At 37.8% G+C, this 144,179-nt stretch overlaps 4 protein-coding genes across 6 annotated transcripts; 3 read left to right on the top strand and 1 right to left on the bottom strand.

The window, feature by feature from the left end:
- The first annotated feature begins 13,830 nt into the window (after window positions 1-13,830).
- LOC132268240 (cell division cycle 20.1, cofactor of APC complex-like) lies at window positions 13,831-17,969 on the top strand. 2 transcript variants are annotated; one of them, XM_059769060.1, is made up of 6 exons: window positions 13,831-14,196; window positions 15,040-15,309; window positions 15,502-15,768; window positions 16,361-16,942; window positions 17,091-17,330; window positions 17,707-17,969. In XM_059769060.1, the coding sequence occupies exons 1-5, from the start codon at window positions 14,119-14,121 to the stop codon at window positions 17,229-17,231; spliced, it is 1,338 nt and encodes a 445-aa protein (XP_059625043.1). In that variant the 5' UTR covers window positions 13,831-14,118; the 3' UTR covers window positions 17,232-17,330; window positions 17,707-17,969. The 2 variants fall into 2 exon arrangements, with proteins under 2 accessions (XP_059625043.1, XP_059625042.1); XM_059769059.1 differs by having other exon boundaries at window positions 13,832-14,196; window positions 15,034-15,309.
- A 3,348-nt stretch (window positions 17,970-21,317) lies between these two features.
- LOC132270545 (uncharacterized) lies at window positions 21,318-22,364 on the top strand. The gene has a single exon (XM_059771724.1). The coding sequence runs from the start codon at window positions 21,318-21,320 to the stop codon at window positions 22,362-22,364; it is 1,047 nt and encodes a 348-aa protein (XP_059627707.1).
- A 215-nt stretch (window positions 22,365-22,579) lies between these two features.
- Window positions 22,580-23,554, top strand: LOC132270544 (uncharacterized). The gene is made up of 2 exons (XM_059771723.1): window positions 22,580-23,137; window positions 23,234-23,554. Exons 1-2 carry the CDS (start codon window positions 22,580-22,582, stop codon window positions 23,552-23,554), a joined length of 879 nt encoding a protein of 292 aa, XP_059627706.1.
- A 7,846-nt stretch (window positions 23,555-31,400) lies between these two features.
- Window positions 31,401-119,689, bottom strand: LOC132268239 (NAD(H) kinase 1). Of its 2 annotated transcripts, XM_059769057.1 has the most exons (12): window positions 119,543-119,689; window positions 117,675-117,822; window positions 117,426-117,545; window positions 99,797-99,949; window positions 83,600-83,799; window positions 82,930-83,043; window positions 82,623-82,717; window positions 80,655-80,761; window positions 71,852-71,925; window positions 51,027-51,105; window positions 50,443-50,750; window positions 31,401-32,103 (listed from the first exon to the last, which is right to left on the bottom strand). In XM_059769057.1, exons 1-12 carry the CDS (start codon window positions 119,576-119,578, stop codon window positions 31,795-31,797), a joined length of 1,743 nt encoding a protein of 580 aa, XP_059625040.1. In that variant the 5' UTR covers window positions 119,579-119,689; the 3' UTR covers window positions 31,401-31,794. The 2 variants fall into 2 exon arrangements, with proteins under 2 accessions (XP_059625040.1, XP_059625041.1); XM_059769058.1 differs by lacking the exon at window positions 99,797-99,949 and having other exon boundaries at window positions 119,543-119,685.
- Window positions 119,690-144,179: the final 24,490 nt, after the last annotated feature.

The raw sequence follows: 144,179 nt of genomic DNA, 5'->3' as shown, positions 1-144,179 counted from the left end.
TCTCTGCTAGTTATTCTTGTGAGGCTTGGGATAATTACGAGCTAAATATCCTTGCTCACGATAATTGTAGTAATGCCCGATGAACTGATGTGGCTGTGCATTATGAGGCGTGGCTGGTACAAAAGCTGTGGATTGATCACCTTCACCAACTCTCTAACATTTCCCTGCTCGCCAATCTTGTCTGCCTCTCTGCCAAGACTGACCCTGCCAGTTTCTCTGAGTTTACTGCTACTGACCACTTTGATTTTGTTGATAGCTGCTCTGATTCTGTTGGGAGCTGCTAGCCCTCTTATTTTTCTGTGCCTTATACTCATTCTGTTTCTGAAAGACAATGTTATTATTCTCTTCTATCGCAATAACACATTCCACCACTTTAGCATAAGTGTTATAATGATGATCCACCACAAACTTCTTCACATGAGAGATCAACCCTTACTTAAACTTCCTAACCTTGTGTAACTCATTCGCAACAATGTGAGGAGCGAATCGAGATAGCTTTGTAAACTTCCTCTCGTACTTACTAGCTGACATATCACTATTTTGTTCCAGCTGCATGAACTAAGTTGCCTTCTTCTCCTTAACCACTAGTGGAAAGTATTTGTCGTTGAACCGAGTTTTAAAATTATCCCATGTCATAGCTGTAATGTCCACAACCATCCTAGTCTCTGACTGCCACCACTGGCGCGCCTGACCAAATAAGAGAAAAGTACCAATCTTCCTCTTCTATACCTCAGTGCAACAATCATCTCAAAATATTTTTCTACATTCTCAATCCACTTCTCGGCATCAAGTGGATCGGTAGGTCTGACAAATTCAACAGCCCCCAATTTGCGTATATCTCTGATAAATCCAATCATAGGATTCAGCGCATAAGGTGCATCCTCCAACTGAACATTGTCATGGTCAACACGACCACGAACCGGCACCTCCCTGACCTCTACCTCTAGCAGGTCATCCTCAATCTCATCTAGCTTCTGACATTCTATTTTCAGTAAAGAATATCAATAATAAGTCTCACAAGTAATGGTACTTTAAGTTGGAGCAGTAAGAGAGTAGATAACTCATATAACAATATACTCCTATTCTTACTATCACTTCTCTTAGCCAAGTAATTCTTAAACTAGGCTCTGATACCAAACTGTCACACCCCAAATTTTAACACAAGAACTACTTATCATGCATATAAAATCTAAAGTATAACTTCCACCAATTCTCAACATACATCCACCATAAATATAACTATGATGAATCTCATCATTCAATTTATTAAACATGAGAGTCTGACTAATTTATATAAATAATGAATAAAGGTGAATTTTCCTCTAACATAATAAAAACATCAATAACCATTAAATCAACTAAACAAGGTCTCACAAAACACCAACTTTATTACAATGATCATAATAACGAAAAATTGAGTAAAAAATAAATAAATGTGCAACGAGCTAAAATCCATCTCCGTCATGTGTCTCCATCACGTTCCTACTATACAAGCACTAGAAATGTGATAATGGGGTGAGCTCACAAGCTCAGCAAAAAATGCTAAACACAATCATCGTTTAACAAGCAAACCTTACCTTGTATTCCTATATATATAAGCAACTCAAAAAGTGTATTAATTAAATATGCATATCCCAGTTAATTATAAACTCAATAAATAACCATCATTTACTTTCAACAAATCCACATATCTCATATGAGCCCCGGGCTCCCATCTAAAAAAGTGTTGTGAATTGTATAGTCTTGGACTATCGAAAACATACGTGTGGCTGGATTGTACGTCTACTCCTAAAATGATCCCTGATCACGTTCACACAATAAGGGCACATTAAGCCCATGGCCATAAATGAAGGGTAGTGCACTCCGAATTAGGTACGTCCCTGACCATACCCAAAAGTCATCTTAGGGTCAGTCTCTGACTACCCCTCTGACTAATCCAAACTCATCCATTAATTATTAATTATGGTGAATTATGAAAAATATTGTTAATTAATAATTCAAATTAATAATTAATATACCCAAATACACTTTTAATTTAAAAACAGAACTCTAAAGACCCAACTAGTGAGAGTACAAAATTTATGGACATAGCCTAACCTTAGATATATAACCCGACAAAATTTCAGAATCTAACTCTTAATAGTTATTCCGTACTCTCCCTTTTAGTACTAAAAAATAATACTTTTTTTGGTTTAAATTTCGTAAAACTATCAAACAGTCATTTAACAATCTCTATTTCAGCACACTAAGTTCAGTGTACTTAAAATTAATATTCTGGAGTTTAACACAAGTTTTAAAAATATTTAAAATATTTTTCCTTAATTTTCTAATGTAAAACTATAAAATAATAATAATAATAATAGTTAAATATATTATTTCAGTTCAATACAACAACACACTATTCCTCACTCTCTGCTACCAAGAGTGGTTGAATCATAAAACCCAAAAATGAGTCTTCTACCCATCTTGCAATTTCCCTCCACCAATTTAGCACTAAACTTTTGATTTGCTACCAAATTAACCAGTAACCTATAACTACCCAAATTGATATCATGCTTATTCAATTGTAATTCTCACACATAATTGATATGCCGAGCATGTGTAATCATACATAGACATAAATATATATAATTACATTAAATGATATTAATTATATTATTCTTACTTGAACCTAAGGAATCAACGTATATTAATTATACATATATAAATAGACACACACACACACACAACCACATACATATTCCAAAACACCTATACATACATATAGTCACCCAATTCATTGCTACAAGCCTACAACAATACTGCCAACTAAATTCATATTTGCAAGATACCGAACCACTATTGGAATTTAAGGCATGCTCATTTAAAATTATTAATTTTTAAACATACAGTATACCATTCTATTCATAATTGTTATTGAAATAAAATACCACAGTTCACAAACATGCTACAACAATTTTCATAAATCAAGAATTTAACCTCGGCAAGTCTCAACTGATTTCATTAATATAAAATCCTATTATATCAAATCTTAAATAATTATTTGCCTACCAAGTCACAAATATAATATAAGAGTACAAAGCAAGATTAACTTGCCTAGGGTATAGCTAATTCTTCCTTCCTACGCAAATGCCCGATAATCGTTCCTTCCCTCGGCTATTGCAGAAAGGCACAACGTCAGATCACTCTCTCTGGATCTCCCTCCTATCACGTTATATCGCGCTAATTTTTTTATATAAAATATAACACAGTGTAGAGTTATAAAGGTATAGGGAGTGATGTGAGATAATTTAGCGATTGAAATTTTAAATTTGAATTAATTAACTAAAATTATCTCAATATCCCGTTTAAATTCAAATAGTGATAACAATTTAATTATATATATATATATATATATTTGTACACGAGTCTTACACAGCGACGGTGACGAAGCTCGGAACGGCTGCTGCAGTTACGACACCAACTCAGCCGATCTCATCCTTGAGGTTGCGGCCATTGGGGCCGATGAGGCAGATGTGAGGGAGGACTTTGATGCGATGTGTCTGTACGAATTCGAGAGCGGCGATGAGATCAGGTGGCTGACGAATTGCCAGCATATATTCCATCGGAATAATGTTCAGAAATGCCAGAGAGCACCACAGTTTCATGAACTTCGGAAATACCAATGAGGCAGTGACGGTGTTGAATATATATAGGGCATTTTTGTCATTGAAGATTATATATATTTTGTATTAAAAATTTGAGGGTAAAATGATCAACTCACATATAAGAAAAAAAAATAAATTGGGGATGTAAGTGAAAGTTAAAACTAAAATCTTCATCTAGCTGAAAAATGACTTAACCTCGGTGGGTTTGAGTGTAATTTACCCTATTTCTTTTCATAAATCAGGGGTATTGTAGTAATTGTACATCAACTTGAACTCCCAAACATGAGGGAAGACATCACCACCAACCATTTGAAAGACATGTAAAGGAAACCTGCACAGAAGAGAAGGGAAAACCTGGAAACCTACTCATTTTCAAGAGCACACACGACCACCTTCACTATCATCCCCAACCAAACACCTCTCTCAATTCCCCATCGAAACTACCCCTAAACCAATCTCACTTGTCCCACTCGGCAACACTGAAGATACCCTCCAGAAAGAAAACCAATAAGACTACTAAGAAGCCAAAGAAAGGTTTCGAAGATGACGATGAAGAGGAAGAAGAGGATGAGGTAGAATTAGAGGAAGATGAAGGCGTAATTTCAGAGATAATGACAACAGTAAGATGAGCAGGATGGGTTTCTCAGTGGGTATCCTTCTGTTTATAGGGCTACTGTTCTTTTACTATCTCAAGATTGAGTTGAAGATAAATGTGCCCGCTTGGGTGCCCTTTATTGTGTCATTCTTTTTCTTTGAGTCCGCACTTTTGGGGGTCAATTATGGGATTGTGTCCGCCAGTTGGGACCCAATGAGGGAAGGCTCACGCTTGGGCTGGAATGAGGCAAAGAAGAATTGGCCTATTTTCTGGTAGTCACTTTGGGGTAGATCTGGAAGGGACTAGTTTTCTGGCCCTTTATTATCTCTATATTTGGACTCCAATACTATTTTCTCTTTGGTTTTACTAATTTGAGTATATTTATTTTACATTAAAAATCATTATTCAATTGCTGATTGCTATTGGATGATAAATATGGAAACAGTTTTATTTTAATCTTTCATTCTTTTTAGATCACAATTCAATCTCCCTCACACACATATTCACATAGCACACGCATGCATAGATTGGATTGTTACAAGGGAACTTTTTATTTTTTTAGTAAACTGCAAAATTTACACATCAAAAGTAAAAATGGCTTGCTTAGTTTGTAATTCTGAAAACAGTTCTCAAGAATTCAAAGAACATAAAACAGTTTTCAGAGAACACAATAAAAGACAGTTCTCTGAAAACAGGCCACGACATTTACTGCATCTTTATCCACGACCTTTGCCACCACCACCCGACCGCTGCACCTTCACCCACAACCTTCGCTGCCACCATCGAGATGAAAGGGTTGAAAGAGAGAGACGAGAATCTATGTTTGGCAAAAATAGGATTGAAAAGAGAAAGATAAGGAGAGGGTAGTTTGGTCATTTTATGAGAAAATTAAAATATATCTTAAGGAATATTAGATATTTTATGTCAATTAAGGCTACGTTTGGCTTCTTTTTTATATAATGGGGTGTCATTACATAAGTTTGCAAACCTATGGGTGTCATTATCCAAAAATGGTCCAAGTTGTATCTACTTTTCTTTTAGGAAAACTTGAGGTGGTGTCACTACAATTTACCCTAACTGAAAATAGACTTTCCATTCATCTTTTTGTTCTCATTTCTCTCCCATTCTTTTCTTTTCATAAAATGTGAATTAGTCAATTTCAAACACAAAAAGGGTAAAAATTGGAAGAACCATAGAACAAATGTGTGATTTTGGTTTTGCAGGTGGTTAATTCCATTAGAGAGATCAATCTTGAGTGAGTTTAACATCTCACACATTAAATGGACAACTTAAGCCCCCCTCCCCCTACCCCCCCCCCCCCCCCCAAAAAAAAAAAATAAAAATTTGTTGCATGAGGTTGAATAATCCTTAGTGGTGTTCAATCTTATGTTGTACAATGAAGACCTTCCAAAGCATCTCTGAACCGAAAAAGGTCCAACAATAATATTGGAAAGATACCATTGTTTTGATGCATGAGGAGCTACTAGTTTCTTATAGGTCTCATAAGCTTAAGCCTCATGAGCTTAATTATCCAACACACGATTTGGAGTTAGCAGCTGTGGTCTTTGCCTTACGCATTTGGAGGCATTATCTGTTGGGAGAGTCCTTCAGATTATTTAGGGATCACAAGGCTTGAAATATTTGTTCACTCAACGGGAGCTGAATATGAGACAGCGTAGGTGGGTAGAGTTTGTGAAAGACTATCATTTCTCTATACAGTACCATCTAGGAAAAACGAATGTGGTGGAAGATGCACTTAGTCGTCAACCTTGTGCTAGTCTTTCTGCATTATTCGCCATTGAGTGGGATGCTTTGAAGATAGTTGATGAGTTGTTCGATACTTTTATGGCGTATATGGTAGTTACACTGCCTATCATTCATAAAGTACTTCATGTGCAACTTACAGATCAGCAGTGCATTGATAAAGTTGCAGAGTTAGCTTCTGGAGATGTTCCATTTTATTTTGTTGGGACTGATAGAGGCTTGAGGTACAAGGGGCGTCTAGTAGTACCTTCTGCTGATGATTTAAGGAAGGATGTGATGACTAAGGTTCACAAATCTGAGTTTTCTATCCATCCAGGTGGAAATAAAATGTATCAGGATATAAAGCGGGAGTTTTGGTGGGCAGGTATGAAGAGGGACATTGCAATTTTTGTCTCTAAGTGTAGCACTTGCCAAATGTTCAAGATTGATCATCCGAAACCGCTAGGTTCTTTACAGCCACTACCTATACTAGAGTGGAAATGGGAGACCATTTCTATGATTTTGTGGAGGGATTGCCTAATTGCAATAAGAGTCACAATTCCATGTAGGTCGTTTTTGATAGGTTGACCAAATCGGCTCATTTCTTACCTATTCGCACTGATTTCACTTCAAAGCAATTGGTGAGGTTTTACATTACAAAGATTGTGAAGTTACATGGTATACCGTTGTCCATCATCTCGAATAGGGATTCAAGTTTTATCTCAGGATTTTGGGGAAGCTTTTAGCAGGCTTTGGGTATAGAGTTGCATCTTAGCACTGCTTACCATCCTCAAACCGATAGACAGACTGAGAGAGTTAATCAGATTATGGAGGATATGTTTCGTTCTCATGTCCTTAACTTTAAGGGAAATTGGGAGAATTATTTACCACTTATGGAATTTGCATACAATAATAGCTTTCATAAAACTATTGGTATGGCACCGTTTGAGGCATTATATGGCCGATCGTGTAGATCTCCTGTTTGTTGGTTGGAGGTTGGCGAGAGTAGATTTTTAGGTCCTGAGTTCATTAAGGATATTTCTGAAAGATTGCTCTTATTCGTGATCGCATGCGCACTGCCCAGAGTAGGCAGAAAAGTTACGCAGACCGTCGTACTCGTGCATTGGAATTTCAGGTTAGATATTAGGTTTTACTTAAAGTATCTCTTATGACGGGAGTAATGCGCTTTGGGAAGAAAGGGAAGTTGTCACCGCATTTTGTTGGTCCTTTTATAATTGCGAATCGTATTGGAGCTGTAGCATATCAATTAGCACTTCCGGACCATTTACATCGTGTCCACAACGTATTTCATGTCTCCATGTTGCGAAAATTTCTACAAGATGAGGATCGTTATCAGTATATTGATATTACTGAGATTGAGTTATAGCTGGATGCAACCTATGTGGCGCCACCGTGTCGTATTCTAGACCGTAGGGATCAGGTTCTTCACAACAAGGTTATTCCTCTTATGCGTGTTTAGTGGAACCATCATAATGAGGCTGAGTGTTCTTGGGAACGGGAAGACAAAATCTGTTCAAACTTTTCGGAAATTATTGAATAAGGTAAGGGAGACGGAATTCCTTTTGTTAGGGGGAAAGAATGTAATACTCCTAATTTTTAAAGGATTTAATTGAATTTATTTGTTTGTTTTTATTGCATTTATTTGATTATGTGGCTAATTGTTTATGTGTTGTTTGATTTATATTGTTTAAATGTGTTATGTGTTTTAATTGTGTTTTTAATTAATTTAATTGTGTGAAATTGTTTGTTTATTTATTTGTAATTATTTGTAATTTAATTGATATGATTAAATGTTGTATTTTATTTTATTTTAAAAGGATGGATTTGGATAGTAATAATGAACCAACCAAATGGGTCACATGGACTACTTGGATAGGAAGCCTAAATGGGTATGGATAATGACCCATGGGTATTATATATATATATATATATTAATGTGTATATATATGAATATTATTATTATTATTATTATTAAAGAAAGGATTTGTTATATATATATATATATATATATATATATGATTATATGCCTATATGCCTGTATGGACATATTATTATTACTATAGCTATATAATTATTTTCCTTTTCTTTTCTTTTCTTTTCTTATTCCTTAAGGTAATAGAATTGGGATTAGGGTAGGATTGTTAAGTCTATATAAATGTATATAGTCTGTAGAAGGAGGGTTTACGTGAATAATATAGAGGCAGAGAAAGAGAGAAGGAAAGAGAGTTTTGGCCAAGGAAAGCTAGGCCAAACCCCTTTGTAGTAGTTCTTTAACTGATTTGCCTTTTGTAAAAGATCTTGGACCAAATTACCCTTTTGATGTAGCTTTCTTCAAGAAACTTTATCTCCATACTTAAATCATCTAACGTATTCTATTTCTATCTTACTCACTAATCATATAATCATTAAATTACAAGAGTGAGTTTTATATTATGAAATTTGCCAATTACAATATTAGAATTGCTAAATTCTTAACATATTTCACTTTACCTTTTGTAAGAAATTCAAAATGACAAAAGTCTTGTTTGTTCCCTTCCTCTTCTCTCATTCCCTCCCAATTTTAGTTCACATTTATGTCATCTATCTTACATGGATGTCTTGTTTGCTTTGGTGGGTATTTGATCCACCAATCCGCGAGTCTAATCTGATTCGTGTGGATCGCATTGGATTGTTAGATTCATGGATTAGTGGTGGATTCAATAATATGGAATTCGTGGTTCACGGATCGGATTGCAGATTGGGTTGTTAAAAATCCGATCTGATCTGTAATACAATATGTGATATATATATATATATATATATATATATATATATATATATATATATAATCTAAAAATGTATTGGTTAATGATCTTTTAAAATAAAATTCCTTTAATAACCTTCAAGAATATATTAGTTAATGATCATTTAAATATATGAATTAATGTTGATAAACTGACATTTTATATATTGGGAAATGGTTAAAAAATAACAATATTAGGCTATTTGGGGCATCCCCAATCTGTGGATCCGATCCGATCCGTTATCCCATAAATTGATGGTGGATTCAGATTTTTCCAATCCATTGGGACCGGATTGAATTAGGATTGATGCCTAATCCAATCCGATCGAATCTGTGGTCACCCCTAGTTTTCGTGATCATTGATTGTCAAACTGATATACTTAAAACACCTTTAGATTTGTACGCTAGAAAAAATACAGAAAATGTGATCAAATTTGAAATTAAATTTGCTGAGAAATTAATAAGGAAATAAACTTATGATAAATGCTTAAATGTTGCACATTTCAGCACCTAAGTTAGGGTATTTCAGTCTTTGCATCTATCTTACTTTCATGTTTTAGTCCTAATTTATATTTATGTGTATTTTAGGGCAATAAAGTTCAAACAGGTTTAAATCGGTCCATTACCGCATTTTTGGAGATAAATAGAAAGTTCCAGAACACATCAGGACAAATTCAAAAGGAAGCAGGAAAATGTAGTAAACACTGCATTGTGTCCGGACGCCAAATCCTGCGTCCGGACGCAAGTCCACATTGCATTGCATCCGAATGCCAAAAGTTGTGTCTGGACGCCAGTCTTACTGGCAGCAATTTAAGATACGAGATTGACCTGTTTTTATGGCTGCAGGTTTGACATGTTTGGGCTTATTTTTGTAACATATTGGCTCTAATAGAGTTTGTATTAAAGGGAAAACAAGGACCCATAAGAAAAGGAGTTATTATTATTATTTTAATTAGTTTTTAAATAAGATCGATATATCGTTCTCTCTGAAAAAGAGGCGAAAAGGAGAAAAAGAATAAGAGATTAGGGTTAGAAGAAAGAAAAGAGTGGAGGCACAAGGGTTTCAAGAACATCTACACACTCATCTCTCTTGGGCATCAAAGAAGAAGAAGAAGGAGCAAAGCATGGAGGAGGATCTTGTTGACACCTTGACTACCACAATCATGATGGGCTAGCTCTCCACTTAGGGTTTGGTTAAGCCCTAAGTCTCTTGTAATCTAAACCTTTGCAATTTTTATTTTTGGGGAGATTAATATATTGTTGTAGTTGATGTTATGGCCTTGTGATTCCTATTTACATGCTTGATTTGACAAATCATGGCTTGTGTTGGTTTAATTCTTCCATTAACTCTACATGTTGATTACATGTCTATGTGTAATTAATCTAGGGTTATGCTTTTGATTAGATGTTAAAGATTAATTCTTTCATTAATTCTTTATGTTAATTGCATGTCTATGTGTGATTAGAGGATTATACTCAACACTAGATTCCATTGTTATTTGGGTTTAGTGATGGCCATGGCATGGTTTTTATTGGATGGGATTGTTGATTAATTTGATGTGTTATACTTTATCTTGATGGGTTGTGCTACAAATTAGTTTACTTCTCATTAGGTAGACAATCTATGCTTGAATTGATAATCTACACTTATTATATGCAAATTCCATTATCCTCTTCATTAATGTATGCTCTTTATAAATGCAATTGTGGTTAGTTTGATGGAGTATGCTTAGGCTCGATGGGTTGTTCTACACCCTAGTTTACATGTCATTAGGTAGACAATTCATTCTTGCATTTGATAATTCATGTATACTTGATTGCAAGTTGTTTTAGTGATTGAAGCTACATTTAAATTGCAATAATGTTCTCCCCATTAATGGAAAGCAAGTGGTTAATTGCATGAGCTTAGTGGTGATTCCAACAAACCCTAAGAATTCTCTTCTAGCTCTTAAAACCCTAACTCTAACTTAGTTTATGTTCATTGCATTTTAATTTAATTGTCCACTAGCTTAATCAACCAACCATCTCTTTTATTCTCTCTCTTATGGTAATCACTTGTTAAAACCAATTGTCTTATTTAAATCCAAGCCAAAGGTATCTTGGGTTCGATCCCTACTCACTATATACTTCATTATAGTAGAGTAGTGGTTTTTATAAATGTAAATTTGACTCTTTGATAATTCTTTCAAAAAGGGTTTTCCTAAACCACACCTTCAAATATCTCATTTTTATTAAAGGAAAAACGACCCCACAAAAGGGCTTGATCAACTTAGATGTCAATAATGTGAAATTTGATATGTTGCAGTGGGAAGCATATGTTTATGATCCACCAAATCAGATATGTAAGAACTTTTCAAAGAACAACCTCAGTCAGTATGAAATTAGATTACACAGCAATAACCGTAGAATAAATAAATTTTTATCCATTGTATGATAGTAGATAGATGTTTTCAGCTTTCTCCTGCCATCATCACACATGTATTCAAACTTCTAGTGTGAAAATTTTGTTGCAGGGTTCTTTGTAGGTATTAATTATTTTGGCTGGACTTGCGAGAGGTTAGATTTACCAGGTCAGAGGATTATTAAACAGGTTCCTTTCTTGCTCTGTGGTTTCCCTTACATGCAGCCTCCTCTGAATGAGCTTCATGGATAGACTATAGACCGTGCGATGGTGAAAGAGATATAGACACAGAATAGCAAACAAGGGTGTGTTCGTTCGCCGCCATCATCGCAGACATGAATATACCAATGATGTGTTATTAGTTTCATTTGTATTCTTCATCATCCGGGACATGAATATACAAATGTTGTGTTATTAGTTTCACTTGTATTCTTAATCTTTATTTATTTATTTGTTTATTTATTATTATTATTATTATTATTTTTGTATAAACATAAAAATGAAGTAGAATTTTTGTATACGACTGTTATTGATTGGTTCGGATAAGAGGGTACTCTCATGTCATGTTGTCATTCCATTGTATGTGGAGCGTTTCATATTCTTATAATCAATGAATAATGTGTTTTATGATGTCATAAGAATTGTTTTACATTTGTTTTGGAAGGGAAAATTATATATAAATGGAGTCAAAGTTCCATATTTACTTAGAGGCTGAGTCAAAGTTCCATATTTCTCTAAAATGGATTGCTGAGGTGGCACATGGTTTTTTACTGTTTAAAAATTGTGGTGCCTAAAATACCCTTCCGCGAAGGTACTACTTTTTCTTCGAAGGTACTACTTTTTTGAACTGAAGTACTACTTTTTAGTGTCCAGGTACCATGTTTTTTAAACACCCGCGAAGGTACTACTTTTTCTTCGAAGGTACTACTTTTTTGAACTGAAGGTACTACTTTTTTGAACTGAAGGTACTACTTTTTTGTTAGGGAAGGGCATTTTAGGCACCATAATTTTCTAAACAGTAAAAAACCATGTGCCACCTCAGCAATCCATTTTAGAGAAATATGGAACTTTGACTCAGTCTCTAAGTAAATATGAAACTTTAACTCCATTTATATGTAATTTTCCCTTTGTTGGAATGTATTATAATCCATGAATTGCTACTAAAGTGAAAAAGAAATTAATAATATAAGATGTTTATTTAACTTATATGAACCCCAAATTTTTTTTTTTCCCCCTGATAGATGAAAACCCATTTGAAAATGGTCAGATACTAAAATGACATATAAATGAAAATATGGAATTTACCAACCGGGTATATATTCGTCACTTAAGTGGGGTTGAAAACAGAGTTAATGTATAACAATGAAATAAATTATTAAATTTTTATGGTTTATATTTTATAGCTATTAACTTGCAAAATTTTAACTTTTAATTTTGCTTTGCAAATACGTTGATGAACATATTTTTAAGTATGATTTTTCTATAGTTTTCATACTAAATTTATTTATTTATTTAAGGTGACTCATTCAAAAGTTGCACCCTTATAACAAAAAGTTAATTATTTTATCACCTCAATGAAAATATGAAGAAAAAAAAAATGTTGTAATTTGAGAAACAGTGCCCATGAGAAGAAATGCTGAACATAAACCTAAATCCGGCCTAGGAGGAGAAATGTTGAACATAAACCTAACCTGGTAGTGTTGAACAATCACATCAATGAAATAAAAAAAAAAGGTGCACTCACTTATAAATTAAGCTCAGAATAATAATAAAGTGATAAAATTATTTGTGAGCGACTGTAGTTATCCGAAGTTTACCTTACCGTCATAAATCTAAAAAATTGGTAACGGAAAAGTTTCGATTCAAAATAAAAAAATCCTAAACATCGAGGAATCATGAGGTTCGTAATGAATTGAAAATGAATACATTTAATTGTATGCTAACACTTGTGGGTTTGGGAAAACATTTTCAAAAAGTTCCTTATGATGATTAAATATGTATTAGTAAATTTACAAGGTTTAAAAAAAATTATTTACTTTTGATATATATATAAAGGAAAAAAAAAAAGTTATTTCTACAAAAAGATAAACAGATTTAAAAATAAAAAAAATAAAAAAAATGAAAGTAAAAACCCATCACCGCAATTAAAAAAAGATTTATCTACTTTGGATGAGTATATATAAAGAAGGGTAAAAAAAACGATTTACTTTTATCAAAAGAGAAACATAAAATTTTTAAAAACTAAAAGGAAAAAGAAAAGACCTATTATTGTTCTAAGAAAAAAACCTCCATTACCATAATCATAATTAATAAACCATCTCTTTCTCGGTTCAAAATCCCAATTTAAGGATTTTGATTATAATACGTGCTTAGGGTCCAAACGAAGAATCTCATAAATCAAACTCTAAGATCGAATCCACTCAATGCATCATTAGTGAGATCGAAGTGCCACTAATGAGCAACACTTCGATTTTCTCTCTCTAGGGTAATCAAACACCAAAAAAGAACAAAAAAATATTTTTTATGCCCAAATAAACAGAGGATTCCAAAAATAACCATGAACACCCTACTTTATGCCCCAAACAAGTCCCTAAGAATAGATTCACTTGCAAATTTTTCACTTGTAATTTTGCTTTTTTAAATATGTCAATGAACATATTTTCATACAATTAATTTTTTATAATTTTCATACAATTAATTTAAATGTAATATTACATTATTTTATAATATACCTATGAAACAATTAACGTTCTTTATTTTCGAAAAAGAATTAACGGTCGAAAAAAGAATTAAAGGTTGAAAAAAAAAAAAAAAAAAAAATGCCCTAATTCAATCATCTCTTTCCTGCTGCGAGTATCTCTTTCTGCTCTAACTGGGTTTCAATTCTTTTTCTGCTCTAACTGGGATTCTATATCTGTGTGTAGTGTATATGTGTTATTTCTTAGACGTACACAAGATGTGGCGATTTCATGATCAAATAGGTACAAGGAAGCGTTCGCGCGAAGACGTAAGTGGTGATTTTTTTGTTCTTGTATTTCTTATTCTTTCTAGCAATCCTGAATTGTGATACAGGGCGTTATTGTTTGTACTCTTTTTTATTTTCATATTTATTGTGTTTATGTTCCAATATGATTCTGGGTTTCTGTTTTTCTGGAAAATTTACTGGTTCTTTCATATACTTTGTTCGTATTTCTTTAAATATCATTGTCCTGTTATTTAGGGTTTCTGTCCCCAAATTTCTATTGATTCCTCAAATTATAAATTACACATTAATCCATGTCCCTATAGATTTGTTTAGGTCGAGTTTCCTGTTTGGTAATCTAGAGAAACACATTTAATGTCTATTTTTTGGTTTTTTTATTTGAATTATAAGTAAAACTGTTGAATCTTAGTAGTTCTTTCTGTTTATGGTGAGAAAGTTTTCAGATTATGGATATTTGATGGTACCCATTTGTTTATTTATTTTTTTTTTTTGTTTTTGCTTGTCCTTCCTCCCTTAGTTTGGTTGCTATAGGAAGCAAGGAAAAGAGATGGAAAAATGTATTATGTCATATGGTCTATATTGTCTTGTATCACAAAATCAAATAAGTAGTTGGGTTGAGGTTTTAACTTTTAGGTTCCACATAATGAAATTATTAAATTTCAAAGCAAAATCAATTCCTCCCCCCAACACACACACACACACACACTTTATCTACCTTTTCTCGTTGAGTAGACAAGCTTTCCTTTGCTTCTGAATTTTGATTTATATATCTGGTTTATTAATTCCCAATTGTTTACTTGAATCGTAGCTCGTTTATTAGATTCTCCTTCAACTTCATACTGAATTTTGTTTCTTTTGAAGTGGCAGTTTGATAGGTTCATCCCCAACCGGTCTGCAATGGATTTTGACTTTGCACATTACATGCTGAATGGTGGGAAGGTAAGAAAGGATAACTCTGAACGGTGCTCTCCATTCAAACAAGCTTACAGGAAGCAGCTTGCAGAGATCTTCAACATGAACAGAACAAGGATACTTGCTTTTAAGAATAAACCGCCACCTTCAGTAGGCGGTTTTCAAGATCTGTACTCATCTGTTCACCAACTGAAACCCACCAAGTCTAGGAGACATATTCCCCAAGTGGGTTTTCATTCATTCTTTCTTTTCTTTTTCCCCCCATCAATGAGCTTTTTCCCTGTGACTGAACATCTACAGTTTTTTTTTTTTTTTTTTTCACTCTTTTGTTTCCCTTTTTTGTTTTTCGCATTTTTTGATTACTTCTTCTGGATTGTTTATTTTCTTATGATGTGTCTTGTTTGATGATTATAACAGTCTTCAGAAAATATTCTTTATGCTCCTGAGCTCCTAGATGACTACGCGAATTTACTGGATTGGGGTAGCAGCAACATTGTTGCTATCGGTCTTGGGAATTCAGTATATTTGTGGCATGTCGCTGATGACTCTGTTTCTGAACTTGTTTCCTTTGCTGAGGAGATTGGGCCTGTGACAAGTGTCAAGTGGGCACCAGATGGAAGACGCCTTGCTGTTGGCTTGAATAATTCCTATGTTGAGGTGTGGGACGCTTTGGCTAGTAGGATGGTAGGTGCTTTTATATCAAATTTGCTATTTAGTAATTTTTTTTTTTTTTTGGGGTCAATATATGATGCTTTTCTTTTGTTGGATGGGTTATTATAGATAATAAGAAGACGGATTGTGAAAAGGTGCACCCAAGGGACTCTTTTTTTTTTTTTTTTTTTTTTTTTTCATGACATTTAGGCAATGAACAAAGACTTAGTTTTTGTGAGATTTTCTGAATGCACTTTCTGTGGAAAAAATAAAAGAAAATATATAGCTCTACATGTGAAGCCACTTGCACCTTTTATGCCTTATTTGACGATGTCTGGTATCATCATGTAATTGTCTTAGCGTACTGATGTAATATGAAGTTAAGTGGTAGTAAGTAAACTGCAAGGTTTAATAAGGCATTATATTATTATATTGATGCAAAGCATCAAATAAATTGCATGTTTAATCATTCTAGAAACCAATATCCTACAAGTTCTGTAATTTATTTTAGAGAGCAGTGGAATACATGTATTTTAAGATGGCACTTTTCTCATGCTCCAGGCATTAGTTTTGAAAGTTGTGTGGAGGCAATTCTACAACTAATTTGTTTGGTTTTTCTGAACAGTTGAGGAGACTGCGAGATGGACACACGTTAAGGGTTGGTTCGCTTGATTGGAACAATAACATCCTGACAACTGGGGGACTGGACAGTTTGATCGTAAACAACGATTTAAGAATAAGATCACACATTATTGGAACATATAAGGGTCACAGTCAAGAGGTTTGTGGACTGACATGGTCTGCATCAGGCCAGCAACTAGCAAGTGGAGGGAATGATAACTTGGTCTACATATGGCACAGCTCAATGGCCTCTAGAAATTCTTCCAATCAATGGCTTCACCGCCTGGAAGACCACACAGCTGCTGTCAAAGCTCTCTCTTGGTGTCCTTTCAACAGTTATCTGCTTGCCTCTGGTGGTGGTGCCGGGGATCAGTGCATAAAGTTTTGGAACACCAACACTGGAGTACGGTTGAACTCCATGAATACAGGGTCACAGGTCTGTTGCTTGCTCTGGAGCAAACATGAGCGTGAGCTTTTGAGTTCTCATGGCCTCAATGACAACCAACTCACCCTTTGGAAGTACCCTTCTATGGTCAAGATTACAGAGCTTTATGGTCATACGTCAAGAGTTCTCTACATGGCTCAGGTATCTATCATTCATGGGTTATTTATAAATAAATTTGTTTAATTTGCTTTCTTTGAATTGGAAAGAGATTATATAGTTGTGTCATTGTTTTATTGAATAATTGGATTTTCTATTTTTCCCCTCACCCCTCTTCTTGGATATATTACAGAGTCCAGATGGGTATACGGTTGCATCTGGTGCATCAGATGAGACATTAAGAATATGGAATGTGTTTGGGACTCCTGAATTGGCCAAGTCTGCACTGAAAACAAAGTCAGAGCCTTTTGCTGACTTTGCTCGCATCAGATGAAGAGTTTGGTGGATGAAATGGGTGGTGATTAAAATACGTATTCCTCAGTTTTGCTTCATTGGGCCATGACAAAGAAATTAGCTTTTGACTTTTCTTGAGGTATGACGAATGTCTTTGCATTTAAATTTTAAGGTTGAACTAAGGGTGTTTTCTAAAACCAACCTTCTAAGAGACATTACAGCCACACCAATGACCTTCCCCATACGATTTCCCTGAAAGAAAAGTAGCCTTGATATACATGCCGAGGCATGTGGCATGATTAGAATTTATCCGTTTCAATTGTCAACATGGTTGAGAAGCATGTCTTATTGTAGGAAATTTGTTCTGTGATAATGCTTGGAGTATAAGAATTTGATTTGAGAGTTAAAAATTAACATTTACTTTATTAACAATTCTTCAATGGTTTCCAATTGCATCCGATTTTGTGACATCCTCTTCTCCTTATTTACCCTTTGATATGCTTGTATTTTTGCAGATCATGTTGTGTATATGCACATCAACCTTCCGCCATTTTTAAGTTGCTGCGAAGTGTTTGATGAGCCTGGTGGTGCTTTCTAGCATTGTTGGCATCCACGCCTCATGTCGTTGACTACGTGAATTATACAGAAGATCAATTTTTTAGGGAACACACGCACACAGAGAAACATGTATATTTGACAATTGTAATATATATATATATATCATACATTATCGAATTCAAGCTCAAAATTCGAAAATAAATAAAGTTACAATATTTGTTAGCCACTGACTGATCTTTGCTACATCTCTACTGTGCACTGTTGGTTTATTTACATTTATATGCTTGAGCATGCCTCCTTGCCACCGGATAGATTTACCAATGCAGTTTCAGACCTGTTTTTTGCTGGGGGAGGTTGGTTTGAATGGATGAATGTGTTCAATGTTGAGAAAAGCAGCTAAAGGTTTTGTTTCATTAAGGTGCAATTTTTCATTACAGGTTTAATATATTTCAAATAATATTGATTTAAACCATAGAGCACATTACACAGGATTAATAATATCAAGTAATGTCAAACAAATTGTACACTCAAATGCTAATGTCAATGTACAAGTCTCAAATGTGGCTACTTCATTTGAACACAATTCAATTCACAAGATATTAACGAAATGCTCTAAAGTTTCAATCATTGTAAACAAATAATAATAATAATAATAATAATAATAATAATAATAATAATTAATTAAAATCTTAAGATATTAAAACAGATTTAAATTTTAATATTGTAGAAGATAATTATTTGCGGTTTTAGAAATTTTTTTTTTCTTAATGATGTGCGGTTTAAGATATTAAAACACATTCTCTTTCTCATACCCTCACCCCTTCTCTCTCACTTCTAGTTAGGAGTGGATAACCCGAATCCAATCTGAGCCCAGCTCGAATTTTCACGGGCTTTGGCAATTATTTTTACAATTAGGGTTGGGTTTGAGTTGAAAAATCTCAACCCAAATTTAATTAGAGTTAGACTTGGGTTGAAGAAGCAAACCAAGCCAACCCAAACCCGAATTTTAATATTATATATATATATATATATATATATATATATATATATAATTTAAATTTTAAATACATTATATATAATATTTAAACAATAATTACTTTTTTTCTTTTCAACTTTCTTTGTTAAATCTTAACTTATTATATGTTAACATTTAGGAGAATTAATTTTTAAAAAATTTGTTTGTAATTTATTAAAAATCTACAAAAAGTCTTTAAACTTATTATTGTTTAATAATAATTTAATCTAAAACTAATTCAAGATCATATTAAATTTTTGATATAAATATTAGCCATATGAGTAACCCAAATTAACCCGAAATTTAAGACCGAGTTGCAAGCCTGAATTTAAAAGTAGAAGAATAGGTTGGGCTTAGGCTAAGTAGTTAAGGTTGAGGATGGGGTTAGGCTTGGGCTTGGGTTTAGCATTTCATATAATGGGTTGGGCTCAAATTATACCTTAAATCCGCCGGAATAGCAACCCTATTATATGGACATATTATTATTACTATAGCTATATAATTATTTTCCTTTTCTTTTCTTATTCCTTAGGTAATAGAATTGGGATAATGTGTAGGATTATTAAAGTCCGTAGAAGGAGGGTTTACGTGAATAATATAAAGGCAGAGAAAAAGAGAGAGAGAGAGAGGGGGGGGGGGGGGGGGGGAAAGAGAGAAAACGCAAAGATAAGGAAAGAGAGTTTTGGCCAAGGAATGCTAAGAGTCAAAAGTCTTGTCCGTTCCCTTCCTCTTCTCTCATTCCCTCCTAATTTTAGTTCACATTTATGTCATCTATCTTACATGGACGTCTTGTTTGCTTTGGTGGGCATTTGATCCGCAATTCGCGAGTCTAATCTGATTCGTGTGGATCACATTGGATTGTTAAACTCATGGATTGGTGGTAAATTCAATAATATGGAATTCGTGGTTCAAGGATCGGATAGCAGATTAGGTTATTAAAAATTTAATCTGATCTGTATTCTAATATGTGATATATATATATAAATTCTAAAAATATATTGATTAATGATCTTTTAAAATAAAATTAGTTGATGACCCTTTAATGGCCTCTAAGAATGTATTAGTTAATGATCATTTAAATATATGAATTAATGTTGATAAACTGATATTTTATATATTGGGAAATGGTTATAAAATAACAATATTAGGCTATTTGGGACAACCCCAATATGTGGATCCAATCCGATCCGTTATCCCACAGATCGGTGGGGGATTCAAATTTTTCCAATCCATTTAGATCGGATTGATTAGGATTGATGCCTAATCCAATCGGATCAAATCCGTGGTCACCCCTAGTTTGCTTGGCTTATTGGTCAAGATGGTCTTCCCCTCTTCGTTTTATCATCCAAACGAATTTGCAATATTTATCTTCATTCCCTTCATTCTTTTAGGGCCTGTAATGGTCAAGAAGACGAAAGCTAAAAAAAATGCAGGGACCGAAACAAAGATTTCTAAACACATCCTAAATAATACTGAACTTGTCCAGAAAAAAGAAAAACATTCCCAATATTGCTAAATGTACAAAAGGGGTGATGAGGACACCAGAAGGAGCGTAGACCGGATATAATCCGCGAATATGGCATCGGGTCAAACAATTAAGTTCAGCCCATACAAGAGCAACGCAGAATGGGCCGAGCCCGGAGGATCCATCGAAGAAGGCCAAGCCCATTGGAAAGAAGGCCCAAAACTGATAGTCCAGCAGCACTTGTAATTGCCTATAAAAAGGCAGTGAAGAGAGTGAAAGGAGGAGGATTTTATTTTTTAATGAGAAATGTGATGAGATTCTGTCCAAATATGGAGAGAAAATTCTTTGCATCTTCAATTGGCACCGTCTATGGGAAACGTTGAAGGTTGATTCTTGTTTGATCAACGTCATGTTGATTCAGATTGATTGGTGACGATGAAGCTTGATTTCTAGAAGTTTAATCTAGATCTAAGAGATTGCGGTTTGCTCTTGAGAAATTCTTGATTCTTGATTGATTTTGAGAAATTATCGTTAGGTTTACGCAGTTGTGATTCATTCTATCGCGGCTCGATCCAGTAAGCTCAGGTGCCGAAAAAGCTCTGATCTATCGAAGGGAGAACACAATTCGTAAAATTTGAGTCCAGATCTGACGTGATTCACGTCAGCGAGACTCAGATCTAACTTAGAATTTGTGATTCATGCCTTCACTCCGTTCTGGAATGATGACTGGGGGTGAGAACTCTAATACGGTAGAGAATATCCAGCAGATGAAACTTGATGAGTTGATGAGCATGATCAAAGCTCTCAGGAGAGAGAATGCAGATCTAAGGATTGAAATGCAGCGTCAAGAAGTTCCGGTGATTCCGCGACCTCTCCCGGTAAGAGAAGCAGTTGTACGTACCGATACGGCACATCACAGTGAGGAGGTAGAGAACAATCAGACGGATCTTCACCGCGAGGAAGTCCGGCCAAACGATTTGCCGCCAAATCCTCGTCGTGTTGATGATCGTGAAGGATCAACTCACGTGGATCCACGGCGTGAACAGATCAGGCAAAACGAAGCCATGACTTTCGATTCACATTAAGAAATGCTCAGCCGAGAAGAAGCAATGGAGTTTGATCGCCATAAAGTTATACCGTCGTGGCACAAAGAGTTTATTGAGGAAAGATCATTCGATCCGACTTATTGGCCTTCCATGGCAACGCTCAACTATCGAAGCTCAGAAAGGAGATCTGTAGATCAGAGAGCAACCGCGAGGTTCCAGAGGGAAAATGAAGCCCTCCGTTCAGCAGCTCGAACGGTTGATTCGCCATTCACCGCTGAAATTCTAAAGGCTCCGAATCCGAGGAAATTTTCCATTCCCGTTTTCATTCTGTTCGATGGGACGACCGATCCGATTGATCATGTATATCACATCGAGTTGAAAATGGCTCTGAAGACTGAGAATTATTCCTTGATGTGCAAGTGCTTCCCTACAAGTCTAGCTGGACCAACGCTTAATTGGTTAAAGAACCTGCCGAGGGGCTCAGTGGATAGTTTCCGAAGCTTGTGTGACCGGTTCATAAGCCAATATTATGGAAATAAACGTCCAGAAAAGGACATTTCGAGCCTATTCACAATGAAGCAGCATGAGGACGAGCGTCTCCAAGGTTTCCTTACCAGGTTTAACCTTACTAAGAACATGGTTATTGAATGTCATCCTTCTACGGCGGTTCAAGCGTTTATATTGGCCATGACTCATGGCATTCCATTCCACACAAGCTTGGTAGTGAATACACCGAAGACTATGGATGAACTTAATGAAAGAGCTGATGGATTTGTGCGCTTGGAAGAAGAAAAGGCAGCTAACGCTCGGAAGACATCCATCATATCAACTGAAGAGAAAACCAAAGCAAAAATCAGACAAAAGCAGGTTCAGCCACAGCGTCAGACCTCGTGGATATCTGAGAAGAGGCCCAGGGAGGAAAAGCTGGTTACTCCATTGAAAGTCACCTTAGCAAGGTTGTACCAAGAAAACAAAGATAAGTTCCGATCTCCTTCACCAATCAGACAACCCCTCGAGCAGAGGGATCAGTCTAAGCATTGTGCATTCCATTCTGACTTTGGCCATCAAACTAATGAATGCAGAACTTAAGGAGACAGGTAGAGATGCTGATAGCTAGAGGGGAGTTCGCAGGTTATATCTGAGGCCTGGCGGTGGAACAGAACCGACCGATGGAGTAAGTGAAGAGAAATCAGAAGCTAAACTCCCACAACTCGCAACCAGCCTGAATAATCAATGCAATTCATGGCCGGCCTGAATGTGAAGAGTCAGATGAATTGTTTCAAACACGGCTCCGCCAGGTGCAGATGAAGAGGATGATAGGCAGTGTAAACACTCTGCACCAACAGAGCACATCAACACAGATAAAGTTTGACAGAACAGATCTATTGCATGTTCAGATCCCTCATGAGGACCAGTTGGTCATCAGTTTGACAGTGGCCGAATGTTTGGTACGCAGAGTTCTGATTGATCCTGGAAGTAGTGCGAACGTCATGCCAAGGGATACATTTGATCGGCTCGAGATCAAGCCAGACCGGCTCAAACCCACTGGGAATCCTTTGCTAGGGTTTGATGGAAAACGAGTGGAGCCTATTGGTACGGTAGAAGTAGCAGTGCATGCTGCAGAAAGGGTTCTGATGGAGAACTTTGTAGTCGTCGAAATTCATCCCTCTTACAACCTTCTGATGGGCAGAGGGTGGGTCCACAGAGTTCAAGGTATTCCTTCCACTCTGCACCAAGTAACGAGATGCCTGGGGCCAGACGGAACCAAGGTGATTGACATTCATGGGGACCAGGTTGCAGCTAAGGAATGTTATTCAATAACGCTAAAATATGCTGGAAAAGGGAAAGCACCCATCCGTTCGGCAAGCCTAAGATAGCAATTACAGGAGCTTCCCCCCAAGCAGAATGGGGAGGAAGAGCCAGTAGACTTGACCGAAGAACCCCTAGTTGATGTATAGATCGATCAGTTCCGACCAGAACGAACAACCAGAGTGGGGGTACGATTTGCTGAGGGGGAGAAACATGAGTTAGTTGATTCCTTATCTCAGAACGCCGATGTATTTGCATGGAGCCACCTAGACATGCCTGGAATCAATCCTTCTGTATCCTGTCACTCCTTGAACGTTAATCCCAATGCAAGACCTGTAAAACAGAAGCAACGAAGGTTTGCTCCAGAGCGTAATCGGATCATAGCCGAGGAGGTTGACAGGCTACTTAATGCGGGATTTATAAGAGAAGTGTATTATCCTGACTGGTTGTCAAACATTGTTGTTTTGTAGAAGAAGAATGGGAAATGACGAGTGTGCATTGATTTCACCAATTTAAACAAAGCCTGTCCGAAGGATAGCTTTCCGCTGCCAAAAATTGATCAAATAGTGGATGCTACTACTGGGTATGAGCGTTTAACCTTTTTAGATGCTTATTCAGGTTATAATCAGATCCCCATGGACTCTGCTAATAAAGAGAAAACTTCTTTCATTACCGAGCGCGGGACCTATTGCTACAAAGTTATGCTATTCGGACTGAAGAACGCCGGAGCAACTTACCAAAGGCTTATTAGCAAAATTTTCAAGGGTCAAATAGGGAAGACTGTGGAAGCTTACATTGATGACATGGTAGTAAAAAGTAAGAAGGAAGTTGACCATCTGAAACATCTACAAGACGTATTTGACGTGTTGAGACAATATGGAATGAAGCTCAATCCAACCAAGTGCTCATTCGATGTGAGTTCTGGTCAATTCCTGGGATACGTGGTTAATCATAGAGGTATAGAAGCTAGCCCTGCCTAAGCAGAAGCTCTGACTAAGAATGCCGAGCTGAAGACAATCAAAGAAGTGCAAACACTTACGGGACGGATCGCTGCATTGAGCCGATTCATTTCGAAATTGTCAGATCGCTACAAACCATTTTTTGACACAATACGAAGCCATGGGAGACAGGTCTGGGGGGATGAACAGCGCCGAGCATTAACTGGTTTGAAAGAATATATGCAGAACCTTCTAGTCCTGTTAGCTCCAGAACCAGGAGAGAAGCTATTTTTATACCTCAGAGTATCCAACATCGCGACAAGTGGTGTTCTGATCCGTTGCAAAGAGGGGAAGCAATATCTAGTGTTCTATGTTAGCAAAATGATGACTGAGGCCGAACGACGTTATTCAAAGGCCAAGCGGGTGATCCTCTCGCTAGTACATGCGAAAAGAAAGCTCAGGCATTATTTTGAATCCCATCCTATCATCGTTCTAACCACTTTCCCTATCAGAATAATCCTGAACAAGCCAGACCTCTCAGGGAGGATGACGAAGTGGGCCATAGAGTTAAGCTCATTTGACATAACATATGAACCCAGAACGGCAGTCAAAAGGCAAGCAGTGGCAGATTTTTTACTAGAACGTGATTTAGAAGACATGGAGGAAGACCTTCGTGGTTGCTTGTGGAAACTCTTTGTCGATGGATCCTCAAATCAGATGGGGGCAGGCATTGGAGTCAAATTACAGACACCAGAAGGCACGTCCCTAAGTCAAGCGCTCCGGCTTGAATTCAGAGCTACCAACAATGAAGCGGAGTTTGAGGCACTACTGGCAGGACTTAAGCTCGCCAAAGAGCTGAAGGTCAGGAATTTGATTATTTTTAGTGACTCGCAGTTAATTGTTCGGCAGGTGAATGGTGAATATGAAACCAAGGATGAAATGATGGAAGCATATCATTCTGCTGTTATGCGAGAGGCCAAAAACTTTGAAAAAATTGATTTCATCCAAATACCGAGGGAGCATAACGAAGATGCAGATCGGCTAGCATGTAGCACCTCGGGTTCTGGAGAAACATTGGCAAGGGTGATTCCAGTAGGAATACTGAACCAGCCATCCATTTTTGAAGAACCTTCGGGCCCAGATCCTTGGCAAGTGAATGTTATTCCATATGCGCCAAGTTGGATTGATCCGATCATAACTTACATTCGGGATGGTACTCTGCCTGAGCAAAGAGATGAGGCTAGGAAAATCAAATCGAACGCTGCAAAGTACGCCATAGTGCATAACCAGTTATACAAGAGGTCTTTTTCTGGGCCGTACTTAAAGTGCGTCACCCCCACAGAGGCTCGGCAGATACTGCGAGCTATTCATGAAGGTGTGTGTGGAAATCATTCAGGGGAAAGATCTTTAACGCACAAAGCAATGACGCAAGGGTACTTTTGGCCAAACATGTCACGAGATGCGGAAGAATTCTCCAAAAGGTGCGATAAGTGCCAAAGGTCCGGATCATTGGTCCACCAACCACCTGAGGACTTGCACGTAATGGCCACACCATGGCCTTTCGCACAATGAGGGATGGATGTGGTTGGTCCTCTGCCAACTGCAAGAGCTCAGAACAAGTATGTATTGCTGGCAACAGATTACTTTACCAAATGGGTAGAAGCAGAGCCATATCCGAGCGTAACGCAAACTCATGTAAGACGCTTCATCTGGAGTAATATTATTTTGCCATTTTAGTGTCCCGAGGTCAATCGTTATGGATAATGGGACTAATTTCGACAGCAAGCAAGTCAGATAATTGCTGGAAGAATATAGAATCAACCAAAAATTGGCAACAGTAAGTTATCCCCAGGCCAATGGACAAGCAGAAATTATGAATAGAACAATTTTCGCTTGCATCAAGAAGAAGCTGGAAGACCATAAAGGGAAGTGGCTGGATGAACTCCCGAATGTCCTATGGGCTTACAGAACGACCCCTAGACGGCCGACCGGGGAAAGCCCATTCGCCATGGCATATGGAACTGAGGCAGTCATACTGGTTGAATATTTGGTTCCTACGATCCGAAGCTTAGCATGGAATCAGGAACAGAATGACAAAATGCTGAGATTTAACCTTGATATGTTAGAAGAAAAGAGAGATGCTACGGCAATAAGGCTTGCATCCTATCAGCAGACACTGGCTAGCAGCCACAACAAAAAGGTGAGGCACAGAGATTTCACAATTTGCAATCTGGGTTTGAAGAAGAAGGTAGGAATGGTTAAAAAGATGATGTCACCTTGGGAAGGACCATACAGAATTACGGAGATCATAGGGAAAGGGGCATATACACTAGAGACCATGGCCGGAAGGTTGGTTAACAAGCCATGGAATGCTACATCTTTAAAAAGGTATTATATGTAGAAAGTTTAAAGTTCTAATTCTGGCATTACTCATTTTTAGTTGTACAGAATTCCGAAATTTATAAAAAGCTATATTCTTCTAAAAAGTTGAGTTTATGGAAACAGCAAAGTAAGTGGCAGCTGACACTATAAGCCGAACGCCAAAAACTTGCCAAAAAATAAAAGAGTGAAAGTGGCAAGTGGCATTCTAGCCGAGCGCCAACCACTTAGCAAAGTAAGTGGCACCTGGCACTATGAGCCGAACGCCAAAAACTTGCCAAAAAATAAAAGAGTGAAAGTGGCAAGTGGCATTCTAGCCGAGCGTCAACCACTCAGCAAAGTAAATGGTAGCTGGCACTATGAGCCGAACGCCAAAAACTTGCCAAAAAATAAAAGAGTGAAAATAGCAAGTAGCATTCTAGCCGAGCGCCAACCACTCAGCAAAGTAAGTGGCAGCTGGCACTGTGAGCCGAACACCAAAAACTTGCCAAAAAATAAAAGAGTGAAAGTGGCAAGTGGCATTCTAGCCGAGCGCCAGCCACTCAGCAAAGTAAGTGGTAGCTGGCACTATGAGCCGAACGCCAAAAACTTGCCAAAAAATAAAAGAGTGAAAGTAGCAAGTGGCATTCTAGCCGAGCGCCAACCACTCAGCAAAGTAAGTGGCATCTGGCACTGTGAGCCGAACGCCAAAAACTTGCAAAATAATAATAATAATAATAATAATAATAATAATAATAATAATAAAAGAGTGAAAGTGGTAAGTGGCATTCTAGCCGAGCGCCAACACTCAGCAAAGTAAGTGGCAGCTGGCACTATAAGCCAAACGCCAAAAACTTGCACAAAAAATTTGTTGTGTGGTAAAGTGGCACACTAGCCAAAAGCCAGCCACTGACATACAGAAAAGAACCAGATCAGATAGCATTAAATCATTAAGTCAAGGGATTTATGGCAAGAGTTCAATCAAAAGTCAGCCATCTCATTAATAATGAAGTTTCAGAGTTACAAAAAAATGAGGTATACAGATGGCAAAATACAAAAGAAAGGAGGTCAGTACATCGGAAAGGTTCTAACTAGAAGCATTTACCCCGTCAACTTCTTGATGGTGCTGAACGGCCTCCTCATCATTGTTGGCTTTACCATCCTCACGGGGAGGGGAATCGAGCTGAATGACATAATCATTCTGCTGAGTTCTATCCTCAATAGCATTGGAAGAATCATTCTGCCGAGGGGTCATCCTCAGCAGCAGTGACGGATGGAGTCAAAGTGGATAGAGGAAGAACGTCCAGAGGTTGAGCAGTAGAAGGAGTAAGAGTGATCCTGGAAGAGGCGATCTCTTGGCATTCATCAAATATGCCCTCAGCAGGGGTGGAGTCTAGGTCGACGTAAACACCCGGAAGATCAATCTCCAGCTCTCTGTCAACCTCATCAGGGGTAGAACCAGTCTGACCCTCATCTGGAACATGATCGGTATAACCCTCTCGGAACCCTTGAGCATATCTAAGGGCCCCAACCCTGGAAAATCGAGCATGTAGAGCTAGCATACCACCATTTACTTTACTGATGGTGTTGAGTAAAGCATTACGCTCGTCTAGAGCCCTTTTCTCAAAGGCCATCCGAGCGGATTGCTCATCACTCAGAAGGCGTAGAAGTTCTTCCTTCTCAGCCTTAAAGGATTCTCGCTCGGTATGCCAAACACTCTTCTTAAGCTGCAGAACGTTCCTTTCGTCCTGAAGAGAGTCCGTCTCCTTTTTTAGAGAGTCCCTCTCCTTTTAAACTTTGTTGAGCTGAACCATCAGCCCGGTATTCTGAGCACCTAAAGCATCGTTCTCCTTGTTTGCTGCACCAAGGTTGTCAGAGAGCATGCGAACCTTGGCATTTACCAGTTCAACCTGTTTCTGCATGGCCATCATCCCATATAGGGTCTGTAGAGATATACATGATAACTGATTAAGCCGAGCAGATGGTCAGAAGAAATCAAATGTAAAGACTATGTAAAGATTTATTGATTGAGGGATAGAAGTTACCTCCATGGCAGATAAGGGGAACCGGATGAACACTTCCTTCTGAGACAGACCCTTGGCTACCTCAATATCCTTAGGAGTCCACATACTCCTGTAGTATGCCATAGCGGTCTGACCGTCCTTGAACATGGTCTCGTCCGACTTTACAGACGATCCGTCTGTTCGAATGAAGTGAGGGTTCCATAATGCCGTTCCAGAGGCAGAGGCATGCCCAGAGGGGGTAGGAGGCCTAGTTAGAGGGCGCACGGATACACTCGGCCCAGAAGGCCTAACCCTCTGTGATAGAGGAACGTCGTCAAGGTTGAGAGCACTATCAGGCTGATGCCGTTTTCCTCTCGTCTTTTCCCATGCGATAACAATAGCAGTGCTGGGAAGGTTGCTGACAGAAGGGGTCACGTTCGGATTAACAGTCGTAGTGCTGGAGATCGAGTCGGTAGCCGTCATGTTCGGATCGGTGGAAGGAGTGATATCAGAAATAGTGGCAGAAGAAGATACTGAAACTGGAGAAGAAGTTGCTGCAAGGGCAACAACGGTCCTGGGGGCAGCTTTCTTCCTATCGAATGAAGTGATCTGGAGCTGACTCATTGTCTTGCCAAGGGCTGAGAGAGCAAGAAGGTTGTCTGAGGTAAGGAGATCTGAGCAAGAGGGAATGTTAGTCAGAACGTACTTCTTCAAATAGTTATCCCTATCCCTGCAAACACCGTAACTCAAATCATCACAAGGAATGCCTAAAGAACGGCATAAGAAAGTACAAAAGCGAGGAACGCAAATCTCGCAAGGACAATCACTCTTATGGGTTTTGTATTTTTTATATGAAGAGACAGAGCACTCTCCAAAAGCGCTCGGGATAGGGAAGTCTTCTGCAGCTGGAGAAAACCAGGCTTCCCTAATCCCAATTATATTTTTCCTCCAACCCTTCTCAGATTTGATTTTATCTTTGCAGATGGACCTCTTCTCAATTGGGTCGAAGTGGTAAAACGGTTCATCAGTTCGGATTTTGCTAACCTTGTAACAAAGGAGAAGATCTACGAGGTCCAGATCTAGACCTTTGTCACGGTTCAGAAGTAACATGACAGATAAAACTCTAAGGAAATTTGGGTTTACTTGCAAAGGGGAAAGTTTCAGCTTATTAAAAACATAGTTAAAGAAGGGATGCAGAGGGAACCTAATGAGGTTAAGATGAAGGTGGGAAAATAGAACCTCGCCGGGAAGAAGGCCAGCACCAATTCTAATATCCACCTTTTTAGGGCAATTTCTAATTTGTATATCGTCAGGAAGTTGAAGTCTCATGCGAAGAACATCTAGATCTATAGTCATGGTGAGAATGAATGAAGATTTTAAGGGAGAAAAAGAGGTCTTCTGAAAGAGAAAGACAAACAGAACTAACCTCAGAGAGTGAAAACGTCAAAGAGTACGGCAAGGTCGCTGGAAAAATGAGCTTTTGTAGGAAATCGCCGGAGAAGATTTGATTCGGAAGAGACGGTAAAGAAGATTGACGTAGCATCCCTGAGGCTTATAAAGACAAGGTGGGCCCGAAGACCAACGATTCGAGAAACCGAGGAGTTTTTTTTTTTAATCTCGGAGCATCGGTTCCCGAATCCAACCGTCCATTTTCCGAAGAGATTTTCTCAAGCCGATAAGTCATGATTAGCAGCCTCTAATAATTACCCCTTAATTAATTAGGGAGTAATTATGGGAGCAGTTGAGGACACCAGAAGGAGCGTGGGCCAGATATGATCGGCGGACATGGCATCGGGTCAAACAATTGAGTTCAGCCCATACAAAAGCACCGCAGAATGAGCCGAGCCCGGAGGATCCATCGAAGAAGGCCAAGCCCATTGGAAAGAAGGCCCAAAACTGATAGTCCAACAGAACTTGTAATTGCCTATAAAAAGGCAGTAAAAAGAGTGAAAGGAGGAGGATTTTATTTTTTAATGAGAAATGTGATGAGATTCTGTCCAAATACGGAGAGAAAATTCTTTGCATCTTCAGGTGAGGAGGGAAGAAAATGGCCACTGCTCGTGGTGAAGCCATTCCTTAAGGTTTTTGTAGCTAATCCTGTTACTGAACCAGTAGTAGCAGCAGCTCTGGGAGGGATTCAGCTAAGAAGATGGTAGTCGGTCCGCCTGATAGAAAGTGTAAATTGATGATCACATTCACACATACGAATTTTATTTCACTGTTTGAAATTGATATGCAAAAATGGGTTACTGTTGAATTATTTTTCTTCGATGTAATCCCATTCACAATTTTAATGCGAATTTCTTTGCATTGATGAACATATAGATCAGCAAAACAGAACACCAAAATTTGGTCCTACCAATTGTAATGAGACACTAATTCATTTGACGACTCTACTTACTATGTGATATAACAAGCAATTGTAGGCTTACATTTGTAATGTGGAGTATAAATGTGTCTATGATAAATTTGAATGACTAAATTGCAAAAATAAATGAGAGTTCCAGTGCTTTTGCTTGTATGGACCACATCGGAAGCAATGGATGCTTGGCCGGAAATAATGAACTGCGGCAACAGAATAATGTTTGACCGGATGTGATTTCCGATGGCGATGTTGGTCTTTGCAATGTCAATATTCCTTTCTTTCCTTCTTTTTTTTTGTTTTTTTTGTTTTTTTAACCAATTTTTTTATGAAAAGAAGCTTATTGTAACAGGTCAGATGTTTCACAGCTCAACCCAAAAGTTAAACTATTAGGTGTGACTAATACTAAACTCATTTATACCCATTTCACTTCCAATCCGGATTCAATGTTAGACAAGACTCTCCTTGTAACACTTATCCTCCCAAGAAAGAAGAGAGGTATATATATACTGCTATAGTAGTGGAAATTGGTTGGTTTGAGCTGAGTAGTGGAAATTGGTTTTTTTAACCAAATAACCACTTACCACTACTATAGCAGACCAGATTGATAAAGCCTTCATTAAAATAATTTACAAAAAGGTGTTAGCATAGGCAATTTAAAAAAGAAAAAAAGAGAACTTCAACAGTTGGTTAGGTCCCAATACTATCAAGGATGGTGAAGTACACTCCACAGAAATACAGAGCACCATTAGAGGGGCAACAATATAAACAGTACAGAGGGATATGATTCTTCATTCCGTAGATAATTTTCGGATTGTTATGTATGGATTCTCTAAAACACGAAAGCAACATTAAACTCCTGACACATTTTCTATTGCAGGACTGCTTGATACATTTTGGTAACCTGTCTCTGCTTAAAAGGGAAAGAAATTAATTTTATTTACCTTTCACTGAAGGTGACGCATGGTAGTAGCTCTCAAATGTTCAATAGAGAGACGATTCCAAATAGAATTTCATTTCTTTTACCAAAAAAAGAACAAAGAGAAATATTATGGATCCCGAGGACCATCGAATGACTGGGTTTTCCTCAAATTCCAATGGAGCCCATCATGGATGCTGCGCAAGAAGTCACTGGTGGAATCAATTTGACATGCAGTTGGCACAGGCCAAGGGGCCATGCTGCACACAAGCGCATCCCCGGGTGCCAACTGTTTTCTGCCTTTTCCATCAAATGATACCCATGCATGGCCTCTGCTATTGAAAGGTATTTGCACTCTAAGTGTTACATGCTCAGGTAATATCAGAGGCCGGAAGGATAAGGAATGTGGGCAGATTGGTGTAAATAGGATAGCAGGAACCTGCAATTTGATGAAATTATTAGAATATGAGACTTTTACTGAGAAGAATCAAGAAAAAGTCATAGAGATGAGTTCTAGGTGCATTGATGAAACAAAACAAAATAATATTGTTATGAATCTGCAGTACGTGGTTGCTAATTAAAGAAAATTTGGGTGCCATTGCTTCACTTTTTAAAAATATGACATCCAATTCCCTCCAGAATAAATTCAAGGGTATCTTTTACACAATTTTCATAGACTTGGTTGAAAAAAAAAAAAAACCCTAAATGAAATCTTTTCAATTGAAAAATATACCCTTTAGACAACCCTTTACTAAAAATAAAAATAAAAAAACACAAGAAAAAAATTGAAAAACAAAAACAGAAGATTCATGCTTATACATGGTTAACCTTTCTCATTTCATTCTGTCTACTTCAGTCAATATCCTTTGTCAAAAAAATCCTAGGCCATGGTGACTCTCCTCTCAAGGCTTCACATATATTCAATTCTCATATTCCAATTGTGCTTGAACCTTGAATTTTAATCATTTTGTTGTCCACATGTATTGTCAAAGTTGAACCATATTGATGCAGGGCAGTAGCGATAAGCTGCTGTCCGGCAACTGTAGCAGTGCAAAACCAAGAAGGAAAAGGATTTCCAAGAATAAAAAAGCAGAAAAATAGAGATAAAGCGACATAATCGAAGTTGGAACGTGGATAGGTGAGTTCTAGGGCAAAGAGACCCTGAGAAACTCTAAATCTGATTTTCTGGAATAAAAACTACATACAAAGTCTCTTAATAGACTATTTATACTAGGGATATAGCAGCCCTAGCATCCTAGTCCTTGATTACTTCAATAGCTAATAAATCCTAGCCCTTCAAAATACTTACAAACTCACATGACTATTTTAAAAGACAAGGACTATAACTATCATTTACCAAATAACATAAAACATAAAAATCAAATAAGACAGAAAATAAGCACCTAACTACAACCCTAAGATAAATAAAACCCAAGCTGTAGCTGGCTAGCGGGCCCAATTAGTCTTGGAGAGCCTTGTAGATGATCCTGGATCACATATCAATCCATGCTAGAGGATATTAGTGGTTGTTGCATGACAATATCATATTCCGCCATAGGTCTCTTGTTGCGAACTCTCAACTTCTCAAAATAGTGAAATTTTTTAAATTTGTAGACTTTTATCCACCTCAATACCCACACCTTAACCACAATTCTCATTGACATTTTTCTTACTTGCATTCTATTTATTTATTTTTTCAAATCAAACAATACTCATAAAGCTAAAAAAATAAAAGAATACACTATTTGTGGCGCGAGAGGAAAAGGAGATCTTTTGAGGAAGAGGAATATCCTATTTGGCCTCTTAAATACAATATTCTATCTTCTTTACTTTTTTGGGTCAATGAGCGGGATTGTAATTCTATGGACCATCTTTTGGATTTTGTGGATATCTTGAAGTTATAGTGTCGTTGTGGATGACTTCTGTTTTCTTTGGGAGCGCTCCCCTTTTGGGTGCCTTTAATGAAATCTTACTTATTAAAAAAAAAAAAAAAAAAAAAGAATAACTACTAAAGAAGAGTTTTGAGCATGTCAGGCACATGTCAACACAGACAAATGCTTGCGACCATAGATTTATTGACTTCCTTGGAGGATGAGATAAATTAAATCCCTTGTCCAGGGAATGGGAGGCCTGATTTTGTACCAAAATGGGGAGGCATTCCTATGGAGTGTTTTACTCGAGGGACTTTAGGTTGTCATTTTCGGAGGGTAGTATCTTCTCACTGCATTGGTTCTCTTTCCTTTCCATTCTTCTTCTCTGTTGTTTTTTTTTCTTCCTCTCCTTTTCAATTACATGGGATTTCCCATTCTTATAAACTTTGTATATTCTTGGTTTTTTTTCTGAAAAATTTGAGGTGCTTCAATTGAAAAAAAAGGCGTTAGCAAGCTAAACTGGTAAGGGTTATGTAGTTTTGTTTATTTTTATTATTATTTTTTTTTCACATGCTCGTTCGAGTCCTCGAATGGCCTTTAAACCAGTCTACATCTCCATCTCCACTAGCATGGGCTAAAAAGAAAAAGGGGGGAAAATAGAAGGCGGAAAGAAAAAAGAGAAAACTTAACAACCCAATACTTGCCATCCATCTCTAACTAAATCTATTTTGTTATTGTTAGAATATATTGTATAGGATTACCATATATATAGTTACCATAAACTGTCGTGGCAGGTAACGCACTACCGCTGGCACCACTGTTGATGTGTCCTGAAGGCTGATTGGGCGGCCAAATAAGGCTTTTACTGATTATGGAGGACTTGAGACTGAAGGTTGGGATGTGGAAGCATAAGTTTGAAGGTTGATCACCGCCGAGGATGGGGATGATGGTGCCATCCCCGGCGGTGACTACGATATACTGGTAGATTATTTACCAGAGATCAAAAAGGCTCTGATACCATGTTAAATATAAAGAGAAAATATTGATGTGTGAGATCTCATAAAGGTCCTATATACAAGAAAAGGTTTGGAGGTAGGTGGGTGATGAACAAGTAACCTATATATACTAATATGGTAGGTGTACTCATATATGGTAATTTATAATATGTAAGAAACATAAAAGGTAGGTAAATGGGTAAACTTATAATCTAACAGTCCCCCTCAAACTCAAGGGGAGTATGAACCCAACTTGAGATTAAACGCGTCAATCCACTCGGGTAAGAGCTGCACCTGCACATCTTAATGATTTCCATTACTATCATGCCCTTGCAACTTTACATGAACCTCATGCTTTTCGTAAGGCCTCTTCTAACTCTTTGTAGCAGCAAGCAATGAAAAAGGAGTTCAATGCACTAACCAAAACTCATACATGGGATCTGGTTAATTTGCCTCCTGGAAATTCTGCAGTAGGATGTAAATGGGTATACAAGATCAAGACTCATTCAGATGGGTTTGATGAGCGCTACAAGGCCCGACTTGTGGCCAGAGGATTCACACAGGAGTATGGCATTGATTTTGAGGAGACTTGCTCTAGTTGCACGCCTTCGCTCTGTTCGCACTCTTATTGTTATGGTCGCTTCCCGTCATTGGAGACTTTTTCAGATGGATGTTAAGAATGCATTTCTCAATGGAGATTTACTTGAGGAAGTTTACATGCAGCCTCCTCCAGGTTATCATCACCCTCCTAATAAGGTATGTCGACTCTGAAGGACTCTGTATGGCCTTAAAAAGGCACCTCGAGCTTAGTTTGTTAAATTCAGACAGACTATCTCTCGTAAACTTCCTCGAGTAAAAAGATTAATGGTAATGCCTACCAGCTGAAGTTACCAAGTCATATTCGCACATCAGATATTTTTAATGTCAAGCATTTGGTTCCTTACAAGAGCCATTCTGATGAGGATTCCGACAACTCAAGGGTGAGTTCATTCCAACACGGGGGGACTGATGTAGATGTGGACCCAGCATAAAGTTTCCTAAAACATAGGGAACAACCAAAAAAGGAAAGAAGTGGAGGGAAGACAAGGAGAAAAAGGAAATTATTGAAAGTTTTGGTTTGTTTCTAATTTTTTCAGCAGCTTTAAATTTTCAGCAACTTTCTCAGCTTTCTTTATTTTTCAGCAACTTTCCTATTTTGATTTTGACTTATGTTGGAGAATATTATTATAGAAACCCTTAATTTACTCCTTGACAGAATATTGTTAAGAGAATATCATAGGAGAGATTGTAGCCTATGAAAGAATACGGGATTGATTTTAAGAATCCTCCACCATATTTATCACTTGTATCCTTTCACCTATAAATAGAGGCAAAGATCAAGAGACCATATAATAAAGGTAATGTAGCCCTTTGGGCTTTTTGTGTCTTTCCTTGTGTTCTTCATGTTTAATTTCTCTCTTCAACTTTTATATCTTTCAACATGGTATCACAACAAGTTTATCATACGATTCATACCCTACTCTATCCTTTACTCGTCTCGGATCTACGAATCAACTCGTCTCAGATCTGCTCATCTCATACTCTCCACAATTTCATATTTAGTTTCAAGTTGGACACTTGAGAAAATCTTCGTGCTCCAACTTGAGGGAGGGGGGGTTGGAGAATATTATTATAGAAATCCTTAATTTACTCCTTGACAAATTATTGTTGTGAGAATATCATAGGGGTGATTTTAGCCTATGAAAGAATACGGGATCGATTGGAGTAATATATGGGATTGACTTTAAGAATCCTCCACCATATTTATCACTTGTATCCTTTCACCTATAAATGGAGGCAAAGATCAAGAGAGAATATAATAACGGTGATGTAACCCTTTGGGCTTTGTGTGTCTTTCCTTGTGTTTTTCATGTTTAATTTCTTTCTTCAACTTTTATATCTTTCAACAACTTATATATGGTAATTAGCTAGTCTTAGGTTTATATAAAGCTTTGTAATTTCTAGGGTTGGATCAGTTTTTGGAGTTGTAGAGAATTATTTTACAGCAAATAACTTTTTCTGTTCAATTCTCCTTTCGCTTTAGTTCTTTATTTTGTTTCATTATTGCTGTGAAGACCATTTAATCGTATCCTCTTGGTAAGGCGGCATCATTTAAGGATTGGGAGATTGGGGAGGCCATTCGCTTTTTGGAGTTGTTGTATCGCCAGGAGATTGTGGACGGAGTTCCTGATTCTGCTGTGTGGATTCCTTCTTCCCAGGGTCGCTTTAAGGTTCGGTCCTTTGTTAGGTGTCTTATGGAGGTCCAGCGGATGCGTTCCAGAAGGCTATTTGGCATTCTAAGACTCCTCTCAAGGTGGCCTTCTTTGCTTGGACATTGGTATTGGGGAAGATTGTGACTCAAGATAATCTAAGGAGGAGACAGGTTGTGGTCAATTGTTGTTGCATGTGTTTGAGAAATGAGGAAACAATTGACCATCTTCTTTCGCATTGCCCATGGGACTGTTGGGTTATGATGCTGACTTTGTTCGGGGTCCAGTAGGTTATGCCCAGGTCTTGCAGAGGTTTGGTTGAGGATTGGAGAGATCATATGGTGCAGGCCCAAACTCGTGACTTCTGGAGGGTCACGCCTTTATGCGTTTGGTGGTGCTTATGGCTTCAAAGAAATAGGCGATATTTTGAAGGAAAGGAGACCCCTATTGGCACGTTGAAGTTCACCATTATTAGTACTCTTTTTTGTTGAGTTGTTGGAAGAAATTGTAAATTTATGGATGAGATTGTTGATTTTTTGGACCCTTTTGAAAGTTTATTGCCCTATTGGGTCTTGTGTTGTTTCTGAGGGATGCGTTCCTGTAAAGACCCACTCTACCACATGGTATGATATTGTAATGACAATGAAAATGTGGGTATACTTATCTCAGATAAGGAGGATGACGTTGTTACTAAACCTATTTGTTCTATTTACCTTGTTTCCAGTCCATCAAAGGAGGAGGGACTTAAAGTTGGGGAGCAGTCTGGAACTAATCAAAATATGTCCAAAAAACAGAATAAGAAGAAGAATAAGAAGGTTGAGATTGACACAGAAAATATTAGACTCACTAGAGGATGGTGGCTGGTAATCCACCAGACCTTTTAAACAAATGATAGGTCTTTGGAATGTAAGGGGGCTCAACAGGATCAAATGCAGGTGGAAGTTAAAAATGGTTGAGCAAATTCCCCTTATCTTTGGTTGGTTTGGTTGAAACTAGAGTTCAGGAGTCTAGGTTCCAAGCTATTTCTCAGAAAATCAGACATGATTGGAGATGGATAAACAACTACAGTGCTCATCATGGGGGGAGGCTATGGTGTGGTTGGGATCCTCTAGTGTCTGATGTCCAGACTCATGATATTAGGGCTCAAGTTATACTGCTGGAAGTTACAATTCGAGCTAGAGGAGTGAAGTTTTTTTTTATGGCTATTGTGTATGCTGCTAATACAGTGGTTAAAAGAAGACAGTTGTGGAGAGATCTGTTAAATTTTTATCAGATTGTTAATGGGGCTTGGATTTTAATTGGAGATTGGAATATTGTGAGGTATAATCATGAAAAGAAGGGGGGGAAAGATCATCCTCCTGGGGTTCTCAGAGAATTTAACCATTTGATTGATGTTCTAGGTATTACTGATATAACAGTTTTGAATGGAAGTCACACTTGGTGCAATAATCAGTTTGGTAGGCAAAGGATTTATGGCCAATTGGATAGAGCTCTTATGAATGATGCTTGGCATAACTCCTTTCCTGCATCTCAAGTATTGTTAACCCCTCATTTAATTTCTGATCACTGGGGATTGTGCATGCAATGTCAAGATAAAATTGCTTCAGGCCCTAAACCATTCAGATTTCTTCAAGTGTGGAATACTCAACCTGTGTTACTCAAGTGGTGGAAGAGGCTTGGAAGAGGAAAGTTAAAGGAGATCCAATTCAGATTTTGTGGCAGAAATTGAATATCACAAAGGCTGCTGTTAAAAATTGGAATACAATGAAGTTTGGTTCTGTGTTTGAGGGTGTTTGCAAAGCTAGAAGTAATCTTGAGGCCTGCCAAATGGAAGTACAGCAAAATCGAATAGATGTTGATAGTATCCAAAAGGAATTCAATGCTAGGATGGAATTTGAATCTGCTTTAACCAATGAGGCTGTGATCCTTACTCAGAAGGCTAGAATTAGATGGGTTAAAGACCTTGACAGAAATTCAAAGTTCTTTTACCAAAAGATCAAGCAACATAGAGCATGTAACAATATCAGAGTGTTGGAGGATGGGGATGGAGCAATCACTCATGATTCAAATATTATTCAGGAGAGGTTGATTGACTATTTTAGGGAGCTGTTTACAGAACCTGATTGTGCTGATATCCATGTATCAGAAAATTTTATTAGGAAGAAATTGTCAGTGGAAGATGCTGCTGCCCTTGAGGTTCCTATCACCAGGTTGGAGGTCAAGCAAATTGTGTTTGGCATGGGAGCTGATAGAGCCCCTGGACCTGATGGGTTTACATCTAGGTTTTATCAACAATACTGAAGATTTGTGGGTGATGATGTCACTGATGCTGTACTGCAATTTTTTTCAAAATCCAGCTTTGGGAAAAGGTATTAACAGCACCTTCATTACACTCATACCAAAGAAGAAAGAAGCTACTAAACTTGGGGAGTTCAGACCTATTTCTCTATGCAATGTTTTGTATAAGATTATCACTAAGATTCTTGGAAATTTGGTGGGACAAGAACAAAATGATTTCATTAAGGGAAGGAAAATCCAAGATAACATAATTTTGGCCCATGAATTGCTGAAAGGGTTTGGTCACAAGCATACCAAACCAACCATTGCATGGAAGGTGGACATCAAAAAGGCCTATGACTCAGTTAAATGGGACTTTTTGATCCAGTTGTTGAACAAGTTTGGTTTTGGTATTACATGGATTGGGTGGATTAAAGAATGTATCTCAACTATTTGGTTCTCTTTGCTGATAAATGGAAGTCCGGCAGGGTATTTCAAATCAAGTAGGGGGTTGAGACAAGGTTGCCCCTTATCTCCTCTTCTTTTTACCTTGGTTACACAATACTTATCAGGAATGTTTGCATTTGAAGTTAACAGAGGTAATTTAGTGATTTCTGAGGCCGCCAGAAAGGCTGAGGTTCCTGTTTCACATCAACTCTTTGCAGACGATTAGTTGATTGTAGTTAGAGCTAATTTGGGCAGTGTTGTAACTTTGAAGAGGCTTATGAAACAATTCGAATGTACCTCTGGTCTGGGGGTTAATAAAGATAAGTCTGAAGTTTATTTAACTAGGACAGTAAAGAGAAGCAAAAATGTACTTTCTATTCTGGGTTGCAAGCTGGGAAAACTTCCATTCAAGTACGTGGGACTTCCTATTTCTGACAAGGCTGTTAAGATTAGAGATTGCAAACCTCTTATTGAGAAAGTGATTGCATCTACCACTACTTGGGCAGGGCTTAATCTTTCATTGGCTGGGAAAGTGGAGTTGGTGAGTGCAGTGATCACTCCTCTGGTGCACTATTGGATTTCTGTTTTTTCTCTGCCTGCCACAGTGATCAATACCATAGAAAGAAGGATGAGAAACTTCATTTGGGGGCATGAGGATAATGTGAGAAAGCTACATGGTTTAGGGTGGAAGAGAATTACTGCTCCTAAAGCTGAAGGAGGATTTGGTATTAGAAGATTAATGGACATTGACAAGGCTGCAAAGTGTTCTCTTGCCTGGGATTTCCTGATTTCAAAAGACAGGTTATGGGTGACTTGGTTTAGAAATTGTTATGCTAGAAACATAGCTTATTGGCAGGCTATGGTTCGTGATATTTATTCATCTACCTGGAAGAACATTGTTGTAGTAAGGGAGGTGATGTTGTTCGGATGCAGTTACAGAATTGGAGATGGCTCTTCCATAAAGCTGTTCTTAGATCCTTGGTGTGAAGGCTTTTTGTCCCAGAGATTTAGTTATAGGATGTTGAGTGTCTTGAATCCTGTGAAGGACACAGCCCTAAGTTATTTAATTTCTACTAACGCTTGGGATGTGGATAAATTTACTGCTAATCTGCAGGAGATGCTTCAGTTTTGCAAACAGTATAGTATTTTTGGAGGTTCAGATAAAGTGTTGTGGCAGAGGGCTGAGTTTACTTTCAGAGCTGCATGGGAGGTTTTTAGGGTTCCTAATCCAGAAGTTAATTGGTTTGTTTTGTGTTGGAATGGGGGAAGACCTCGTTGGTCAGTGCATGCAGTGTTAACACTTCAGGAAGGGATTTTAACACAAACAAATCTTCAAAGAAGGGGAGTTCAGTTAGCTTCTAGATGTGCCTTATGTTTGGTTAATGTAGAGAGCACTGAGCATATGTTCTGTCAGTGTGAATTTACAAAGCTGGTTTGGTATGGTTTGGGGGAGATTCTGAATTGGGATATTACAGGTTGGTTATCACTTGAGGGATTCAAGATAGTTTTGGTGCAGCAAGTGAAGATAAATTCTTTCAGGAACAAGTTGCTTCGAATGGTGTTTTCTGCCACTCTTTATTTCATTTCGAATGAAAGGAATTGTAGGTTACATGATGAGGGTTCTAGAAATCATATGGTTTTGGTTAAATGTATTATTTGGGATGTTATGGATGTCTTGGGGGTATGCCTCCAGGATATCATAGGATCTTGACTTCTTTTGGTTTCTAAGGTTTGTTTTGGTGCATCTCTTTGTTTGTGGGATATTGTGAGGGTTCTCCTCGTGTGTAATTGTACTTTTACTTGATAAATTTATATAATTTCTGTCATTTAGGGAAAAAAAAATGATATTGTCTGCTTTGGGCCCAAGCCCACACGGTTTTGCTCTTGAGTTTTACCCTAAAAGGCCTCATACCAATTGGAGATAACACCACAATATATAAGCATTTCACCTTTCCCTTACCCGGGCGATGTGGGATTATGCACCCATAGCTCGCCTAGTATGGCAGTCTGCCAGTGCCTCGCACCCGCTCACAGCACACCCGCCTACAAGGTCGCTACAATCACCCCCCCTTTGGGCCTAACGTCCTCGTTGGTTACACTTCCGGTTAGGTCAGGCTCTGATACCATTTGTAACGACCTACTCCAACACATGGTATGATATCGTCCGCTTTGGACCCGAGCCCGCACTGTTTTGCTCTTGGATTTTACTCCAAAAGGCCTTATACCACCAATTAGAGATAACACCACCACATATAAGCACTTCACCTTTCCCTTACCCAGGCGATGTGAGATTGTGCACCCATAGCTTGCCCAGTGTGGTAGCCTGCCAGTGCCTCACACCCGCCCACGCCACACCCGCCCACAAGGTCACCACAGTTCCCCTTTTAAATGCTTTTTTATACATCTTTACTAATAAATAAATTAAAAAAAAAAAGTAGTGTATGGGGAAAATGTGCTTTGTCATGTATGAACATTGAATTGTTGTTGATTCAAAAAGTAACAATGATTTGCCATCTAATTTTTTCATTAGAAGTGATTTTTAACAAGTAGCCAAAATACTGATCTTTAAGAAACCAATATAACTGAAGCGTTACGCAAAAAGATTTCTCAAGAGTTTAATTTACACGTTATATTATAATAGTGGGGTCGTTCAACCAACACTCCATATCACCAGAGTCAAAACCAGGCCTTTAATAGCTGAAGTTAACATATAAATAATCTTAGATAATTATTTTTGTTTAAGAATCCATCTCTGTTCTTTGGATTTTAAATTAAAAACTTTGTTAACTAATATTAGGCTTTTATTATCATTATATCACTAATTACAATTACTGACATATTGTTAGTTGAGATATGATAGCAGATAGCCTAGCATCATGGAATGTGATTTACCATAAGAGATTTTGTTGTACAGTATTGTATGAGTTGTCACATGTGTACAGTTAGTATTGTATGAGTTGTCACCTACCCCTTATTACCATAAATAAAATTATCATGTATATGGTTTACTTATTCTCCACTCACCTACTCTCGTAGCTCCTCATAAATAAACATCATTGTATTATTGTATTACTTACTCAATAACATATACGCTTTCATATATTCTCTCTCTCTCTCTCTCTCTCTCTCTCTCTCTTTCAACATAGTATCAGAGTGGAAATCGATCCCTCTTTAACTTTTTTTTTTTTAGTCTTATTCAGACTCCGATCTTGATTCCATCTCGGCTTTCTCTTAATCTCTTCTCGGCGATCTCTACTCGGCGATCTCAGTTCTCGTCTCAGTAATCTCTCTCGGATCCCTCCTCGGCTCTCTCCCTGATAATTTCTCTCGGGTTCATCTCGGCTAGATCTTGGTTTTCTTATCTCGGCTCCCTCTCGCTACTATATCTCATTTGTTCAGCAACTCTTGTGATGGATACTAAGGAATCCCATCCTCTTGGGTCAATCACCAGCACCAAACTGGTAAAGCGTGAGCGTGCAAATCAGCCCTCCTCCTCCGTTACTATCGTTACTTCAGGTAATACGTGTCTCCATGCTTCATCTTCTACACCCTAAATCATTGATTTAGGGGCATCCGATCACATGACAGGTAACCCATCTCTTCTTTCTGATATTTCTCATGTGTTTTCACTATCGGTTGTTACTATAGCGAATGGTGCAAAATAATCTATTCATGGAATTGGTACCTTCGCACTTCGGGTCTCATTTTTTCATCAGTTTTATATATCCCTCAATTTTCATTCAATTTATTATTAGTTCGCAAAATCATATCAGATTTAAATTTTTCTCCTTCCTGTTGTGTCTTTCAGCATCTCAAGACGAAGAAAACGATTGGTGGGGGGTTTCAGAAGGATGGTCTTTACTATTTCCAGCCAACTACTGCTCCGACAGCTTTACATTCCACCTCCTCTTCAGCTTACTAGTGGCATTGCCGCCTTGGACATCCCTCTTCAAATAGTCTTCAAGCCTTGGTCCCTTCTTTAGTTGATTTTTCTAAGTTTAATTGTACTACTTGCGAACTTAGTAAACATCGTCGGGCTACTTTTAAGTCTCGTTTTGATAATAAAAGTTTAAAACCTTTTAAGTTAGTACATTCGGATGTTTGGGGACCAACTCGTACTACTAGTTTATTTGGTGCTCGTTATTTTGTGTCATTTATTAATGATTATTCACGTTTAACTTAGGTTTATATTTTTAAAGATAGATCTCAAGTATTCTCTGTTTTTCAATCCTTTTATGCTTAAATTCAAAATCAGTTTGATGCAAAATTACTTGTTCATAGAACTGGCAATGCCCTTGAATATAAACTTAATGTTTTTCAAAAGTTTCTTGAGCCGAGGGGCATTATACATGAAACATCTTGTGTTGATACCCCACAACAAAATGGAGTTGCTGAACGGAAGAATGGCCCACTCCTAACTATCACTTGTGCCTTAATAATTCAAATGCAAGTTCCAAAACATTTTTGGGCAGATGCTGTTGTGGTTGCTGCTTATCTTTTAAATTGCATGCCTTTTAGGGTCCTTTAAGGAAAATTACCCTTCCAAATAATGTTTTTTTGACAAAAACCCTTTTTTCCATTCCTCCAAAGGTGTTTGGGTGTGTCTGTTTTGTTCATAATCTAAGCCCGGGACAAGACAAAACTTGATCCTCGTACTCACAAATGTATTTTCTTACGTTATTCTCACATTCAAAAGGGATATAAATGTTACAGTCCAACTCTTCGTAAACAATTTGTGTGTGTAGATGTAACTTTCTTTGAGGATGTTCCTTATTATTCTCAAAAAGGCAGTCGTCTGGAGGACTCTGTTCTTCAATAGATTATTCTTCCAACTCCAGTTTTTGATTCTGACATCCCACTTGCTCTTCGTGTCCATGCACGTTGCCGAAAAAGAGTAGTTAATCATGTTCCGAAGTAGTAAACCTAGCCTTGCCACTTCTTCAATGCCTGGAGATTCTTCCATCTCTCCGGACTTTGATAACCTATTGCTGTTCGAAAAGGTAAACGGTCCTGTCCCACTCACCCTATCTTTAATTTTGTATTGTATAATAACTTGTCCTCCTCCTTTCAAGCGTTTTCTTTGTCATTAAGTACTACAGGGAGGCATTTTCTCATCCACGGTGGAGGAAAGCTATGGAAGAAGAAATAAACGCTTTAAATTGAATCATACTTGGGACCCTGTTCCTAAGCCTGCTGATACTCAGGTTGTTGGTTGTCGTTAGGTTTTTACTGTGAAACAGAAGCCTGATGGTACTGTTAATCGTCTCAAAGCTTGATTTGTTGCTAAAGGCTACACTCAGACTTATGGCCTTGATTATACTAAGATATTCTCTCCTGTGGCCAAATTGAATTCGGTTCGTGTGATAATCTCTCTTGCAGCTAATCTAGACTGGCCACTTCATCAACTTGATGTTAAAATTGCCTTTTTGCATGGCGGCCTTACTGAGACAATTTATATAACTCAACCACCTGGGTTTGAGTATAACGGGGAGTGTGTGAGTCATCTCAAGAAGTCTATCTATGGCCTCAAACAGTCCCCTCGTGCATGGTTTGATAAGTTCATTAAAGCAGCGGTACTTTATTAGCACTGATGTAACTTTTTGTGACCACCCCATATTTTTCAAATACTGATTCACTTTTTGATATCACTCCTGAGTCGCCACTCCTTGAGGTTCCTCTTCCCTCGCTTTCTCTTCAACCTAGCTTTCCTCCAACAACTGCTCTGTTACAGGTCTACACTCGAAGACCAAAGCCACCAGCTGTCATGCCTCCCCAGTCATCTTTAGAGTCTTTGGATCCAACACCATCTGCTATGTTTGATTCCTTACCTATTGCACTTTATAAAGGTACTTGATCTTGTATCACTAATCATCCCATTGCCCATTATGTCTCTTATAATTCCTTATCGCCATACTTCTCATGTTTTTCATCTCGGTTGTCTATCACATTTGTTCCTAAGACTGTGCAGGCTGCTTTGTCTGATTTGGGCTAGAGGAAAGCAATGCAAGATGAAATGGATGCCTTGCATCAGAATGGCACGTGGGATCTTGTTCCATTACCTCAAGGTGCCAAACCTTTTGGTTATCAGTGGGTATATATACTGTGAAGTATCTTCCAGATGGTTCCATTAAGCGTTTAAAAGCACGTCTCGTTGCCAAAGGTTATACCCAAACTTATGGTGTTGACTATGATGAGACATTTGCCCCCAATGCTAAGATTTCTTCTGTTTGTGTTTTGATTTCTCTTGCTATTAATCGTAATTGCCCTCTGTTTCAGTTAGACGTTAAAAATGTTTTTTTGCATAGTGACTTAGCAGAAGAGGTTTATATGGAGCAACCACCTGGGTTTGTTGCTCAGGGGGAGTATCGTCACAGTGTTTGTCGCTTAAAGAAGGCCTTGTATGCGTTGAAAGTTGAAACAATCACCAAGGGTATGGTTTGGAAAATTCTCTCAGGCAGCATTAAAATATGGTCTCCGTTGGTGTCAAACAGATCATTCAGTATTTCATCAGCATATTGAGGCAGGTTTTATATTTTTGGTTGTATATGTGGATGACATTGTCATCACTGGTGATAACTTAGGGTATTGCTAAACTAAAACAATTCTTGCAACAATGTTTTCATACTAAGGATTTGGGCACACTCAGATATTTTTTGGGAATTGAAGTTGCTCGATCTAAGCGAGGAACAAGCTTGTCTCAGAGGAAATACATGATAGACTTACTCGAGGAAACAAGTTTGTTAGGTGGTCGTCCCGTTGCTGTTCCTATAGATCCGAATCATAAACTTGTGCCTGATGAGGGAGATCCATTTGATGATCCGGGTAGGTACCGTCGACTAGTTGGTAAGTTAATTTAACTCACCATCACTCTACCTGATATCTCCTATGCAGTGAGTGTTGTGAGTCAATTCATGGCAGCCCCTAGGGTATCACACTGGCATGGTGTTCTTTGGATTATTCGATACCTCAAGCAAGCTCCGGGACTTGGATTGTCGTATAATCAAATGGGCATCTCAGGGTAGAAGGTTTTACAGATGCTGATTAGGCTAGCTCCCCTTCGGATAAGAGATCCACTACAAGGTACTGCACTTTCTTTAAAGGTAATCTAGTTACATGAAGGAGTAAAAAGCAGACAGTGGTAGCTCGGTCCAGTGCAGAAGCTGAGTACAGGGCGATGGCCCACACTTCTAGTGAGTTAACATGGTTATAACATTTTCTTGAAGAACTTGGCCTAATAGTAAAGACTCCTGTTTCGTTGTTTTGTGATAACCAAGCAGCTCTCCACATTGCATCCAATCCAGTATTTCATAAGAAAACCAAGCATATTGAAGTTGATTGTCATTTTATTCAAGATAAGATATTGAGTGGAGACATCTCTACACCATTTGTTAAATCTGAAGATCAACTTGCTGATATGTTTACAAAAGCTCTAAGTCATAGTCGGTTGAAGTTCATTTGTTCCAAGCTAGGATTATATGATATATATTCAACAGCTTGAGGGGAAGTGTTAGAATGTATAATGTATATGGGTTATTTAGGAATCTCTCTTATAAGGGGTATGTTGGTCATTTTGTTGTAATGTGAAATAGTTATATATATATATATAGCAGTGAGAGGTCGATTGTTCTCTCACAGAAAATACCCCAAAACCTTTATTACAAAGTGAACAAGATGAACCAGATCTAAGATAAGGTAAGCAAATTGTGAGAGCCGTCGTAACAATTTGATCATACAAATGACTCTGAGAGAGGTATAGACTCTTGTATTGATTGGTAATTGCTTTGGTTTATTCATTGGGGCCCGTAGGGTTTAATGATCGGTATTTTGGGTAATTATTAATTAGTAACATGGGAATATACTGCCAACATTTGCATCGGGTGCTATTGCATTTATTTTGACTTGATTAATTTGATCACGGAAAATTCAGGGGCCTCCGTATGTTTTTGATAAAATGGTTTATATATGTATATATGTTAATTAAATATATTATTTTATCAATTAAATGTTTAATGCGATGAAATAAGAAATAATCAAGGAGTAGAATTAAATGAATTAATAAAGTGTCGGATTGATGGTTTAGAATTATCCGATAGCTAATTAAGTATAGAGGGGTCATTATGCAAATTGAATTAGTGGATAATCACTTTCTAAATGGAGTGCAATTAATTCTATATAGTGGAGTTAGAATTAATTAATGGGCTAATTGAATTGGATCAAAGGGGTCCATTGGAGCCACGAGGATAGTGAGTCCAAAAGATCCTCTCTCCAAGCCCAAATGAATGAATCAAGCCCAAGAGATGGTACGTAGCAAGTGGGATGTAGAGATTGATATGAGCACTTTAAGTGCATGGAGAGATTGATATGAGCACCCCTAGGTGGTTGTAATGAGTGATAATGTCACTTCTAGTAATCCCTATTAAAAGAATGCTTGTAAAGGCATTCTCTAACCTCTTGCCCTTATATACATAGCCTCATATATGCAGTAAAATCTCTACCAAAGTTATAGGGATTACTTGCTCATCTCTTTGTTCCCACCAAGAAGCTTGAGGAAAGTTCATCAATAGGGTCATAGGGGAGACTCTTGAAGGCAAGGATTCCATTGGAGAAAGGATTGTTGATTCAAGCTTGGAGCTGTTTCATCTTTTTTGGCAGTGTGTTTGAGATTTGCTCAAATCTCAAGGTCTATAGCTCTTTTTTCTCTATATAAGTATGTGTCAAAATTGAAGAGAGGAATTAAAAATGAAGAACACAAGGATATACGTGGTTTGGCCACTAGGGCTTACATTCACTACACAAAGCCCAAAGGGCTACATATATGTATTATTCCCTCTTGATTTTGTTTACAATAACCACCTATATTTATAGGTGAATTGGAGAATAGAAATTTTTTGCTCTACAAGTATTCTATAATAAAGGAATTACACAAGAAGCCGAATACAAATATGGCAACAACTTGTTGCTAACATTATGTCAAAGAGTGATTTAAATAATTATTCTTCAACAGTATGCATCATCATCATCTATGTTCCTACAAATGAGTTTCTACACATGAACTTGATCTTGGGTTTATAAACATACTTCCAAAAGTTTTAAAATCCCATTTCCCACTACACATATTGGTTACTCCTTTAACTTTATCAGATACACTTCATGTTCCATGGCTTACTGCTAATCTTGTTTTTTTTATAGTATTAATTAAACAATTAAATTGTAGTGTAAAATTCTTTCCATCTCACTATGTTTTTTCAGCATCTGGTGTCGAAGCAAACGATTGGTAGTAGGCGTAAAGTGGACAACCTATACTTGTTGGATGCTCCTTTGTCACCTCAAGCACATTCAGTTTATGCACTCGCACTTATGTTTAGGACATATTTCTTTTGACTATTTTAAAATTTGTTTTTTATTATTTAGTAACACGGCAGCCTCAGATTTATCCTATGAGACGTGTCACTTAGCTAAACATGATCATTCCTATTATCCTGCTTGTAGTAATAAAACTGCTCAAGCACTTTTTGATCTTGTTTGTTCAAATGTGTAGGGGCCTTCCCCAGCTACTTCTAGTCCTGAATTTTGATATTTTGTCTTGTTATCATAACCATGTTACATGGGTCTACCACATGAAGACCAAAAATGAGGTGTACACTATTTTTAAAATTTTTGTAACAACAATTCAGACTCAGTATGGTCGTACCATTAAAAAAAAAAAAGATTTGATCATGGTAGGTGGTACACTTTTGGGAACGTACAACAGTTCTGTACAGAATTTGGGATTGAGCATTAGATATATAATATTCAAACCCCTTGACTGAATTAAAAAATTGCCACATCCTTGGCTTAGTCAGAGCCATCTGCATTAGCATGAATATTGTCCAATCGTTTTGAGGTGATGCAGTTCTTACAGCTGTCCACATCATTACTAGGCCCCTCCTAGGTTCTTAACTCTATAGCCCCACTCTCAATCCCACATCCCAATCAATCATGTTGGGTAATTTACAAGTATAGGTTCTTTACAAGATGAACCGAACTCTATTCCTAATTACACCATTACCCAACAAATCACATTTTTTGTTTTTAATTCCCCCATGGGTCCTTGGGTGTGTGTGCTTTGTTCAGCAGTTAGGGTAAACTGCTGAACAAAAGATAGTCTCATTGCTCTCCGGAGGGGTAAACGTTCTTGTACTTAGCTTATTTCAATTTTGTTTCTGGTTATGCTCTCACCCTCCAACCGGAGTTTTCTTGTTTATGTTGCCTCGGTTCCTCTTCCTTCTAGTGTTGCAGATGCACTAGCACAACTGCAATAGCGTGATGCTATGACTGAAGAACTGCATGCACTTGAAAAAAATTAGACTTGGGACATGGTTCCGCTTCCTGTTGGACGAAAGGTTGTAGGATGTCGTTGGGTGTTTGTAGTTAAGCACAATCCAGATGGCTCAATTGCTCACTTTAAGTCCCGGTTGGTTGCCAAGGGTTGTGTTTGGACCTATATTGGTTGTTATATATCAATAGTGGGCCATGAGGGGCACATGTGAAATGGACTCCCTGTGTAACTTGTGGCCATGACCAACTTCTAAAATCTCCAACATTAGTAAAGCTCATAACGGTGATGGCCAAATTTTGGAAGATCACCTGAACCCCCAACTACTTGGGTTCTCTATAAATCAAACTCAAGTCTCACGAATAAAATCAAAGAAATACATAATCTGAGGGAAACTAGAAAATCAAGATCAAAACTAAAGATTATTTATTTAACTCCCCTTTTAAGATAAACCAATTTTAACATCTCTTTATTTTGATATTCAAATTACAAACATAAAAAATCTGGACTCCTCCAGCATAGCAATTAAACATATTTCTACATTATTAGGCTACTGTATCCATAACCTATTAACCATTAAAATGATAAGCACACAAATACACAATTTATTCTATAAGGACATACCTGCGGATGGACCATTGATCCTCCAGCCGCGAGGGAATATGCAGTACTTCCAGATGTTGTTGATAAGATCAAACCATCACCTTGCACACAGGTGACAAATGAGTTGTCGCAATAGCATTCCAAATTTGTGAGGAATGATGAAATTCCACGGTCAATGGTAACCTCATTTAATACAAGAATAGGTTCTTCAGTCTCATTTTCAGCTTTTGCTGCTTCTCGAATAACAAGACACTGCAGCCGGTGTCGTAATGTGATACTAATAGGACCCCGAAGGATTGAATCAAGACATTCTTTGTATTGTTCACTATCTGAATAATGTTAAGGATCAATTATGGATTTAAAAAATCTCCTGTAGAAAAAGAAAAAAAATAAATAAATAAAAAAAGAAAGAAAAAAAAAGCAGCTTTTCCAAGGGGTAACTTTAAAACATCAGTTTCCAATATGTTTTAGAAAAGAAAGACCTTTTGGTCAAAGCTGTTTACCACGCAGGTAAATGTGACCAAAGGGCGTCCGTTAATTATTGCAGATGCATATGTGTGTGTGTCTATGAGCAATGCAAATATTTTGACAAAGATGAAGGATACGGAACGGGGTCATAAAACCCAAGGAACCTAGAGAAAATGGGACAACAGGAGGAACTGGCCCTTTGAACATTGATGCCGCCTGCAAATAAGGAAGCAATTATAATTTTTTTCCCTTTATTCCTCCAAGTAAAACTGTATAAAAAAAAGAATACAGCGACACAAGCTACAAGGGGCATCTGCCAGGAAATACAAGAAAACTATATTAAAAGGAAAAACACCATACAAAATCAACGGCTGACTTGAGCTGGGTCGTCTACTACCTAACCTAGCTAAGATAGCCAGAGGCTGGAGTTGGGTAGAGGCGGCCCAGCCAAAGCCCATTGTGCCCCATTAAGAAACTTCACTGTGTAAAAACAGAGAGAGAAACTGATACGAAATTGATGTGGGACTAGCATGACTGCGGGAATAGAATAACTGCAGCACCAAGTTAATGATTGCATCACTGGGAAGCAATTACAATTTCTAACCAAGGTTGAAATGCAATAACAAAGGTGCAACATCGGTCAGGACTAACAACACAACAAAAATACTTGTTAGAATGTTTATATATATATATATATATATATTTATGTTGGGTCATTATGTAATTACATATAGTTGGTAGGGTCATTATGTAATTAGCTTATTCTTGTATCTTTATATAAGCCTCTGTAAGCTTAGGGTTTGTGATATATATATATATAATATACATAGATTTCAGCCGTCTCTCTCTCTCTCTCTCAATTTGAACGTGGTATCAGACCAGCGGTCTGATTAGTGCCGTTGCCGTCGCGAGTTGCATAATCAGTGGCTAGGGTGTGTACTAGCTTCGAGTGACTGGTCCGTGTTGTCTATCGCTGTCTGTAGAGAGAAACCAAGTTGCAGAGTTGTTGATTGAACTGTGTAGCCCATCGACGACTCCTCTAGTTGCTATCGCCAGTTGTTGTCGGTTGTGTAGTCACCGTTTGTGACTGATTTTGTGGTCGGCGGTTTCGTTTGGGACTGATTGTGTGGTCCTTTGCTGTAGCCGAGAGAATTGCAAAAGCTTCACCGTCGTTCCTTGGTTGTTGATTGATTTTTTGGTTGGGGCTTCACCATGTAGTGGTCTCGATTCTCCATTGCAAACCTTGGGTGCTTGATTTTGTTGTCGGCGACAGATTTGTGGTGAGTCGTGGTTCTCGCCAGCGCTGATTGTGAAGAAGAAGGGTGGTGTTTGGCTGCAGGCGTGAAGCTATCCCAACCTTGGTTTACTAAAACTGGAATAGCAGAGAACTGGTTTAGATCCGGCCCGAATTGTAGCAATTTTTCTGAAAGCAGAACAAAGGGATGCTCAGATCATTTCTTTAATGCTGAATTGTATTGAACCCCATATCAACTCCAACTTGTTGAATTTGGACACTGCCAAGGAGATATGGAACCAACTCCAACAATTATATTCAAGTACTCGTAATATCACCAGAATTTATGACGTGTGCAGACAATTCGTTGACATCCAGCAAGGTACTCACAATCCAGAAGAGTACTTCTCACGGGCAATGGGAATTTGTGAAGAAATGAACTTGTATAAGCCCATCACCTCTAATGTGAACTATGTTACCCGGACTCGGGTACGGGTGTCGAACACGGGTGCGCGTCTAGGGGTCGGATTCGTCAATCTATCAATTTTCAGGATACGGGGACACGGATTAAAAGTGTCCAAATATTGGACACGGGTACTTGGACACTTTGAAAAGAGAGAAAAATTTGTAAGTTTTTTATTTTTTATTTTTATGTTTGAGACATTAATCATAAAACTAAAAAATATATATATCAATTGTACTTTTTATAAAAAATTTATAGTTATTACTGCATTTGTTTGCCTCATTTGATTAGTGGCATGCCATGGCTATGCATTCCCCTATTACTGCAGTTTTATGGAACTTGTAAATAAGAAATTCTGAGCTGTAGGGCTTCTTTTGTATACCCAAGGGCGGGTTTGGGCTTGGGCTAATATGCCTCTATATGTGCATCTTGGCATTTGGGCCTGTACAAGTCAAAGAACAATTAAAAAGGATGACTAATTCAATATGGGCTAATATGTCTCTGTATGTGAATTTTAGTCATGGATTGATGCTTGGGTTTTGGCCTGCACAAGTCCAAAGCACAATTAAAAAAATAGCCCATTCAATGTACACGGTATTTATAAGAGTTCTATAAAAAGCAAAGTTACAGCTGTAACCCACCACAGTAGGTAATGCTTTACAGCTGTGTCCCATCCCTTATCTTTTCAGATCCAAATAAACAGGTGTTAAGTTATTAACAATTGCGAGAAACCACGCTCAAGATGGCACAAAAAATTGCGCAAAAGCCAGCGTATGCTAGTTCACAAACAGCAAGTCGTCTTCAACCTCCAGACCACCGATCCGAACCAGAACGCCATTGTTGAAATAAAAAGCTTCGTATGGCTACAAATTTAACAGAAAAAACACGAAAAAAATTCCTGATTCTTCACAAGCATCAAACTACCCATCATTTTATGTATTTTCTTGGTCAGTCGTGTCCGATTGAAGAATGGAGGGTCAGACGCATATCTCGTGTCCGTGTCCATGTCCGTGTCCGTGTCCGTGTCGTGTCGTGTCGTGTCGACACGGGCACTCTGACCTTCGCAGATGAGTCCAGGTAACACAGGATGTGAAGAGCATGCAACAACAAAGTGAGGATTTTTATGCTATTCGGGTTCTCACAGGGTTGTCACCAAAATATGAATCTATTTGAGCACAGATTTTGGGTAGCCCTGCACTTCCCTCTCTTCCTGATATGTTCTCAGACTCCCCATGCAACTCTATCTAGTGGTGCTTCAAGGGATGCTTGAAGTGGTGTCACTGCTCCTCCTAGCAGTGAACGTTCTGCCTTAGTTGTGAACCAGGGTGGCTTTCATTCTTCTCGTGGCGGTGGCGGTCGTCGTGGTCGTGGTCGTGGTCGTGGTCGTGGTAAAGGCAGAGACTTGAAACTCTGCACTCATTGCGGTTTTACTAATCACACTGTCAATTACTGTTGGGATCTTCATGGGAAACCGCCACCTTCTTCCTATACACATCAGTGACCTTTACTGAAAAGGATTCTTCTTTCTCTGCCACACCAACTGCTCCACGCATAGCTGTTGAGCCTGCTATGGTCACGATTCCCCGCGATAAGTATGCTCAGTTTATGTCTCAACAATGGCCTTCCACCTCATCGTCCATGGTTTCCTTTGCCCAATCAGGTAGTGCACCTGCACATCTCTTGTCCTCTTGTCAGAGTCCCTAGACTCTTGACTCTAGCGCATCCAATCACATGACTGGTAGTTCTCATCTCTTATCTGATTTTCAGTCTGTTCCTTCCTCTCAAAGTGTTGGTCTTGCTAATGGCTCATCAACTAAAGTTTTGGATGTGGGAACCACTCATCTCACCTCTTCTATGTCCCTCTCCTTTGTATTATATGTTCCTCAATTCCCTTTTATTTGATGACCATTAGTAAAATTACTAAATCTCTTAACTGCTCCATTACATTTTATCCCACCTGTTATATTTTTCAGGATCTCAAGACAAAGAAGAAGATTGGTACAGGACATGAAGTAGGTGGCTTGTTTTACTTTGATCTTGCACCATCTCCCACGGCTCTTCAATCATCTTTGTCTCCTTTCCAGTGGCACTATCGTCTCGGCCACCCTTCATTATCAGTTTTGCAGCGTCAAGTCCCCAGTCTTAGTCGTGTTGAGTCCATGCTTTGTGAAGCATGACAGCTTAGTAAACATTGTCGTGTATCTTTCAAACCAAGAGCTACTAATCGTGTTGCTAGTCCTTTTCAGTTAATTCATTCAGATGTATGGGGCCAATAAAACATATTTCTATTAATGGATTTCGTTATTTTATGACTTTTGTGGATGATCATTCGCGTATGACTTGGTTGTTTTTAATGAAAAATCATTCTGAGTTATTCTCTATTTTTCAAATATTTGGCAAAGAAATAAAAACTCAATTTGGATGTTCCATTAAAGTTTTACGTTCTGACAATGCCAAATAATATTTCTCGAACCCTTTTGAGACTTATTTTCATACTAAAGGCATCATTCATCAATCATCTTGTACTTATACTCCTCAACAAAACGGAGTAGCTGAATGTAAAAATCGTCATCTCCTGGAAGTATGTCGTGCCCTTTTATTCCATATGCATGTTCCCAAACGTTTTTGGAGTGATGTTGTTCTTACTGCCTGTCATCTTATTAATCGGATGCCCTCGCCGGTGTTATAAGGGAAATCTCCTCATTTTATTCTATTTCCCAACTTCGCATTGTTTAATCTTACTCCTTAGGTCTTTGGATGTGTGTGTTATGTCCATAACCTTGGGCCCGGTCTTGACAAACTCGACCCTCGTGCCATTAAGTGTGTTTTTCTTGGGTATTCTCGCACTCAGAAGGGTTATCGTTGCTACAGTCCTCATTTTCAACGCTATTTCACTAGTGCTGATGTCTCCTTTTCTGAGTCTCTCCCATATTTTTCTGATTCTACTACCCCTCTCGATATTACTCCTGAGCCACCTATGCCAACTGTTCCCTCTCTATTTCCTGACCCCGCACCTCCTCGATCCGTTGTCCCTTTGCAGGTTTATACTCGACAACCTCAATCGCCAACTTTGCTCCCTCCATCTCCTTCAGAGTCTTCGGATCCGACGCCATCTACTATGCTTGATGATTTGCCTATTGCTCTCCGTAAGGGTACTCGGTCGTGTGTTACTGCACATCCCATTTCTAACTTTGTCTCCTACCATAATGTTTCATCCTCTTTATCTTGTTTTTTATCCAAAATGTCTGCTACTTTTGTTTCCAAGACTTTGCAGGATGCTCTCTCTAATTCGGATTGGCGCAAAGCCATGGTAGATGAAATGGATGCCCTTCACCATAATCAGACTTGGGATCTTGTTCCCTTACCTCTGGGCTCCAAAATAGTTGGTTATAAGTTGGTCTACACTGTTAAATACTTCACGATGGGTCTATTGACCGGTTGAAGGCTCGTCGGGTGGCAAAAGGGTATACTCTGACTTATGGTGTTGATTACATTGAGACCTTTTCCCCTGTTGCTAAAATATCTTCTATTTGGGTACTTATTTCCATTGCTGCCAATTGTAACTGGCCATTATTTCAATTGGATGTCAAAAATGGCTTCTTGCATGATGACTTGGTTTAAGAAGTTTATATGGAGCAACCACCTGGGTTTGTTGCTCAGGGGGAGTATTATCACACGATTTGTCGCCTTAAAAAGGCCCTGTATCAATTGAAACAATTTCCAAGGGCTTGGTTTGGAAAATTCTCTGAGACGGCATTAGAATTTAGTCTTAACGGATGCCAGACCAATCGTTCGGTATTTCACCAGCGCACTAAAACTGGCTTCATTTTTCTTGTGGTGTATGTAGATGATATTGTGATCACAGGTGATGATTCTGAAGGCATTGCTAAGCTGAAGTTGTTTCTACAAAATCGATTCCACACAAAAGACTTGGGTAAACTTAAGTATTTTTTGGGTATTGAAATTGCTAGATCCAAGAAGGGTATAAGTTTATCTCAACGAAAATGTGTGTTGGACTTATTAGAAGAAACAGGTATGTTAGGTGATCGTCTGGTTGATGCTCCTATGGATTCAAATACAAAACTTATGTCTGATGAGGGTGATCATATTTAATGACCAGGGCAGATTTCGTCGCCATGTTGGGAAATTAATTTATTTCACTATCACTCGACCTGATATTTCATATGCAGTTAGTGTTGTAAGTCAGTACATGGGAGCTCCTAGAATGCCACATTGGATTGTTGTTCTTCAGATTATCCGATATCTCAAGCAAGCTCCAGGTTATGGGTTACTATATAAATCAAATGGTCATCTCAGGGTGGAAGGTTTTACAAATGCTGACTGGGCTGGTTCTCCTTCAGATAGGAGATCTACTACAGGCTACTGCATATTTGTAAGAGGAAATCTTGTTACATGGAGAAGTAAAAAGTAAATGGTGGTAGCTCGATCTAGTGCTGAAGCTGGATACAGGACAATGGCCATACCACTAGTGAGTTAACATGGATACAACATTTTCTAAAAGAACTTGGGTTAATAGTTGAAGCTTCTATTCCATTGTTCTGTGATAATCAAGCAGTTGTTCACATTGCATCAAATCCTGTGTTTCATGAGAGGACCAAACATATTGAAGTTGATTGTCACTTCATTCGAGAAAAAATATTAAGTGGGAGCATCTCTACTCCATTTGTGAAGTCTAAAGACCAATTAGCTGATATGTTTACCAAAGCGTTAGGTCGTAACCGGTTAAGGACTATATGTTCCAAGCTGAGATTATTTGATATATATTCTCCAGCTTGAGGGAGAGTGTTAGAATGTTTATATAAATTTATATATATATATTTATGTTGGGTCATTATGTGATTACATATAGTTGGTAGGGTCATTATGTAATTACATATAGTTGGTAGGGTCATTATGTAATTAGCTTATTCTTGTATCTTTATATAAGCCTTCATAGGCTTAGGGTTTATGATATATATATAATATACAAAAATTTCAGCTCTCTCTCTCTCTCTCTCTCTCTCTCTCTCTCAATTTGAACAATATTGAATCCCACTAAGTAAAAAGAATAAACTAAACTTTAAAGATTAAAATTCATGTCATGGAAGCACATTTTTTCCGGTAGGTATAACTAAAATTGTAGAAGACTAAGACACTATATACCTACACTTTTAAAGTTCCCAATTTAGCACTTCATAGGAAAAAAAAATGACACTACTTTTATAGATAGTTGTTTAAGTTCATCCACGGGTTAAGAGCAATTATGGAACAAAAAAATGCAATATATTACAAAATCACCATTGATATATTAGATGATATTAGCTGGGATATCATATTTAAAATTAGAAAATATCAGATTCTTTTTTTACTCAAGGAATTGTTTGCACCCAAGAGGAATTGAACTTTAAACCTGATGCTTCCTGAGACACTAGGGCCAAGTTCTTATCCACTTGAGCCAACCCCTTGGGGTTAAAATATCAGACTCTTTTTTTTTTTCCTCATAACGAGGAACCATTTTAACCAGGTGATCATATGATTTGTGGTTACAAGGTAACCCAGATTTCAGCAAACCATGTTGTCAGCCGAGATATGATAGCCTAGAATCATGGAAATTGACTTTATTTACGCATATATTTAGGCACATAATCTGCTGTGATTTTATTTGGTTTCCTTTCTTATAATATTAACATGTGTTCTTTTCCTATACAAATACTAGAGTTGTGAATGAGCAAGTATTCTCATTCAAACCTTTACATATTTCTCATGTCGTAAATAATAAAACCTGAGAGAAGAAAGAAAAATGAAACAAGAAGAACACAAAGATATTACGTGGTTCAGCCACTAGGATCTACATCCATGGCACAAAGAGCCCAAAGGACTACATTACTTTTGTAATATTATCTCTTAATCTTTATATACAATGATCACCTCTATTCACAGGTGAAAGAATACAAACATGGGATAAATATGATATAGGAAGATTTCTAAAATGACTCCTATGATTCACTCACATCAATATTCTGTCAAGGAGTAATTTAAGGACATAAATCACTCCTATAATGATATTCTCCGAACATATCATCTTCCAACACTACTCCTCAAGTTGAAGCGTGTATGGAAATAATGCCCAACTTGCATATCAAATCATGAAACGTATCTTTTTCTAATGATTTGGACAATAAAATTGCTGGAGACATGGCAAAGGTGAAGAACAATGCTACCGAGCACACCACCAACAACCCAAACAAGTCACAAATAGCACCAAACACATGGAGAAGGTGAAGAACAATGCTACAAAACACACCGGCAGCCCAAGCAAGTCACAAATAGCACCGCTATTGAGCCTATAATCCACACATTCACCGGCAATGAGAATGGAATCCAAGATCTGTCTGCCCCCAATGAACGCATTTTGAGATTCAGAAATGACTCCGTTCAGAACCTCCCTCAATCTTAACTAAGGACTTTAGCGATAAGCTTATAGATACACCCAATCAGACTTATTGGTCTAAAATCCTTAACGTCGGAAGCACCACTCTTCTAAGGAATTAGGGCAATAAAAGATGCATTCAGCGACTTTTTGATCCTCCCATTAGAATGGAACTCATGAAAAGTGCCCATAACCTCCTATCTCACCACCTCCCAGCTTTCAAATAAAAACCTCATTGTGAAACCATCCGGACCCAGAGCATTGTCACCATTACAACACATCAAAGCCTTCAAAACCTCCTCCTCTGTAAAAGGACTCTCTAACCCATCCCTATCCACAACTAATATAGATTCAAAATGAAGGCCATTAAGCCGTGGCCTCCAACGTAAAGGCTCAGCCTCTGGTAGAAAGAAACGATCCCTATACGCACCTCCTCCTCTGTACTCAACACCGTTCTGTGCACACAAATGCGCCCAATATGATTACCCCTCCTGTGGGCATTAGCAAGTTCTATGAAAAAAAAAATTGTATTACAGTATCCCTCTTTGAGCCATAAAACCCGAGATTTCTGTCGCCACAAAATTTCTTCCATAACAACAATCTCTATAATCTCTGCCTGACAAGCAGCTCTCCTATCACGTTGAAACTCAACAATACCACCCACCCCTTCCAATCTATCAATCTAAGCAATATCAGCAAGAGCCATATTCTTCCTCCACTCTAGATTACCGAACACCTCCTTATTCCATCTTTTGAGTTTGTTCTTCAAGAGTCGAAGCTTTCCGGTCAAAATAAAACTCGACGTTCCCACCACCGTGTCCTCCTCCCACCAAGACCGAACTTTCCCCTAAAAATCAACTACTTTAAGTCACATGTTCTCAAATCTGAATGGAGTACAACGAGGTCTCAATCCTACACAATCCAAAACCAAAGGAATGTGGTCCGACGTCACCCTAGCTAAAACAGCCTGAACTACGTCCAGAAACTTCTCCTCCCACTCCCCATAAATCAAGAATCTATCTAAGTGGGAAAGAGTGGGCACCTCCCTACCACTGGTCCATGTAAAAGCAGCTCCCTCCAGTGGAAGGTCAAGAAGCTGATGTCCATCAATAAACTCCGAAAATTGCATCATAGCCGGAGTCCATCGACCACCTGTAGATCTCTCCGACAGGGACCTAACCACATTGAAATCCCCGACCACACACCATGGAAGAAACCACAACCCCTTCACCACACTAAGCCCCTCCCACAGCGCAAGCCTCTCACAATCATCCACTGGCCCATAAACGCAAAAAAAAAAAAAAAAAAAAAAAAACCATCCTCCACCATCACAAAGGCACAAGATAGAGAGAATTGCCCTCTCCAAATATCCACCCTTGCCACCCATCTCCTATCCCACATGAGAAGAATGCCTCTAGTGGCCCCTGAAGAATCTAAAACCTCCCACTCAATGAACCTACTCCCCCAAAGGCTCTTAACCACTCTATCCGTCATTGAATCAATCTTCGTTTCTTGAAGGCACACCTAATGAACCCCCATTTTCTCACTGCCAACTTCACCACCTTCTTGAGACCGCGGACATTCCAAGATAAAATTCTTAGCTTCATGAGGAAATAATAACACCCACCTCGCCCTTAAACCCCCCCTCCTCTTTCATAGTTCACTTCTGAACAAAGATTTCTCAGCTCCCATTCCCCTCTCTCTCCCTTACCCTCCCTCCCCTCTTAGCACTACCCCTTTCCTTCTCCCCCTTATCTTCCTTTCATAGTTTACGTCTGAACAAAGATTTCTCAGCTCCCGCTCCCCTCTCTCTCCCTTTCCCTCCCTCCCCCCTTAGCACTGCCCCTTTCCTTCTCCCCCCTATCTTCCTTTCCTTCTCCCCTCTCCAAGAGGGGGGATTCTTTTTCCTTCTGCTCCCCCTTCTAGAGATCTTTTTCATTTCCCCTTCTCTCCCCTCCACCATAGCATGAAGAATCGATAAGGCTTGGTCCCGATTGCCCTTGCAAAAGACACCTAACAATTCGCTAGTGACCCCGATATTTGCCATGACCCATTCCTTACCAATATCAACACAATCATGCCTTGCAATATCACTGTCCATACCCTCCGGTCTCACAACTGCCAGTGGATCAACCATCCCCAAATTTGGGTGACCTTCCTCTGCCAGCAAGGTCATGTCAAGAGACCTGCCCTGCTCAACCCTCCTCCCATCTTCATCACCTCCCTCGAACTCCTCCACCTCATCAACACAGGACATCCAGTCAACTACACTGCCTACCCCACCTTCCTGTACATCAAGGTAAAAATCTGGATCATTAGTAAGCACTTCATCAGACAAAAACCTGTGCTTCATCAATTCTTAGACTAACAAAGCAGCTAATTCATCACTAGGGTAATACGGATGTCCTTGCCAACGCAAACTGTCATCTTTTTTAGCAAAGGAACCGTCTGAGGTGTCTCTAGAACATCACCTTTGGGTTTACGAAGACTTATTCCTTCCTCCCTGCCCAGTTAAGGCTCAGCCAGCCCACCCAAATCATCCCCAGACCTACAATACTGAATGGAAGGGGAGAAATCAGAGCAAAACTCATCATGCCCAACACAGTTCTAATCAATACCCCCATCAACAAGCAAACTGACCGTCCCATCCCTTTTTAACAGCCCAAAAGGCCAATACCAAGTAAAATCTGTATCAATCACCTCATCCTCGGAGTCCACCTCCACTACTGGCGATAACATCCGAGACATCATCGACGTCCCATCAAAATCCTCCCCCACCTCGCTCCTCAACACCCCACAAGGAGTAGAAGAAGAAGAAGAAAGAGCAGAAAGAGAGCTCCGAGAAAGGGAAGCAAGGTACATACTAGGATAAGATAAAAAAACAACCATGCGGGCGACCCATTTTTGCTTGTCTTTTCTAGTCCATCTTTTACCGAACTGATGCAAATTAATCGAAGATTGACAATCTTCCTTGATAGACGAACAACTGCCATCCTCGACATCACACAGAGAGCCCGACTAAAGCGGCCCAAATCTGATACCAAAGATTAAGTTCTGACAGCACTCATCGTGCCAAAAATTCTTCGATATCGAACCAGCACCCTTCTTCTTGTTCACACTCACCTTTGCCAAATGCTCCTCCTCCGATCGCAACCAATACCTCAAGTCCGTCTTCTGCTGTGCCGAATCATGGATAAGGCCTTGAGATACCATACTGGGCACCTTTGCAGAAGTTGGGTTGGGCTGCATTCCATTGATAGAAACAGTTAGACACATGTTTGGGCCCCAACTCACCACCCTATCTCTTATACGTTTGTGTTTGGACTTGGCTTGTGCAGCCCAGAATAAGAGGTTGGCCCAAATAACTTGGGCCTATCACAACCGACCCAACTTTCTGAAGCTTTGTAAACCCACGATCCAATCTGCACAGGCCCATCCAATGTAGAACTCAAATATCCCCTACTCTCACGTGCCCCTTCACGTGTATACGCAGCTGTCATACACTTGCAATGGGAGGCAGCTGACCGCCAACCACGTGTCCTGCTAACATCTCTCCCAATCCCACTCGCCTTTGGCGCATTCAACTTCACGCGTCTCTGTCCTTGAGTCCGACGGTCCTGCAGATTCGTCTTCTGAAGCTCCGGCACACTCCCAAACCCAGTCCCAGGCCTGCGAGACGGTTGCTTCCTTTTTTCCGACACCACAGGTGGCCTCAAACCTTCACTTCCGGCACAGAACTTGGAAAACGGCACAAGGGAAGGAGCGATTTCTTCTGATAATGAAATTCCGAAGGCCCACCACTTGTCCTCCATGATGATGGACTCCGGGATCTCGCCGTCTTCAACCACAGTAATAACAATCCTCTTTGTGTCGCTCATTTCATAAGCCTCAACATCCCAATATCCTCCACATAAATCCCCAATTGCAACAAACAACTTCTAACACCATAAATGCAGAGGAAGACAGTACACGATGACTCACCGGTGATTAGTCTTCTTTCTCAACCCAAAACAACCAACCCTATAACACCATAGATCAATGAACAGTTGTGCGTCGCCCCATGTTTTCTTTCCCCTATCTAGCACCTTCTATGCCTCCTTAATCGAGCCAACGAAGAAAACCTTAACCCCACACGAGATCCTCCATGTCTTCGCAACCCACTCTTCAATCTCCTCCAAAGACCCCACATCACTGTCAAATCTCCCAACAAGGCAAGACTTAAGCATCAATTCGTGAGTGGAAGTGTAGTAATTGTCCACCCTTAAAACATGCCCTCTGAATGAAGATACACACTCCACCTCTCCTTGTAGATCCGGACGAGGGAGGCTTACGACCTCCAAAACGACAGCTTCTCGCCATCGAGGGTTGTCATGAAAGTAGCCAAATGAGAACAAGCGTAATAATATATATATAATTTTAATCGGATCGGATTATTATCGAATCGGATTACCTATAATATATCAGATTTGTTAAGGTAACAGATTGTCAGATTCGGATCATTATCGGACTATCGAATTTTTTTCTCAATCCATATCCGGATAATTGGATCGAATTCGGATCAGAATCCGATCCATTGACACGTCTATTGGTCACATCAAATTCGGTTATTATGCACTACATGGACGTCCACCGCAGCAAAAACAACAGCAGACTCGATCCTCTGCATTCTGTTACAAAGACAAGCTCTTTGTCAACTCTTGACAACTCTACTTCTTCATCGTCTACCATAGTTACCTTGACTCGAGATGATTCGGATGGAAGCATCATCCCAACCAACCTCTACTTATGCCCACTCAAGTACTATTGCATCTGCATATAAAATATCTACATCTTCGACATCATGGATCATTAATTCTAGTGCTTTAGACAATATGAATGGTATGTCCTTCCAATATTATAGTATCTGGTCTGGCCATCGCAAGGTATGCCTTGCGGATGGCACTCCATCTTCCATTGTTAGGAAGGATCACATATCGATTACTCCTTTAACTTTATCGGATACACTTCATATTCCACACTACTAATCATATTTCTGTTAGTAGCGTTTATTAACAATTAAATTGTAGGGTAACGTTCAAGATCTGGTGTTGAAGAAAACGATTGGCAGTGGGTGTGAAGTAGATGGCCTATACATATTGGATGTTCCTTTGTCACCTCAAGCACATTTAGTTTCCTTCTGCACTGGCATGAATGTTCCCCACTCGTTTTGGTAAGATGTAGTTCTTACAACTATCTATATAATTAATAAGAGCCCTTCTAGGTTTCTTAATTTTGTAACTCCACTCTCAATCCTACATCCCAAACAATCTCTTTGTTTTTTTATTCCTCCGCGAGTCCCCGTGTGTGTGTGCTTTGTTCAGCACTTGGGATTGACGCATACAAAGCTTGATCCCAAGGCATTAAAGTGTGTGTTTTTAGGTTATTTTCAATCTCAAAAAGGTTATAAGTGTTACCATCCTCCCATTTTTCGGTGATTTATATTCATGGATGTCTCTTTCTCTATGCATACACCATGCTATTGTGGGTTAGTTGGTGCTTAAGAGTGAGTGTTCCCATTGAACAAAGTTTATGACCACTGCCTTCTGTCTTCGACAACTCTACCAATTCCTGTTTCAGCTTCTACTGTTCCTCCTCATGATACCCCTCCAGTGCGTGGGGGGAGGGGGGTGGGTGTTCATAGGTATACAGTCGCAGACAACATTCTCAAGCTTCAATTCCAACGACCGACTGCCATGTCCCTTCAGCACCAGCTCTGCCTACTCAAGCTATTGTTTCACTTGATCATCATCTCATTGCTCTCCGGAAGGGTAAATGACGTTGTAATTATCCTATTTTGAATTTTGTTCTGGATTGTACTCTCTCAGCCTCCTATCGAAATTCTATAGTTTTTGTTGCCTCCGTTCCTCTTCCTTCTAGTGTTACAAATCCACTAGCACAACCACAGTGGTGTGATGCTATGATTGAAGAACTAGAGGCACTTGAAAAAAATCAGACTTGAGACATTGTTATGCTTCTTGGTGGAAGAAAGGTTGTGGGCTGTTGTTGGGTGTTTGCAGTTAAGCATAATCCAGACAGGCCAGTTAGTCACTATAAGCCCCAATTGTTTGCCAAGGGTTATGCTCAGACCCATGGCATAGATTATCAGGAGGCTTTTGTCCTTGTTGCCAAGATGAACACAATTCGTGTATTATTTTCCATTGTTGCAATTCATTATTGCCTCTATTTCAGTTAGATGTCAAGATTGCTTTTATCAGTGCTGACTTGCACGACGAGGTGTATATGGTTCCCCTTCCGGACTTCCACTCTCCAGCTTATTCCGGGATGATATGTCATCTTCTTCGCCCCATGTATGGGTTCAAGCAATATCCTCAAGCTTGGTTTCCATCAGAGTGTAGCTAATCATAGCTTATTCTTACGCCATTTAAACGGTAAGAGAGTTGCTCTCATTATGTAAGTCGATGGTACTATTCTTACCGGAGACAACACTGCTGGGATTGCGGAGGTTAAGAGCTATCTTGGTCGTCTATTTGACATTAAGGATCTTGGTCCCCTTCGATACTTCTTGGGCATTGAGGTGGCTCGTTCCAAGGTTAGCATTTTTCATCTCTCAGCGTGAGTACAATCTTGACTTGCTTTTGCTTCTGGCCAGCTTACTGTTAGTCCTACTCGTACTCTGATCGAGATGAATCATTGGTGTATTCCTTCTCAAGTGTTGGAGAATATCATTATTGGAGTGATTTAAGCCTTTAATAGAATATTAATAGGAGTGATTCATAGGATTGATTTTTGGAATCTTTCATCAATAATTCTCATATTTAACACGTGTTTGTATTCTTGCACCTATAAATAGAGGTGGTTATTGTAAACAAAAATAAGAGAGAATATAATGAAAGAGACATAGCCCTTTGGGATTTGTGTGCCGTAAATGTAGGCCATAGTGCCGAACCACATTATACTCTTATGTTGCTCTTGCTTAAGGTTTCTCTTTACTTTTATTTTATTCCAAAAGGTATCAGAGCAAGGTTATCCTACCCTACTCTAGACTCTTTAGAATCTCCTTGTCTTAGATTTCATGGGGGACAAACCCATGATATCATGGATCTACTCGTCTCGGATCACCTTGTCTTAGATCTTCGGATCTACTCGTCTCGGATATGGTGACTAACTTAAGATATCATGGATCAACTCGTCTCGAATCTTGGAATCTCCTCATATTAGATTTCCTCGTCTTGGATATCGGGTGACAAACCCAAAACCAAGCGCTCCCAACAACTTCGTATTTAAGTTTCAAGTTAGACACTTGAGAAAATCTGTGTAGCAACTTGAGGGGATTGTTGGAAATGATAATTATTGGAGTGATTTAAGGTGGTTATTGTAAGCAAAATTAAGATAATATAATAAAAGAGATGTAACCCTACAAGCTTTGTGTGTTGTGGATGTAGGCCGTGGTAGCTGAACCACCTTATACTCGTGTCGTTCTTGCTTAATTTCTATCTTCACTTTTAATTTATTTGACACCATGGATGTCTTTTAAATTAGGGCTCAAACTTGAGATCTTAAGGTAGTAACTCTTAGACGCTACCCTCCACGAGTTATATCACAAAATAGATATCGTACAAACTTCAGTTTCTCACTTCATAGGAACTTGAGATATATTAGAGTATTCATTCATCATCACTAAAATTCTTTGTCAACCTACCCTTAATTTTTTAACTGTATTTTTACCTCAAAACTCTTAAATGCATTAACTAAATCCAAATAGTTTTATGCAGACAAGGTGCCCATGCATCAAGATGGCAAATGTGACTACAATCAGTTTGCATCACTCAACATTAGAGAGAATGCAACTACCAATATTGGAAGGCACATAAAACATTATATGAAAATTTACCGTATCCACTCAGTATCCATTTTATATTTCTAAAGAATTTGTCGTATCCATATCGTGTTTGTGTCCCTATCTTGTATTCGTTTCCATTCCTCGTATATAGAAACTACATGCGGTGGCAAAATGGATCAAAATTTCTTTTTGTTTCCATAGTAACGATGGAACGTTTCCATTTCCTAATGAAATAAAACAACATTGGTGGGAAACCATAATTCACAAGTTCCCATGAAAGCAAAGGTTGTTTTATCTAAATATACCCATTGAAGGATTTAAATATTTAAGTTACACCATCCCAAACAGCTTAATCTTTTAGAGTAGACAGTAGTTAACATGGTATCAGAGCCAACTAAGAAGCATGGACACGGATACGACACTACACGGACACGGCAAATCCAAAAAAATTAGGACACTAACACGACAGGGACATGGCGAATAGGATATATATATATATAAAATATATATTATGTAGTATTTTAAAAATTACTGAGTTTTACTATTTTTCATCAACCTCATAATGAAAAAAATACACCAAATCATAACTCATCTACTGTAATAGTGCAATGATTGGCCCTTAAATATCTATTTGTTTTGTCTAAAATTGCATATTAACCTTACAAGTTTAAAATTATTATGTACTGACCACATTAGTGAGTAAAAATTGTTAAATAACTTCACATATTTATACTTTAACCCAATTTTCTTTAAAAAATTATCTTTTAGGCCCCCGAAAATAAACCACACGTGTCGGACACACCCCCTTGGCGTGTTGGACGCGTGTCCACGGAGTATCCGTGCCCTGTCCGAAAATTTAAAAAAATAAAAAATTCCAGACACATTTTTTGGTGTATCCGATGCGTGTCGATGTCCGACACGTGTCGGACACGGATTCTTTGCCTATTTTGGAGTGTCCGTGCTTCCTAGGAGCCAAGGGAGTTCAAACCTTACCGTCACCCCGATAATTTAAAATTTGAAACACACGTTGGACCAAAAAGAATGCCATGCATGGGGGCGTTTTGAAAGATTTAAATACTTAAGTTTCACCCTCTCTAGCAACTTAAGCTTTTAAAGTAAATGGTAGTTAACAATACCAAAGAAACACCCCAAATGATCGAAATGTTTCCTTCATGTTGACAACAATGCAAAAACCTAAAAAGTATGATCCACCTTTTCTTTTCTTTTCTCTAAAGTGAAGAGAGAGATTTAAGGACCAAAATCCAAAAACACAAGAAGATATCTATAGTTGTCATAGAAGAAGTTGAATGAGAGAAAACAGAGAAGTAAGAGAAGTGCTTATTGAAATAATTAGTCTCTAACTAAAGTACACAAACTTGCATAATTGTTCAAATTAGTAACTTATTTAATATGTAACATATGTCGAAATGTAGATCACACGTAAATTATGTAGGCCAGGCCTAGAGTCATAATGTTATGCTTAATAATAGTAACTCCATATAAAAGAGAAAGATCCTAGTAAATAATTCTTTGATATAATTTGATGAATTTTCCCACTGTTATGGAAAGCATGCCTTGGTGAAAAGCAGAGGCACAGTGATGCGCTAAGATTGCACCTGTTTTATGCGCAGGTGGAGATCTCAAACAGACGTGCCACGCCCGCCTACGTTAGCCTTCATCGTATGTGGAGTGTGCCTAAAATTCATGGCTGCATGGGGTTATGTTATTATTTTATTTTGCTGCAAATTCTTTTGCTTTGAGCTGTTAGATGAGAAGGAAAATAAAATGAGATCCCAAAGTCGCCAAAAGCCCCAGGGCCATAACCAATCGAAGCGGGAAGGAAGCACACAGGAAATCGCCTGTGTCAGAATCGCAAATACTCTCTTCTTCTTCTCCTCCTCCTCCTCCTCTGAAATTATATACATATATATATATATATATTTGTGTGTGTGTGTGCGCAGTTGTGTAATTAATTTTTCAATTGAATTGAAATAAATTATTCTTCCTACGGATATATTTTGTTAATGATTACTTTTGAATTATTCTTTACCATTTTATATAATAACAGAACAAAAAAATTCTGTATAGGCTCTCAGTAATCCATTATTTAATTACCAAACAATTGTGTCGTGAATCCTCTGTAACTCTGTTTTCCTTTTCTCAACCATAGATTCTGTGTACTTGTGTGTGCTTTTCTTCTTTTTTCCCTTCTCTGCTTTGTATTTTTTTTTTTTTAAGTCCATTCCTGATAATGCAAAGATGCATGCAATTGACTGCTGCATATGATGTTTGCTGTTTGAGTTGCATTCCTTTTGCATCTCCACTTTCCCCATTATATATTTTTGCTGCAACATAACAGTGCTGCCAGCTGCATATATGCAGTGTCGTTTTATATTTTGAAGTGTTTGATGCAATTTGCCTTTTGCTTCACTCAGTCTTGCGCCTCCCCTTGCGCCTTGCCCCTAGGCTCCAGGAGACCTTTGGTGCCTTAGCGTGTCTTGAGAATTTAACAACTACAAAAAAATTTCCACATTTACATTAACTCTTTAGTTCCCCCTTGGTGTCTGCTTGTGCGGATGAAAAACATTCAGTTAGTTAATTACTTTGCTCATCTCCAAGCCTTCACATATTTACTTTATGGTTGAAATTGTTTCCATGCATTTTCAATTTTTCTCCCTATATCTATCAAATTTTTGAAATTATTTCTGTTTTTCGGATTGATCAAGATGACACTCCAACATGAAATTTTGATCCTCCAGTGTCAACAACACAGAGAGATTTTTTTTTTTTGACAAGTGTCAACAACAGAGATAGTTATATTACATTGTTGGTGGGGACCATAATTGATATATGTAAATTCATTCTTAACCCTCATTTGATGTTGATGGGCCAGCTCAATGTAATTTGAGGCCTTAGGCAAAATCTAAAAGTGGTCCTTTAATATTTAATATATAATAAAAGTTAATAGTTTTTACTTTTTTATTTTTTGAATAGATAAGTGTATAAAAACTAAGGGTAGATCAAATTTTTTTTCAATTCCCAATACCTATTAATTGGGGCCTACGAATATAAGATGGATAAAAAAATCTAGGGACCAATATTAATCCATCCTATTGGCTGCTGTGATGAGCAAGGAAAAAAAAAAAAAAAAAAAAACCTCTTCTTTAACAAGGAGAGGAGAAAAAAACGTGAGGAGAGATAAAGATTAATTTTTTTTTTTTTTTTTTTTTTAGAAAAAAAAAAAAAAAAAAAGCATAAAAATTAGAAGTTTTAGTAGAATATGACTGCTCTAATGAGGAGAGGAGGAAAAAAAACATGTGGGGAGATACGAGGATAAATAAAAAAACAAAAGAATAAAAATTAAGAGTTTAATAGACAAGGTAGGAAAGTGGAGAAAAAGTAGGAGGGATGAAACCAATTATTCGTTAGATAAAAAAGAATATAGGATGAATTAAATAGTACAGCCACTTGACGTCTTAGAATATAAGATAAACAAGAATTCTTATGGGCCTATATTAATAGGAATATAAGATGAATAAAAGTTCTTAGGGGCCTATACTAATAGATTCTATTGGCTGGGGCCTTGGGCAACCGCCTAAGTCGCCTAAGGCTCCAGCCGGCACTGGATGTTGATGTAATAACATTTGATGACGTTATGGGATGTAATAACATTTGATGACGTTATGGGGATTGGTATTCTTCACGAAATTAATAGCCTGAACTTTATACTTCATGCACTGCTTGTCAACTATGCATTTTTATTTGCCAATTATTTAATCAAAATCATGCATGGTATCACTATTAACATTTACCAAAATTTTATGCATGTCTATTTAGAAAAATGACAATTTTAGTACTCCCTCCATCCCAATTTAGTTGTCCATCTTTCTTTTTTGAGCTGCCCAAAAATACTTGTCCACTTACTAAATTCAAACAAAATATTTCACATCGTTTCGTAAATACCCTTACAGTTTTAAATAATTTCAAACTTGATTATATATGTATTCGCACTTAAAAGGATAATATAGTAATTTTGAAAGGGGGAAATGCATGAATTGCATATCCCCTTAAAAAGTTCTACTCCCCAAAAGGGACATCTATTATTGGACAGAGGGATTATATGGTTCGATGCGTGGAATAATATATTGTATTTTCTTTTTATTGATATAAAATTATTGGGATCAATACCTTGGTAACTCCAATGGCAATGCGAATAAGAAAGACATACCCATAGAAGTTAACCAAGTCTTCTCCAATAATTATGAAACTAGGACTTCATTGCTGTAAAACATATAGGAAAATTTTTGGTAGTTTCTTGAACATAGAAGTTCCACAAGAGAAATGTTGAAAACAACAGTTGGGACGTAGTGTCATGCGTTAGCAAATTTTATAGTCAAACCCTAACTTATAATCCTGGTTTAAATTCTTGGCACACGATGACTTGGCTGAAGGGGTAATAGATGCACCAAGGACACAGACAAACTCAAAGAAACTCGACCTGATAGGGCTCAGCAATTGCCATTATGTCCGAGTTGACTGTTTTAACGCCAAACAGCCATTCCTACTCCATTTTTTTTTCACATTCTCTCCCTCTAACAGCCTTCTCTTACCTCTAAGCTCATCCTAAACCCTAAAACTCTCCTTCAAAATTTAAAAACACTAGATTTCGGCCTAATATTATATAAAAACCCTACAAGCTTTCAACTAAAGGTAAGTTTTCAGATTTTTCTTTTTTGTTTCTTTACCTAGATCTAACATGAAAGTGCTCATTGGACAAAGATTTAATCGCGTCCATATCTGTGGTCGGGTTAGCAATTTATAATATTGTCATAATTTAAACTTTTAACTTTGTCCTTTTCAAGTTGAGTCCAAAGCATAAAGTTGACCGGTGAGCAATATTTTTGTAGTTTCAAATGATTTTGTTTTACACACACACACACACACACTTAGGACAAGGTGAGTGAAGCCACGAAAGGATGAACTGGATGAACTTACCCAAAGGACTGTTCCATCCCCACCAAGAGTTACAATGAGGTCAACCTTTGTGTGCAGGAGCATAACTTCATTGTCTGCAAAATTGGTAAGTGCATATTTCAGCTATAAATTAAGTGTGAAAACTTTTCACATTGTTAGTGGTCAAAATTATGGGATATAGTAAGAAAGACATATATAATTCTCACATGAATATATAATCAAATTTATCTCAATTTCTCTGGAAAATGGTGTCACTTTGGTTACTAAAAGAAGGGGATAGCATGGATCACACATACACAAAGCAGTAACTAATTTTTGGTGTATTTTTTTTTAAAAAGTAAAATTGTATAAAATAAGCATTCAATAGGGGAACGCATCGCTCAGAAGATACACAAGACCAAATAGGGCCTCTAAATTCTCAGAGTCCAAAAAATCAACTATTTCCTCCATGGAATTATAATTTCTCCCTACAACTTAGCAAAAAAGAGTGCTAATAATGGAGAACTTCAACACCCCAATAGGATTCTCCTTTCCTTCGAAGGATCTCCAATTTCTTCCAAGCCATAAACACCACCAGACGCACAAAGGCGCAACCCACCAAAAATCACGAACATGGGCCCCACTATACAACCTCTCCAAGCCTCAACCAAGATTCTGGAGAACCTGGGCCTAACCCACTGAACCCCAAACAAACACAACAATCCTGAGCCACTGGGCAATGCAAAAGAAGGTGGTCAACCGTTTCCTCATCTCTCTTACACATGTAACAACAGTTAATCACCACTTGTCTCCTCCTCCTCAAGTTATCTTGGGTCAAGATCTTTCCCAACAAGGATGATCACGCAAAGAAAGCCACTTTGAGAGGGGCCTTAAGAGCGCCAAATAGCCTTCCAAGGGAAAGGATGCCTTGGGACATTCGAAAGACACCTGTAGAAAGACTGAACAACAAAGCAACCATAGGAAGAAGGAACCCACACCCAAGAGTCAGAGACACTGACAACAATCTCTTGGCGGTACAATAATTCAAAAAAACCAATAGCATCCTCAATCTCCCAATCCTGAAAATGCCTCATAAAATGCATGTCCCAAAATGTTCTCCCGCTATCAAGACAATAGCAATCAAACACCAAAGCATATTTATCCATGGCAATGGGAGCAACTTAAAAAAAATTGTTGCATACTTCCTGCATTGCTTCGCAGATCGATGCATAAACATGTCAGTAATTATACTACTATGTGGACCTTTTGGCTCCTAGTCAAAGGCCAAACAGGAACCGGTAATTATCAAATGAGTTGTTTTGGAGATCCTTCAGATTCTACCAAGTATAAATTTTAGAAGTTCTTAATGCTTAAAATTGTAATATGTTAATAATATTATCAAGCACTAAAAAACATATCAAAGTTGCCACCAATTCTTATCAGCATAAGTGATTGATTCATTATTCTGATAATAAGATTCATAAAAATACCTAAAAGCAGTCATCTATGTCTTTACAAAACCCGTAATTATCCGCCAATATAAAGGTAAAGAAAGATGTCAATATTTTCTTTTTCTTTTTCTTTCTTTTATGATACCTTTTACTGATAAATCTATTAGAAAGACACCATGGGGTGCACTACTCATGTACAAAACCCGTCTACACATGATGTATATGAAATTACACAAAATTACTCTCATGTCTACTAAAATTCTTATCCGTTATAAGATGAGACTTCCTCATGATTAAAATATCTAAGGCAATCATCATGGAAAATCTTGGTATCTAAATAGGCATTTCAATCCCCCTACAAGGACCACATATTGTATCCCACCAAAACCAAAGAGAGCAATCAGCCAATCATTTCCAACCTTCCTCATTGCTCTACAAGCTCTCCAACTTAAGAGCACCTAAGCAATTGCAAGTGACATAAGCCAATGAACCTAAGATATAAAAGAGCTCACCAGTTTCTAGCCACCAAGTAACAGGTAAGCAAGTTATTCAATGACTCTTCATCCCATCTTCACATACATCACAAATTTAAGATGATTTGCTGTCACATGATCAGGTTTCCAAGGGTAAGGACCTTCCAATTGGCCAAAGAAAGGAACCTTGAGAGGAACTGCACACCAAATCACCCTAAAAGGAAAGTTGTGGTACTTTAACACCCATTAATATGACCACACCTAAATCCAGGGGCAGAGCCAGTGTGTCCCCCGCGGCCGCGGGGGGGGGGGGGGGGAGACATGCCCCCCTTGGCCTGGCCCCACCACCCTATGTATATTATGTTTTTATTTTTATTTTTTACACACATATATAGAAATTTGTATATTATGCCCCCCCCCCCCCCCCTAAAATTATTAGTTTCCAAATTTTTTTTAAACTTTTTCTATTTTTTCTCTTTTACTCTTTAAATTTCTTTAATTACCTTTTTAAAAAGGTTAAATTCCCCTTATTTAATCATGCTCTAATTTGTTTCCTTCAAAAATTCATTTTTCTTACCCTTTATCTTATTCTTATTTAAAAAAAATTAAAAAATTCCCACTATGCCCCCCCGAATTCAAATCCTGGCTCCGCCCCTGCCCCTGCCTAAATCTGCCTCCTCTAGAAGCCCTCCAAATCAAGATATCCCCTTGCCCTTGGCCTAAATATGCTGATCGTAATCCAGAAAGAAAGAAAGAAAAAAAAAAAAAAAAAAAAAAAAAAAAAAAGTTGGCCTCCATCTTCCAAAAGTACAATCTACAATAAATTCAGAATCCCAATCCCTCCCTCCCTATGAAACTGTGACACCATCAGCTACTTGACCTTCCGTATCTTTTGTGATTCTAAACAGTTTTACAAAAATGAGTTTAAAAGGAACCTCGACACACCTGTAGTCATAGCCATAATTCAATCCTTCTCCTATCCCCTACGAAACTTATGGTGATCGTGCCAAAAGATAATCCTTCTGCTATCCCCCACCACAAATCTAGCATGCTTACACACCTGTTCCAACCCTTCCATAATACTCAGGAGTTTGGGCGCAACTTCTTCATATATTGGATTATATTGCTTTCGATTAGGTCCCATGGTTTTCCAACATAAAAGACTTATTTGTCTCGGTGTCTCCTACCATTTTCTCTTTGTTTTATTTTGACTGACTGAACTTGTTAACAGTTTAACTCCCTCATGAGACTACATCTCTCTCAATCTCATAAGTCTCAACCCACAACATATGTACCTATTTATAGAGTTACAAACACAATTCGTTGTTGGACAAGGATTACAATTTCTTAGAGGCCAAGACTTCCCAAACAAGAAATTACCTAATAGAATACTACTCCAAAATATAATACAACTCCAAAATAGGAATTTGAGACGCAATTTCCAACGCTCAGCATTCACATTTGGTAGAGTCAAGGACCTTGGATCAAACTGATTCGTATCATGGATATGGTCTCTAGACTCAAAAGGATTGGGACTTGAACTTATCATATAAATCCTTGAAGTCTTAGAAAAAATGGAATGGAATTGTGCCTTGATTGAACTCAAAAATGGAGTATATATTTTGTATAAGGCCAATTCAGTCAATTGTTCAAGTGAGCTCCAGTCAACTCAAAGATTCCAGTGGCATCTCTTGCTAAACCTTTAAATAGTTAATCGACACTTGACATTTTGTCAATTGACCCACATAAAGCAAAATTAATCAAGTGTTGACTCTTGAAGTCCGCCGTTTGATCCCTTTGGATCAGCATACTGATCTAGGCAAACCAATTGACTGCCTAAAATCTCAGTCGACTATTTGAGACAAAATTTAGATTCTAACGGATAGTTCAGCAGTCCTAAAGTGTACCATTTGTGCCTAACGGCTATATTTCAAAATGTGACCATAAATACACCTTGTGATGGTCATTCCTATAAGACAAGGAGAGAGCATACAGAGAGAAATGTGGAATTCACACCACACATATGGGATACACAAGGGTGTAAGAACAATAGATACTAATATATCTTGATTCCAATTCTACCATTGGAGCATACATTTCATCATCCCTTGTTGGTAGAAGCTACCGTGGAGCTTTATCAATGAATATCTTTCACGGGTAGCACCACTACGGAGCAACATCACTCATCCATTTATAGTGGTTTTGAACTCCTAGATATGAGCTTTCATATGGAATACTTTTGTATTAACTCTAGATGTGCGAGCTTCAAAGTTGTAAATTTGTCTACTAAGAGACATCATTGTAATCCATGTGCTCAAACTCATTCTTTGAGGGGATTGAAGTCCAAGTTTTACTTGGCAATTCAAGCTTGGGTTTAAGCTTGGCAGGGGTGGAATCTCAACCTTAATGAGAGGGATGATGTTTTCTTTTGACCTGCAACAAAGAGAGGGTTACTTCTGAGCCCATAAAAGAGGAGTTTTCCACTTGACCGACAACATGTAATGTAAAGGTTTTGCTCTTCGCCTGCAAGAAGATGCCCAATAGTGGATCGGAGGGAAATCCTCAAGTGGTGTGCTTGAGGCAAGCATGTAGGTCGATTTGCCAAACCTCGTTAAAATCGTTGTGTTAGCTATTCTATCCCTGAACTCTTTACTTACTGTCTATGCATGTTGATTATAAATAGATGTATGATTAAGTATGTTAGATATGTTTAGTTAAGTTGATATGCATGATAGGAACAAATATGTCATGCTAGAATAGTAAAATTAGATTGTATGTTGTATGCATAGTTAATATATGCTTCGACTAGATGCAGGCTATGACTTAATGCTAAAAAAAATATAGCTATGCATAGCTAATGTAACTTAGTTGAGTCTAGACGTTTGATAGGATTATTTATAGTTGAATCTAGAAGCTTGATAGGATTAGTTAATCTTATGTATATTATACGTTCTAGCTAACATATGATTAGCTTAATTTGTATGTGTTGACATATATATATATATATATATATATATATATATATCCATTAGATAATGTACGTGTATTATGTGATTGAATTATAAATAGCTTCATCACAACCAATTCTCAACCAATCAAGCCATAATTCAACCTCAAGAAACTAACTAAACTAGAATGAGTCTAAGCAAACAAAATTAAAGTAGACAATCAATTAAAACACCAAGCCTAAACATCCACCCATCCTAGCAAGCCTAATCTCAAAATCATACAAGTCAACCAACATAGAAACCAACCTTGGCAGTTCACCATTAGATATCCAATTAGGATTCTAGAACCATGGAACTTAACCATTAGGACTTAAGCTAATTCCGCAAAAGAACCTATAGTTTGTCATTGACCAAATTCACACCCCCCTTTAGGGTCAATATTTGGGTAACATCCAACAATCTCCATATCTATACAATTGCCTGAACTCTCAACCTACAATTTACCTATTCATGAAACCTAGATCTTATCGGTGACTAAGCAAATGGCTTTTATTCTTCCAAAGAAGCACTTTCCAAGAAATGCCACTCTCTTGGCATGAATATTTTCCGGCCACCGAGAGATCTCTGCTTCATAAAGGTCAACTCTCTCCTTTCTATCTCCAGCAAAAGTTTAATCACCAACATTCTATAAGCTGAAGCTAAGTCACTCCACCCTTTCCATTGCACAATATACACAGACCTGGTGTGCTTCTCCTCCCCCATCTCCAGTTACGCAAACTTAACCTCACAATCACAACCCCCTCAGCCACCTTCATTTACACCTACCGACCTCACTTTTCCTATCAAGACTGATGCAGTAAATGATGTCTTAAAAACTGTCTAGTAGTAGTAATTATGGTACGGAAATTTGATGATGTCAAAGGAATAGTAAAAGCAGTTATTAAAGCTGCGTGGACAGCTTAAAAGTCAGTCTAGAAAAGTCAAGTGTCATAAATAGTTGTATCAAAAAGGGACAGCACTCTTTTTTTGTTGTAACAAGTTTTAATAAATATATCCTTGAGATGTATCAGGTTATTCACTTTTCTTCCAGCTTTTCCCAGATTTCCTTTAGAAAGCTGGGCTCAAGCGGTGATTGGAGTAATTCTAGTCCATCTTACTGCCTCAAGGGGACTTTCTTTTCATTCTATTTGCTTCAAGTGGTATCATATCTGTGACCTTTTGCAGCTCTATGGCTGGACAAGGAAACAACCAAATGGGTAACCAAGAGAATGTAGAGACGTCTCAAGCACTAAATGTGGGAATTTGGCTACAAAAGAAGATTTGGAGAACCTGCAGCAGTAAAATAATCAGCTGTGCATTTACTGGGAAAATAAAAATAAAAATCAGTTGTGCACAAGGTTAGAGCAACCTGAAATCATTTGTCCTCTTAATCTGACCATTGGGAGACAAATGGGACATCAAATGAATGTATATCAATGTGGAAATCGGAGGAACCAACCAACCGTGGAAAGATTTCAGCAACTTGCAAAAGAATTTTTAGATGAAGAAGATTGAGTTTTACCATTTGCAAGGCGGCCGGTACTTAATCATAACATTCAGTAAGACCAAGATCCAGGTATTAAGGTGGAAATTCCAGATTTCACAGGCGAAGAGCAGCAAGAGGAAGTGACTAAATAAAGTCAAGAGGATTTTTAAGTACCATGATCTTCCCGATAATAAGAAGCAGAAATTGGTAGCTATGAAGTTGAAGGGATATGCATCTTCCTGGTAGCAGCGTGTTTCATTAACCAGAGTTGAATCAGTAAAGGTGCATGTTCAAACCGGGCAAAGATGCAAAGGATGATCTGAAGCTAATTCCTTCCATTAAACTACGAAGGAATTTTTTTTTTTTTTTTTTTTTTGATAAGTAAATTGTATTAAAAGCGTTCAAAAAGGGGAACGCGACCCAAACTATACAAAGACAAAACGGAGCCTATGAATTCAAAGAACTCATAAAGTCAACAATCTCCTCAAGAGAGGAGTAGTCTCTCCCCTGACCCCAACAAAACAAATAACAAATGATAGAAAATTTTAACACCCCAATGGAGGATTCCTTTCCTTCAAAAGATCTTCCATCACGCTCTCTCCAAAGGCTCCACCAAATACAAAAAGGAATCACCCTCCAAAAAATTCTGACCTGAGCCCCCACCCATTGGCCCCTCCACATATCTAACAACTCCCAAGATGTCCGAGGCATGACCCAATGAATACCAAACAGGCCAAACATCAAACTCCAACAATCATGAGCCACAGGACAGTGCAACAAAAGATGATCCACCGACTCCCCATTAATCTTGCAAAGACAACACCTATTAACAATGATATGTCTTCTCTTCCTCAAGTTGTCCAACGTCAAAATCTTACTCCAAGCTGCAGTCCACACAAAAAAAGCCACCCTAAGAGGCGCCTTAGACCTCCACACCGTCTTCCATGGGAATGAGGTACCATGAAAACCAGAAAGGCACACAAAAAAAGACCGGTCCTGGAACATCCCCCGAGAAGAAGGCACCCAAATCAAAGAATCTGCCCCAGACCCCTCCACCTCCTGTCCGTAAAGAAGAGCCAAAAACCCAGTGACATCATCCAGCTCCCAATCCTGAAAAGCTCGCCGGAAACGCACATCCCAAGACGACCTTTCACTATCAAGGCGATAATAGTCAGCAACCATTGCATGTTTGTCGACAGCAATCCTAAAAAGCCTGGGAAACAAAAGGGCCAAAGGCCTATCATCACACCATGGATCCTCCCAAAATCGGATAGTTCTTCCATCCCGAACTCTGAATCTAATATGTTTGGAAAAGGCATTCCAGTATTAGCAATCCCTTCAACAAGGCGCTCATTTAGGGAATACAAAAATGAGTGATGATAACTCAAGTACAGTTGGTTGAAACAGAAACACCGGTCATCCATTGTTATTTGATGGGGATTAACGCTAGGTATAAAAATCCTCATGGAATTACAACCTTGTTGGATCTTAGTAAGTGCTCTCCAATTGGCATTGAAGGTTAAAGCACAGCAAATCAGTTCAACCATCGTACAAATCAGTTCAGAAGGGGAAAACTGCAATTGGAAGCTGATCTTGGTCAAGAAAACATCACCAAGGAGGAGGGAACAGCAACCAATCTTATGTAGAAAAATAATTCAGTGACTAATGCCTATGGATGTGGTCAAGGCTGGGGACATGGAGCAACAAATACTAGTGACTAATGCCTATGGATGTGGTCAAGGCTGGGGACATGGAGCAACAAATACTGCAGCTGAGAGTAGCAGCACACCATTTCAGTCCATGGAAAACAACAATAATATGTTACTAGTGTATTAAAAAAGGTCACAAGTCCTCTGGTTGTCAGAAGGCAACTAGTAAGTTATTTATCAATGAAGCAAAAGATGAATCAAACAATACAGAGGATCAATCTGATGTAGCACAAGATAACGAATTTTGAAGAAAATGAAGTTGAAGATAGAGATCTTCCAAGTCTGGTACTAGGTCAAGCTATGTTGACACCAAAACAACTGGAAGATGATTGGAGACGAAACAGCAATTTAGAACTAGATGTACATCTCATGGACGACTTTGCAATGTCATTATTAACGGATAAATGAAGACAAGTCTGATTCTGACATTTTATTACAATTGGACTAAACTACGAATAAATCTGAAAACCCATTGAAAGTAAAGAATACGAACATAATTCCAGGAAAAAAAATATAAAATGAAGAAGAAGAAAAGAATGCAATCATATGGTTATAAATGGGCTCATATGCAAAGTTTTATCTACAATCGAGTAACCAAAAATATTTTCAAAATGACCAAAAATAGGAGCTTAAATTAACAAGATTAAGAAAGAATGAAATAGTGATTACAAATGGTAATAAATCAATGGTATCCCCTTCTATTCTGCATTTCAGAAGTTAAAAAAATCTCACAGCTCACCGTGTTGCCAGCTTTGTACAAAGTTGAAGTACGATGAATCTGCTAGAAGCTCAACTTTTACTCTTGGTTCCACAAAAATATCCAACTTTTTCTGCTCTTTCAACCACCTGACAATGAGGAAGAGAAACTAAGCATCTAGCAATACTGGCCCAAGATTCAGCCTCTCAAGTCAGAAATCATGTATAGTAGAAAAAATCTGACTCAACGGATCAATGAAAGCAAGTAAAATAATTAAGAATAGCAACGTATTCTTTAAACACTCGACTCCACGAGAAGAGATTGAGAAAAGCTCTCAGTTTTCTATATTAATAAAAGAGATAATTGATTCCTAAACTATTACAATAGCATGTATTTATAGGCCTCAGCAAATCCTAAACTATATAGGAAATTAAATCAATGGAAACCAACAGGCCACTAGACTAGAGGTACCAGGCACTTACTTCCCAAAAAATGGTCAAGGGTTCGAACCTCAGTGGAGGCATGTGTGTGTGAGTACCAACTAAGAACAAAATAAAATAAATAAATCAATGGAAACTTTCCTAAAACAAAAACAAAACTATTTAGAAAATTAAAACAAAAAAAACTTTCCTAAAACAGATACTAACTATTAGGAAATGAAAACAATGAAAACTTTCCTAAAACAGAAAATAAAAACTAGAAAAAAACTGTTCATGCACTGTTCTCATGTACTACATCATGCTCCCCTTCTTTAAAAGAACTCGCCCTCTTGTTCATCAGTGGTCGTCCTTGAATTTCATTGACGGTTCATCAGATATAAGTATGAACAAAATTTGATACCACTGATGACTTGAGCGATTTACAAATTCTAGCACCATCTGGGCAGACCCCAATTGTACCACATCTCGTGACTTATAGATTCTCACATTTTTTCTTGTTCAGAGAAAAACGGACGACCAATTCTAAAATTACTTTGGAATATACTGTGAATTTCATTAGAACCCACAACACTTTTCCCTCCACAGTGAGCCTGCATCAACTGGTTCCACCTAGCAAAAACAGTTTGGCCAATGATTACATCATCCTGCATGTGGACTTGCAAAAGCATGTTGTCAATAGCGTCCCATTTGTTCTTCACAGCATGCATCTTCCACAGTCAACAATAAAGACTTTTGCTTGTCACATCTCCAAAAAAAACATCATAACATTGCTTCATCATGCTGGCAATGTAAATTAGAAAGATGAATTTTGCAACAGCCTCCAGTTTCATCTTCCAAGGTCATACTTTCATGAAAAAATTAGGCTTCCCTTGGACAGCTGATTCCTTTTCCTTCCATTTATGATACCATAATACGAAGCCCAATAGAAGGTTTCTAGAAATAACCAACTTTTTCCTTTTAGCTGAATGGTCAACACAAGAGTCTTTTGGTACGAAATTTTCCCGCCACTTTTTCGAATAATCCTGCACCAATGGGTCTATGGCCTGGCAGGACCTTGCTCTCTACAGGAGCTTCAAGGGCGTTGCCCTGTATTCCGATTATGACCTTTGTGATTGAAGCTCCCTCTGGTGGTTTGGTAACCAAGATGCCAGGGGAAAACATTTGTTTAACATTTCTAGAAAAACCACCTATTTGTTCATTTATCGGATTCAGCACGAAGCCTTGAATAAGCTCTACCAAGGATTGCCAAGCATTTGGTACTGAGTTTCCTCCTCCTTTTAGTAACAAAATGAACCAAAGTACGACCAAACTAAGAGTTAGCAGCATAAACAAAGATGGCCAAAGTCCTATTGACCTAACAGCCTCAAATATTCTCCTACCAACACCCTTACACTGGGTAATGCCCTTTTACCTCGCATCAATTGTGGCACAAAAGAATGTGATGTTTTTAGAAGCCACTCCATGAATATAATATGTTGAATAATTTCACAAAGCCCAAGTCAATATTGAAAGGAACTTGTGGAAAAATCCAGCATTGCAAGATGTGAAAACTATACATTAAAAGCCACACCTGACCATTTCGGCACATAGAATTCGAACAGAAGTTGAATTCGGTTTGGTCAAAATAAGCACGGTCTGTGGCTGAGATTCCCACTTCAAGGAAATCTGAAATAAAATTTGAGTGTTCAATTAGACCATCTGTGAAGCATCATCATGCAGAGTCAAAATTAAGCTAAACAGAAAATTTTATTTACATTATCAAGTATAAAGATCAAGAGTCACACAAACTTTCAAATCGGTAGCATTAACCACTGGCATGACTCACAAGTTGCCGAACAAAACAGAAAAACTTAAAGCGTTTACAGAAGCAGTAATACCTGTTTACTGCTGCGCTCTGCAGTTGTTATATTTCCCCTTTCAAAAGAGACAATGTCATGCTTATGCTGATCAGTTTTATCACCTTTGCAACACCATGATAGCTTAAATGAAGCCTGTCTCAGAATATAAAGTGTCAATAACAGTTCAATCTAGGAACATCACTATCCCAAAACATAAAAGATTCACAAGTAATTATGTATACAGCTGAACTTAGTAAAAACAATTTTTTTATTGTTTTGAGACTGCCTCTTAACTACAGTTAAGGAAGAGAAATAAAAATTATATCCTGTCAATAGTAATAACACCCTGCCACAACAAATAAACTAAATAAAAAACAAAAGCCACAACACTAACCACCACAAAAAGCTGTCTAAAATCACAATATTAGCTGTCTAAAATCACAATATCTCACACCACATACACTCTGAATATACAGCTTGAACACTAGCCATAGCTCTGGGAACATCAAATAATGAAAATAACCGGTAATTGTTTCCAAAACTTTACAAGGATATCATTGAAATGAGCAATTTTTTAAAAACCAAAATAATGAGAAGGAAACTCATGCATCTGATCAATAAGCACTTCACTATAATTTTTTTTGATAAGTTAGCACTTCACTATAATGAGCCAGTAATTCTGTTAATAGGGTGACCCAATAGAAACTACCTTTCTCATAAACCTATCTTCAACCACATTGGAGATGGAATCAGGTTCTCCATCCCGGAGAACCTCGTGGGAGCAAATTCCGTTTTTTCCACAACACTTTTCGGATTGTTCATTAGCTTGATTGGACAACACAGGTTGATTTTCCCACTTGTCAGCCCTCTCATCATTAAAATTACTGTTCTGCTCTTCAGACGACAGTGCTGTACACAGTCCAGTAAATTTTGTGGTAAGTATATATACACATAAAAAATTTAAAGAAGTTGATGAAAAATCCGAATTCAGACAGAAATTTTGAACTGGGCTTATTTACAGTTACATATATTTATATTTTTCTATATAAAGATAAGATGTAAACTTTGTTAAGAAAGGGAGAGGAGGGGGGAGTAACTAGTTATGGTTATGCAAGGGAAATCAGGATACAATGCTAAAACCCAAGCAAAAACCAAAAACAAAACAAATGATGTTAGAAGATATATAGGGGAAATATGTGAAGACTAGAACGAGATTATTAACTCATTCACAGCTCTGGTATTTATATATTAAATGAGCACATTTTAAATATTTCAGAAAAGGAAACCAAATAAAAAGTCAAATCCACGATTCTAGGCTAAAATATCAAATCCTATGATTCTAGGTTAACATATCTCTGCTAACACTTCCCCTCAAGTTGGTGCGTGAATATCTAAGTTGCCCAACTTGGACATTGCATCCTCAAACACGGGAGGAATAACTGGTTATGGTTATGCAAGGGAAATCAAGATGCAAAAACCAAAAACAATAAAAATTGTGCTAGAAGAAATATAGGGGAAATGTGTGAAGGCTAGAACGAGATTATTGACTCATTCCCAGCTCTGGTATTTATATATTAAATGAGCACAAAATATTTCAGAAAAGGAAACCAAATAAAAGTTCAAATCCACGGTTCTAGGCTAACATATATCTGCTAACAACTCCCCTCATGTTGGTGCGTGAATATCTAAGATGCCCAACTTGGACAATGCATCTTCAAATACGAGAGGAAAAATTAAATATGGTTATACAAGGGAAATCAAGATGCAATGCTAAAACCCAAGCAAAAACCAAAAACAACACAAATGGTGTTACAAGAAATATAGGGGAAATATGTGAAGGCTAGAACAAGATTATTGACTCATTCACAGTTCTGGTATTTATATATTAAATGAGCACATCTTAAATATTTCAGAAAAGGAAACCAAATAAAAAGTCAAATCCACAATTCTAGGCTAACATATCAAATCCTATGATTCTAGGCTAATATATCTCACCTAACCCTTCCCCTCAAGTTGGTGCGTGAATATCTAAGATGCCCAATTTGGATAATGCTCAAACACGATCTGGGTCTTACTGACATCCTTCATAAGGATGTCAGCAAGCCGCTAAGAGCTAGTGACAAATGAAGTGTCAGTCAACCTCTATATGCTTTGTCACATCTCGAATGAAGTGTGGGTCAACCTCTATATGTTTTGTCATGTATTGTTGAAAGGGATTTGCTGCAATGTTGGGATGATGTCCCCATCTGACTGAAGAGTTGATGGAACTTGTCCAAATCAACCCGAGCCAAGGTAATTGAAGCAGAGGATGAAGAGGCAGAGATGTGACAAAGCATCCGACGATAAAATAAAATGTGAGAGGATCGAGGCAACTGTTGTCTCTATTGCAGTAGGCATCCATGCAGTACAGGGGGAGACTACTATACAGTTAGAGATTCCGTTGTCCAGTCAGAGGGAATGCCCGCTTCCTTTGCTTGTTCCCATTCAGGGGGAGCTTCTTACTAAGGTGCCCATGTCTAGTCCTCCTAACACTAACGATTTGTAGTAGGGAAAGCAGCCAATTGTCTACAAAGGAGAGCAAAACAAGTTATTGACTCACCCTAGGACCAAGAAGTCCCTCGATCCAGGTAATTCCTTAGTTGACATTGATACTCCTAATTATTTTCCCAATAGTATTCATGTTGATCTTGATGTCCCTATTGCCTATCGTAAGGGTGTTCATAGTTATACAAAACATCCCATATCTCATTTTGTATCCTATAATGCCTTATCTCCAACATATCGTGCTTTCACTTCGTGTATCTCCTCTGTATCTGTTCCCTCTAGTGTTTCAAATGCTCTCAGTCAAACTCTATGGAAGAAAGCTATGCTCGAAGAAATGAAGCCCTTGAGAAGAATGGTCTTTAGGATATTGTTCCATTACCTGGGGGGAAGAAACCAGTACGCTACAAATGGGTCTACACAATAAAGTATCCTACAGACGGAACAATTGAGAGATATAAAGCTCGGTTAGTTGCAAAAGGCTTCACTCAGACCTATGGAATTGATTATCAGGAAACATTTGCTCCAGTTGCCAAGATGAACTCTATATGTGTTCTTCTTTCTTTGGCAGCTAATTTGAGTTGACCCTTATATCAGCTGGATGTAAAGAATGTTTTCCTTCATGGTAACTTGGAAGAAGAGGTATATCACTATGCCACCAGGGTTTAAGCTTGCCAATGGTCATAATTTAGCGTGCAAGCAATAAAGCCTTGTATGGATTAAAGCAGTTGCCATGTGCTTGGTTTAAGAGGTTCAGCACTGTTGCGAAAAGAGTAGGGTACACACAGAGTCAGGCAAATCATACTCTCTTCATCAAGAAGCACCAGGCTACACCGCTGCCCTTATTGTATCTGTTGATGATATTGTTATCATTAGAAATGATCAAGCAGAGATTCGTCGAATGAAGTCATATTTAGTGCCAGTGTTTGAGGTTAAAGACCTTGGATCATTGAGATACTTTCTGCAGCAAGGTGTGCAGATCGAAGAAAGGGGTATTCATTTCCCAATGAAAGTATGTGTTAGATTTGTTAGCTGAAACAGACAGGCTTGGAGCTAGACCAATTGATATTCCTATTGAGCAGAACTATAGGCTTAATGATGTAGATGGAGACCCATTAGATGATGTGGAAAGATTTCAGCGATTGGTTGGGAGACTAATTTACTTATCTCTCACGCGCCCGGATATTGCCTAGTGTGATTAGTCAGTTTATGCATGCTCCACGTACACCTCACCTTGAGGCAGCTTATTATGTTCTTCGCTACCTCAAGGGTTCACCTAGTAAGAGGATATTATTTGGCAGTCATGGCCACTTGCGTGTTGAAGCCTATACTAATGCTGATTGGGCAGGGTCTATGACAGATCGACGATCTACTTCAAGATATTGCACATTTGTTGGATGTAATCTTGTTTCTGACAGGACAAAGCATATTGAAGTCAATTGACACTTCATCAAGGAAAAGGTTCGCCTTGGGCTGATTTGTACTCCATACGTCAACACACATGATCAGGTTGCTGATGTATTGACTAAGGGTGTGAGCAAGACTTGTTTGCAAATTATGTTAGTCAAGCTGGGCATGATAGATATCTTTGCACCAGCTTGAAGGGAATGTTGTCAGGGGCTATTTGTTATTACTTATATAATGTTGGGGCTTATATGTAAATTCTGAAACTTGTTATTATAAATAGAATGTGGTGGAAGAATGAAAGTATTCTTTCATTCTCTTTCCCCATCTCTCTCTGTTTCTCTCATCCGCTTTCTTCTCTTTTTCTTTTTCTTCTTTATCACTTAATCTTGATTTGATTATATCTTAAAGTGAACACAAAGAACAATGCATCCATCCTTCTTTTCTTTTATTTATTTATTTTTGTCACATGTGTCATATATATATAAGCAGGGTGCAAAATTCAAAGGGAAATTTACCGTGACCTCCCGGCCTCCCCTAAGTTTTTTCTTTGCACCCACATATTAAACTTTAGTCAAAATGTTAGTCAACCTCCGATAAAGCAATGATAAAAATACAATTAGCTCGTTGATCCCTAGTTGTCAGTTAAGGCTGTGAAATATTTTTATGTGATGCCAATATGTCCCTTCGTTGATGAATTGCGTGCATACCCTTATTAATCATTTTTAATGATGAATTTATCCCTTTATGGTATGCTTAGATGAATTTAATCATACCGATAATAATTTATTTTATTAAATATATAACTAAAAATTATATATATAATATAAAATTAAATGTGCATTTAATTTGCAAGCTTTAAAATTAAATATATATACATATATACACACACACATTATTTTGCAAGTTGTAAAATTTTAAAAAAATTGTGAACTTATACGTTTTATACCTATATAATTTTATATGGTGTAAAAATGTTGCAAAGCATAGACATATAATTTCTCTTCCAATTTGGACCACCACCATTCACCAACACCTTTTCATCAGTTGTTTCTGCCACCACCTTCTTCCATCACAACACCTCCAACAACCCCCACCGCCACACCGCCCGAGGCTTGATGGTTGTGGCAGAAGTGGTGTTGTGTTATTGTGGTCGTTCAAAGGATGGCTGATGGTACTCAAAGGGGGAAAAGGGAGAATAGAGAGATGGAGTGAGGAATGGTGAACTTACTTCTCCTTCAACAAGGAAATAAATCTTTGAATGAGTATTACAATGCATAGATCTTTGAAATGAGTATTACAATGCCTTTAAGGGAATGCTGGATGGGTTCAATCACTATCATCTCCTTGTTCATGACAATGAAATTTTGGAAAGAAAAAAAAAATAACATGAAGATTTTGTGTCTAATTCTTATGCGGACTTAATTTCTCCCTTAGTCAATTAGAGGTCATATTTTGGCAGATGGTGGTGGTATTCCTCAAGTAATACGTGTTTCAGGCCACTTCATGCTTTGAGTGGATCTTAATCGTCTTCTTTAGTCATATGGGAAGAGAGAACTCTGCTTTAATCAGTTTAGCTGGTCGATAGAATTTTTCCGAGACTGAAGTACTAGTAACAGGGGCCTTAGATAATCTTATGATGGTTTTAGATAGAAGCATAATGTTTTTATGGTGGTATAAACCATGGTCGAGATTGGACGAGGACATGGTTCATGGCAAAGGTAAATATATACACTGTGGAGACTCTCATACTGCAGATAAATGTTATAACATAAGAGGCAAACCATGTTTAATCAAACTAGTAATTCTTTACATTAAGACTAGTCCTTTAATGCTTTAGAGTTCCAAGTTCTTATACTAGTGATTCTGTGACACTATCAACCAAGACATATAATGATTTAGTCCAATGCTAGAGTCCAACAGCAACAGCCTATCGATATAGCTAACTTTGTCTACGCACATAAGGTTATCTGTTTAGCACATTCTAACGGTCCACTTGGGTCACTCATTCAGCAGTTTCATTCTCTTCTTTCGATGTTCTTATTCTAAATAAATTGTCATACTTGTTGATAGTTATTCAAGTAATGGAGTGGGTAGTGGTTCTGTTAATGTACATCATCTCTAAGTTTATCAGCAGTGTACTATACTTTTCAGCTGCCTTTCAATCTCTTTTCCGTTATAAAATTGACTAAGGAACAGTTCTACAACATTTTATTCATCCTCTTATGTCTTTTCGGACCTTGACACTAGGAAGACCATTGTGGAGGTCATGAGCTGGATGCTCTCTTACATTGATATTGGATTCAATATTGGTAATGTTGCTGTTCAAGAAAGTGTTTCTCACTTTCTCCTCAAAATGGCATTATTGACTAGATTATCCTTTATTGATGCTGACTCCAATAAGGAATTCTCGGGATATGCTCTCATCACTGCATGTTTCATCTGTTCTTGGAGGAAGAAGTTCGTAATATTGTTTCAATATCCAGAGCTCTCTTTTTTGAATTAACAACTCCAGATTTTTTTTATGCATGCTTTGCTCAAGTTCTCTCCAGGTGTTAAATTGATCCTCATGCTATTAATTGTATGTTCGTGAGTTAGTTGAGAACTCAAAGGGGTACATGCGTTGAAATCCTCAAGTAATGTTATTTGTACGTTCTTGCTGTTGTCTTCTTTGGGAACGCTCCCCTTTTGAGCGTCTTTTAGAAAAATCTTAATTATCAAAAAAAATTTGTTAATTGTATGTTCTTGTAATATTAACATGTACTCTTTTAGTATATAAATACCAGAGCTGTGAATGAGTGATTTTTCTCATTCAAGCCTTTACATATTTCTATTGTATTTCTTCTATTCTGCTTAAAATAATTATATTCTAGTAAAAGGACCTCCCTCCAAAGGAAGATCAACCAGCCCAGAAGCATCAATAAACTCTGAAAAGGACTCCATGTCAGACGTCCACCAACCCCCCGTCGATCTCCCAAAAGGAGAACGAACAACATTAAAGTCCCCACCAATACACCATGATAACAACCATTGTCTTCTAACATCGCCCAGCTCCTCCCAAAGAAGAGGATGCAACAAATCCTCCGAAGGCCCATAAACTCCTGTAAAGACACAATGAAAGCCATTTTCAATCAGCGAGAACACACAAGAAACAGAGAATCTCCCAATCCGAGAGTCAACCAACGACACCCATCTGTTGTCCCACATAACAAGGATACTACCCGAAGTGCCCAAAGCATCCAAAATGCACCACTCCACAAATCTCCCACCCCAAAGGCTTCTCACAATCAAATTTGTCATTGAAGCAACCTTAGTTTCCTGAAGACACACATGACCTCCCCCTTTTCGAATCACCGACTTAACCACTTTCCTCCTCACTGGGTCATTGAGGCCCCGGACATTCCAAGACAGAATTTTAAGCTTTATAGGGAAACAGAACCAAAATCCGTCCCTCCCCTCCTCCCACCATCCCTCACCCTGGGACCCTATTCCTTCTTTCATAAGTCACCAACTCAATGGGGCATCTCACATCTCTCTCACCCATCCCATTCTGAACCCCACCCCTGCACCCAATTATTTCCTTAATATGAAAGGACATCATCATGAAACATACTCATCGCCTCCTCCACCCTGCCCTCAAAAGACACTCCCAAAATCAGGTGGTGGTCAATCGGTGCTACATGTGTCTTAGGGACGAGGAGACAGTGGACCATCTTCTTTTTCAGTGCTCTATGGCTAGGGAATGTTGGGATTTGATGCTTGGCTTGTTCAGTAGGTCATGCCTCATTCCGCCAGAGAACTAGTTGAGGCTTGGAGAGGGTGCTTTGTGGGGCCCAAGTTCGTGATGCTTGGAGGGCTACACATCTTTGTGTGCGGTGGTGTATATGGCTTGAGAGGAATAGGAGATATTTTGATAGGAATAGGGCTGCAAATGAGCCGAGCCGAGCCGAGCTTTACCTTGCTCGGGCTGGGCTCGTTAGTTTTAAGAGGGTGCTCGGGCTCGTGCGAGCTTGGCTAAACCGAGCTCGAGCTCGGCTCATCAATTTTTCGGTGAGCTTGGGTTCGGCTCGGCTCGAGCTCGCATTCAATTCCCAAAAAAAAAAAAAAAAAAAAAATAGAGTAAACCAAAAACTTTAGATCTATATTGTTTCAAAGATGGAAGAACACGCTACATCTCTTTCACGAACGTCCGTCTTCAATCATCTTCATCTGATCTCGCCAACACTAAAATTGGATTGAGACATCAAGACCCAAGAGAGAGATTTCATAACTATAAACAAAAGAAGAATTGATGACCCAAGAGAGAGATTTCATAACTATAAATGAAAGAGGAATTGATGTTGGGTCAAAACTTGAAAGATATTAGAGGAGTGATGTTGCAAGATTTGTTGCGGCTGCATATGGATAGGGTTTCATCCCAGAGATTTCAGCGATTTGGAGATCGTGGCCGAGTAGAGAATAAACAATGTTGCACGATCTGTGAGGCTGCATATGGTTAGGGTTCAGAAATGCAATCCAACGGTGATGTAAAGATAAGGCTGTGATTGATAGGGTAATAGTTTAAGTGGAGTCGGGCCTAAAGTTAAATAGAGTTGCGCTTACAAACTCATATGATGTTTGGACTAGGTTTATATCTAATAGGCTAAACAATTGTTATATAAAATTTGAAAAAATAAAATAAAAATAGGCCCTTTAGTAAACGAGCTTGTTCACGAGCCTAACGAGCCGAGTTCAGCATTGTTCAAGCTCGGCTCTTTTACTAAACGAGCCTAAAAAATATGTTCTAGCTCGGCTCATTTACTTCACGAACGAGCCCGAGCCGAGCCTGAGCTGTTCATGAACAGCTCGGTTCATTTGCAGCCCTAGATGGGAAGGAAAGGCCTATTTCTTTTCTTAAGTTCTCTATTGTTTCCACTCTTTTTTGTTGGGTCTTAGGTAGAGATTACAGATCTTTAGAGGAAATTGTTGATTTTTTGGCCTCTTTGAAAGTGTAAAGGCTGTTTTGGCCTGTGTTTGTTCCCTTGGGATGCGTTCCCCTTTTGAGCGTTTTTTATACAATTCTTACTTATCAAAAAAAAAATTATATTCTTGTAACTCCATATTCAATGTCTTTGCAAATTACTCCAGCGATCATACCTAACATTGAATATGTTCAGCTCGCTAGAACATTGCAAGTCTACCATCGAAAGCAAAGAGTCCACATGTATTGAACTCTCCCTGTACCTCCTCAATAGTCTTCAAGGCTTTCCAGCCATTGGAGGATTTTCCTTTTGAGAATCTTTCCATTACCCACCAAAAAGGGCGACCCCCCTTTGTGTTTGGTGGAGCCTTTGGAAAGAGCGGAATAGAAGATCTTTGTGATGGGGAGGAATCCTCCATCGGGGCGTTGAAGGTTTCTAGTATTTGTTCTCTTTTTAGTTGGGTGACGGGGAGAAATTGTATATCTTTAGATGAAATCGTGGACTTTTTAGGTTCTTTGGGTCCATAGGACTCCCTTTTTGGTTTCGGTATTTGTATAGCTCTTGGGAGGCGTTCCCCTTTTGAACGCTTTCTAATACAGTTTTACTTGTCAAAAAAAAAAAAAAATTGATAATATAGTAGTTATTAGCAATGATATATTTGGTATCAATTATCCCAAATCCTCCTTGACTAAAAATTTTGCATATGAATGATCTCAGCCAACTGAGGTATTTCTTCGTTATAGATGTAGTGGTCTGAGGAGGGAATTTCTCTCTTAGAGGAAATATGTCAATGATCTCTTATGGGAGACCAGTTACAAGGGAGCCAAGCTTATTGATTCAATCAAACACAATGCAAAGGTAACACTATGTTATGAAGAGGACCTTTTTGGATGTTGCAAGTCTGCCACGTTTGGAGTTGAAGGGAGAGGTTGTGCGAACATCTTCAGATAGAGGGTTTGTTCTTCGGGTGGATGAGAAGAGTACGAGCCAACGGGAAACTACGCTTCAATCTTTGCCTCGTTGGGAGATTCGACAGAGATATGGGTAGCTTGGAAGGAATTGAGGAGTGGGCTTCAAGGATTTGGCAGATTTCATATGGGGTTAGGGTTTCGAACTTACCAGATGGGTTGTTGCTATTTCGATTTCCTTCGGAGAAGGAAGCGCAGAGGGTGTTAAGATGGGGGAAGAAATCTTGGGGGGATGCACAACTACTGATAGATCTGTGGTGTTACAGAGTTGGGTGTTTGGGGTTGAGGAAATTGACGAGGCAGAGGAGGATAGTGTTGTTTGGGCTTCCACTTCATCTATGGTGTCAGAAGCTGTTTAAATCTATAGGGGAATTATGTGGTGGGTTTAGGGAGGTCGAGGTCTCTGAGAGCGAGACAGAAAGGATAGTCATCACAGTGGATGACGGTGGGGTTATCCCAGAGTTCGTGATCGTTGAAGACAGAGATTGGGCTTTCAAGATCTCAGTAATGGAGGAGATTGCTCCTTCTGTGGTGGCAAAATCCATGGCACCTCTGAATTTTGAGAAGAATGGACGTGTGTCTCACAGATCCGATGCTGGTTCAATCCGATCCGTGAACTTGGGTAGATCGGAGAAAGATGGATGGCAGCCAAGTCAGGGACGAAGTGTTATGTACGTGCGGGAGGCGAGTGGGGAAGGGGTGGATTGGAGGCGTGCACGTGCAAAGGATAGGGATTTGAAGATTACGAATAAGGTGTTAGAAGGGGCTGGGCCGGGGGGACGTGGGCCGCGCAACAGGTCAGCTGGTCCTTATTTTTAGATGCACAAGTCCAATGATGGGTTTGGGCCTATTAATTTGGTCCAGCAAAAGAGAGATAGGGCTGTATATTGGGTCCCTAATAAAAGTTTGTCCATTAGAGTATTGGGTTTGGGCTCGAAGGAAGAGGAGAGGAGATGCAGAGGGGGATGGGTTGGGCCAAGCCCAGGTGGGGATTTCTGCAGTGGTGTTCGGTGAGGTTAACAGACACTGAACGTGATCAGAGAAAAAGAACTGGGTTAAAGCCAGCTCTTAAGGCAGTCGCATGGGGAGAAGGTTTCGTCATGGGAGTTGCTGTGTGCAGAAGACTTCAGATTTTCGGTCTCTGCCATTAACTTCTTGTGAGGATGGCAAACCCACAATTAGAGATGGGAAGCACTGGTCATGGAAGGAGAAACAGAAATGGGTTTGCCCAAAGGAAAGCCAACCTGGTATTTTTGTTTTCCCTAAATCTCGGAGCTTTCTGTCTGCTCCCTCTTCTTCTTCTTCTTCTTCTACTCTTTCTTGTGGGGTGTTGAGGAGGGAAATGGGGGTCGAGGTTGACCGGAAGTCGGAGAGAAATAGGGTGTTGTCGCTTGTGGTGGAAGTGGATTCAGAGGGGATGGGGCTGGATGCAGAGATAGAGGATGAGGTGGGACGGTTGAGGAATTGTACACTAAATATTATGTTGAGTTGTTCTCCTAAATTAAGGGAGAATGTATCAGTGATGGCAGCGTTGGTAGGTCTAGATGGAGTTACGGTGTGTGTGGGACGTGACTCAAAATTTCAGTTGAGCCAAAAGGCTACGTCAATATTGGTGAAGGAATTGAGAATGTATAATGGGCTGAAGGGATTGAACCGTGTGTTGGATTTTGGCACAGATACAATAGGGGAGGACTCTGAAGGGGTCTTTGGCTTACCTTTGGCTTTCAATGGGTCTGAGGCTTCGAATGATGACGGTGGTGACAGATTGGGAGGGGGCAGTGATAGGAATGCTATAGAGATGGTTCCATGGGAGGATTCTACCTGTTTGGAAATGCAACCGTTATGTGTTTTAAGGCCGGACGGAGGGAGGGAGTTCTCTGCAGCAGGTTGTGAAGACAGAGGGGTGGAGTGGGTGAAGGATAACATTGATAATGTGAGCAGTATTTTGGGACTATCTTTTTACCCAGATTAGGAGAAGGCTCGTTTGGTGATGCATTCAATTGTGGAGGGAAAGAATGGGGAGGATGTTGGGAGTGTGACCAGAACAGGTAGAAAGAAGAAGATCAGATAGAAAGAAGTAACTGTTATCCCCGTGGAGAGGGGGAAGGGAGGTCCGAGGCCTGATTTATGATTTCTGATATTAATTATGAGGGGAAGAATGGGATGGGGAGGGAGAGAAGCAGTGAGAGGGGAAAAGGGAGAAGGAGAGAGGAGGGGTCATCTATTGGTTTTTAATGAAGTGCCGCATCATTTCGTGGAATGTCCGAGGGCTTAATGATTCGGACAAAAGAAAGGTGGTCAAATTGGCAGTGAGGAAGTGGGGTGTTCATGTGATATGTTTACAGGAGACGAAGATGGCGTCTATTTCAAACAGGGTGGTCAAGAGTCTATGGGGTGGGAGGTTTATTGAATAGGAGGCGTTGGATGCTGTTGGGACATCTGGGGGTATTCTGGTGATGTGGGATAAGAGATGGGTGTCAAAAGCGGATGTGTGGTGAAGGAGATTTTCCATATCTTGCAGTTTTACTATGGAAGAGGATGGGTTTCAGTGGATGTTCTCGGGTGTGTATGGTCAGTGGATGATGGGGAGAGGTATCTTCTCTGGGAGGAATTGGGATCTGTTAAGGACCAGCGGAGTCTTCCGTGGTGTGTGGGGGGAGACTTTAATGTGGTTAGATCCCCTTTGGAGAGATCAACAGGAGGAAGATGGACTCAGACTATGGTACAATTTTCAGAATTCATTGATGGCCAGCATCTTCATGGTTTGCCTTTGGAGGGTGCTTGTTTCACATGGGTTAATGGCAGAGAGTCCACTACTCTCTCACGCCTGGATTTCTTATTTCAAGAGATTGGGAGGAGAAGTTTCCGGATGCAACTTAGGCAGCCTTGGCTAAACAGACATCAAATCAGATCGACATTGGATTGTGGTGGGTTAAGGTCTAGAATCACTCCTTTTCGTTTCGAAAATATGTGGCTTAGGGCGGATGACTTCCAGGGGTTTGTGAGGTCTTGGTGGGAAGGGAGTGTGGTGTCTGGGAACCCGAGTTTTATTCTTGCTAGAAAGCTTGGGGTGCTGAAAAAGGAGATAAAAAGGTGGAATAAGGAGGTATTCGGGAATCTCGAGCGGAGGAAAAGTAGGGCTTTGGCGGAAATTGCAGAGATTGATCGCCGGGAAGGCATGGGTGGTATTGATGATGAGCAGAGAAGTAGGAGAGCAGTGTGCTAGGGTGAGATTGCTAAGATTGCTGTGTCGGAGGATATTTTGTGGCGACAAAAATCTAGAGTATTATGGCTTAAGGAGGGGAACAAAAACACTAAGTTTTTCATAGGTTAGCTAATGCCCATAAGAGGGGTAATCACATAGGGAGGCTTACTGTGGATGGGGTGGTTTTAAGTAGGGAGGATGATGTTTGCAGGGGGATTGCCCGATTCTATCAGAGGTTATTTACGTAGCCTGTGTCTACGAGACCCCGGCTGGATGGACTAAATTTTGATAGGATTTCTGAGGCAAACAGGGAGGGTTTGGAGATTCCGTTTTCTGAGGAGGAAGTGTTAAACGCGTTGAGAAATTGTAATGGGGAAAAAGCTCCGAGTCCGGATGGTTTCACTGTGAGGTTTCTGTTGGAGAGTTGGGATGTGTTTAGGGGTGAGGTGATGGGAACTTTTCATGCTTTTCATACTCAGGGGAGATTTGAGAAATCTTTGAATGCATCTTTTATAGCTCTTATTCCGAAGAACAGACTTGTAGATGTGAAGGACTTTAGACCTATTAGTTTGTTGGGATGCATTTATAAATTAATAGCCAAAGTTCTTTCTTTGAGGCTGAGGGTGGTTTTGGAAGAGGTTATTTCGGAATCTCAGAATGCTTTCATAGGGGGGAATCAGATTTTGGATTCTGTACTTATTGCAAGGGAGTGTGTGGATGATCGATTGAGGAGTGGGGTTCCGGGGGTTTTGTTTAAGTTGGATGTGGAGAAAGCTTATAATCATGTTAGTTGGAGTTTTTCATTATACTTGATGGCAAGGATGGGTTTTGGGGAGAAATAGAGGAATTGGATTGAGTTCTGCATTTCTTCAGCGAGATTCTCGGTGTTGGTGAATTGAGTCCCGATTAGTTTTTTTTTATAGTTCGCGAGGTTTGCGTCAGGGAGATCCATTATCCCCATTGTTGTTCATCATTGTGATGGAGGGGCTTAGTAGATTGATGGGGCTTCATCAGGGGTTTTAGGGTGGGAAGGGATGTTATGCATCAACTGAAAATTTCTCATTTGTTGTTTGCTGATGATACTCTCGTCTTTTGCGACGTTAAGGTGTCTCAGATGAGATATTTGAGGTCGATGTTGATTTGTTTTCAGGCAGTCTCGGGGTTGAAAGTGAATGTGAGGAAAAGCGCTTTGATTCCAGTAGGTGAGGTTCCAAAGATTAAGGAATTAGCTTCTGCTGTTGGGTGTGGAGTTAGTTCTTTTCCGATCTCTTACCTGTGTTTGCCTTTGGGGGTATCTTCAAGGATTGTAGGTGTTTGGGATTCGGTGGTGGAGAGGAGGCTTGCGGAGTGGAAGAAGCAATATTTATCAAAAGGGGGGAGGGTTACCTTGTTGAAAAGCACTTTGTCGAGCATTCCCACATATTATTTATCCCTTTTCCAGATTCCGTTATCGGTTGCTGCTTGTATTAAAAGACTCCAGAGGAATTTTTTATGGGGAGGTTTGGGGAATGAGTTTAAGTATCATCTGGTTAGTTGGGAGCAGGTGTGTAAGCCTATTAAGTTTGGAGGAATTGGGATTAGGCGACTATTGCCTTTTAACAGGGCCTTGTTAGGTAAGTGGTTGTGGAGGTTTGGTATGGAGCGGGATAGATTGTGGAGGAAGGTGATATTGTGTCGTTTTGAGGAGGAGAGGGGGGGTGGTGTTCGGCTATGGTGTCTGTACCTTGAGGTGTTGGTGGTTGGAAAGACATTCGGAAGGAATGGAATGAGTTGTCTAAGCATATCAGATTCAGAGTTCATGATGGTAGGGAGATTCGGTTTTAGGAAGATGTGTGGTATGGAGACTAGACATTAGCATGTTCTTTTCCTAGATTGTTTAGGATTGCGGTGGATAGGCATGCCTTGGTGGCTGACTGCTATCGTCTTGATAGCGGGAGACCAGTTTGGGATATGTTGTTTCAGCAATCTTTTCAAGATTGGGAGATGGATGATGTGTTTGGTTTTTTAGAGCTGTTGTATAGCCAGGTGATCCGGGGAGGAGGTAGGGATTCTCTAGTTTGGATTCCTTTTACTAGGGGAATGTTTAGTGTGAGATCTTTTTTCGGATGCCCGGTGGACTCGGATGGGGTGGTATTCCCGTGGAAGGTTGTGTGGCGCACTAAGGCGCCATTAAAAGTGGCCTTTTTTGCTTGGACAGTTATGTGGGGTAAATTTTGACGTTGGATAATTTGAGAAGGAGAAAGCTTATCACGGTGAATTGGTGTTGCATGTGTAAGTGCAATGGACGAGTCGGTGGATCTTCTTCTCTTACATTGTCCAGTGCCAGTTAATTGTTGGAACCTTTTGCTAGGTTTGTTTGGAGTTTGTTGGGTCATGCCTAGATCTACGAGAGGCCTGATGGACACCTGGAGAGGGGGTTGGGTGGGAGCACAGGCTCGAGGATTCTGGAGGATGGCGCCTTTGTGTCTTTGGTGGTGTTTGTGGAGAGAGCGAAATAGAAGATCCTTTGAAGGAGAGGAATCTTCCATCACTGTTCTGAAATCTTTTGTTATTAGCTCTCTTTGTTTTGGGGATTTGGGTAGACTCTGCTCTTCTGCTAAGGAGACTATTGAGTTTTTGGCTTCCTTGGGGCCTTAGGGTACCCAGGTTTTTGTGGTTTCTTAGGGATGTGTTCCCCGTTTGAACGTCTTTTTTAATGAATTATTTATTTATCAAAAAAAAAAAGCAAACAAATTAATTGATAATTTGGAAAGTCGTAGATGCTTTGCTGGAAAGCTGTTATACTTCAGTGTGAAATGACCTGGTATCTTTTTTGTTGTTTGGCTTTCGGTCAGCTTATGTGGAACCGAGACGAGCATGAGCAGATTGTGTGACACTATCTTAAGGGAGCACTTGGCAAGGGTCTTTTCTTTAGTCCTTCTAGTTCCCTTGACATTGTGGGGTTTCTAGTGCAAACTGAGATTATATGGATGAAAGGCCTATTTCTGGCTATTTGTACTTTTGTTAGTGACAACCTAATGTAATGGAGTAAGACGTATACAGTTGTGGCTAATCGAGTACAAAGGCTGAGTACAAAGCTAGAAATTTCAAAGAAACAGCACAACATCCATGGGAGCTGGATAACATAACAGTAAGAAAATCTATTATCTATTATAGAAAAGAGTGTTTTGTGGAAATCCATCCATACAAGTACAAGACAAAAGGGAATATAAAAGACTCACATGTAGGAATTACTGAAATTCGATGAAAATATAATGAAAGCAAACAATAAAAACAAAAAGACTTTAGAAACCAAGAATCTGAAAACATATACCATGTGATCTAATCATGAAACCATCCACCTCCCTCCGAATTAGGAAAAACAATCCCAACCAAATTCACTTCTTTTTAGTCCAAGTACAAGCACATAGATAAGATAGCCAATTTTCATACCTTATGTTAATTTTCATGAAGAATAACCACCCATTATTAATTTTAGTGAGCATTTTGCAGTTCTTTTCAAGGAGCTTTGCTTTCTAAACCCTACTAAAACCATCAAATTATTTATCCATAACCCTGCCAAAGTTTCTTCTCTGAAAACTTGCAAAACTGTAAATCATGATCAAACTCATCCACCCTTAAACAGTGTTTTCTTTGGTACAACCTGCCCTGTCATAGTTTACTTTGCTGTGGTCCACACCATTTCAGCAGTTTTGGAATACCGTTAGCTTTCTGAAAGTGACGGGTTTCATAAAGAGCAAAAGGGAATTTTGCTTTCTAAGAAAAGATGTGAAAATGTCCTTATTGGAGGCATCATCATGACTAATAATTATAAGTTAAGCAAGTACCTTCAGATACTTGCTCATTTCGTCCATTCCAACCTTCCCAACAAATAATACATGGTAGAAATAATCTTATAATTCCCACTGCATTATCTGGAGAAGCTTCAGTCAACCAGCTCCGATGATTTGCCCGAATCTCATTGCCTGGTATTGAAATACCTATAATCTGATGATAATGAGTCCAATTATGATTAGAAAGCTCTCCAAAACGAAACGCATAATCCAAGTTTTCATAACTAGCTTAGGATGGTTCCAGAACAAGGACACAAGGCAACTTAATACCAAAAAGAAAAATTCTCATCCAGAAGGCCAAAGGTTCTCTAAATTGACAAAGTGAACTTTTAGAGCAACTGCTTCAAAAAATAAATAAATAAATAATAATAATTCTCAAGCTTTGCCAATTTTGAAGTAAAATTGCCAAAAAGATATGATTTTGCAATAATCATTCTAAGCCTATTAAAAGGTTTGTACAGATGTGGAAATTAAAAAAGTTTGAAAGATACATCAAGTCAATAAATGAGAAGAAAATTGTAAGTGAAGTAAAATTTAACGTATATGACAATCTGAACAACTACATAAGCTAGGTACGAAGGATGCAGAGAAAGATGTGTGATACCTTTGTAGGATAAGGAAAACAAAAAGTAAAGGCAGAATTGATTATGATCGATGTACAATAGGAAAAAAGATGTGATCAAAGATATATGGAAAAGTTCTTGTTAATCTAAACCTTGTACAAAGACCGCGTATAGGAGTACTTAGTAATTCTTGTTAAGTAAGAAATGGGAGCATAAGACAAATGGTGGAAGAGTTTTAACAACTAACTTCAATGCAACTAAAAAATTTAACACGATCATAAAGAGTAAGAATATGCCAGATATATAGAGAAGACAATTCTCCAGGACCTATATTACATAACTGAAGTTGAGCTAAATTAACTTCCTTTGTAATACTACCATGAAGTCTACATATAAAAAGAGAGAATTAGTAATTAAGATTGAGAAATTTGTATCAGAAGGTAGTTACTAAAGGCTCATGGCAAATTAAGGGGACAAGGCTCCTGGAGTCAAAATGCAAGGTGCAACATTAGCTGTGGGCTTTAGGGAAGTAAGGTGAGCATGTGATACAAATGCACATCTAATATGGTTATAATAGAAAGAAAAAATAATAATAAATATAAAATAAAATTATAAAAATGAACTGACCAAGATGAATGAATTATTTTTTTTTTTTGATAAGTAAAAAATATATTAGAAAAACATTCAAAAGGGGAAAGTGTCCCTAATACAAAAAAACGAAAGAGCAAAAGCCAAACCTACGGACCAACAGAGTCCAATAGAACAAAAAAATCATCAATCCAGGAGCAAGCGCTGCCTCTAACATAACAAAAAAGAGAGCGAAGAATAAGAGACTTTAGGTTTGCAAAAGACGATTCATTTCCTTCAAAATTTCTGTTATTTCTCTCTCTCCAAATACACCACCAAACACGATGTGGTGCAACCCTCCAAAAATCACGAGCATGACCAGTAACAAGGCATCTTCTCCAAGCATTAATTAATAGGAAAGAGTGCTTAGGCATTACCCACTGAACGCCAAAAATACTGAATATGAGATTCCAACAATCAGATGCAACAGGACAATGCATAAGAAGATAGTCCACGGACTCACCATCAGTTTCACAGAGACAGCACCAGTTAACAATGGTATTAACTCTCTTACGCAGATTATCCAATGTAAGAATTTTCCCCCAGGAAGCAGTCCAAACAAAGAAGGCGACTCTAAGAGGAGCTTTAGAGCGCCAAATACACTTCTATGGGAAATTATGTCCAATAAAATTAGACAAACACAAGAACATGGATCGAACTTCGTATCTACCAAGAAGAGAGGGGGTCCACAAAATGTCATCACAACCTCTGCCAACATCCTTCTGTCTATACAACAAGTCCAAAAGGACGCAAACTTCTGCTATCTCCCAATCCTGAAAAGAACGCCTAAAACGCACATCCCACGTAACTCCACTATTATCAAGATCATAATAGTCAACTACGTAAGCATGCTTATTCTCGGCAATGCAAAAGAGATGAGGAAAGGAAAGAGACAACAACTGGTCACCACACCATAAGTCTTCCCAAAATCTAACATTCATACCATTACGAACCTTGAACCGAATATGGGTGGAAAACACATCCCAACCTTTCCGAATGAACTTCCAAACGCTAACGCCCCCGGTAATAGAAACAGGACTAGAGGACCAACCTCCACTTTCCTCCCCAAAACGACACGAAATAACTCTTCTCCATTGTCGATGACGCTCTTTACCGAACCTCCATAACCACTTCCCCAATAAGGCTCTATTAAAAGGGACCAACTTCCGAATACCTAAACCGCCAAACTTCAAAGGTTTGCAAACCTGCTCTCAATTAACAAGATGATACTTAAACTCCTCTCCTTTTCCACCCCAAAGAAAATCTCTCTGAATTTTTTCAATCCGTTCAGCAACAGAGCACGGGATTTGAAGCAAAGATAAGAAATATGTGGGAAGGGATGAGAGGGTGCTCTTAATAAGAGTGACCTTCCCCCCTTTCGAAAGATACTGTTTTTTCCACCCCGCCAATCTTTTTTCATTCCTGTTAATCACCGGATCCCAAGTCCCCACTCTCCTGGAGGAGATTCCCAAAGGTAATCCCAAATAAGGGAGTGGAAAAACACCCACTCCACACCCAAGAACAACAGTTAAGGAGGAAATATCATAGACATCCCCCACTGGGACAAGCACACTCTTTCCAACATTAATCTTAAGACCAAACACCGCTTGGAAACATGTAAGAATGCACCTCAAATACCTGAGTTGGGAAACATCAGCATCACAGAAAACCAAGGTGTCATCTGCAAACAACAAATGGGATATCTCAATCTGATTAGCAACATCTCTGTCAACTGTGAACCCCCTTATGTAACCCAGATCCTTTGCCCTTTTCATTAATCTACTCAATCCCTCCATAACAATTAGGAATAGAAAAGACGACAAAGGGTCTCCTTGTCTCAAACCACGCGAACTCGGGAAAAACCCAGCAGGAGAGCTGTTCACAAGCACAGAGAACATGACGGACGAGATGAAAGATTCAATCCATTTTATCCATCGATCCCCGAACCCCATTCTCCGAAGCAAGTAAAGAAGAAATTTCTAATTCACGTGATCATAAGCTTTCTCGATATCAAGTTTGCAGAAGACACCAGGAACTTCACTCTTCAACCTGGAATCGACACATTCTCCTGCGATAAGAACGGAATCTAAAATCTGTCACCACCACCAAAGGCATTTTGTGACTCTGAGATAATTCCATCCAAAACATTTCGCATTCTAAGAACGAGGACCTTGGCAATAAGCTTATACATACATCCCACTAAACTGATTGGCCGGAAGTCCTTAATTTCAGAGGTGTTGCCCTTTTTAGGAATAAGAGCAATAAAAGATGCATTCAATGATTTCTCAAATGTGCCATAAGAATGAAAATCCTGAAAAGTGCCCATTACCTCATCACGCACCACCTCCCAACTCTCCTTAAGAAACCGCATAGTGAATCACCCTGGAGCTTTATCACCATTACAATTGGATAACGCCTTAAGAACTTCCTTTTCAGAGAATGGAACCTCAAGCAAATCACTATCCAGCGTAGAAATAGCATCGAAATGCAAACCGTCAAGTTTTGGTCTCCATTCCAAAGTCTCGGTATAGAGCTGCTGATAAAAAGAAACAATTCCCCCACGCACCTCATCTTCTTTCCACAACTCTGAACCATTCACATGAATACGCCCAATATTATTGTATCTTCTATAAGCGTTAGCAAGCCTGTGAAAGAATTTAGAATTGCGGTCACCTTCTTTGAGCCACAAAGCCCGAGATTTCTGATGCCACGAAATCTCCTCCATAGTAGCAATCTCAGCAAAAGTCGCCTGACAAGAAACTCTTCTAGAGCGTAGAGACTCCGTACCTTGCCCTAACTCATCAAGACGATCAAGTTCAGCAATATCAGCCAGGACTCTATTTTTCTTCCATTCAAGATTCCCAAACACCTCTTTGATCCACTTCTTAAGCTCAGATTTGAGAATCGAAACTTCTTAGCAAGCACATTGCTGTTAGAGCCTGTAAACGTTGCTACCCCCCACCAGGACTGGACCTTCCCTTGGAAGTCCTCAGCTCCCAACCACATATTTTCAAAACGAAATGGTATGCGTCTAGATCTCATACCTCCACAATCAAGAACTAAGGACATATGACCAGATGTGACTCTAACCAAAGCTGCCTGAGTGACATCCGGAAAATTCTCCTCCCAATCTCCAGAAATCAGGAATCTATCAAGCCTCGATAGAGTAACTGGGTCTCTGCCGCTAAACCAAGTGAAAGTTGCCCCTTCCAATGGCAAATCAATAAGAAGGTGACCATCAATAAAGTCAGAGAACTGGGTCATCTCCGGGGACCACCTCCCCTTTGTGGATCTCTCAAATGGAGACTGAACTGAATTGAAATCCCCGCCTAAGCACCAAATGTAGATAAGTTCCATAATGTAGCTAAGTTCTTGCCAAAAAAAGGGTCTATCACAATCAATAACGGGTCCATCAACTCCAGAAAAGACCCAACTGAAGTTATCATCTTCCATCTGAAACACGCATGACAAAGAAAATAGCCCTTTCTAGAAATTCATTCTGGACATCCATCTGCGATCCCACATAATAAGAATGCAGCCTGATGTACCAGAGGTGTTCAAGGCATCCCAATCCACGAACCTACTTCCCCAAAGGCTTCTAACCACATCATCAGAAATAGAAGCCAACTTGGTTTCTTGCAAACAAATAACATGGGCATTCCACTTCCTCAAAGCAACTTTAACCACCTTTCTTTTGTCCGGATCATTTAATCCACGGATGTTCCATGTGATAATTCGTATCTTCATTGAGAACCAAAAATAATCAGTGCCCCTCCTCTCTGCTTCCCACTTCTAGTCCTTCCCCTTTCTTTATTCACCCCATCCTTCCCTTCATAATTGACATTGGAAATAAGGTTCTTAACCTCCTGATCTCCTTTCCGATGTGCATGTTTCCTATTTTTAACAACTTTTGTGCTTTTAAAGGTCTCTGAATTATTGTTTCCCGCCACAATATCATGAAGAATGGAATGTGTTCGTTCATCATCTCCTTCCGAGGAGACACCCAAAGCTTCACTAACCTCGCCAATATTATCAAGCACCCAATCCATATCCATATCGTTAATCGTCTCTAAACAATCAGGGTGCACAGTTGCTAAGGGTTCCATAATGTCCACATCAGATTGATCAATATCCCAGGCAAGAGGACAGATCTATTGAGAAGAAAGCTGATCTTCAAATTCCTCCCCTTTGCTTTCAACACTGTTCTAGTACAAGTTTAATTGCAGATTCAGCTCTGTTCCAGGGTCATCTGTAAAATTTGTAATCAAATAATGGGTGTAATTCGTCCCAGTCATGGAGGGTAGACCATTTAAGCCTTGTAAAGCAACACAGAGCTTACGTTCGTTAAATAAGTCACAGCTAAATCATCTGTCAACTTAAAATGAAGGTCTCATCCAACACATACTGTCACCCCGTTAGAACAACCAATACTTCTGGACTTGGTCATTGAAGACAATGACTCTACAGCCCGTGGAACAATAGCCTCAGAAAAACCCCTCTTTTGATCCAAACGATCCTCCACACCACCTTCAGCGTTACCCATCACCTCACACGAAGAAGAGGTAGAAGATGAGCTCTTAGAAACAAAGGTCAAACCTGGAGAAGGAGAAGGAGAACGTGCTACCCATTTCTGTTTTTCAGTACGAGTCCATCGAGTACCCTGGCGACTAGCTGAATCAACCGGCCGTCTCCAATTTTCTTTCTCAATCCGACGCTGAAATGAAAAAGAGGAGAGAGAATGATTTTGGGCTTGAGCTTGAACCTGGGCTTGTTTTGGATTTGGTTCGTTAAGAAAGGAAACAGAAAATGAGTTGGGTCCTCTAAAAATCCGTCTTTTTGTGTGGGCTGGCTTAGGCCCAAAATCAGGCTTGAACTTGAGCCCATTCCTCCCAGACCCAAAATGACCTTTAGTTTGCCCTGAACCCCTCCGGCCCAAATCAACTTTAGGCCAAACTGTGAGGCCCAACCCAACCTCCTCACCAACCCTTGTAGATAAGGATAGGGACGAATCTGGAAATGAGCCTCCACGAGCGCCACATGTAAAGTTATCCTTGTCAGCTGCAACACGCATGACCGACGCGTGTCGTCTACTTGATCTTCCTCGCACAAATTTCACCGCCCGTTGAAGCTCTCAGTCTTTCAACCATTGTTGGATCTGGTGCGTCCCTTCCTTCCCTTTGTTAAGAAGCGAATCCCATCCTTCCTCCATCATATGATGAGTCCCATCGCTGCCTTCAAGACTCTCTGTCGAAGGAACCAACTCCGACGCAATTTCTTCCCAGATCGCCACCTTGTAACAGAAAGTATCATCATTAATAAACACGAATTGCGGACAGGTCGATCCTATTCTCACTGTAATCCGAATGCTTTCAGCGTCCCTTGTTTCATCAGCAACAACTCCCACAAATCCGCCACACAACTCCCCTACTTCAACAAATAAAGCATGACACCATAGGTGAAGGGGAAGTCCAAACATCCGGATCTGTTTAAGACCTTTGTCTCTAAGGACGCCGCAACAACCAACCCTAAAAGACCACACATCGATCCGCAAGGTTGCAGAACCCCATTGACGCCGGCCTTCCTTCAACACACGTTAAGCTTCTGCCTGAGAAGGAAACCTAAATAGGAGCAACGAATCAGATAAGGGAGTAACCCCCACTCCACAGGACGTATTCCATGCTCTCGCCGCCCATTCCTCCACTCGATCACATCCCCCAACTTCCTTGTCAAAACAACCGACCAAGCAAGATGAGAGAACTAATTTCCTCTCTCAGTGAAATTCTTGGAATCCTTGCAGTTTCTAAATAAGATTTAATCGCAAACTAAAACCAAAAAAAAAAAAAGTCACGATTGCCTTGAAATCTCCCCTAGTGGGATGAAATCGCCCATAGAGACGTCAAATCTTATGAATGAATTTTAAGCACATTGATTTAGCAGGTTAGCTAAATCAGTGATAATTTGTGGATGCACTTAGTTAAATCTATGCACAATCGAAACAATTCAAAACATGAAATACATAACTAGTTAAAACTAGATGCATTAAAAGAAATGGATTAAGTACGGCAAATCTGGATGTTCCTACGTTCACAAACGCCAATTTAGTTGAAGATGTAAAGTCCAGTGTTGGGCCGACAACAATACAAGTAGTTTTTAGCATATTAACTAAAACTAAATCAATCCGCATATATACTTTTAATATGCATATGCATCAACTGAATCAAAAAGTACTAGAAATGTGCAACAATAAAAGATTTAAGTATATAGGTTTCAAACATTGATAATGTTATCATGAGTATTCAAAAAACAAGCATCACACACATTTAATGCAATAAGTGAAGCATAAGCTCCTGTATTCTTCCACTAAAAAGAAAATGTGATTAAATGATGACAAATAAAAGCAAGCTTCTTTCAATCAAGGAGCCTACTAAAAAGGTGCATGAGGGCTCTATGTGCACCTGCGTCAAGGGGGCCGCATATAGTAGCCTGAGATGCTTCAACTTAGTCTTGACAAGTAGGGTTTTTCAAGGGCATATGTGTTCCTTTAGCAACTATGGTATTAGAGTCATTTGGTGCTTCATGTGATGATAAAGCAAGGTTGGTTGCGAAAGGCATCACTCAATGCGATGGCGTTGACTATGAAGAGACTCTTTCACCAGTAGGCATGCTTAGGTCTATTCGGACTCTTTTAGTCATTAGTGCTCATTTTTACTATGTGACATGGCATATCGATGTCAAGATGGCTTTCTTGAATGTCCATCTAGATAAGGATGAAACAACCAGACGAATTTGTAGCAAAGGGTCAAGAGCATCTAGTCTGCAAGTTGCATAGGTCCAATTATAGACTTAAGCAAACATTTCGGAGTTGGAACATACATTTTGATCAAGTAATCAAGTCTTTTAGTTTCGATCATAGTTGTTAAAGGCTTAAGGCGCACAAAAGCGCAAATGCCTCCTGGAGTCTGAGGCGCAAGGGGCAAGGCGAGGCGCGCGCCCGACTGAAGCAAGGCGCACGCTGAAAAAAAAAAAACCAAAACCCACCCAATAAAGTATTAAAGATGCAATATTATATATAAAGATGTAAAAGTCAACTAAATGAATTACTTAAGTTAAATATTCAACATAAAGATGCCAAAACCAAGTAAAGTCCAATTCAAAGTGTCTACTTGAATTAATCTTATTGTGCCCAAAATCATAATGTTTCTGCATTTTGCTGTCATTATTACCAAATAAAGTCCAATTATAAAGATGCGAAAACCAAGTAAAGTCCAATTATAATGTTACTGCATTTTGCTGTCATTATTACCAATTCAAAGTGTCTACTTGCATTAATCTTATTGTGCCCAAAATCATGCAGAAGGTTATGTATGATGGAGAAAGATCAAATTTTGTCTTCACCTTAAAGTTCAACATCTTTCTGATACCCACATGCACAAAATTGTATATACAAAACGCAAACAACAATCTTTTTATTGCCACGTAGTATGAAATAAAGAACAGTAGTTACAGTACATAACAAACACAGACAAAAAAAAAAAAAAAAAAAAAGAAGAAGACAATCTTAAATAACAACTCCAACTCTACAAACAAACTTAACTCTTTCAAAATTTATAAATTTTCTTATTTATTTATTTATTTATTAATGTGATAAAAATAAAATAATAAAATAAAAAGAAGAGCTGCAGACAGTCCAGAGTCAAGACTCGAGAAAAAAAATAATAATAATAATAAAATAAAGATAAATAAAAAAATAAAAAGAAGAAGAAAAATAAAAATAAAAAAAATCTGCCAAACTCGACTCGGCCGAGAGAGCCGAGAGAAGAAAAGAAGAAGAAGAAAAGAAGAATAAAAAAATTTGCAGAGTCGCAGAAGAGAAGAGAAGAAGAAGCAAATCTGAGAAGAGGACGAGAGAAGAAGAAGAGAAGGAGAGAAGAAGAGAAGAAGAAGAGAGAGAAGGAGAAGTTAGAGAACTTACCGGCAGAGTCGCAGATGTAGATCCGACGCAGATCCGGCAGATCTGACTTCCGAGACCGAGAGTCCAAGTCGTTGTTGCCTCTGTCGAGTCTGTCTTCTTTCCTTTGCTTTTTGTTTTCTTTTTTTATTTTATTTTTTTTTTTTTTAATGTTGTAACAATGTAACTTATAGGTTTTCTATTCAATTAACTAATAAAATAATATAATATAAATAATGATAATATAACAATACATAAAAAAAAATAAATAAACAAACAGAACTAAACTAATAAAAAAATTGCATTTTGCAAGCAGGCGCGCCTTTGGGACGCCTGTAGCCTGGCGCCTGTTTGGTAAAGGCGCACGCCTGCTTTACTCCCTACGCCTTTAGTCACTAAAGGCGCTGAGATGGCGCCTGGAGGCGCCTTGCGCCTCAGGCGCGCGCCTTCGGCGCCTTTAACAACTATGGTTTTGATCAAAATGTGGATGAACCTTATGCGTACAAGAAGATTCAAGATAAAGTGGTAATCTTTTTAATTCTCTATGTTGATGAAATACTAATCATTGGGAATGATGTATGGGCATTGTCAACGACTAAGGTACGGTTGTCCAACTAATTTGATATGAATAACTTGGAAGAAACTAATTACATCCTTAGGATTAAACTTATGTGAGATCGCAAGAGAAGGATGATAGGGCTTTCTCAGGAAAATTTGGTGTTGTATGTGTAAAAGGGATGAAAAGTGCGTGGATCACCTTCTTTTGCATTACCACGTGGTTCACTACTGTTGGAACCTTATCTTTGGTTTGTTTGGAGTCCAATGGGTAATGCCTCGGTCTTCGAGGGGTTTGATTGACGCTTGGAGGGGTTGCAGCTTAGGGGCCGTGCTCGGGATTTCTGGAGGGCGGCTCCCCTTTGCGTGTGGTAGTGTATTTGGAAGGAGCGGAATAGTAGATCTTTTGAAGGGGAAGAATCTTCCATAAGGGTTTTGAAATCCCATATTATTAGCTCTCTTTTTAGTTGGGTGATAGGGAGAAATTGTTTATCTATAGACGAATTTGTTGATTTTTTGGGTTCCTTGGGTCCCTAGGACCTTTCTTTGGCTTCGGCTCTTGTATAGTTCATGGGATGCGTTCCCCTTTTTAATATACTTTTACTTATCAAAAAAAAAATATTGCAATGCAAGATTCCACGAAGGGTTGACCCTTCAGACATGGAATCCTTGATCAGCGTCCTAAAAAACACCCGAGGAAGAGGAAGCAATGAAGGTGATGCCATATGCTTCGGCATTTGGTAGTCTCATGTATGTTAAGTTTTGCGCTAGACCAGATATCAGTTATGCAGTTGGCATAGTAAGCAGATATCAATCCAATCCTCAAAGGAGCATTGGATAGCAGTAAAGCGCATTCTCAAGTATTTGAGAAAGATAAAAGATTACATGCTAGTTTTTGGAGGAGATGAGCTAGTTCCAGTTGATTACACTGATTTTTATTTTCAATCAGATAAGGACTACAAAAAGTCAACCTCTGGCTATAAGTTTAAGCTTAATGAGGGTGCTATTAGTTGGAAGAGTTCCAAGCAATCTTGTATTGTTGACTCTACCATGGAGATTGAATATGTTGACGCATCGGAGGCAGCTAAGGAAGTCGTATGGTTAAGAAAGTTCATCATGGATCTAGAACTTGTACCTAATACTAGCTCGTCAGTTGTCATTGTGAGATATATTTTTTGGGGAGTAAAGATATATATATTTTGTAATTGGCTAATTTCGTTATCAAAACAAGTCCGATCAAGTTGTAATTTTTCGATTCAAAATTTCAAGATTGAAGATCGGATGCGGATATGAAGAAGTTCAAGTGTTCATGTTTTAATACACTCCTATATGATGAGAACAATGCGTTAGGAAGTTTTGTGAGTGTGTGAGAACACTTAGGAAGTTTTTAAGGGAGAAATTACATTCTACCCAAGTTGAACTGGTTCAAGAATTTTCGAATAGGTTTAACATCTAAGCGAACAAGTTCAACATCTAAGGATTTTTGGAATATTCAAGACTAGTCATCTTGAACTAGTTCAAAGAATCCTGAACCAGTTCAAGACTTGCAGATCTGTTTGGTAACTTCAGTTTCCTCATCTGTTTTGATTCCTTTTTGGACCAGACTTCCTTCTAAAACCTATACACGAATTTCACTTTTTTTACAAGTAGTCTTAGGTCTTCCAAACTTCTATATAATGCCTTTTTCATTCAATATTGAGGTATGGCTTTGAGGAACAAAAATTCATTATTTTAAGAAAGCCTTTAAAGAGATAATTTTCAGAAAATCAAATCTGATTATTCTAATTTTATTTTTGAGAGCGCACACATATATTCATGAGTGATTTAGTAGTGTTGTTCTCTATCTCATCGGAATTAGAGCTTAATTGAAGATTCAGAGATTCCGAAAGAGCAGATTTATTTCTTCTACATCAAAGTTCAGATCTTGAAGAAAGGGGTGAAACGATTATACTTTGAAAGGGTCAAAGCATTCGAAGAGTGTTATTTGATCTACCAACAATCATTCTATAGAGATCAAGAGTAAGCCTGAGGTCAAGAGCTGTTGGACAGGACGTCGCAAAGCCAGAAGATTGTCAGCAATTGGTGTTTGGTAGATCGATAGGGTGTGAACCTGAATCAAAATCCAGTGTATTTTGTTTCAAACATAGTGGATCGGTTTACTTTGGACTGCACAATCCATGAGGTTTTTTCCACAACAATTGGTCTATTCTACCAATTGGGGTTTCTTCGCTAAAAATCCTGGTGCCATCTCTCTAACTCTACTTGCTTTACTTTTTAGTATTAAATTTGTGATTGTGGATGTTTAATTGATCTTATTGCTTAGGTAATTTAATCAATCACAAAAATTGGGCAAGTTGACCTATGAATTTCATCTAGGTCATTAAAGGAGTTAATCACAATTAAATCAACTAACAGCTTCCGCACCGCGTAAACTCACAAATTGGCATCAGAGCGGATTACTCAATATATTGAGTAGATCATATTTGTTGATTAGTTGTGATTTTTGCATCATGTCTGAAAACTCATCTTCTGTTAATGTGTTGCCTTTACCTTCTGTTTTTTATTCTGTCACAAGCATGCAAATTGAGTGGTCTAAGTTTAAAAAGGATTTTGAAAATTTGTTAGAGAAATTGAACCTTGTGGAACTTGATAGAGTTAGAAATTTCTGTCTCTAATAAAAATTTGGAAAAAATTGGCCATACAATTTTGAATCTTCTTCACAAGGTTGATTTTCTGGAAAAGGAGCTTGATCAGGTAAAAAAGTTTAATAAATCACTTGAACTTAAAATTGATAATTTAAGTAGTGAGTTTGTTAAATCAAAATAGTCTTTTCAGAAATTTGACACTGACACTTGCAAATTGATAAGTTGAAAGGAATAGTTAAGAATATTAGTAATAACAAAGAATTGGCTTCAACTTCAAAGGATTTGTATTTTCAAATCTAAAGATGTTTTTGTGAAAGTTGAAACCAAGCCTTGTGTTATCACTAGCTCTCCCAAACTTATTTCAACTTGTCATTTTTGTGGTTAAAAAGGGCATATCAAGTATAGGTGTCAGAAAATAAAATTTGAAATTGGAAAGAAATTGAAAAATCTAGAGAATTCTAATAAAAAGAAGAGAATGAAAAAAACTTCTGAGGCTTGTGACACTTTGCCTAGAATAATAGAGAAATCATTGCATAATGAATCTAAAATAGTTTAGGTAAAGAAAGAGAATTTTAAATGCCTTGTCATGCACACTGCACTTAGAGCACTAGGTCCATGTGGTTGGTACTTTGATAGTGGTTGCTCTAGGGATATGACAAGGGATAGAACATTGTTTACCACTTTTAAAGAATGCTCAGTTGGAACTGTTACTTTTGGTGATGGTAATACTTCTAGTGTAAGCGGTAAAGGTAAGATCAAATTTTCAGGAATTGGGGAGTTAAAAAATATTCTATATGTTAAAGGTTTAGCTGCTAATTTGTTGAGTATTAGTCAAATTTGTGATGAGAAGTTTCAAGTTAATTTTACTCAACAAGGGTGTTATGTAACTAATGAAAAAGGTGAATGTGTTTTGAAAGGAACTAGAACTTCTGATAATTGCTATATTGTGTTTTCAGATCCTTCACTTGTATGTTTTTCTGCACTTACTGATGAGGCAATTTTATGGCATAAAAGAATTGGTCATGTGAATTTTAATAAATTGGTGAATTTGTCTAATAATGATCTTGTTCGAGGTTTGCCTAAATTGAAAATGCCTAAGAATGAAATATGTGGTCTGTGTCAATTAGGAAAACAAACTAGAGTGTCACATAAGAGACTTATTCATAAAGTCACTTCTCGACCTTTAGAATTGATTCATATGGATTTGATGGGTCGTATAACACCAGATAGCATTGGAGGAAAAGATGCTTGCTATGGTTGATGATTTTTCTAGATTTATATTGATTGCATTTTTGCGAGAAAAATATGATGCTTTTGTGAATTTCAGGTCTATTTGCCAACTAATTCAAAATGAGTAGGGATATCGAATTACTCGGATTAGGAGCGATAATGGAGGTGAATTCGAACCTAAGGAGTTTATTGAATATTGTGAAAAGTTTAGCATTAAGCATGAATTTTTAGCACCAAAAACACCACAACAGAATGGTGTAGTGGAAAGGAAAAATAGGACAATAGCAGGTATGGCTCGTACTATGCTTCATGAGAATCAGTACGCATTGCTTGTCATATCCTAAATAGAGTTTATCTTAGGCCTAGAACTAGAAAAACTTCATATGAATTGTGGTATAATAGAAAGCCCACTGTTAAATACTTTAGAGTTTTTAAAAGTAAATGTTATACCCTTAGAGATAGGGAACACTTGGAAAAATTTGACTCTATGAGTGATAAAGGTGTATTTTTGGGTTATTCACAAACAAGTCAGGCTTATAGGGTCGTTTTTAATCTTAGAACCAAAGTTGTTATGAAGTCAACAAATGTTGTGTTTGATGATACAAGGCCTAAGGTAATCTCTACTTAACTTGATGAGGAATTAGAGGTCACCACTGATGAACCTATAGGAATTCCTGCACCTTCTTTAAACATTACCACATCTAGTAGTTCTAGGGTTTGATCGAGTCATCCAGTTGACAATGTAATAGGTTCATGGGATAAACCGGGTACTAGGAGTACAGTCCATAATCAGTTAGGACACTCATGCATTGTAGATGATATAGGACACTCATGTCACATGACTCAGTTTGAACCAAAGAATGTTGATGAAGCTCTTCAAAGTTCTGATTGGCTTATGGCTATGCAAGAAGAGTTGCTTCAATTCGTGAAAAATGATGTTTTGGAATTAGTGCCTCGACCTAGTGATGTTAATATCATAGGGATCGAATGGATTTTTAAAACAGGTTGAAGGAATTGATTTTGATGAGACTTTTGCACCTGTTGCTAGACTTGAGTCTATTCAACTTCTTTTTGCTCTTGCAAGTCACTTTAAATTCAAATTGTTTCAAATGGATGTAAAAAGTATTTTTCTTAATGGTATTTTGCTGGAAGAAGTTTCTGTAGCACAACCAAAAGGTTTTATTGATCCAGATAATCCTAATTATGTTTTTAATCTTAAAAATGCTCTTTATGGTTTAAAGCAAGCACCTAGAGCATGGTATGAGAAGTTAACTTCTTATTTATTGCACAAGGGCTTTCAAGAGGTGGAGCGGATAAAACATTGTTTATTTTCAGGAAAGGAAAAGATTTCCTTGTTGCTCAAATCTATGTGGATGATATTGTTTTTGGTGCTACTTGTGACAACCTTGTTCATGATTTTGCTAAAAATATGAGTAATACTTTTGAAATGAGCATGGTTGGTGAACCGACTTTCTTACAAAACCTGCCATGTGGCCAAGGTCTTCCATCAATAACATGGTTTGGATTATGACGAGACCTTCAGCCTTAAGGTTAAGCCTACCACTATTCATACTATTCTCAGCTTGGCAATGTCTTCTGAATGGTCACCACGATAGTTAGATGTCAAGAATGCCATCCAGCATGGTTTTCTCCAAGAGACATTTTTTATGATCAGCCCACAGGGTTTGTTGATCCCTAGTGCCTTACCTTGTTTCTAAGCTTTAGGAGGCCATCTACGGGCTCAAACAGGCACCTCGTGCATGGTTCCAGCGATTTAATTCCTTCCTCATCCGGTATGGATTTACACAGAGTTGCGCTGACCACTGTATGTTAGTATTTCAATGCTCTTCTTAGATGATGATTTTATTATTGAATGTGGGCAACATTGTGCTCACTGGGAACACACCATCATTGATCTCATCCTTTATCTCCACTCTTCACACAGAGTTTTAGATAAAGGATCTCGGTCCTCTTCATTACTTTCTTGGCCATGAGGTGTCCCTTTTGCGCTATGTTCTACATCTTTCTCAGACTCGATCAACTGTTGATCTCAGTGCAAACCATGTAGTACCCCCTTAAGTGCCATGACACAACTCCCTGCCCTAGAGGTGATCCAATTTCGGACTCTACTGAGTATCGCCGCTTAGTTGGATCTCTTCAGACTCTTACCTGTCTAGACATTGCCTTTATGATTTATCATGTTGGTCAGTTTATGAGTGCCCCTTGGACCACTCGTCTTACTACTGTTAAGTGCATTCTGTGATATCTCAAAGTTGTTTGGATCTTAGATTGGTATTTCGCCCCTCCTCTGGTGCTTTAGTCGTTCATGCCTTCTCTGATGCTAATTGTGCTGGTTGTCCTGATACTCAGCGTTCCACTTCTAGCTACTGTCTTTTCTTGGGTCCGAATCTCATTTCTTGTAGTGCTAAGAAACAGCCTATAGTTCTTTGTTCGAGTTCTGAATCTGATTACCGCTCACTCGCTCAAGTCTGTGCAGAAACCGTTTGGATACAACACCTTCCACGTAAGCTTAATGTGCCTCCGTCCACACAAGTTATGCTCTACTATGACAGCCTCAGCACTACTCACATGGCATCCAATCCTGTCTTCCATGTTCGTACCAAGCATATTGAACTTGATTATCACTTCATTTGGGAACTTGTTCTCTCTGGTAGCCATTATGTTCAATTTGTTCCTTCTGCTAACCCAGACTGCAAATATCTTCACTAAGGGGCTTCACAAGCATCGCTTTGAGCTTCTGCGTTCCAAACTCGTCCCCCTAGATGGTTAAGTTTGTGGGGGAGTGTTACAAAGCCCCATTAGATTTAGGGTTGATCTTTACATATCTTCTATTACATATGTTTAGATTTAATTATAGGCTATTTTGGACAGCTCCCTTAGACTAAGACTACATATTAGCTTGTATATTTGCATATATTTTGTTACATATGTTTAGGCTTAATTATAGGTTTAGCTTACATTTATCCTTAGTTTTAGGCTTCACTTTTATGTAACAGACATATAAAACCCCTATTGGAATGAATACAGTTGTGGTGAACTTTCTCAATTATTTTCACTTTCATAGGACATCATTAAGTTTGAGGTTGATGGGGGAGGGCACGATACCTGGGTCTGGGGGGGCCTCTTCTTAGGGGAGGTTTGAGATTCATTCTTTGTATAGGAGTCTCACATATGCTACAGGGCCTCCTTTCCCTGGAAGGTTGTATGGCACCGAAAGACCCCTCTAAAGGTGGCTTTTTTTGTTTGGGCGGCAGTCTTGAGTAGCTTTTTGGGATACGTTTCCCATTTGAATGCCTTCTAATGACACTTGTCATCATCACAATATATTCTTTTCTTTTCATTGTGACTGTTTCATATATTTTTGACATGTTTTAGTACAACACATGTCTTAAGACTTTTGTCTCGACAACTTAATTTCTGTACATGTTTAAGTCCACATCTTAGACATATGAACATATATGTATGAGTTAGTGTGTGTGAATGATTCATAACTTATAATAACATAAACTATTATAATTCATAATCTACATATTTACAGTATTTACTATTAAAACTCAATATACTTTTAATATATACTATTACATATTTACATCTTTTTAATTGAGTGGGCCTACGGGCCTGGCTCGTGGACTGTCAACAGGCCTAAATTTCAAGCCATGACCAGCCTACCTAGCTAGCAGATTGTGCCAGGCCAGTCCACCAAATGGGCAGGGCTGCACCCTGAGCTGGTTTTGTGCCGCAGACCATAGGCTAATCCTTACATTCAGTTAAATGCAATGAAGTCCAACCATTGTATCACACTGACATAGTGATTTGGTTAAATGGGTCAGAAAAGAAAGGTAAAACAATTAAGATCTGAGGATGCAAAGAAATAATAACAATCATTTAACAACATATGTGTGTAATGGATATAACATCATCAATAATTTTATTTGCAAAAACCCAATGCGTGTAATGGGTATAACATAACATATACACGTTGAATTGATAGTTAGAGAGATAAGTTAATAATCATGTTGTTTAATCATTAAAACCTTTATTCTCTAACTGTTGATACCGTGCCCTCTCCAATTCATATTTACGCTTCCATTCAGCTGCCTCAGCTTGAGCAGAAGCCTTTGCTTCTGCAACTCGTCTCAATGCCTTTGCAACAGCTAAAATGAGTGAGGAAAATAATAACATATAAGCATCAAGTTGAAAACCTTGCAACCCAGATTCATAGATACAGCAAAAGGTTTCATTGAAGATAAAAATAAAAATCAAGGATTAGATCCAGATCATACTTCTCATAGCCTCTGAGAACTCTATCAGATGATCATCAATTCCCTGAAGAAGAGGTTCTTGAACAAGTTCCTGCACTGCCTTCTCAGAATTTAAGAGTGAAAGTGAATCAACAGAGCAATTATCCTGTTGTGAAACACTAGCATTTCCCTGTTGACAAGAAGCCCATCAAACAATAAGCATAATAAAGAGGCTAGATTGGGGACCAAAAAAAAAAAAAAGAACGAAAAAGACGTCCTGATACTCATTAGAATAAGTTAATAACTATTAAATATATGGTTCGACTTAGACATGAGTTATAGTATGTTCAATAATAAATTTCACATGTAACTGAACAGCATGTAATTTGAATTTTTCCTCGTGCAGCGAATAGAAATAAAATACTAGGATTAATTACATTGACACTCCTGAGGTAAGGCTACTAAGGCCTAATTACAGAATGATGTAATGTTTGGAAGAAACCTACGGAAACACCCGTCAAAGTTAACGGTGTAATGGCAGTAAAAGCACCACGTGAAATGTTAGAAACACCCTCATTTTTAATGCTTTATAAAAAATATATATATCTTACTTAGCAAATGACCGAAATGCCCCTAATGATAACTTTTGGAATGAGTGGGATAACCCTTATTCTGACAATCCATCTCTCTCTCCCTCCATGACTACCTCCAAAAACCTCTCTCTCTATCTCACACACACACACACACACATGCGCACACACAGCAAGAGACGAGACATGTTGCCTGCAGCTGTGCAGTGGGTGGCTGCGGCCATCACGTTGATTCAATTATTTGTTTAACATATAAAAAATGGTCGCTAGAAAATTTACTGATTATTTGGCTAAGCCTACAACTGCCATCTTTTTTTTCCTGAATATAACTGCCATCTTATAAATTAGGAAACCATTGACTTGGTAACTTGCTACTTAAACATAGAAATTCATTAAAGTTTTAACACTACAAAAGAAACAGCATCCATAGGCATCCGATAAACAGCCCCAAGGTTCCTTCTATTCAACACTTGTAGGTCAAGCAAGTTTTCATGTAACAATAAATAAATAACATTAAACCTTAAGTATACAACTTCCACATATCCAATAATATCTTCTTTATTCTTATATAATTAAAAATACAAATGTTTCTCATTTTTTAACAGCATTCCAACCTGACCTAAGGTAACTATAATTAAGGCTGTGGAAATGAGTAATAGTTATTCATACAAAATCTAACTTAGGGTTAAAACCAGTCCCTATAATGCTTCTGATTCAACAAATACAACCACACAGTCCACACTTGTTAGCAGTTAGAGCATTTTGATCCTTCCATGAAATAAACAAATGCAATTCTTGAATTACAATGAATTTCTGAAAATTAAACAATATATATTCCTGAATTACAAAGCAAAATAGACTGATTTTCTTCATCACTCTACTTTGTTATTGAATTAAAACTTCCAATTTTGGTAATTCAATGGATATGTTTATTTTAAGCAAAACAAGGCTCAAATACTACAGTAAACTGAAGATATATCTATAGAGAATAAAATAAAAAATGGATTGAACAAAATGCCAAGTCATGCAGAGGGAATTCACCTTCTACATTATATATGTGTGCGTGTATATATATATGTATTTCAGTCATAAAAAGAAAAAATTAATTAGGGGGCTATCTATGATTAACCACTCAAAAGAACTGAGAATTTGAGTCAGAAAAAAATAAAAAATAAAATAAAATAATAAATAAATAGACGGACTCAAACCCTAATTTCAGGAAAATTAATGAATCCAAACAAATAATGAGGCTGAAGTAAATATATGACAAAATAAATAAAACTAAAAACCCAAAGCTATAGAGAGAGAGAGAGTTCATACATTGGAATTGAGCTTGCTAGGAGACATGTTTCTCATGGAGCTGATACGGAGATAGATCCCCAAGCCGTCTCACAACTGGCGCGACAGGGGAAGAGAGATGTGAGTGGGAAACATGGGAAGAAGGTAGGAAGTAAATTGGGTAGAGAGAGAGAGAGTGTCTAGAGAGAGAGAGAGAGAGTGGTTGGGCCCACACGGAACGCGTGGCGACCGAGCAGAGAGGCGACCGGAGCTGAAGTCTGCATTACGTAATCATTAGATGCAAGAACTGGTCAACTGTACCAAATAGTTAATAAGTGCTGACTCACTGATACGGTCTGGTGAAATTCCCATTCTTCGTGGACTACAGTAAAGATCATTTTAGTCCCACCTGTCTTAATCTAACACGGGAAGCACTAAGGTTGGCTTGGATATGTTTAAAAAAGGAACCCTGTACTTTGTTATTCGGCGGGCGGAGCCCTTCTTTAAAATTCCATCAATTTTTTTGGGGTGGGGTTGGGAATTTTGGGTGAAATGTTTTCATCCAATTGTATTTGGGGCGAGTTGGATTCATTACATGGCTAAATCCAAAATGTAATATTAGACTACTAAATGTGAAATAAATTTGTAATCCATATATTTTGTTGTCAAAACGAATCTGACTAGGTTGTGAATTTTTAGTTCGATTTGTCAAAATTAAGATCGGAAGCAGAATTGAAAGAAGTGATCGTGTTCATACTTCGGTACATTCTGTAATGATGAGAACAATACTTTAGGAAGGTAAAAGAAGGTGTGAGGAAACTTTGGAGTTTCAAAATTAGTATTTTTCAAGTCTGGCCAACTTAAAGAACTGGTTCACGTATCAACGTTGTTTTCCTCGAAAACTCACTTGCCAACTTGAACCGGTTCAAGTGTCAAAAATTATTTTCTTCGAAAGCTCACTAGCCAACTTGAACCGGTTCAACCACTCTGAACAGGTTCAAGATCTTCAGACAGTTTTGGTAACTTAATTTCGTGATCTGTTTTGGCTTCCTATTGTGCATAGACTTTTACCATATTAATTATACTTTTACCATATTAATTATGCACGAAATTGACTTGTTTTCCAAGTACAATTAGGTTTTCAAAAATCTATAAAAACGTGTTTTCTCACTTAAAATTTTAGAGCTTGAAAATATATATTTTCTAATTGAGAGAATTGTTTGAAAGAGATTTTTATTCAGAAAATCAATCTGAATTTTCTGATTTTATTTTTGAGAGCACACACATAAACACAAGAATGATTTAGGAGTGTTATTCTCATCGAAATTGAAGCATAATTAAATATTCAGAAATTCTGAAAAGCATAATTCATTCATTGTTCATCAAATTCAGATCTGAAGAAAAGGGGTGAAGCGATCATCACACTTTAAAGGGGTCAAAGCATTCATGTAGTGTTGTTTGTGTTGGAATATGTGTGCCCTAGCATAGCAAATTATTATTTTGGATTGTAAAAGTTATGGTTCCTTATCTGAATATTATTATTAAAGCATTATACAATTGGTGAATGGAGTGTATTATTTTTCAATTCATTATGGAATTGATTGTGTCCACTTGAATACAAGATAAATTTATATATGTATGTAATGACAATTAATACTAAGTTATAAATTAGTAATCATAAATGGTTCAAAATCGGTAATTATGGATGGACATTTAATTAGTTAAGACTTGAACCGAGTCTACGATAGATTGAGATATATTGCAAGAGCTGTCGTATGTAATTGCTCTCTATCACAGTCATGGCTTTTGACTATCAAGCATGAGAGAAGTATAGGCTCTTTTATTAATTAATAATTACTTTGATTTGTTCGGCGGATATCTCGGAATCCTTAGATCGGCACTTTGGGTAGTTATGTAATTAATAGTTAGAGGTCTGTATTCTCAATATTTGCATCAGTACTTTTTGTATTTATTTTGTTTTGATTATGGTTGATCACAAATTAAATTCGAATGCCTTCGTATGTTTTAGACAAATGTTTTCTATATATATTTATTTAGTAAATTATTATTTTTGTCAAATAAATATTTTATTGTGATCGAGCCGGAAATAATCAAAGGTAACAAAATAATTATTAATTATGTTGTCGGATTGATGGGTTTAATTATCCGATAAATAATTATGCATAGAGGGGTCAAAGTGCAACATTGACTTAGAGGTTATTTACTATTTAATTAGAGTGCAATTAATTTCTTTTAGTGGAATAGAAATTAATTTATGAATTAATTGAATTGGGTCCATGGTTTAATGGACCGGACCAATTATTAATTTATAGGAGCCAAGAAAATAATAAACACAAAGGATTCTCACCAATAGCCCAAGTTAATATTGGAGTCCTATTAGAATTGAGAAATTTGATTTAGAGATGGAGAATGATTTCTTGTTTCCTTTTTCTTATTTTTATTTTGCCTATATATGCATGGGTTCATGTATATTTTAGGTGTGACTTTCAGAACAAGAAAAAGGAATATACTTTCTCTCTCTAGATTTTAGGGTTTGTTTTCTCTTCTAAAGGAGGCTATCACAAGCCTTGATTCCAAAGTCATTCATCAAGGCATATTGGTAATTCCTAAAGAGAAGATCATAATCAAGAAGAAGAAGAAAGGATCTTGCTAAAGGGATCTACAATAAGTGAGAACATTCACTTTAGAGGAAAGATTAAAAAGGTTTACTCAGACATTTGATATAAGTATTCAATTTGTTTATTGAATGATACATCATTTTTTATTTGTTTTTGCGTAAAACTTGTCTCTATGTGATGAATCAAGATCTATGATTGCAAATCCCTCAAAAGTTTTTAAAAAACTTGCACATTTTCCAACAGTTTGATCTACTAGCAATCCTTTTACAGATATCAAGAGTAAGCCTGAGGTCGAGAGCTGTTGGACGGGGGAGTCGCAAAGACAGGGATTGTCAACAATTGGTGTTTGCTAGAACGATAAGGTATGAGCCTCAGTAAAAGTTCAGTGTACTTTACTTCAAACATAGTGTATCATTTTGCTCTTGACGACATAGTCCACAATGCTTTTTCCATAGCGATTGGTTGATTTCCACCAGTTGGGGTTTCCTCGCTAAAAATCCTAATATCATCTCTCAAACTTTATTTGTTTTACTTGCACTTTATTTTTGTTTTGTGGGTATGATTTTAGATTTATTTCGATAAAATTAAAAATAAGTAAAAATTGGTTAAAGAAGCAAGTAAAACCTATTCACCACCCATTTAGGTTATTTTTAATACAAACTTCCACATCCTATTTCATTGCACAACTCACATTAAAGTCGTGATTTACCTCAAGTTGTGGTATGTTAGTAGAGTGTGTAAAATTAGTTGAGTGAAATGACCTTATTTGAATACGATGTAACTAAATAAATGAATGGATTAAAAATGCCTGATTATACATAGAGAAGGTGTTATATCTTGTAAATAATTCTATTTTGTCAAAGACTCATTTGTATAGACATTTTGAATGATTTTCATCAAGGAACAAAATCATAATTTCATAACCTAACAAGTCTAAACAAAACCATGAAAGCATATTGGGGTACCTCATTCTAAACAATTGTTTTGATTCAAAAGATTCCATCTGATCCTCCAATCTCCTATAGGAAGTCAAAAGCTGAAGAAAGCTTAATAGTGAATTCTTCTGTAAAATCAATTTTGAGTGCCCAAATAAGTGCTAAGTGTTAGAGATATTAACTCCTTCAACTAACTTTGATACAAGTTGTTGAGAATTAGGAAGTTAAATTCTTCATTCATCACACACAGTGGAAGTATCATCATCACATCATCAATTACACAATCATATATAGAGATAATAATCATACACATCCACGCACAATACAATATTTTATATGATTCACCCAACTTTAGGATTACATCCATGTAAAGATAAATTTCACTATTATGTATCAAGGAAGAGAATATACAACTATAGATGTCAAAACTCCACACATTCACTCACTCACTCACTCATTAACCTTTTTCGGGCTACATCCACAATAATATATGATGGATGTATAATTTAAATACCCGTGGATAGTGGAAGATTGTTAAAGTAACGCGCTATCTTATAAGATTGAGATAGGCTCTACAGACTAAGATAAGGATTACAGACTAAGATAAGGATTACAGATTACGATAAGGATTACAGGCTAAGATAAAGATTAGGCCTACAGATTACGATAAGGATTAAGACGACTGGAACTTTACGTAACATCCTGACCTAAGTCCTATAAATAGAAGGGGTTAATCGACGTTTAGAGATACGCAATAAATACTAATTCAATTTCTTGATTTTTCCAGCGAGATTACTTCTCACACTGACTTATTCGTCGGAGCCTACTCCACCGGTAACACACCGGTGTTTGTAGGATCATTTTTTCTTCTCTTTATTCAAGAAGTCAGATCAGATCCGGGTTTTGCAGAATCCATCATCAACAATAAATATACTCTATTCTCTTCTCAAAACTTTCACCCTTTCAAACTTTACATATTTCCTCTCTCTCTTCCCTAGTACTTAATCCCATCTCTATTTATATAGTTTTCAAATCTAATTCCTTATTATAAAATAATTTTAATAATTTGTCTTCCAAGGAGTTATCATATCAATCACAACTCTAAAATAGATATCTAATAAGTCACAACTTCCTTCCCAAAACTTTGGCAATTCTCCACAAGTTTTCAGGCTTCCAAAATGGAAAGATCAAAATAAAAATAAAAACCAAGAAACAAAAAAAATAAATAAATAAATAAAAATAAAAATTAGTAAATGAATAACACTAAACAATACAAAAATAATTAGCAATGATTTTTTTTTTCGTAACCAAAATAACTACGAATTATGATAAACAATAGTTTTAAATTTTAATTGTACCACTACAGTCCTTGGTAACGGTACCAAAAACTTGATGTTGTTTTAAAAATAATACGCAAGCTCGCGAATCTATTAAAGTATAAAAATGCAAGAATGAAGTTAAACACACGAGGTTTGATTACGACAAATTAAATCTAAAATTATTGTTTAACTAATTCAACAAAAAGTTTGGTGATTCAAATAAAAGAACAATTCAATTGTTAAAAAGACAATAGAAGGAAGAATCAAGTTATTGATTCCACCAGTAATCATCATAACATATAATTTCAATTGCAAATTTATTATATATCTGATTTAATTCCCACGCATCCAATACATGATATTTTTGATTAAATTTATAGACCTTGGTTAGGCAAAAATTCAATTAATAATCTATTTCACCTTGGTCACGAATCATAAATAAATAATTAAAGGAAAAAGATAAACTACAACTATTTATCCTCATCAAAAACAGTTATAATTTATTATTATTTTCTCAATAGCCTTATGAAGATTACAAGTTCATGGTCAAACATAAGTAATCTATATGCTAGAGTTTAAATACATTCAATTTCAATCTTGGTTAAGCATGTAAAATCAAGTGTACTAAAACATGCATTCAATATAAAGAAAATAGTTTTTATTCATCAAATGATCATTCAATTTATTTGACAATTAAAAGATATAAAGTTACAAGATTGGGGATTCCTCTCAGCCTTAGCTGAGAGATTAGAACCCCATGAAAAATAAACAATTACAACCAAACCCGAAATCAAAAGTAGAAGGTCTTCTATGGTTTCTATGTCAATTGCCCATGCCTCCTCCTTTTGTCTCTTTTTCCCTCCCCCTCCGTCGGCTGCTCATATTTACTCTTATATATAGATCATCTAGGGTTTTCAAAAGAAGACATAAATAGGAAACAAATATCTGCCAAAATCTTATTTCCATAATTCCTATAACTTGGAGCCCAATTTTTACTAATTCAGAATGTGATTTACAGAATATTTGTGAAATACAAATATCTTGGGCTTCATGTTATCTTTTCACAGCCACTAATTTCACGCCATTTTGATAACTGAGTCAAAAGTTATGGTCAAATTTCCATAACTGGTGTAATTTTTGCACAAAATGTTAGGTCCAATTTGACACGCGATTTTCACCCATTAAATATCGATTTAGGGTTTTTTTGTGAAATACAAATGCATCCCCTTTATGAATAAGATTTTCTAAACATTTGGGCTTGCTTTATTCCGATATTTAAGCTGAAAGTTATGGCACAAATAGTAACATATACGCAGTAGAGTCTTGTGCCTCTTTATTTGTTAGATTTGAGCATTTTCACCAAAAATCATCTAGAACCTTAAAAAACACAAAAATGCAAGAATTAAATAAAAACGTTGTTAAATCAAAATAAGTGCACTTATAGGTTGAAGTAAGAGTAATCAGATTCGTATAGATTTGTGAAAAACGTCAAAAAAGATCAACACAAAATAAACAAACTTTGGCAATAAAAGGCTAGTAGCGTGTGCAATTTAATCACTCTACTTGAAAGATTTCTTATGCAGAGAAGTACTAACTTTCTCAAGTTGTTCCTACTCCGAAAGAATCTTGGAGTGAACAAATTAACCTTGTATCATGAGTAAAAACATCAATTTCCAAGTTCACAGGTCTCACGGAAAACGGTTTCCAATTATTTTTACTCATTCTTAGTATAGATAAAATAGATATAGTCAGAGAGATATATTTCAAGTTTACTAATTTTCCAAGCTCCCAATACGTGCAAGCATACTAGGTATAAGTAATAAGTTGAGAAAAGAGAAACACTAAGAAAATAAATTTTAAAAAAAAAATCCTTGCTCTTTATTGCATCTAGATTAGATAAAACCCACAGATACAATACAAAAGACTACCACGAAATTCATTCCAATCAGCTCTAAACTTGAGTATATATATTTATAAAAAAGAAGAAGAAGAAATTTCAATGATGTCAATCCCAAAACTCTGAAATTGATAAGATTGCAAAAGCAGAATCTCAAATTAAGGGACCAAAGAAAAACACCCATTACAAATTTCCTCTTTTGGTTAACGTTTCCAACAATTGGAAGCCCATATTGAAAGAAGTCAACCAAGCTTCCATTCCGGCATGTTTTTGTGGTATGATTTGAAGTACTTTGTAATACCCCTAATTTTAAAAGGATATTCTCAGTATTTTTTTTAAACTTATTTTAATTGCATTTAATTATTTAGTTGATTTCTTGGCTAATTGTTTATTGGTTTAATTGATTTAATTATTTGTTTAAATGTGTTAATTTAATTATTTGTTTAAATTGAATTGTATGTGATGATATGTATTTATTTAGAAATTTAATTGTTTATTTTTATTTTTATTTTATTTATTTTATTTTTATATTTTTAAGGAATTGGATAGAGATAGTAGTAATTGACCAATCAATTGGATTGACATGGACTACTTGGATAAGGGGTTTAATGGGTACGGATAATTACCCATGTATATGTATATTTAATAAATAAATAAATAAATATATATATATATATATAAGGAAAGTCCTTAAATAATAATCTGATATATATTTATATATTATATATAAAAAGGAGTACACATAGATCATACGTAACATATATTTAAGTTACCTTCTTAGTATTTAAATTTTATTTTATTTTATTTTTATTTTATTTTAGTTTGTCTTGGAATGGAAAAAGGATTAGGGTTATTTTAGTTGCCTATAAATATATAACTATAGAGTTGTGAAAGAGGTTAGAAAATATATCACGTACTGTAGTTTAGAGAGAGAAAGAAAGAAGAGGAAGGAAGAGAAAAAGGAAGAAGGAGGCTAGAGTTTTTATCAAATCCCTAAAGGCAAGTTTTAATTCTTCTCTTCTCTTTTGATTCATACTCTATGCATGCTAGATTAATTATAGGTTCTTTAAATGAATTAATTGAATCAAATTTTATTGATTAATTTGAAAATTTAAATTCATGTTCTAATAATGAGATTTAATTCTTTTTTTTTCTGCCGAACTTAACACTGTTGATGGCCTTAGTTTTTATTTTAATTTATCTATTTTTTTTCCACACATGAGTTAGTTATAGCATGAATCAGTTTGATTGCGCGCCGAATGAAGGTAGTGATGGTTTACATGAATCAGTTTGTATAGTATAATATGTGAAGTCAAAATTTGAATTTGTCCTTTATGAATGCACGCCGAACGAGGCTAATGTTTGCCCGAATCAATTTGTATTTCATATGTATATGAAATCAAATTTTGCAATTGTTTTCTTTATAAATGCACGCCAAACGAGGAATAGAAACATACTGATTTGAATGAATCAATTTGTAATGCAATTGTAATTAGAATCAATATATTGTGCACACCATACGAGAAGAAAGGACAGTTGTTTTAGGAATGCATCAGTTTGGTACATAATGGGTTTGGCATTAAATAAATTTGTATGTAAATCTGTTTAATGCTAAAATATTAAATTAGTATTATTATTTTGTTATTTTTGGATTGATGGATCTACATTAAATATTTAATTAAAGTAAATAGATTCATTAAGAATTAGAATGCATGATTTAAGTTTACATGCTAAGTATAGAATTTAATTAATTTAAAAAGGTTAAATTACTTAAATATTGTTGGATTAAATTATTTTAATCAATTATTTAGATTTAAAGTAATTTAATTAGAACTTATGTACAATTTCGTTGAGATATATGTTAATTTCTTATGATGTAAATTAAACGCATGTTACTTAGAATTAATATTTTTGCTCAAGTAAATGCAAAGGATGTGTATATGATTTGTATCATATTTATTTGGATTATTATATGAAAATATTACTGACCTTATTCTTGGATTCGAAACTTTTATTTGATTATGCTATGGATTAATGCACCATTATGGGATGGGGGCATAGTAGGGATGGATTAACGAAGAGTTAAGTCTTACCTATTTTTAATAACGTAACGACCCGGTCATTTGCCTTCCTTTCCTTTTTCCTGAAATTTTACGAATGAATTTTTTTCGTTTAATTTTCCTTTCTGAGCTCTGTTTCGTGTCGCTTAGTGTCATCTCGAGTGCTCGAAATTGGTTTCTGAGACTCTTTCATGTGAATTGACTACTTCCATTGAGGACCGAGTCATTTTCGCATTTTTCGTTTTTGGACACTATCCGCTATTTCGTTTTTTCCCTATTCTGTCATTTTCCTTATTTCGTCTTATCTCCGTTTGTCAGTTTTTGGCACAACCTCACTTCTCATGCTCGAAGTTGGTTTTTGACTTCACGTGCCTTCATCTTGAGTTGTTTTCACGAAATATGTATCTTTACTTTGCAAGAAAGTACTTTGGTTGCTCCCGGTGTCCATAGGGGCATGGATGCAAAATTCTTTGAAATTATTTTCTTTTCTTGGGGTATTTTTGATAAATAGCTTTTGAAGATATTTTATTTTAGGGGGTTTTAAGAAAATATTTTTGAAAGATATTTTCATTCTGGGCCATAAGTGCAGTTTTCACTTTTTGGATGGGCCATTGTGCAATTAATGAAAGTTATTACAAAATGTCTTATTTTGAGCCTGGATCCTCGTACGGGATTCATTTTCATATTTCGTCGAGTTGTGTACTCTTGAAATTTCCTCCTGGTCGATGTTTTCCAGTTTCAGGGTTTCTGGCCCCGGTTTTTGCCAAACTTGTTTTGAGCATAACTTTCTGCTCGGGACTCAATTTTTGATGCCGTTTCTTCCGTTATTCATATTTTATCATTTTAAATCTTTTTTGTTCACAAATTTTTGCCATTTGAGTGCGTCTGCTCAAATTTTACTTTTTCAGACCCGATGGGGCCTGTTCGGGGCACTTTTTGAGATTTCTATAAAAGGGTGAGATATTTCATTTTTCATCTTCTCCCCTCTTCATGCATGACCTGGAGCTCCCATGGCAGCCCAAGGGGTGCTTCCATCTTCTCTCTCCTCTTTTGGTTCTCTTTTCCTTAATGGAAAGTCTTCGGCTTTAACGTTTGTTGTTCCCCTCACCGTGCTCTACCTTTCCCCCTTATTAGAATTCAGTTTTGACCATTTCTTGAGTTTGATGTTGAGGTCAAGTTATGATTTTGATGGGGCTTTTATGGGGGTTATGTTCACGGCGTTGTCCCCGACAAAACCTAGTAGTTTCGTCGGATTCGGAGCCGTTCCATTTTGATGGCTTTTGAGATTTTCATCTCAAATTGAGGTAGGAGATGTTCTAGGTTTAAATTCTTGTTATATAGCATGCTTGTGATACTTATACTACTTGTTTGCATAATTAAATATAGAAATCTAGAGATTTTATTATTTATTTTTCTTGTACGGGATCTAATTTTCCCGGTTACTCATGACTTGGTTTAAACATGTAGCATGATTTTATATTGCCCCTTGATATGCTCATTGTCGTGTATTAAAATTAGAACATTTGAATAAGTATTAAAGATTTTATTTAATATTTATCTTAGGTGAAATATTAATTCACATGGCCTTAACTAGTATGAAATTAATATGTGTTAGCATATTATATTAGGCCTTAGCATGCTCTTCAACATAGTTGAATTTGAAAGTAATTGGAGGTGTTTTGAAAATTAGTAATTATTAATTAATTTGATTAATTAATTTGCCCCGAGTGCACTATTCACTCCATTTGAATTCTGACTTGATATTCTTGATCTACGTGCCATATAGCTTCACATATATTTGATTTAGAATATTCGGTTAGGTTTTGAAATCTTTTATTTAATTAAATCCCATGTTTAAGATTTAATCCTCATGGTGATATACAACTTGGAATTGAATTGTGGCATGCTAGAAAATTAAGTTTTGGTGTGATTATTCACATATGTTAAATTGGAATTAATTGCATGAGAATTGCAACCTTTATTTTACATTTAACTTTAGTGAAAGTTTAATTTACATAGGTGTAACTTGCATGAAATAAACTTGTAATGTGATATTACATTAGTCCTTGGCATGTTCTCTAAGATATGTTAAATTGAGAGCATTTGGTTAAGTTTAAAAATCTAGAGATTTTAATTAAAAGAATTAAATAAAATCTATTTTGTGGTCCCATTAGCTTAATTAAGGTTTTAACTTGATATTTGTATTAGCCATGACTTGTTTACTAGTACATATTAATTTGGGACTATTAGAAATTGTTTTAGAACCTTGGTAATTAAATTAGCATGATTTAATTAAAGTTCTACTTTGTTATTTCAATAACCTAATTGAGTTTTAGAATGGATATAGGTGATGACCATGCCATGTTCTTTAATATGTATTAATTTGAGGTTATTTGGAATTGAATTAGAATCTAGGGAACTTAATTATTTTTATTTAATTAAATTCTATCGAATTGAGCCATGGATTTAATTGTGTTTGAAAGTCGTTTCTATATCAAAATCCTGAATATGGACTTGTTGTATATTCATTTGGTTATGTTTTGAGCATTGGATAACATAGTTGCTATGTTTATACTCATGAGAATATGTTTTCCTTATTGAATATACTGTTGCCTTTTGTAATGATTTGCACATTTTGTATTTAACATTATTCATGCATAGCGTGTAACGAATCGCACACTGAAGATTCGACATTCATCACATCATATTAGTTGTGGACTTAGAGCATGTACTGTATAGGTTTCCAAATTTGGTTGTGCTTGGTAGATAGTTGATTATCTTGCATATTCCTGTTGATATATGCATTGTTGCACAACTTGTTGATTTTGGAAACTTGGGGATGTCGTTGTTTGATTATGGCTAGGACGTGGTTCTAGTACGGGGGATAGTCCCTCTATATGGTCTAGTGCGCACATAGGGAGGTTACCCATGAGCTAGTAACCCTAAAGTAACTATGTTGTCGGTCTAATCCGGCGTGACGTCCGAGTATCTATTTTGTTTGATTTCGCATTTCATTTTCAAGTTGATAACTAGATGATGTTGTAACTTGTTGTTTCTTATTTGTCGTTCCATTTTAAGTTACAGGATGTTAACTTTGCGAAATTATGCTTTATGCGTTGTATTGGAAGTTCCAATGTTGGTTAAATTGCATCGATATTGAAAATCGTGTTTTGACATTCTAATAAAGCTTAGGATTGATCCTATTGATTCATTTATAACATAGACGTTAGGTGGCATGAACCACTACTGTTATTTTATGCTTTAGATTCTAAATTGATGGCTTTGAGAACTTAAACCTTGTTGCATTGTATAACATGCTCTTTTGTTGTTGAATTGCATGGATAATGTGATTCTTGTTAACTTGTATTCAAATATGCTTTTGTTATGTTGTATGGATTACTCTAGACCTAGTTCAATTGTATTGAAAATGCAATTCATGTTAATATATGCTCAAGCATTCTTCTTGTCGTGTTCTTTAGATTATCCCAACCACGATTCGTTTCATACACGTATGTATATCATGATTCTTGTTGCTTAGACTCTAAGGTAGCTTAGGATACTTCCCGAGTCTCACTTGGACATAGACGTCAGGTGGCATGAGCCCCTTTAACATGTTTCACCTTAAGGTGATAAATTTGTAAAATGCTAGGTCGATGCATGCTCATCTCCTACGAGTAGCTTTATGTTACTCACCCCTACGATACTGGGGCATATTTCAGGTACGAAGACTTGGTTTGTTAAGCCTAGCATTCCTTGGATGTCGAGTAGCTTTCAAGTTTCCATTTCATACAAATGTTAGCATGAAATGTCATTTTGTAGACTTATATGTCAAAATATGTATGTTTGATTCCATGTATGTAATGTGTACTTAAGTACACTCCTTTCAATGTATTTGATATGTATGAGATGAGGTCGGAGGCCAATGACATGTATATTGTATTCTATGCAACTTTTTAATTTCATGAAATGTTATGAAAAACTTGAAAAATCGCAAGCCATTGCTTCACCACGGTTGCATCGGGTGTGGGAATTCTATTTTCATTCTTTTATAGGGTCTTATTAATCTTGTATGAAGTGTGGCCAAGGGCCAAACGGTCATTTGATCCCGTTTTGCATTTTTGGATTCCATGTTTTCCATTCCAAGTCCATTTTTGCCTTTTTGCCCGTTGGGGGGTCGGATTTTGCATCGGCTATATTTTTAAGCCATGGACCATTGAAGCGCGTCTAAATAGGTAAGTTACGTTTGCGTGCATAGTCATTTCCGGGCAAAACCTTATCGTTTGTGTTTTGAGCCTCTTGTGAATTCATTTCGCATTTTTTTTGCATATTCTGATCTAGGGGCACTATGGACCTTTCACATCAATTTTATTTTCTTCTTTTGACATGGTTGAATAGAAAACATGATTTTAGGGGGGGTTTCTTCTTCGTGCTTTTCCAGAAAATGTCGTCTTGGCATCAGAAATCCCTCGTGAAGTTTCAGCTTCCAGTTTTCATTTAGCAGCTTTATGACCCTCTTGTTCAGTTCTGATCTAGGGGCATTTTCGGGATTTCACAGTGAGTTTTTTCGATTCCGTCCGTGCTGTCGGGTAGAAAACTCAATTTTAGGGAGAGTTTCTTCTTCGTGTTTTTCCAGGAAAAACTCGTCTTGACCTCCGTTTCAAGCCTCAGTTCTGGGCAGATCAAAAAAAAAATGTAGCAGTAGCCAAGGGCTGCCACCAGCCATGTCTTTGGGCGTCGGTGTGCACGCTGGTGTGCTTGCGCATGGGCGTCGTGTGCGCCATGGCCCCTCGTCGGGCCGCCGCGATGTCAATTCTTCTTTTGGGCTTTTCTTCTTCATCCGGACTCCGATTCAAGTGAATTTTTTTTTTTATCATGACTAATTTTTCGCTGTCTTTCCAACGGTATGCTCGGTTGTACCCGGTTCTTCCTGAATAATTACCAGTTTACCCTTTTATTTTAAGTGTTCGTTTTTCTTCATCATGCCGTTTCTCCTTCGTTCGGACTCCGAATCATGCGATTCTTGAGTCCATCTTGATTAGTTTTTCGTTGTCCTTCTAGCGGTGTGCTCGGTGGCACCCGAATCTATAGTTTTCAGAAATGACTATTTTGCCCCTGGGGGCTTATTTGTCATATTTTCGATCTTTTGCTTCCGCATCAGTTCTTGTTGAGTTCTACGACCTCATGGAAGGTCACTTTGACTTCTTAGAGTCTTGTTTTCTATTTTCGCTTCCGCATTCGGATCCGTTATCGGATTATCTTTACGGTTCATCACAGGACACGCTGGCCGAAAAACCAGGGTCGTCACAACTAAGGGAATGGATTAACCATAGTGTTAAGTTCTACTTATTCGTGTCAGGTCAACGGAATAGTTGGATGACATTTTATTAAAATAATAATTAGATAGTTTATTTGGATGGTTGAATAGAACGGATTTTAATTATATGATTATACGCCATGATATGAGCTTGAGTCTTAGGATCAGTGGTTAGGGTGCGTATATTGCCAGGGATGTGTAGCTAGATATAGTGTAGTTTTGTACCCTGGTAGGTCTAGGTACTCATGCCCACTATATGTGCGTTTTTGCATTCTGCCTACTATTTTGGTTGAGACAACTTTATAGTCTAGTGAGGTTTCTTTAGTGTGTATATATCTATATATGGACTATTTAGGTATTGTTGAATTAATTAGGATGTGTATGTGTATTGGGTCTTTGTTTGGGATGTAGTAGATTTAGAACTTGTATGTGGGCCTGACCCACCATTATTTTTCAGGTGTTTGTCAGTTCCATTCTTAGAGATTGTTCGTGCTGAACAGAGACAGTCATTCACTCTTCCAACTCTACGTAGGACTCTTCTTCATGGTTTAATTACTAGTTTTATTTCAGTTCAGTTATTTCAGTTAGGAGATTATTAGGGGTCCACAATATGGATTCCCGAGTTGTAGTTTTAATTAATTACTGGTATCAGAGGATTGGAGGATTTTAGTATGGGATTTTTAATTATTTTTATTTGAGGATTTTAAAATAAGGATTTATTATTTAGGTTCCTTCGGCTGATTATTTATTTAATTCTTTATTATTCTTTTTGTATTCAAATACTTGTTTAAATATTAATTGTTTGGTATCCCTTGTATTCTGTGCTCGGACTTGATCACCCGTGGCTCTAGAATCGAGGGGTATCACAGTTGGTATCAGAGCACTCCAGGTTCAAGTGTCTCTAGGGATCTATCGTTTTAAGACTTCCGCGTAACGTATTCTTTTATTTAGAGCCTAAGATTAGGATTCGTTGTATTATTTGCGGTTCGGTTAAATCGTACTAATGTCTGTCTTTCTATGTTAACAAAATGGTTAACGCTAAAAGAAGACAGGACAATCAGAGAAACAGGCAACAAAGAGAGGCGGCCCGTAGGCAGCGTCAGGAGGATGAGGGTCAGTTCTATGAGGAGCATGAGGAAGTTCAGCAGACTCGGGATCAGGAAGGAGATCCAGAGTTTCCTCCTCACCTCAATGACCTTATTGCCCGGGCTATAGAAGCAGGGGTAACCGCTGCACTTCGGAATCAGCCTCAGGTACAGCCAGCACCGTTACCAGCACCGGTTGTTCAAACTGATACATGGGAAAAGGCTAAGAGTTCTTTCACAAAGGGGAGCCCACCTGAGTTCACAGGCGCCATCGATGCGAAAGCAGCTCATCAGTGGAAACAGGACATCGAGCGACATCTTCATTTGGTTCATTGCACGGAGGTTCAGAAGCAGATGCTTGCTACCTTCAAGCTAGTTGGGGATGCACTACAGTGGTGGGAGTCAGTTACCACCGCCGAGGAGAGGATGGCATTGACTTACGATCAGTTCAGTGCACGCTTTGATGAAAAGTATTTCCCTTATGCAGTCAGGGCAGCCATGAAGACTGAGTTTCTTAATCTACAACAGGGGAACATGACAGTGGTAGAGTATGAGCAGCAGTTCACGCGCTTATCTCTTTTTGCACCGGAAGAGGTGGATACAGAGGAAAAGAAGCGCAATAGTTTCGTTAAGGGACTGATGTGGTCTATCAAGAGAGCTATTACAGGTAGTCCAACTTATACTACATATGCTCAGGTGGTAGACGCCGCTCTACAGCAGTATCAGTTGACAGTGGACTTCAGACAGGCTAAGGGTGAGAAGCGGGGTGATCGAAACTCTGCTAATCAGTCAGCTGAGAAAGGGAATGGGAACGGACACCGACAGAATGACAGGGGCAAATTTCAGGGACATTAGCCTTGGAAGAAGCACAAGGGTGGTTCAGATGCTCAACAGAATGTGGCACCTATTCAGAGGCAGCAGAATGGGGGACCACAGGCAGGACAAGGTCAGCCACCGGCTAACCGACAGAGGAGGCCATTTGGTACTTTCCAGGGTAGTTGTTACACTTATGGAGAGTATAGTCATACTTCCAGGCAGTGTCCTACAGTGAGACAGGGACATGGACAGCATGTGCAGCAGGGGCAGAGGGCGCCAGTGCCTTTACTAACTCCACAGGTTCCACGGATTCAGGGACAGACATATCCGGCTTTACCAGCGCCGCTGCAGCCTCAGGGACAGGCACCGCAGCAGTTACATTATGGCAGGGTGTACAACCCCATGCCACAGAATATACAGGCACCTCAGGCTGTTGAGGGTAAGTTTCCTATTCATGATTTACTTGGACGTGTTTTATTTGATACGAGTGCTACACACTCATTTGTAGCTAGGTCATTTGTTACTTTGTTTGGGATGATGACTGGGATATGCAATACACCACATGGAATTTCTACACTGTTAGGCAATACAGCCATTCTTCATGAGAGTGATGGGCCTGTGACACTAGATATTGGTAGACTCAGATTTCTAGCCAATCTTTTGGTCCTGGACATGCACACTTATGACGTGATACTTGGGATGGATTGGTTATCGCATTACCATGCCCAAGTTAATTGTTATGATAAGTCAGTTGTTTTCACCATACCTGGTCAGGACATGTACGTCGTCGCTATGCCGCGTTCTAAGGGGGTCACTAGCACCTATTTGTTTCATATGGAGGAGGAAACGGAGGAGGGGACTACTGTATTATTGGATAACATACCAATTGTACAGGATTACGCGGATGTATTTTAAGAGATTCCAGGGTTGCCACCTAATCGTGAGATCGACATTGTGATAGACTTAGTTCCGGGCACTACGCCTATTGCTAGGGCACCGTATAGGATGGCACCAGTGGAGATGCGCGAGCTGAAGGATCAGATTCAGCAGCTACTCAGCCAGGGTTTCATTCGCAGGAGTACTTCACCCTGGGGAGCACCGGTTTTTTTTGTGAAGAAGAAGGATGATTCGCTCCACTTGTGTATAGATTATAGCGAGTTGAACAAGGTTACTATTCGTAACACATATCCTTTGCCCAGGATTGATGACTTGTTTGATCAGTTGAAGGGAGCTACTTATTTATCTAAGATTGATCTGCGGTCTGGATATCATCAACTTCGGGTTTGGGAGCAGGATGTTCCGAGGACAGCGTTTCTCACTAGATATGGATCTTATGAGTTTCAGGTGATGCCATTCGGGTTAACTAATGCACTAGCGGTTTTCATAGATTTAATGAACAGAGTCTTCAGGGCTTACTTGGATCAATTTGTCATTGTCTTCATAGATGGCATTTTGATTTACTCGAGGTCAGAGGACGATCATGCTAGACATCTTCGAATAGTCTTACAGACGCTTCGTGAACACCAGTTGTATGCCAAGTTTGAGAAATGTGAATTTTGGCAGCGGGAAGTGAAATTTCTGGGTCATGTGGTGTCAGAAAGGGGAATAGCGGTGGATCCAGCCAAGGTTTCAGCGGTGGTTGAGTGGGGACAGCCTGCATCACCTACCGAGATTCGGAGTTTTCTCGGTTTGGCAGGATATTATAGGAGGTTCATCCAGGGGTTTTCAAAGATAGCGGGACCACTCACTCATTTGACTAAGAAGGGTGTACGGTTCGTGTGGGATGAACATTGTCAGAAAGCTTTTGATGAGCTGAAGACTAAGTTGACTTTTGCACCAGTTTTGTCTACCCCACAGAGCGGGATAAAGTATCTTGTGTACACAGATGCTTCGTTGCAGGGTCTTGGATGTGTTTTGATGCAGGAGGAGTGACCAATTTCGTATGGATCTCGGAAGCTTAAGCCTTACGAGCTTAATTATCCAACGCATGATTTGGAGTTGGCAGTTGTGGTTTTTGCCTTACGTATTTGGAGGTATTATCTGTTAGGTGAGTCCTTCAGATTATTCAGCGATCACAAGAGTCTGCAGTATTTGTTCACTCAGCGGGAGCTGAATATGAGACAGCGCAGATGGTTGGAGTTTGTGAAAGACTATCATTTTTCTATACAGTATCATCCAGGGAAAGCGAATGTGGTGGCGGATGCACTCAGTCGTCGACCTGTTGGTAGTCTTTCCGCTCTATTCACTACTGAGTGGAATGCGTTGAAGAGGATGGATGAATTATCGGATGCTTTCCTGGCTTGCATGGTAGTTACACCTTCTATCATTCACAAAGTTTTGAAGGCACAACTCACGGATTAGCAGTGCATTGATAAAGTTGCAGAGATAGCTTCTGGAGAGGTTCCATTCTACTATGTTGGGGCTGATTGAGGTTTGAGGTACAAGGGACGGTTAGTGGTACCTTCTACTGATGAGTTGAGGAAGGATGTGATGACTGAGACTCACCACTCTGAGTTTTCGGTTCATCCAGGAGGTGACAAAATGAATCAGGATATGAAGCGGCAGTTTTGGTGGGCAGGTATGAAGAGGGACATTGCTCTATTTGTCTCACGATGTAGTACTTGTCAGATGGTCAAGATTAATCATCAGAGGCCGCCAGGAGCTCTACAGCCACTGCCGATACCAGAGTGGAAATGGGAGAGCATTTCTATAGATTTTGTGGAGGGATTGCCTAATTCGTTCAAGAATTACAATTCCATTTGGGTCATCGTTGATAGGTTAACCAAATCAGCTCATTTCTTACCTATTCGCGAGACTTTACATTACAGAGATTGTGAAGTTGCATGACATTCCGTTATCTATTATATCGGATAGGGATTCGAGCTTTGTATCAGGGTTTTGGAAGAGTTTTCAGCAGGTTTTGGGTACAGAGTTGCATCTTAGTACTGCTTATCATCCCCAGACTGATGGACAAACCGAAAGGGTTAATCAGATAATGGAGGATATGCTTCGTTCTTGTGTCCTTGACTTTAAGGGCCATTGGGAGGAGTATTTGCCACTTGTGGAGTTCGCATATAACAATAACTTTCAGAAGACTATTGGTATGGCACCGTTTGAGGCATTATATGGCCAACCATGTAGATCTCCTGTTTGTTGGATGGAGGTTGGCGAGAGCAGATTTTTGGGTCCTGAGTTCATTAAGGATACTTCTGAGAAAATTGCTCTTATTAGGGATCGCATGCGCACTGCCCAGAGTAGGCAGAAGAGTTATGCCGGTCAGCGTACTCGTGCTTTGGAGTTTAGGGTTGGAGATCAGGTTCTACTCAAAGTGTCGCCTATGAAAGGTGTCATGCGCTTTGGGAAGAAAGGTAAGTTGTCACCGCGGTTTGTCAGTTCATTCATGATCACGGATCGCATTGGAGCTGTCGCTTATCGGTTGGCACTTCCGGATCATTTGGATCGCGTCCACAACGTGTTTCATGTTTCCATGTTGCGAAAATTTTTGCGTGATGAGGATAGGTATCAGCACATAGATGTGGGTGAGATTGAGTTGCAACCGGATGCAACATATGTGGAGCCACCATGTCGCATTATGGACCGTAAGCATCATGTTCTTCGCAATAAAGTCATATCATTAGTACGGGTCCAATGGAGTCACCATAATGAGGCTGAGTCTACTTGGGAACAAGAGGATGTTATTCGCTCACAGTTTCCAGATATAATGGAAGAAGGTAAGGGTGAATTCCGAGGACGGAATTCTTTTTATTAGGGGGGAAGAATGTAATACCCCTAATTTTAAAAGGATATTCTCAGTATTTTTTTTAAACTTATTTTAATTGCATTTAATTATTTAGTTGATTTATTGGCTAATTATTTATTGGTTTAATTGATTTAATTATTTGTTTAAATGTGTTAATTTAATTATTTGTTTAAATTGAATTGTATGTGATGATGTGTATTTATTTAGAAATTTAATTGTTTATTTTTATTTTTATTTTATTTATTTTATTTTTATATTTTTAGGGAATTGGATAGGGATAGTAGTAATTGACCAATCAATTAGACTGACATGAACTACTTGGATAAGAGGTTTAATGGGTACGGATAATTACCCATGTATATGTATATTTAATAAATAAATAAATAAATAAATATATATATATATATATATATATATATATATATATATATATATATATATATATATATAAGGAAAGTCCTTAAAGAATAATCTGGTATATATTTATATATTATATATAAAAAGGAGTACACATAGATTATACGTAACATATATTTAAGTTACCTTTCCTTCCATCGTGGATTCAGGTAGAACATCGTGCCACCATACGAACATGGTATATAGGAGAAATATGAGGCCCAAACTGAGAAGTGTTGCACCCCCTTGAAATGGGTTGGCTCTCTTTCTGATTAACATACGCAAGTCGAACTTCATTTTTCCACAAGTCCTCTTCCCGAATTCACCTCTTGAGAAAAAAAGGCCCTCGAGTCCAGACCCAGAAATGAATAGGATAGGTACGGATAATTACCCATGTATATGTATATTTAATAAATAAATAAATATATATATATATATATACATATAAGGAAAATCCTTAAATAATAATCTGATATATATTTATATATTATATATAAAAAGGAGTACACATAGATTATACGTAACATATATTTAAGTTACCTTTTTAGTATTTAAATTTTATTTTATTTTATTTTAGTTTGTCTTGGAATGGAAAAAGGATTAGGGTTATTTTAGTTGCCTATAAATATATAACTATAGAGTTGTGAAAGAGGTTAGAAAATATATCACGTACTGTAGTTTAGAGAGAGAAAGAAAGAAGAGGAAGGAAGAGAAAAAGGAAGAAGGAAGCTAGGGTTTTTATCAAATCCCTAAAGGCAAGTTTTAATTCTTCTCTTCTCCTTTGATTCGTACTCTATGCATGTTAGATTAATTATAGGTTCTTTAAATGAATTAATTGAATCAAATTTTATTGATTAATTTGAAAATTTAAATTCATGTTCTAATAATGAGATTTAATTCTTTTTTTTCTGCCGAACTTAACACTGTTGATGGCCTTAGTTTTTATTTTAATTTATCTATGTTTTTTTCCACACATGAGTTAGTTATAGCATGAATCAGTCTGGGTGCGCGCCGAACGAGGGTAGTGATGGTTTACATGAATCAGTTTGTATAGTATAATATGTGAAGTCAAAATTTGAATTTGTCCTTTATGAATGCACGCCGAACGAGGCTAATGTTTGCCCGAATCAGTTTGTATTCCATATGTATATGAAATCAAATTTTGCAATTGTTTCCTTTATAAATGCACGCCGAACGAGGAATAGAAACATACTGATTTGAATGAATCAATTTGTAATGCAATTGTAATTAGAATCAATATATTGTGCACACCATAGAGAAGAAAGGACAGTTGTTTTAGGAATGCATCAGTTTGGTACATAATGGGTTTGGCATTAAATAAATTTGTATGTAAATCTGTTTAATGCTGAAATATTAAATTAGTATTATTATTTTATTATTTTTGAATTGATGGATCTACATTAAATATTTAATTAAAGTAAATAGATTCATTAAGAATTGGAATGCATGATTTAAGTTTACATGCTAAGTATGGAATTTAATTAATTTAAAAAGGTTAAATTAATTAAATATTGTTGGATTAAATTATTTTAATCAATTATTTAGATTTAAAGTAATTTAATTAAAGCTTATGTACAATTTAGTTGAGATACATGTTAATTTCTTATGATGTAAATTAAACGCATGCTACTTAGAATTAATATTTTTACTCAAGTAAATGCAAATGATGTGTATATGATTTGTATCATATTTATTTGGATTATTATATGAAAATATTACTGACATTATCCTTGGATTCGAAACTTTTATTTGATTATGCTATGGATTAATGCACCATTATGGGATAGGGGCATGGGCATAGTAGGGATGGGTTAACGTAAGAGTTAAGTCCTACCTATTTTTAATAAGGGAACGGATTAACCATAGTGTTAAGTCCTACTTATTCGTGTTAGGTCAACGGAATAGTTGGATGACATTTTATTAAAATAATAATTAGATAATTTATTTGGATGGTTGGATAGAACGGATTTTAAATATATGATTATACGCCATGATATGAGCTTGAGTCTCAGGATCAGTGGTTAGGGTGCGTATATTGCCAGGGATGTGTAGCTAGATATAGTGTAGTTGTGTACCCTGGTAGGTCTAGGTACTCATGCCCACTATATGTGCATTTTTGCATGCTGCCTACTATTCTGGTTGAGACAACTCTATAGTCTAGTGAGGTTCCTTTAGTGTGTATATATCTATATATGGACTATTTAGTTATTGTTGAATTAATTAGGATGTATACGTGTATTGGGTCTCTGTTTGGGATGAAGTAGATTTAGAACTTGTATGTGGGCCTGACCCACTATTATTTTTCAGGTGTTCGTCAGTTCTATTCTTAGAGATTGTTCGTGCTGAACAGAGACAGTCATTCACTCTTCCGACTCTACGTAGGACTCTTCTTCATGGTTTAATTACTAGTTTTATTTCAGTTCAGTTATTTCAGTTAGGAGATTATTAGGGGTTCACAATATGGATTCCCGAGTTGTAGTTTTAATTAATTACTGGTATCAGAGGATTGGAGGATTTTAGTATGGGATTTTTAATTATTTTTATTTGAGGATTTTAAAATAAGGATTTATTATTTAGGTTCCTTCAGCTGATTATTTATTTAATTCTTTATTATTCTTTTTGTATTCAAATGCTTGTTTAAATATTAATTGTTTGGTATCCCTTATATTCTGTGCTCGGACTTGATCACCCGTGGCTCTAGAATCGAGGAGTATCACATACTTGAAATGAGAAGAACAAACTAGTGAAGATGGCAAGTATGACGGTAAAAATTGGAATGTGATTAATTATCGCAGAGGATAAAGTTGGAAAGGTATACCGAATCCCAATATATTCAGAAGTCTACCAAAATGATAATCAAGAGGAGCATGAAGCTGATACATTAAATTGAGAATTTTGTTTTATTTTTATTTTTATTTTTATTTTTATTTTTTTGTTTAAAAGAACGTATTGAACAAAAGAATACTACGAATTAAATTTTAAGTTATAATAACTTTGGAAGAAGGCATACATCCCTTATATGCACGTTATAATAAAAGAGAAGTAACATTTATGAATTAAGAAATTAAATCATAAATAAAAGACAATCATAAAAGCAGAGAACTATAGAGCATTCAGAACCATTTTGATATGACATGAATGAAATTGTCACAACAAAGATTCAAGCTACAAATTGTTTTATCCTACAAAAATAAAAAATGAGATGCAAATGAAAATTATAAAAATATCATGCCCAAACTTTACAGAATAATTCAAGAATGTCTCAAAATATGATACTTTTTGTTGCCCAAGTATGGACTCTAGAGAGGGGTGAATAGAGTTTTTGGCAAACAATGACCAATTTTTGGATTTGCAAATTCTACTAAACCCTTCTAACAATTATGCAATTATCAAGATATAAACATGAACAGTTAATAGTATAAATGTAAAGGAGATAAGGGAAGAGAGATTACAAACATTCACACGACGATTTTAGCGAGGTTTGGAAATTCTTACTCCTTGGCTCAAGACCCCTCTTAAGACTTCCCAATCCACTATGGCACCTCCTTACGGGTGGAGAGCAAACCTTTACATTAAGCAACTTCTTGCTTCACTTTGCTAAGAGACAACCTCTCTTAGTCTTCCTTTGGGTCACACCAACCCTTATAAATTGAAGCTAGCTTGCTTCTTCTTTCTTAGGCCACACCAGCCCTTACAAATGAAGATCAGATTTGTTGCATACAGATGTATCTCTCAAAGATTGATATGCAAATATTAGCTCACAACTTTCAGCTCACACTAGAGTATATATATAAAAATAAATTGAAGCTCAATACTCTATAAATGATATGGGATAAGAGAGTATGATATGAGTGAAGAACAAAAATTCTTATGATGCTAGAAGATGTCTTTCAAGTGTAACAACCCTAAATCCCGAAATCCCCTTACTCTATTTATAGAGTTTCAGCAGCTAATACAAAATTAAAGCTGTTGTGCACACTGCCCGAAAGGAAAATAGCCGTTAAGAATCAAATTGGACTTACATTGGTCGACCGAACTGAAATGAGATTTATTTCGGTCGTCCGAAATGAAATGAGATCTACTGAGTGCCTTATTTCGGTAGGTCGAAATAAGTTGGCCTTTTGTTTCGGTCGACCGAAACACCTTCCTCCTTTGTTCTAAAACATTTTGTTAGAATCGGTCGTCCGATTCATATTGCCTATGCATGTAAATAAGTAAGTACCCCCCATTTGGATTCAATAAAAAATTGAAATCCAACTAAATCAAAATGTATAAATTCAGTTTTAGTAAAAATTTGGATTTCCGACAGTTTTGGTAAAAATGAATCCTCATGTAGACCAATGTAGACTTGGTCAAAAATTCTGATAAAATCAGTTTAGGCTAGTTGAAGTATAAATAGTTATTATCGGGAAAAATTATTTTGAAATAATCATTATT

Source organism: Cornus florida, unplaced genomic scaffold, assembly GCF_030987335.1.
Source record: "Cornus florida cultivar Cherokee Brave unplaced genomic scaffold, ASM3098733v1 CherokeeBrave_3.0.0_Hap2_Chr08, whole genome shotgun sequence".
NCBI lineage: Eukaryota > Viridiplantae > Streptophyta > Magnoliopsida > Cornales > Cornaceae > Cornus > Cornus florida.
Note: the sequence above shows the minus strand (reverse complement) of the source record. Positions and strands in the feature narration are given on the sequence as shown.

Excerpts from the sequence above, each read along its gene's own strand:
- LOC132268240 (XM_059769059.1), top strand. The coding sequence starts at position 14,119 with ATGTGTTATTTCTTAGACGTACACAAGATGTGGCGATTTCATGATCAA. Across the intron at positions 14,197-15,033 it reads GGAAGCGTTCGCGCGAAGAC|TGGCAGTTTGATAGGTTCAT; the intron begins GTAAGTGGTGAT and ends TTTCTTTTGAAG. Across the intron at positions 15,310-15,501 it reads CTAGGAGACATATTCCCCAA|TCTTCAGAAAATATTCTTTA; the intron begins GTGGGTTTTCAT and ends TGATTATAACAG.
- LOC132270545 (XM_059771724.1), top strand. The coding sequence starts at position 21,318 with ATGCTCAGCCGAGAAGAAGCAATGGAGTTTGATCGCCATAAAGTTATA.
- LOC132270544 (XM_059771723.1), top strand. The coding sequence starts at position 22,580 with ATGAAGAGGATGATAGGCAGTGTAAACACTCTGCACCAACAGAGCACA. Across the intron at positions 23,138-23,233 it reads GGAAAGCACCCATCCGTTCG|ATCGATCAGTTCCGACCAGA; the intron begins GCAAGCCTAAGA and ends GTTGATGTATAG.
- LOC132268239 (XM_059769057.1), bottom strand. The coding sequence starts at position 119,578 with ATGAGAAACATGTCTCCTAGCAAGCTCAATTCCAAT. Across the intron at positions 83,044-83,599 it reads AAGATAGGTTTATGAGAAAG|GCTTCATTTAAGCTATCATG; the intron begins GTAGTTTCTATT and ends ATTCTGAGACAG. Across the intron at positions 32,104-50,442 it reads GATCAATGGTCCATCCGCAG|GTTCCTGCTATCCTATTTAC; the intron begins GTATGTCCTTAT and ends ATCAAATTGCAG.